Source organism: Tauraco erythrolophus, chromosome Z (assembly GCF_009769465.1).
Source record: "Tauraco erythrolophus isolate bTauEry1 chromosome Z, bTauEry1.pri, whole genome shotgun sequence".
In the NCBI taxonomy this organism is placed as follows: Eukaryota; Metazoa; Chordata; class Aves; order Musophagiformes; family Musophagidae; genus Tauraco; species Tauraco erythrolophus.
In genome coordinates, this window is record NC_141496.1 from 634286 (window position 1) to 778464 (window position 144179).

The window sequence follows — 144179 nt, forward strand, 5'->3', positions numbered from 1 at the left end:
ATAAATGCCATTCGGCGTCACCCTCGCGTTATCCCGGCCCTCCGGGAGCGGGGAGGCAGCTCCATCCCACCTCTCTCCCTGCCGAGACGAGCGGAATTTCGTTTCTGGAAGCAATTTAATGGTTTGCTGATAATTTTGATTGGTTTCGTGTCCGGTGAGCTTTTCATCTCCGCTCTGACCCGATTCATCCTCTACAACAACCGTGCCATTAAAGGGTGCTGTTCCGGTGCCGGTGCACGGGCAAGAGGCTCCCACCGGGAGATCTCCGACCCCTCCAGCCTCTCGGGCTCACCATCCCGTTCCTGCCTGACTTCCAGGTTTCTCCACCTCTTGCATGACCCATGATGCCAACCTTATCCATACTGGGGTCCTACACGACAACCCAGCTGCACGGATCAGCGTTTTCCAGAAAACCAACAATTTGCTGAAGCGGCTCCTCCCGGCCCTGTTTTTTCGGCCGGGCCGTCCGCGCTCGTAAAAAACCATCACCAGGTTGGAAAAAGCAGCTCAGCATCAGGGAATAGACGCCTGTTTCGGGTCAGATAGTTATTTACTGAAGTAATTAACTCCCCCTCCTTCTTCAGCTACTCCACTCCTTTGTACATCGGTCTCCAATTTCCAAAAATCAATTAAAATCTGAACGTAACAACCAACAATGATCTTCCCGGAGATGTCACTCAGCCTTCGGTTTAAAACCCAAATCAACATTCGAAGAGCTGTGCTGCTGCAGCAGAAAGTTTCACCTTTTAATTTTTCATACAGGATTAATTTTTAATTTTCAGACATCAGAGGGAGAGGGAAGTTCCCCAGGAGCCCTCCTGTTCAAAGAGCACTCCAGGCAACTCTTGCCATCAAGTGTCAATTTATCACCCTGAAGGCTCCCATGCAGATTTTCACCCGTATTTTTTGATCAGACAAAATTCTTCTCGCCGGTAAAGTTTTGGTGTTTGCTAAAAGCCGAGCTCAGCCCCGATGGCTTCTTGGGAGAACAGCAGCAGCCCGTTGAATGCTGTCCCTGCCCGGCATCGGGCACCTGGACCTTCTGAGTTCCCTTTCATAGAACCATGGAATGGGTTGGGTTGGAAGGGACCTCAAAGCTCATCCAGTTCCAACCCCCCTGCCATGGGCAGGGACACCCTCCACTACACCAGGTTGCCCAAAGCCTCATCCAACCTGGCCTTGAACACTGCCAGGGATGGGGCAGCCACAACTTCTCTGGGCAACCTGGTCCAGTGCCTCACTCCCGTCATCATAAACTTCTTATGTCCAATCTAAACCTGCCCTCCTTCAATTTCAAACTGTTGTCCCTTGTCCTGTCACTACAGACCCTGGTAAAAAGTCTCTCCATCTTTCTTTTAAGCCTCCTTTATATATGGAAAGGCCACCAGAAGGTGGGCCATCCATTTGCACTTCTTTGCTTGCATACGACTCGTTGACGTCAAAGAGTCTTTTGGCTACAAAAATCACAACGTGAAACCAAACTGAGGCGACTCCCCAACATTTCTTGCTCTGAGCACCGGCCGTACCCCGCCGGCATCAGGAACGTCCTGAGCACTGGTGGGTTTCATGGCCACGTCCCTCTCCGTGGGATGGGAAGCCTTGCTCTCGGGACAGCAGGATCAGGCTGCTCGGATCAGGGGATCCCAAGGCGAGCCCATCCCAGAAACCTGCAGGACACCAACGGCAGAGATGCACGTTCTGGCTGCACGGCATCGCATTCTCATTCCTGCTGGGAATTCCAGCAGGCAGCAGGAGAGGTGGGACCCACCCTTCCCATGGGGCTGGAGGGAGCCAAGTGCGCGTGGCCGGATTTCCGAGTCAGCTACAAGGAATGCTGACGGTCGGCGAGACGCACGCCGCGGGCAACCTAACGCTGGGAAAAATCTCCGATCGATACGTTTGATGGAGTTTCCCCTGACCTCAGCGGTCTGCGTTTTCCAACGGCTTTGGTTCGAGGCACGACTGACGTATTTTGAGGAGGACGCCAACCGCGCACCCGCGCGCACTCGGAACGCGCCCTGGCTCCCGCCGCCGCCAGTGGCAGGAGCCACGGTGTGACAGAGCGGGGTCCTCCCTCATCTTTTGTGCCACTGAAGGCACCAAATTTGAAGCCTCTGGTTCAAAGAAGGCTTCTGAAGCCGATTTTTTTGGCTTTTTTCTCTTTCCCCCCGCCTCTAAATCTCAAGTGACCTCTCACTTCCAGTATCTTTCTCCGACTAAGGCTGATTAGCGGACGGCCAACCTCCGTTGCATCAGTTCGGGCAGAACATTGTGTGACAGTTCGTGGACCATCACACGGATGAAATTAATAATGCACAAGTCCCTCACTCCGTATCTCAACCACCTTCTCCTGCCCCGGCGCGCCTCCCCCAGCCTTAATGCATGCTCTTTCAAGCCCAGGAAGGCAGCGCCTTCCCATTTGATCTCATCTGCCCTTCCTCTTCCTCCGCTCCCCCATGCCAGGAGCCGTCCATCAGTCCATCAAGCTGTTCCCCAGCACCTTCTGGACGTCGGCACAGCCGCTCCGTCGCTAATGATGTCCCCTTTGGGTCCCAGAACATAACGCGGCCACCACGGCCCCCATCCCTCCTGCCCTCCTCACCCTTGGCCACCAGCTCCTCGCTGCTGCCATCAACACCCCGGTCAGCCCTCCAGCCACAGCGTGGGGATCGCGTCCTCCCCTGGAATCACAGAATGGTTTGGGTTGGAAGGGACCTCAAAGATCATCTAGTTCCAACCCCCCTGCCATGGGCAGGGAAATCCTCCACTACACCAGGTTGCCCAAAGCCTCATGGCCCAAAGCCTCATGGACTCAAGGCCAACCTGGCCTTGAACACCTTCTTCTTCCCCTCCTTCTCCCAAGGTCACCGTTGGGTTTTACGCGACGCTTTCATGACTCGGATCAGAACTAAAGGAACCCAGCGCCGCGTCCCGATCGTACGCGCTACTCCGCGTTGCGTTCACCACGCAACATCAGCCTTGATGTGGTTGCACACCTCGTGGTCAAAGGGGCGCTTTTGGGACGGACAATCCCAGCCGGCGCGGCGTGAAGCCCGGGAGGGTGACCTTGGCCATCACCCAGATCACAGCTGGGAAGGGGTCGGTGCCACGACCGCAGCGCCAGGCTGGGGATCGCCCCCCCACTCACTCCCTTCGCCCCGCGCGACGCACCAAAGGCGGAGACAGCAGGAATGCCAGCGGCACGGCGGGAACGCGGGCACCGCCGTGGCTCGGCCAGACCCAACTCACCCAGCAGGCGCTCGGTGCCGGGGAAACCGCGGTCGAGGAGCGGAAAGGCCGTTTTGTGCCGTACCTGAGCACGATATTCAATTATCCAAAAAGTGATGCTGCATAAATGACAAAAATATTGATCTTTTTGCATCAAAAGGCAAGCACGCCAAATCAAAGCCAATTAACGTCCCGGAACGCAGACATCCGGCAGGAAACAGGCACATCCTTTTCCCGGTAAATCGCTTAAGGTATAATCTGGGCTTTACTATATTTTCATTTCTGTTAGAGGAGGAGATGGCAGCTCTGCACAAATCAAACCCTACTTTGTGAAGTGAACGGCGAAAACCGGCGCGTCTCATTTCTGGAATTCTCCTGGCTTTTCCGGCTTTTTCGACGCTCCCTCCAAACCACGGCGCAAAACCACCTTGAGGTGTCAAGCTTTAAAAATGAGTCTTCTTTTCCCTTTCTCTCGTGCAGCTCGGATCATCTTGGCCTTGTCAAAACCCATTCTCTAGTTAGAGCTTGGAAATATTTCCCTCCTGGCTCCCGAGTATTGATTTTTTCCGAGGCTCAGCTCTGCCTGGCAACCGCGGAGGGGAGAGGTGAGGGTTGGCCCGGCGCTGGCCGTGCCTCCGGCACCGCGGTGCCCTGCCCGCCCCGCCACCGCCGTGCTCCGAACCCATCCGCGTGCCCCGAAAACGGTGGATTCACACGATTCCTTCATGGATTTTTTGCTCTGATGAGGTCACGCCTGACCTGGCGCTGGAGATTTAGATTGGATAGAAGGAAGAAATTTTTCACTCAGAGGGTGGTGAGGCACTGGCACAGTTTGCCCTGAGAAGTTGTGGCTGCCCCATCCCTGGAAGTGTTCAAGGCCAGGTTGGATGGGGCTTTGGGCAACCTGGTGTAGTGGAGGGTGTCCCTGCCCATGGCAGGGGGGTTGGAACTGGATGGTCTTTGAGGTCCCTTTCAACCCAACCCAACCCAACCCATTCCATGATTCTCAATTTTAGATGGTGAAAAAGCTTCGGATTACCGGCCCGCAAATCATCACCAGGGACTGACTTACGCACCGCCTGGCCAACGCCGCAACACCGACGCTCTCCGATACGACTTGGTTTTATTCCACACCGGGAAGTTTAACCCCTACAGCGGACGGGGAGGGGCTCATCCGGGTGCGGGAGAGGCAGACGCTCGGCCCGTTCACCGCCCACGGTGACTTCAACCACCACAGGTGTCCCCTCGTGTCACCTTGGCCTTGGGAACTGCCGCCGAAGCCGCACACGTGTCTACATGGACGAAGAGAAGTCCAGACCCAGCACCGACCCACCAAGGAAGCACCACCACTCCTGGAACAGCGGGGGACAAGGCTCACGGGGTACCTTGGCGCTCTCCTCGTAAGTCTCCGCTTCTCACTCTACGCATGAAAAGGCTGTTAGCTCTCTTTTTTTTTTATTTATTATTATTTTTCATCTCCAAGGTTACATATATCTCTGTATAAACACAATGTACATGCAACGTTGCATCGGTTCACTTAGAAAAGACCCTGACACTCTACGACAAAGTTCTCCACTACACACCACATTCCCGCCAGAAAAAAGATCCAACTTCACGGCAGTTTGCGTTCAACATTCCTAATGGGCTGAATTTCTTGCTTTTTCATTTTTATTTTTTTTTTTTAATTAAACAGCAAACAGATATGTAGCTTCTGGACTGTAAATCACACTTTCAGGTACAGTGTACTACACAGACCACCTAAAAAAAAAAAAAAAATCAATGCTTTTTATATTTAGAAGCCATTTTTAATATTCATTTATTCCTTTTTGGGGCAGGGAAGATTCTCCAAGTACCATTTTTACTTTATTCTGTCAAGACAGACTTCTTACTTCCGTGAGCTTTTCAGACCAGAACGGCAAAGAAAAAGCTATACAAACATATACATCAATATGTTTAAATAAAATAGTATTTGATAGACTTTTTTTTTGTTTTTTTCTTTACTGTGAGCATAAACCAGCATACTTTCACGCTATTAAATATTTCACAAAATTAGATATGTAAGAAGAGGGAAACACAGTCACAGCTGATGTTGCACGGGAATATTCCTACCGAAGAAAATGTTGCAATACAGCCATTCAAGTACATCCTACATCCTTCTCATCGTTTTTCCTGCCAAAATTGCTCCTCACCGATGCCGTTTTGTGCCATGTCCTTCCCCTCCGGTCCCTCGGCTGTGACACGGGTGGCACGGCGGGGACACACGGACTCACCGCCCTGCGCGTCCCGGCACAAATGGGAGCAGCTTTTGGAAGAAAAAACCTTTGTCTTTTTTTTTTTTTTTTTTTTTAAATAAATACCTGCATTGGTAGCAAAAACCACCTTTATATATAAATACTCCTTTTTTCAAGTTTGCTATTCCATCTTCAAGAGGTTTGTCTTTTTTTTTTTTCCTTATTTACATGCGGACTGACTTACTTCCAGACTACAGCGAACGGTGACCGGGCACAGCAGCACTCCCAATTCTCCTGAAAACTCAAGACTTTATACAAGGAAACATCCCCTTTGGATGAGAACACGGGCTGGTTGCCCCCCGAAACTCAATCCCTCCCGCGGCAACGAGCCCCTCGTTAGGAGCTCCGAGAGGCACCACCCGCCGTCATTCAGTGGTCAACCAGGAGAAAGTCCATGTAAACACGAGCATTTTGGTAAAACACTGAGATTCTGCTGGAGTCTCCAAAAGAAAAAGGTGTTTAATGCAGGCTGCTGCGTGGACTCGACATCCAGCGAGGAAGGGGCCGGGGGGGGACATCGCTGCCGCCGCGGATGCGGCCGAGGAGCGCCGTCACGGTGTCGCCCATCGCCTGCGTCCGCCGCGCCGCGCCAGGAGCACGTTCGCCAGCGCTGTCGCCTTCCCGCTGCGAGGAAAAATGGACCAGTGTCAGCGTGGCCGCCCCGCAACGCCGGGCAGGAGCCCACCAGCTGTCTGCTGGCACCAGGATCCCGCGTGAGGAGCACAGGGACACAGAGGGGGAGAGTTTTTCCGGCGCGGGGGATTTACCCTAGACCATGAAGCGATGCTCCTTGCCGTCGTGGGCCATGAGGATGACGTTGCGGTTGGAGGTCCAGATGAGCCGTGCCAGCTTGAGGGCGTTGTGGGAGCCCGGCGAGGCCGGCTGGACGGGGGGCACCTGGTAGGTTTTGATGCAGCGGAGCTGGGGCGCGGAGTTCAGCATGCCGATGCTCCCCAGGAGAGAGGTGTTCATCTGCAGAGACACCCACGGGTGACCCACCACCACTCACACACCTCCTCCCAGACTCAACATCCCCGTGACCCCCAGGACCACCGCTGCCTCAAATCAGGCTGAATTAAAATTTTGTTAAGAGTTGGGTACTACTAGATTTGGGTGGGTTTACTGGGAGGGCAGCCGAGCGTTGGGGCGGTGCGCGGGGTGGTCTGGATGGTGGTTAACGACCATGATGTGCAACTGGGCACAGTGGGAGACCTGATGAACTCACCTTACGGCGCTCCTTGGGGACAACTTCGAAAGGCATGCTAAGCATAGGCATACATGTTCAGAATTCAAGGAAAAACGTGAAATATTCCTAAGATTATATTTATACTCGGGTATTATTTGCCAAAAATCAGAAGAATGCTAGAGCTGAAGACGGGCAGAACAAAGAGCAGCCGTCAGGACAGGTACGAACAGAAAAAAGGCAAGAGCCTTTTTTTATTGTCCAGTAGATCAAGAGGCCGTTTAGAAGAGATCTGTTGAGTTATGGGCTCTGGAAAGCAGGACAATTAGTGCTGCTGCACCTTGTCCAGCTCCGTGCTTTTCAACACGAGATCCTCCGATCCGACGCGCCGAGCTACGCAAAACCCTACGCTCTCCCAACGCAACCCCGGGGCTTCCAGCCCTGAGCCGTGCCCCACGGAACCTTGGCAAATCCTGGGATGTTTAAGGCACGTTATTGCTGCTGCCACGTCCTGAATTCTGATCAGGACAAAGTCCAAGCCATTCCTTTTTCCTGGCTCTTCTCGGCAGCGGAGCGGTGTCAGAGGGTGTAAATCACGGCATCTCGAGCAGGGAGCATGCGAGCGCCGCTGACATTTTCACAATTTAAATCATCTTGAGTAATAACCCTTTTAAGATGACTAATGTTACTGATTTTCCTGCATTAATAATAGTGCCAAATAGACCAGAGAAGGGAAAAAAAAAAATCACTAGTGCACGAGGTCACATCTCAAAACTAAACGTGGAGCTCTGTTTAACTCTTTATGCAAAAGCCACTCGAACGGGGACATCCGTACACCTGGAGGAGCGTGGCACATCTTTTTTTTTTTTTTTTCCCTGCCAATTCTAAAAGATCCGGGCTGATTGCTTTCCAGATTTTTCCCTCAGCGCTTAAATTGAACCAACATAACTGATGGATGAAGATTCTTGCTGTTCTTATTTACTGTTTCAGAAAGCACGCTATCTAGCGATGGATAATAATTTAGAGATTTTTTTTGTAGCACCTGTAGAACTCCTGAGTGACACAGAAAACTGGGGAAGCGTGTTTGAGAGTGTAACTGGTACTTATGGGTACACCGAGTTCTCTTTTCCAGCCTGATTACTGTAAAACTTCCCAATTTTGATGGCACACACAGCTTGAGCAGATCGGTTGCTTCCAACTAAGAAATTTTTAAGTCTAAAGCCATTTGAAGGAAGAAAAAGATTAATAAACCTCTGGACACTGCACAGAACGGGTGGTCCCTTCCTCAGTTTCTCCTGATTTCAGATCCTCTTGATTGTTTCTCAGCTTGACGATGCTCAGAGCACGTCGTCACGAGCTCGCTGCCGACGCGCGGCGCAGACAGACGGACCGTCACGCAGCCTCACCTGCCAGAAGGAGAGGTGGCTGTCGGAATTGGAGTACGTGGCGAGGTACCGGCCGTCGGGGGCGAAAGCCACCGCAGTGATGGGTCCTTTGTGGCCATGGATAGTCTGGTGAGAAGGGGAGAGAAGGGGAACGCGGAGATTCGTTACCCGGCACCGCAGCGATGCTCAACAGGCTTCTGAGCAATGCATGAGAGTGCATGAACTTCTAGAAACTTTTTTTTGGAAGGTTGAGGGAGATGGTTACAGGCAGCAAAAATTAAAATACTACGTGGAAATGCCTCTTCATCCTCACCCGTGTTTTGAGTTATTCTGGGCACCCGAAGGAACAGCACGAAACGTAACTCAGCACAGAGAACACCCTTTCCTCCGGGCACTTAAAGGTCTCTGGACAACCCAAAACTTCTCTGAAAGGGTTGTCAGCCACTGGATAGGCTGCCCAGGAAGGTGGTTGAGTCCCCATCATAGAATGGTTAGGGTTGGAAGGGACCTTAAAGATCATCTAGTTCCATCCCTGAATGTGTTTAAGAAAAGGGTGGATGAACTACTTAGGGATATGGTTTAATGGGGATTAGGGATGGTTGGACTCGATGATCTCTGAGGTCTTTTCCAACCTAGAAATCTATGAATCCATGAAATCTATGAAAACACAAAAGCACCGAAACATCTTATCGGGTGGGATTTAAGCACAGGCTGCTCAGTATTAAATACCACGACGATTTTTTGTAAGTGTTCTAACAGCTGCTTAGCCAATAAAACGGAATTAAATCATCATACGAACACATTCCCTGCCAAATCCGTACGGAGAAACGACAACGAGGAGACCACGAACTCCAGTCCAACGGCGCAGGAACGTAAATGATGTTTTTGTAAAAGCCCCCCCAGGAGGGATGGACTACTGCCATAACAAACATAATTAAAAGGTCAAACCTTATCTTGCAGATAAAGCACAAAGGATTTTTTTTTTCAGAAATAACGCAGCAACTGGGAAGGTGTCTAATATTTTCTCAGATTTGAGCTTGACCTATTATTTGAAACACCCATTTCTCCTTTTCCCATCAAAAAAATGTTCCAAGGGCGAGTAACGCACTCCCAGCTCCGGATGATGCTTGTCCTTCAGCTGACACGCCACGCTCCCAGCTGTGCTCCCAGTACAGCTGCTGGTTACACCATCCGACACCACAAACACGGGTGTCAGAAACCCCACGGAAAATTACTCGCTTGTTCCGCAGCCAGAGTCCCCGTTGAGTTTTTACTCACTCCTTACCTGAGGTCACTGTTTCACAACTGCAGAACACGCCGGTGCTCGACACACGACTGAGACCCGTCGGTCTCGTGTCCTCTAACGCTCTGGAGATCTTAAACTGGGCAAACCCAGGGAGCTCACCTGCTCTCACATCCCATCCATCACGGAAACGGGAGCGTTGAGTGCAGGGCCAACCCATAAAGGGTTAAAAAGCCAGAGGCTGTATTTAAATTCAAGATGACCCACGTGGATTTCTTTTTGAAAAGACCATTTTCTACCGGATTAGGATAAGGAAAACGTGGCCAAAGCATTCCTTTGAAAACGCACTGGGACACTGGAAGACGAAGACCTGCTCAGAACGGTACACCGCGTCGAAAGTTCACCGTGGATATGAAGAATCCATTAATATATTTGTTTATCTTGGTGAGTGAATGCCAGCAGAACCCCAAACCCATCTCTGGAATGTCATCACTGCAGCTCGGGATGAAAGTTGGAAAGGGAAATTAATTAGAGGATCCGCTCTTTAGCCCCATCAAACTCTTTAGCACTTAACGAGCAAGTAATACTTGTCAATAAAATATGTTTTGGTCGTACAAAAGGTAGAAAATCAATAGTACTAGCACACTTGTTGCTCTTTTTACTCCTGAAAATGTGTTCCAATAAGTACAATCCTGAAGGGAATTAATCTGCTTTGTTATTTAAAGGAAGTGCTGCTCTAATTGATGCTAATCCTTTCAAGCCAAGATTTATTTCCCGAGCACTTTGCAACGCTCACCCTGCCTTTCCCAGGCCGACCAGTAAGCGGGACGAACCCCAGTTACCGCTGCTCGTTGGGAACACTCTGCTTGCACCCACACGCTGGGTGCTGGGACCCCCCGGCTGGCGCCGTTCCGCTGTGGTGCCCGACGCCGCGTTGATGGATCGCAGCACTAATGCCTCAACGGAGAGCAACGCTCCGGCTTTGGGATCGCTCTGAAGTTACTACCTGTAGTTTTTCCCCCTTGGAAGTGGTTATAGTGGCACACAATGAAAAATATGCAAAAACCTGGGTGATATTTTGACCTTTGAAGGTCCCTTCCAGCCCTAACCATTCTATAATTCTATGATTCTATGATTCTATGATATTGGTTTGGAAAGAGTCTGAATTCCGAGCGGCGGAGCCGGTGGGACAAAGTGCAGCTGTTGGCAGCCCAAGCAATTGGTTTTTAATGGGAGGATGCTCCTGGGAGACTATTTGACTTCTGCACCTGCCACCGGCGCCGTGCTGTAACGCATGATATACTGAGGCTATGACAACCTCATTCCAAGTCCAATATTTGGTAAACTCCACGCTGAGCTGCAATATCGCGGTGACGGCGACGGAAAAATTCAACACTGTATCAGTGGTTAATTAAAAAAAAAAAAAATCAAACACCGCAGCAATTTGATTTTCATAAATACGCCGCGATGCGTAAATCGATACAGTAACTTATGTACTCCCATCGAGACATACCAATGTTGTCCCACCTTTCTTCTTAGATATTGATATCCTCCATCTCGACGACTGCTGTGATGGCAAAGAGGAGCCGCCGCAGCGCCCGCTCTCACCTTGCCCACGCGGGGATGAACGGCACCTTTGCCAACCTGCCACGTGCTATGCCCAGCACCCGTTGGTCTTTTTCCTTCTGAGATGGTGCATCTTATTTTGTTGGCAGCAGCGCTCCTTCCTGGGCTCCTGCGCATCCGGCTGCTTTCACTCCCTGGATCTTCACATCACACTTCTGTTTTCCACGTGACAAATTTCTCTTTCTGGGATCCAAAGATGGATGGATGGATGGATCCATGATGGATCCACTATGGATCCACGATGGATCCACATTCTCCAGGAGATGACCGGGGTGGCCGAACCGCAGCACGCACGGAAACCAGCTTGGAGCAAGCCCAAGGGGCCAGGACTTGAACACGGTGGAACCCACCTACTCACCTGCCCCCCAACACAAAGGGGATTTTTGTAACTTTTCACTAGCTTTTAATTCTGATTTTAGAGAAATACGATGGATTCTGAATGATGTGAAACTTAAAAGTCTTGAATAATGTAAAGTATACTAATTTTTTTGTTTAAAAAAGAAGGAAACAGCCACCTTCTTAAAAAAGTAACTTCTTAAAACAGAAGTTCTCACCAGCTGAACCAGTAAAGGAAACCCTTTCCGTCAAGACGTGCGCTTTTGGGTTTTAGGAAAACAAAGTTGGCCAAAATGGAACGGCTTTGCCTGAAAAGCTATCTAAAATATGATCTCATTTCTCATATCAAATGTAAATTCTTCCAAGACAGCCCTTCAGATGGTTTTATGAACACTTTTAAAAGATAAATCCCTACTTTCCAAGCAGTTTAGTGGAAATATCTAAAATACCATTAACTTCAAACAGTTTCGGCATCTTTAATAATTTAATTTCTATGTTAGTTCCAGGAATACTAACAATTGCAGTAAAAATTTCAAGACTGGACTGAGAAAAAGAGCATTATTTGCATCTTTAAATGAATTTCCTTCTTGTTCTTCAAGCGCCTTCTCAATAATATCAAGATAAAGTGTACGTCTCACATTTATTAACTTGATAAAATATATAGAATCATAGAATGGTTAGGGTTGGAAGGGACCTCAAAGATCAACTAGTAGTGATGATCTTAACTAATTAATGATCTTAATATCACTTAATTGTTAATCTGACATTAATACCTCGCATTGGCCATACAGCTCCCCAGTATCCGACGTGCCACACGTGATCCAAGAGGAGCGGGAAGTGCCCGTGACCGGCAGCGGGCAGAAATACATTTATCACCCGCGTGGCAGGTGGCTGCCACTCAACATGGGCCTCATTTTTTGGGAAGTTCTCCCCGCTGCGAGTCCCTCGTTACAAATTTGTTTTTCCTTCCTGGGCAAATGACAACCAGAAAATGAGGCAGCTTCGCTCCCAACTGGTGAGGTACTGGCACAGGTTGCCCAGAGAAGCTGTGGCTGCCCCATCCCTGGCAGTGTTCAAGGCCAGGTTGGATGAGGCTTTGGGCAACCTGGTGTAGTGGAGGGTGTCCCTGCCCATGGCAGGGGGGTTGGAACTGGATGGTCTTTGAGGTCCCTTCCAACCCAACCCATTCTATGATTCTATGAACTTCATCCAGAAAAAAATGAGATGACAGCTGCAGCCACCTGAGTGTTCTGGGATGGTTTGGAACCATCTCCAGCTCCGTGCCACAGCACCACTGGCTTGATCCTCCCCAAAAACCCATCGCTGTAAGAAAAGGGGGTGCTTGGAGCTGCAGAACATCAGCCCAGCCTGCCCTCAAACCCCCCGTGGCCACGAATTTTTTTTTCCTCTGGGAAACTAATGCCACTGTACCTTAGTTATTATAGGATGGATTGGGTTGGAAGAGACCTTAAAGATCATCTAGTTCCAACGCCCCCGCCTGTAATGTAACCTTAGAATACCTGCAGGAATACAATTTGGTATTGATATTCAAATTTTTATCTCCTTGACAATTACCACTTTAGAAGAGGTTTCGACAGCTCACAGGTTAAGCTTTCTGCTTTAACTTCCAGCAAAATAATTTAAAATACGAATTCTGAGTATAATTAGGATATTCTTACCAATGAAAACAGAAGAAGAAGGTGCTTAATGTTTTTTTCCAGTTTTTTAAATAGTACTTTGTGAGATATAAAATAATGAATTATTATTCATTAATAATAGAATGAGTGCCAGAGAGCACTTGGAAGGGAGAAGAGACACTGAACACTCTCCAAAAAATCCCCACACGGACTCGGATTCACCATTAGACTTCATCTAACCTATTATCAAAATAGAAATCAAACCCTTCACGGGAACAGCTGCAGAAATCATAGAATCATGGAATGGTTAGGGCTGGAAGGGACCTTCCAAGGTCATCTAGTCCAACCCCCCTGCAAGGAACAGAGATATCTCCAACTAGATCAGGTTGCTCAGGGCCTCGTCCAACCTGGCCTTGAACGTCTCCAGGGATGGAGCATCTACCACCTCTCTGGGCAACCTGTTCTAAAGGGTCCCCTCAACCACCCAGTATGGCTCAGAGCACCAAGAGTTAAACTGGTTTTAAAATCTGCTTTTCACCTGCTTATCTATTCTGGCTCCTATTTGATAGTTGATAATGGGAGCATGTAGTGGTTGGAACATGAAGAATTTCCCATCTCCGAAACGCCCCCGGTGACGAGCCAGACGTGGGCCACGTTTGCTCCTCTCCTACTCAAGCAGCCGCCACGCGACCTACAACCAGGCACAACGTTCCCAGGAGTTTCCCACTCCTTCCTTCCAGCCAAAGTGTGTTTTGCCAAGGTCCCCTCTGGCTAAAACTCCTTCTAAGCTGTGTCGGTACCGAGGACACCGTGAGGGCTATGGGATTTTTGGCACAGCGAGCAGCGCTCGTCCTCAAACAGTTCCGTCAAGACGCAGCTCTTCCCTTTCAACTCCAGCTTTCCTCCGCCGAGTTTTAAAGGAAACCAGTTAGGACAATGTCACAGTCGTGTCTGGAGCACTAGAGCATTTTTAACCTTTGACTTCAGAACCTTCAATGCACTCACAAAACACACAAATCCATAATTCCCCAGCGACCCGAGACTTTCAAGAAAAGCATCGAGCAACTCCAACGGAGTAGGAAAAGCTAACGAGCCCGGCGCTTCCCACCAGGACGGCAGGCTTTGGGGACTTCGTTATCCTTCTGGAAGTGCCTTCTGCCCTGTGGACTCTGGCAAAGCAGCTCTGCTGTCGTTTTTGGAGCTGGCCTTCCGATTCTCACCGCTCCTCGCTCGGATTTTCTCATCGGCACCGTCTGGATTTCCAGATCTTGAGCAGTTCCGAGCTCAGAACCGTGGTTTTCCCTAACGGAGAAAAATGCCTTTGGGAAGGTCATGGCTAGATTGGAGAAATAGGTCAGTTCAAACGAAATAAATGTGTTGGCAACAGGATTTGGAAGAGTTTTGTACATCTACGGAGAGGGTGTCGTGCTTAAAGATGTGCTTGGTGGCCACGGGCAACCCCAAAAGGGATTTTGGGAATCCCAAAGGGAACCCAGATCCGACCGTCACCGTTTAAGGCACGTCAGTGCTCTGCTTATACTTGAATACAAATTAAATGTGATTTTGCAAGTCATGGATTTGGAGTTAATATTAGGCTTGAATTTAGTTTTTAAAAGGTATTTGCATCCAGTCTTGTCCCAGCTTTTCCTTAAAGGAAATTTATTCTCTCCTTAACAAAAATGGCATTTCTGAGAAATTATTTCCCACGAAAGTTATAAGAATGATGTATAAATAAATATCCTTATTCCCCTTCCCAGCTGGATGCTTCCCTGGCCAGCTCCAGCAAACTGCTTTAGCGGTGCCTGAAGGAAAAAAGCTTTTTATAGAGTGGAAAAAGAAGAGCCAGGCCACTTTTTTGTGGAGGAAATAGTGTCTGAATAGGGAATCACAGCTAAATTAGGTATAATTTTCGATACACGAAACTTCATTTTCTTTACAGAGCTCAGGAGAAGATCCGTGTATCTGCTTTTGTGTCACTGCTCCCAGGGATGCTGCCAACTGGGTGCTGCAAGAAATCTGTCACTCAGCAGGGGCTTGGGGCCTCCCAGGCTGCTCCCTCACTTTAAGATCTTTTTCCAGTCTATTTGACTTTTGTGTACTGGATTGTACCACTTCAAAAAGAAAAAAAAAACCCTTAGTGGAATGGATTATGCTGGCGGCTGAGACGTAAGAGTTAAGTAGAAGTAGAAAGCTCTAGCTGAATTTTTTTTTTTTTTTTTAAATTTAATTTTTACTAGTTTTGATTATTCAAAGAGCAGTCTTGATTTCTGCGCTCGGACTCGCGGTCCTCACACGGCATCTGCCCTGCCTTCCTACTTCCAAGAAGATGCTCCCATGTCTGCAAATGTGGTGGAACACAAGGGCAGAACAGACAAACTCCTTTAAATCAGTCTCTGAATCAACTAGAAAAGAAGTACAGAAAGAGAAAAAAACCCCAAAACTGTCTTTTAGCAAGTGTTGCTCCACCCCTGGAAGTGTTCCAGGCCAGTTTGGATGAGGCTTTGAGCAACCTGGTGTAGTGGAGGGTGTCCCTGCCCATGGCAGGGGGGTTGGAACTGGATGGTCCTTGAGGTCCCTTTCCAACCCAACCCATTCCATGATTCTATGATCACTTTCTGCCTTAGATAAGAATAAAAAATTTGCAAAGGCATCTAGGTCCTGCCACAAAACAACGCTCTGCACAGCGCAACCCCTGCTGAAGCTCCCACGTGAACTCCACAGTGGGCCAAACAAAGCACCCCTGACCAAACACAGTCGATTCTCACCAGATTTTAAAACCATCTTTTGGTCCCTCATCTCCGCACCCTCCGCCGGCCGCTCTCCCCACGGACAGCCGTGCCACGGTAAGGGAATGCTTCAGAGGAAAACATCTAAAGAACGAGATACTACTCAGCTACACGGACCATCTGTTTTCACGACCAGCCACTTACGTGTCCAGTACTACAGGTGTACAAGAGGTTTACACCAAGCACGGCTCACTCCAGTATCGCCTACAAGTATCTCTACGAGATGCAATTCTCAAACTGATTGATGAAAACCAAGATTTAATCAAGGAAAAAAAGACTATTTTAAGGTCTTCTTGACTATCCCACGTGTTTTTTTCTGCACACACTTCACCAAATCATTCTTTACTCGCAGGAACACGGACCCGACCACAAGTCCCAGCTGGCGTCCAGCCCCTGGGAACCCCTCGGAGAACACGTAACCGTATCGGTAAAGACAATGACTTTGGCTTCAGAAGGTTTCTCTTTCCAGGAGATGGAAGTTTTTGTAAATCACACATCAAAAGATACAGCCACATATACAACCCTATATCACCTATAGCTCAACGCTGGTGGAGCGTTTCTGCATTCGAAGGAATTCTTCTGAATTCTTCATTTCCATCAATTCTTCCATCAATTCTTCTTTCTGAATTCAGAGGAATTGGGGGGTTGGAACTAGATGATCTTTGAGGTCCCTTCCAACCCAAACCATTCTATGATTCTATGAATTCTCCGTCCTTCCAAGACTGGAGCCACCAGCCAAGAGGAACACAAGGACAGGCACCAAAATACCCAGGCTGAAGTCAACAGCCAAAAATCCCCTAAAAATGAGAACAGTACCGGAGGAACGTTGATATTTTCCCCTAAAATTCACGGACATGTTCAGTTTGAGCCCTCTCTGGGAAGAAGAGAAGATGCATGTTCTGCAGGAGGCTCCGTCTCCTACGCTGGGAAGGGGCCCAGAAGATGTACCAGCAGCAGGTGGCTTTGCTCCTCAAGCTTTAACTGATGCCTTTCAATTAGTGACTCTGTAAGGGCCAGTCTCTCGTTCTATACCCAAACACTTAACGTTTCTAGAGGAAAAGAAAAACTATCATATAGCTCATATGTACGGAAAACTGGGGGATTTTGGAGCGGACTCTGTTACCCAGTGAGAATTTACTGACATAACTTTCAACAGAGATAATCCCAGCGTCCCATCTGGGCTCCACGGAGAGTCCATGAGAGCCAGAGATCCTGGGAAGCCCCTGCACAACGAGGAAAAGCCCCCAAAGAACGAAGGTAGGTGAGTTAATGCTTGTGGATTATCAGGATTATAACGAATGAATAATGACATGAAATCTGGTTTGGCTCTAAAATAGTGCTGGAGACCCTGATGAGCAAAATATTCCTAAGTAGCTTTCAGATAGTAATATTTTCCCCTCATTCCAAAGTCCATAACAATTATGTATCCTAAAATCTAGTTACCAAAAATATCTCTCTACAGTCTGGTACCACCGATTCAGAGGTCAATTTGAAAAAAAAAATAAATCATAGAATCATAGAATGGTTAGGGCTGGAAGGGACCTTCAAAGGTCATCTAGTCCAACCCCCCTGCAAGGAACAGGGATATCTCCAACTAGATCAGGTTGCTCAGGGCCTCGTCCAACCTGGCCTTGAACGTCTCCAGGGATGGAGCATCCACCACCTCTCTGGGCAACCTGTTCCAGTGTTCTACAACTCTCATGGTAAAAAATTTTTTCCTAATATCCAATCTGAATCTACCTCCCTCCATTTTAAAACCATTACCCCTTGTCCTATCACAACTGGCCCTCCTGAATAGCCTCTCCCCATCTTTCCTGTAGGCCCCCTTGAGGTACTGGAAGACCGCTATAAGGTCACCCCGGAGCCTCCTCTTCTCCAGGCTGAACAGCCCCAACTCTTTCAGCCTGTCCTCATAGGAAAGGTGCTCCAGCCCTCTTATCATCTTCGTGGCCTTCCTCTGGACCCTCTCCAGCTGGTCCATGTCCTTCTTGTGTTGGGGGCTCCAGAACTGGACGCAGTACTCCAGGTAAGGAGCAGTACTAATCTTTTTCTGTATCAACACGCCTCTAAAGAAAGGAATTTCAATTGCATGTTGATGATAATTCACAGGCTTATGCAAAATACAATTTCTTTTGAACGTAACATGGACCTTTAATTCGAGGTTACCAAGGTTGTAAGAGGACTACGAGAACCTTCATCGACTCAAAACGCACGTGTCATGGATGGGACACCACAGGCACCCATGGTGTCCCACGTTCAGGAGCGACGACGTTTTCCCTTGACAACCATCAACTTCAAGAAGCGTTTTGCCCAATTCAAGTGCCACGTATAAATATTAAAAAAAAAAAAAATATAAATTTTAGGATGCCAGCTCACCTGAAACGTGTAGCAAGGACACGCCAGGCAGAAGAAACAAGATCTCCAGGGTGTCCCAGCAGAAGCACGCTGCTGTGTTTTGTAAACAAAGGCCCCATTTGCAGATGGAGCAGCCACGGATCTGCTGCTCTCCCAACTGTTTTCCAATTCACTGCGAAACATCAATTATCTTTATCAAATAACAGTATCTCATCTCAGTCCATTATCAAGATGGAGCCTTATTTTCGCCGGACTGCAGCCCTATCTGTATATCAAGGCCGGCCGCAGTGCCAGAGTGAGTGAAAGGCTGTGAAATAATCAATAATCATCATCAAATTGTGGTCGACAGGTTGTGAGGATGGAAGTTTTTGATGAAACCTCAACCTTTTTTTTTTTTTTTTTTTTTCTGTGCAGCTGATAAAGCTTAACCTTTGCAATACCTGAGAACTCCACGTACGCTTAAAAGCTTCCCCCTGGAATCGCCCCGTTGATGCCATCAAACAGCCCTCTGGTTCCGAGCGAGTCATGGACACAGAACCACTGCACATCTGGTCCAGGGATTTTTATACACCTCTCTCCACTGGCTTCCAAGAAGGGAGAACCACGCTCAGTCCAAAAGCTGTACCAGCGAAAGGTCAGCCCAAAAAGGACATCGTGTGCGTAACAGCCAACAGGATCGAGAAAAAAAATCACCAGCACGTATTTGTCTATTTAAATGTAGGCAGCTTTCTGTTATCCAAGAAGAAAAGCAGGATAAGATCACACAGATACAGGGAAAATGCCCAGAGAAGTTGTGGCTGCCCCATCCCTGGAAGTGTTCAAGGCCAGGTTGGATGAGGCTTTGGGCACCCTGGTGTAGTGGAGGGTGTCCCTGCCCATGGCAGGGGGGTTGGAACTAGATGATCTTTGAGGTCCCTTCCAACCCAACCCATTCCATGACTTTATGATTCCGCCATACATTTCCCATGCAGCCATCCAGCAGTCTCTCTAGAAACAGGAATTTGAGGAAGTTTGTCAAAAGTCACATGAACAAGCAGAATGTACGTTTCTCATTTTCTGGGCTGGAACGGTGTTTAGGTACAGCATCGAAACAGAAACTCCACCAGACACACCACACGTAAGCACGATGTTACTGCTGTGTTTCTATTCACTACCTTGAAAAGACGCACCACCAACCCAACCCAACCCAACCCAACCCAACCCAACCCAACCCCACCACCTTCTTCAGCACTCAAGACAACTGTGGAAATTCACTGCTGCTAAGCAAGTAACACAAAAACGGCCTGGCGTTTGGATCACCCAGCTGGAAAGCCTTCCTAAAACTTCATAAAAATCCAAAACTGAAAGAGGGGACGTTTTGATTAGAAGAAGGAAGAACTTCTTCACCCTGAGGGTGGTGAAGCACTGGACCAGGTTGCCCAGAGAAGCTGTGGCTGCCCCATCCCTGGAAGTGTTCAAGGCCAGGTTGGATGAAGCTTTGAGCAACCTGATCTAGGGGAAAACCAGAACTGCCATGCAAGATTAAAGACTTATTTATACCACTACAAGATATTTTCAGAACGTGACTTAACACTGCTGAATTTTCTCTTCAGACAAAAGAATAAATTGTAACAGAATCATTTGCTTTTCCAGTAAGAAGTGCACTGATAACCGTCGTCAAACGCAGAAGCTTTGAGCGAAGCAGCCAAAGAGCTCATGGCTCGTTAACATGGACTCACCAAAGGTTAGAAAAGCGAGGGTGTCCCAGGGGAAGGAAGAGAGCTCATGGTATTAGTTACACTGAAGTTGCTCCCCCTCTACTCTGCCCTCGTGAGACCTCACTTGGAGTATTGAATCCAGTTCTGGAGTCCCCAACATAAGAAGGACATGGACCAGTTGGAGAGGGTCCAGAGGAGGGCCACGAAGATGATAAGAGGGCTGGAGCACCTTTCCTATGAGGACAGGCTGAAAGAGTTGGGGCTGTTCAGCCTGGAGAAGAGGAGGCTCCGGGGTGACCTTATAGCGGTCTTCCAATACCTCAAGGGGGCCTACAGGAAAGATGGGGAGAGGCTGTTCAGGAGGGCCAGTTGTGATAGGACAAGGGGTAATGGTTTTAAAATGGAGGGAGGTAGATTCAGGTTGGATATTAGGAAAAAAATTTTTACCATGAGAGTTGTAGAACACTGGAACAGGTTGCCCAGAGAGGTGGTGGATGCTCCATCCCTGGAGACGTTCAAGGCCAGGTTGGACGAGGCCCTGAGCAACCTGATCTAGTTGGAGATATCCCTGTTCCTTGCAGGGGGGTTGGACTAGATGACCTTTGAAGGTCCCTTCCAGCCCTAACCATTCTATGATTCTATGCACCTTAAAGAGCAAAAGAAGAAGACCTGAAGACTTAAAAGCTCAGCTACCTGATGCAACCCCCTCCCCAAGAAGGTATGTTGGCTGTTAGATGGATTATATATCGGTTAATCCATGTGGTTTGGAATGCAGAAAAACTGCTGAGCTGGTGCTTTTCTCCTGGGGTCCCAAAAGGGCCTGTCCTAACCTAAAAGCCATGGAAAAGCTGCTGCTGGAGCTCAAGGAGAACACCAAGAGGGTTTGGGGTTGGGCAGGAAAAACCCAAAAAGCACAATCCTGGAGAGCATCCAGCGTCCCTCCCGCTCAGGGAGCCTCATCTCTGGCTTATCAAGTACGTCGGTAGGACTTTGACCACGTCTAGAGCACTCAGAAAATAAATTCACAATTTCTTATGCAAATTAACAGTGAAATCTAACAGGACCTACTGCTAAAGCAGTCAAATTAGGAACAAAATACAGCTTTAAGAATGAAAACAACAAAATTCATTAACTACTCAAACAAATTATGACCATTCTGGCAGATTTTCCACTACTGGAAAATGGAAGATGGAGATGAGACGATCGTCTGAGGACACACCTTGCCCAGTGATGCTGGACTGAAATCTTCCTACAGAGCCTTCACCTCCTGCTGTCTGCCTCAGCATACTGGGATTTTGAAGGATTTAAAAATATTCCCATCACAAAGCCACTACTTGTCCAGCACCAGAAAACGCTAAACAGATTCAACAGAAAAAATTGTATGAAAACACGCCAAAGTTTAGCCAGTGTTTTAAATAATTCTAATTCAGGCTTCAGAACTGAGTTCTTAGAGGTTTTTTTTTCTTCCCTTGAAACCCTCAGGAATTCTTTTGATTCCCCAAATGTTTCAAAAGCTGGTAGAACCTCACCCCACCTCTCCCTGCCATTCCCAGGAACAAAGCCCGACGGAGCGAGCCCCGCTTCCCACCCCATCGGGGTACCACGACCCCCCAAACCCAGTTCTCCCATCCAACCACCCGCTCTCCAGAACGGCAGCTCCACGGTTGGATCGGTGGCTTCTGGAGCCACGGGGCACTGAGCTGGCACGTTTTATTACGAGCGTCATGGAGACGGCGTGAAAAATCCAGAGCCGCGGGCGGCGAGCGGCGATGGGTCAATACTGCTCAGCGAGACGTTGTGTAGATAATCAAGGACGAGGCTCTGGGTTCTCTCCACGCTGCAAACAGCTGAAGGGAAAATCAATACCACCATGGGATGGGCACTGCCCGCTGCCACGGCAGGAGAGCGCCCGGAAAAGCGAACCCGGTCCAGCTCCGCTCGCGGCCGACGCTGGGTGCTGGGAATAACAAGTAGCACTTGGAAAAAATGGAATAAATAATTGATGAGAAAAGAGAAAAAGAGAAAGAACCTGATCTCTAGGTTAAATCATGGTAAAAATAAGGTAAAAAAAAAAGAGATATGTATGTGGAATTATGATGTAACGCAAAAGGGCTGCGATTTTCATTCGGATTTAACGTTTTTAAAAATAAACTGAAATAAGATATTGGCTTAAAAGGAAGACTAAATGGAGAACAGTTGAAAAATTGTCAATATTATGATCAAGAAACTATCTTTGAAAAAAATCAGGAAGAACTCCCACGTTAATAGGCACATCTGGACAACAGCATGATGCAAAGCGAAAGCAAAATACCGAAACGCAGATAACTCGGGCTTTGAGGCAACGTTTTACCAGCAGTATTAATAATTGACACCTTGTTAAATAAGTGATGCTAATATTGTAAATTTTACAGGGAAAAACCTATTGTATATATAGAGAAATGTTGATTTATCATTTGTGAAAAAAGGTGGTCCTTGACATCCATCATTCTGTTACTCAGTAGATATAATTTCTCAAGTTATTATGTAAAACCACCTTTCTTGAAACCAAAAAAGAAAAGCAAACCCACCTTTCTTGAAAGCAAAAAAATAAAAATGTGCTGGAAGGAAAAGAAAGCAGCCATACAAAATGTTTTTGTTTTCTATCACTCCAGTTCAAGTGCATCCCATTTTTCTCTGAGCAGCTCATCAAACTCCTGTCCTTAGCACCCTATTTCACCCGTAGCGTAAAAATAAAATTCCGAGCGCGTGTTTAGCCCAGGAATTCGCTCTGCTGCTGCTAATTACTACAAAATTCTGCACAAACTGTGTCAAAACTGCAACACAATTTCAGCAACACAAAACCCCACGCTGCTCAGATCTCGCTGCATTTCAAAGGGATTTTTTTTTTTTAGCCTGGCTGCCAGACGCTAAAAAAAATGAAAAAAAATCAACGTATTGAGCCTTATTTTCAGCACCGTAACGACGTTCGAGTGCAGGGTGGGAAATGACCAGATTCTATTTTCATGAATTATTCAATGCAAACATCCCAAAATCAAACGCAACCGCAAACAAAGAAATCTCTTCCTTTTATGAGGATTTCTGCTGGCACCTCCAGTGCGACGTTGGCACACCGGAGCAGCACCCCATCAGTGCCCATGATGCCCCGATACCCATCTGCTTTGTGTTGTCCCCCCCACCCAGCAGCACCCATGGAGCTCAGGGTGGTGAGGCACTGGACCAGGTTGCCCAGAGATGTTGTGGCTGCCCCATCCCTGGCAGCGTTCAATGCCAGGTTGGATGGGGCTTTGGGCAACCTGGTGTAGTGGAGGGTGTCCCTGCCCATGGCAGGGGGGATGGAACTGGATGGTCTTTGAGCAATTCCAAACCATTCCACGATTCTATGCTTGATTTAAACACAGCAAAGAAATGAAAATATTTTGTTAAAACATTTAGGAAGGTTTTAACTTTTGTAAAAAAAAGTAAATGGCAAAGGTGTGCTTTTTTCCAATTTCAGAACTTTTTCCTTCTACACAATCCTGAAGTTGCTTTGCATCCTGAAATCTGCAACGGGGAGAAATAACTTAAAAGATCCGATTTGGAACAGGAAACTTGCATCCAATAGATGGCGTTGCCCCCTAATAATCATATATCTGGCACTCACCAAATTTTTCTCTTATGAAGAATAAGAAAATCTGCAAAGGACTGCAAAATCCCCAAAGTCCCTTCAGTCATCCCCATCTCTGCTTTCCATGGTCTATGTGGAAGCTTGTGGAGAAAGCAAGTGCTGTGAATATTCACTAACTCATCAAATTAACGGAGCAAACCATTCAAACAAGTTACTGGGAGGAATCAGGAGCCAGTTCCAGCAGCCCAAGGGAACGATCGCCAGCTGCCGGGGAGGAGAGCACGCTTTGCAGCAGAGGCTGGCACAGGGTGGCTGTGCACCATCCCCTTCAAAGAGCTGCTGCAGAACCCGCTTGAAAAGAATGAAGAAAAAGGTAAAAAAGAGAAAAATAGGATGTTTTGGCATGCCTGCCAAACCCTACGGCTGATCAAGGCAGAGGAGTGATTTTGATGGAAGGTGCAGCCCCAGACACATGTGCCACCGTGAGCACGCTCTGCTCTCCTGCCCACCAGCACCTCTGGGCTTCTGCGGAGCTGCTGGGCACCACCATGGGTTACCACGTGCCAGAAATGCCCCTCTGCCCGCCTCGGAGCCAGCTCGGCAGCTGAAGGATGGATTAAACGAAGTGGGAAGCGCAGCGATGGTGGCACTGGTCAAACGTCACCGCTAAGCGCGGCGACGGGGTTTGTCACCACCCTCCTCACCTCTCCCTCTCCAACAACATTGGGAATTCACTATCAGTTGGACATGCCAAGACATCCTCCTACAAGAAGGATGGGGAGAGGCTGTTCAGGAGGGCCTGTTGTGATAGGACAAGGGGTAATGGTTTTAAAATAGAGGGAGGTAGATTCAGGTTGGATATTAGGAAAAAATTTTTTACCATGAGAGTTGTAGAACACTGGAACAGGTTGCCCAGAGAGGTGGTGGATGCTCCATCCCTGGAGATGTTCAAGGCCAGGTTGGACGAGGCCCTGAGCAACCTGATCTAGTTGGAGATATCCCTGTTCCTTGCAGGGGGGGGTTGGACTAGATGACCTTTGAAGGTCCCTTCCAGCCCTAACCATTCTATGATTCTATGACTTTAATTGGAGATGCCAAGACTTCCCAGGCTCCTCCAGCCTGGGGCCAGCGTCTCCGAACGTTCAGCTGCTTCACCACGCCGAATCGGTGGGGGAAAAGCGGTGCCACGCGGCATGGGCATCTCGCACAGGGCATCCAGGGAAGGCATTTGGAACGAGGGATGAGGCACCACGGGTCATCTCGGACCGCAGGACGGCAGGGATGCTCCCTGACATCGGATACAGCAATATACAGCAGTTCTTGAGGACCCACTTTATAGGTGAATTAATAAATCATGATCCAAATGACTTCAGCGAAAACAACAAGCTGCCTGCATTATCTAGCTATTTATAAACCAAATCTGGCCATCTTCGCTTCCACAGGACAGCTGCCTAAACAAAAAAAAAATCCCGGAATGTACAGTGCTGTCAGCTAGCAGCTTTGGAAAAGGAAGAGCAGAATTTCAGAAGACGACGAGCCACCACGAATACCTAAGCAGGTGGTTCTGCCAGCAAAGCACTGAGTGACACTGCAGATCCAGCAGGAAAAAAAATCTGTATAATGCACATTTTGTAAGGACTAAAGAGAACTGCTTTCAGAAACAACAAAAAAGTTCCATTTACACATGGAAAAAAAAGAATAAGGCAGATTTAGAATGCAAATATTTCATCCAAGCTTTGTGTAAGACTATCGAGACGCAACGAGAAATAATAGCTGGTCACGTAGCGCGAGGAGTAACAAAGAACGTGACCAAGGAATTTTTCTGAAAATATAAGGCAAATACTTTGTCATTCCAACTTTTTTGACCCCAAGCACTCATTTCAACGTTATCCTTAAGCACATCCTCTTCTAGAAAATATGCATCTTATTTACCACCAGAGAAGCACAAATACCCCAAACATAAGCATCGTGGCATTGCGTAGAGACGAGTTTTAGGGAAAAAACAAAAAACCCTCCGTGGATTTTCTCTGTGACTTCTATAGTAGATAGATAGCAGATAGTAGATACATCTAAACCCAAATTTTTAACGACCAGGTTTTTCATTTATTTCAGAGCAGGGCTACCACCTAACTCGAGGCTTTCGTTAGTAACCCATCTGTGGCACCCATACTCCCGAGTCCTTCATCAAACTATTGATCTCCTCCGCGTTATCCGTAACGTTCCAGCAGCTCGGCACGTCAACCGATGCCGAGCTCGCCGCTCTTTCCTTTCAATAACTCCCCCACTTTTACAGGGAGGAAGTCCCAGGGATTTATTTACCTGGCATTTCCCAGTCCGGATGTCGTAGAGGGCCACCGAACCATGGCGAGCTCCCACTGCTATTCGGTGACTCCGCTCGTAATAGCTGACCATGTAGAACCTGAATTGAACAAGAACAAGGAACAAGTGAGATCTGACCTGCCTGCACGACGTGAAAATTCATTTGCAATGCTGCCAGGTGATTAAAATAAGTGCTAGAGCAGAGGTTTGATGTAAAGATCCATCAGCTGCCAGTTCCCATACTGGGAGTTGGGCAAACGAAGCCAACTGCTGTTTGACACGGCACCGCGGAACCCGCTCGGATTTAGAATCATAGAATGGTTAGGGCTGGAAGGGACCTTCAAAGGTCATCTAGTCCAACCCCCCTGCAAGGAACAGGGATATCTCCAACTAGATCAGGTTGCTCAGGGCCTCGTCCAACCTGGCCTTGAACGTCTCCAGGGACGGAGCATCCACCACCTCTCTGGGCAACTCTCTCAGCCTGTCTCCAGAGCAGAGGTGCTCTAGCCCTTGGATCATCTTCACAGCCTTCTCTGGACCCACTCTAACAGCTCCATGTCCTTTATTTCTTTATTTTTATTACACGTTGTTGAACACTTGCGTTGGGTTTGGGAATAATCTACCCCAAAATCACCACGTGCCATCAGCTTGTTTGTGGTGGAACAGCGCAATAACGCTGGATGTCAAATGGTTCAATGAGACCATCTGAACACCCTGACTGATTTCAAAGCACTTGGCCTCAAAAATCAAATGAGAAAAAATGAGTGAGAGCACAGAAAAAAAATAAATTGTTGTTTGGTATTGGGGGGGGGGATATGAAATCGTATCAAACACACTAATTACGTCGCTCATTATGCAGCACACATCCTTCAAATTCAGGCATCAATTTAGAAGTCAAACCATCACAAAACTCCAGGAATTTCTACACCCTGAAACACAAGAGCATCAAAATCCTTATTTCCAATTCAAATCTTTGGGAACACCACCGTGCCTTTCGTCTAAAAGGGAGAGCGGATCCGTGCAAACTGCCGACCGCGTTTCCAATCCCATTTTCATTTGATGGTTAGATTTTACCAGAACAATGTCTGCTCGAGATTTCCAGAATCAGTCTCTAAAAATATGTTGCTGGCCATATTTCTGGCTTCAAACAACAAATCTTACACTGATCTATCTCCTTGTTCTTCAGGATTCCCACAGTGCCATAGCAACTGCTCTCACACAGGTGTGAGACGCTTGTTTCTGCGGCGCAGGATGGCAGGCAGGAAGAAAACCAGCAGGAAACATGGTGTTACAGGAAAAAAAGGGAAAAAAAAAAAAACCCAAAAGAAAGCAAATTGCTTGTTGGGCAGGAGAAAGGGCACGACTGAGCAGCTCGGATGCGCTGCTGCACCCCTGTCCATCCATCCCCCAGGACGGCTGCTGTGCCCACCATGCCCCCGACTTGCCGCTTTCAGTTTCGCTCTCGGACTCCCAAGGTACCCTCTGTGAAATACTTTCCCTTTCCCTTCCATACTTTCCCTTTCCCTTCCATACTTTCCCTTTCCCTTCCCAGTCCATGACCCCACGCCAGCCCCCGGCCCCTTCTGCCGGCAGGGGGTCCCCCACGCAGGAGCGGGTGCTTGTCCCCGCGGGGTGGGCACGGGGAGGTCCCTCCCCGGCGCTGCCCCCGGCCGTGCCGTGTCCCCAGCACCCACGCCGGGTGCCTGCGCCCAGCCCACCCACTGCGTGGTGCAGAGGTGCTGCGGCAGAGGGGCGCAGGTGACTTCAAGTAGGACCAATGGGAAGGTGCTGGTTGGGAAAGACCTGAGAGCTCTGCTGGCAACTCCCATCAAGAGGGCACGACAGAGGCAAAACCTACTTGGGCTACAACAACAGGGGCTCCTCTGCTCTCCTGAGACCCCACTGTGCAGTACTCTGTCCAGCTCAGGGGTCTCCAACAGAAGAAGGAGATGGAGCTGTTGGAGTGGGTCCAGAGGAGGCCATGAAGATGATCCGAGGGCTGGAGCACCTCTGCTATGGAGACAGGCTGAGAGAGTTGGGACTGTTGAGCCTGGAGAAGAGAAGGCTCCAGGGAGACCTTCCAGCAGCCTTCCAGTACCTAAAGGGGCTACAAGAAAGCTGGAGAGGGGCTTTGGACAAGAGTGTGTAGTGACAGGACATGGAGCAATGGCTTTAATCTGAAAGAGGGGAGATTTTGGCTAGATATTAGGAAGAACTTCTTCCCTCTGAGGGTGGTGAGGCACTGGACCAGGTTGCCCAGAGAAGTTGTGGCTGCCCCATACCTGGAAGTGTTCAAGGCCAGGTTGGATGGGGCTTTGAGCAACCTGGTGTAGTGGAGGGTGTCCCTGCCCATGGCAGGGGGGTTGGAACTGGATGGTCTTGAAGGTCCTTTCCAACCCAACCCATTCTATGATTCTATGATTTCCTTATCTAACTCTTACTCCACCCGGCATGGCCAACCAACATCACAAAGGCCTTCACGAAAGCCTTCCAAGCCATCAGATGTCCTGTCTCATACTCCACGTGCTGTGGCCTTCCCCAAAGCGTACAAGCAGGACGACAGGGAGCTTTTCAACACTCCCTCTTCTTGAGACAGGAAATATTTCCAAGCCACACACCATCTCTGTTACTTTTTTGGCAGCCACCATCTGCCTCATCAATCTGCTTTTCCTATTCCTTTGGCCAGTGGCAGACACATAACATTATTATTATTTCCTATTTATTTAAGAAATCATACTTTCTCCCCTATTATTAAGACAATAAAAAGGAATGCTTAGAAAAAGGCTGGTTTATACAACCACCAAACTCAGGATTTATAAATAAACTCACAAAACCCCACGTGCTGCTTGATCATTACGAGTAAAATGGACTAGAACAGAAAATTTCTCTAGAAAATGGTTTATATCCCCATTAATTCTATGACATCACCACAGGAGCACAAGTCCACTTGTCTCCTCCAACAGATTGAGAAGAGAATATCACAAAATTATTCGACGCAAGCAAACAGCATTTCTCTCCTTACTGCATTTAAACGCCCATTTCGACAAGAGCGCTGAGTCAGGATTTTTCTCGGAAAAGAAGAATCCATCAGACTCCATCACAACAGAGGGTTTGTGGGGAAAAAAACTCCAAGGAAACAGATGGTTTTGAGTTTAATTCCCTCAAAAAACCTGACTCATTTTTGCAATTCCAGCTGCTGCATCCCTATCCCCAGCCCTGGGTGCTGCCCCATCCCTATCCCCAGCCCTGGGTGCTGCCCCATCACTGCTCTGCCGAGAAACTCCCGTCGCCCAACAGATCCCTTCTTCCAGCTTTTGGAATGTTAAATATTCATGAAAAAGGATTTGTTGATTAACATCATGGCAGCATTAAATTTTAATTTCAAACTTCAATAGCCAGAGGGGCCCTGCATTATAATTTTGATATTTCTTCAGTCCTATTTCACATTTTATTCTCGTCTTTTCCTCCTCCAGAATGAAGCTCCAAGCTCCCTTGAGCATCACTGCAACAGCACCTCAGCTCATTGATTCCTCCAATTACAGACTCCCAAATCCCACAAATAGTCATTTTGTCGTATGACCTCACTTTGTCCAACCCTTAAAATTCTCAGTTTTCCTTCTGGCCTAGTGAAGAGCCAGATAAAACTCATCGTACTTCGACACTTCTTTTATTCCGAAAAGAAACCGGTTTGCGTAGAGCGTGCCAGAAAGGCAGCACGATCCCCTGGGAAGAAGACCACTCATGGGAAAACCCAACTGGCACCAGAATGGGATGCTCTAGGATCATAGAATCATAGAATCACAGAATGGTTTGGGTTGGAAGGGACCTCCAAGATCATCTAGTTCCAACCCCCCTGCCATGGGCAGGGAAATCAGGATAGGATATCCAAAAACATCCACGGCGACGGATCGACCTCACCGCCACCCATCGGCATCGAGTCACGCACGCAGCCATCACCGGCACGACTGCTACGTTTGTACGACGGTTAAAAAAAAAACCCCACTGTGGGATTAAAGGAATTAACGACGGGATGACGTCGATGGGATGCTTCCAACTTGGGATGGCGCCAGAGGCTCAACCCATTTGCTAAAATCCGATGAGAATTTCCATCGGGCTGAACGATCGCACCGCTGGGGTGCTGTATCATTTTTATAATGGCTATAACTACGGAGAATAGGAAATATTACTAGTAATTTAACAAAATTGTAAGATAACTATAAAAATCCAACAGGAATAGGGAGATTTTCCCACTAATTCCCACTTGGCCTTGCAGTTATATTTTCAAGTAAGCCTTTTAAAATATCAGGAAGAAGGAAGATTACCTCTATCAGTATCCTACCTGTCAACAGGATAATTGTTCTTTTCTTGAAACGATTCGGGATTTTAATAGCTTATTAAATTAAGACGTAACGGTCGACAGATGATTATTATAATTTATTGGTTGTACCAGTTCAATACCATAACTGGGCTATTTAGCAGCGTCTAAAGATCCCGTAAATGTTCCCATTTTATAAATCACGTTTTACTATTTGAAAGTACCATTTGAAGTAGAACTGGCTCAAGACAAAGACGACTGATGATGCTGAATTCCCAACGAAGCTCGGCAGGAGCCAGAACCTCAACTCCCACTCATGCCTTTCGGCAAGTCAACGGCAGCACAAGATGGCCACCGCGCTCCCCCTTCCCAGGGATTCTGTGCCAATTCCTACTTGTTATTTTACCCAGCTGCCTGTCACCACAGGTGGAGAGGGACTTTTGACACGGGCGTGTAGTGACAGGACACGGGGCAATGGCTTTAAACTGAAAGAGGGGAGATGTCAACGAGATCCAAGGAAGAAATTCTTCCCTCTGAGGGTGGTGAGGCACTGGACCAGGTTGCCCAGAGAAGCTGTGGCTGCCCCATCCCTGGAGGTGTTCCAGGCCAGGCTGGATGAGGCTTTGGGCAAGCTGGTGTAGTGGAGGGTGTCCCTGCCCATGGCAGGGGGGTTGGAACTGGATGATCTTTAAGGTCCCTTCCAACCCAACCCATTCTATGATTCTATCTCTGTCAGATGTTGCAGAGAACTCAAAGCCTACCAAGGCTTACGGGTGATCTAGAACACTCTTCACATTTGCTGTTTCAAGGGGCAAGCATCACGTAAAAGGTTGTTTCACTCTTAAGAAAGAAATATATCCTGTTGGTGACCCTACGATTTTCTTCACAGTATTTTTAGAGGAAGAGCTCACCTGCAGATGGCTGGAAAGCATTCCTGAAGGCCCTTTTTCTTAACTAAAGATCCTTCCAGGCAATACATGATGATGTCCATAACCTTGGAAACAAAAGTTAAAAGCATTTGACATATGGTATTTTATGTTTCATAATAAAAATTCCGACAGGCTAAAAAATAGAGAATTTCTGTGCCTGGCTGCATCTTTGATATCTAACTTGAAAATACAATTGGCGGAGCAGCCTTACCTCCACCAGCAGGTCCACGACGTCGGTGGGCATCTTCTCAATGAGGATCTCGATGACCCTCAGGATCTCTCCTTTGGCCCGAGCGAGCGTGGTGGTGTGGATGTTCTGCTGAGACTGCGTGTTGGCTGCCAGGGCGGTGTGCCGGTGCACCTACCGAAGAGCAGGGTGACACGTGGGGACTTGGACTCTCTAAACATTCTCCAGCTGTGCTTGCAGCTGGACGCACGTGCTACGTTAAGAAAGCCTGTGCTGTGCAGAATGCTTGGCTTTACTTGCAGACCCAGGGATTCTTCCTCCCTCCCTCGTTACTCATCATCAGTAGAGCCACTAATAGTTATCCCTGATGGAGTGTTTAAATAAAGTCTTGGAATAACTCTTAATCTCATGAAACTACAAGTCAAGATGGCTCGATCACATAATTTCCACATACTTCTACACCTTTAAGTGTGAAGTGGCTGTTTCATACCAGGTTTTTTTTTTGGCTGCCCCCCTCACCTCCTTGGCGATGGTGGTGATGAAGGCGGGCGGTCGCGCCGTGGCGATGAGGGAGAGCGCGTGGCGCGCCGAGCGGGCCGAGTCGGCGGCCGGGCTCAGGGGCAGCCCCATTGTGATGCTAAACAGGCAGCAGACAAAAGAGGGGAGAAAGAAAAGGAGCATTAGAAATATAGAGTGAAAAAGATTAGAAACAGCTTATAACAGTCAGTTCAAGGTCAACGGGAGCACTCCGACAGTTCCAAGATAATGGACTCCCAACAATGAGCGGTGATTAGGAGTCAGGGTGTTCTATCATCAAATACAAAATCGAATAATTAACCATGAAGATTGAAAACAGTATGTGCATCTGTCCAAAGTGTTAAAAAGACCTTGTTAACAAATTATCTGTACGTGTTGGATACGTACCGCCCGACGGAGGACGAGGCAGACGCAGAACGTCTCCCCAGGCGTTTACAGTTCATCCTTTTCCAGCACTTTAAACATAAGCTGGAAAAAACACCCTCTTTGGAGTAATTCTCCTTCCTTCAGCTAAGTGCTGGTTAGAGGAGAGCAAAGCAAGAAGCTTCCTGAAGAACTAAACCCACCAAATCTCTTCAGCTTGATGTTCTTTCCTGCACGACTCAGTTGCAGCGGCACGACGAGATGACAGCCAGTCCCTCACCCAACGCTTCCTAATGACCGAAATTATTCAAAAGCTCTTTAGAATTTCCAACACTCAGGTTTTAAGTGCAATTCTTTGAATAACACTAAGGGATTAACTGCCACCTAAATTTTCCATACACAAGGCTTTTATTTGCTGTGACAAGAGAAATGCAAGAAACAATAAGATGGTGAGTACCCCATAACTACATTAAGAAAAAAAAAAAAAATAAATCTGGTGTTTGGTAATTGACAGCATATGTGCCTGACAAAGACAACGCAGAAGCTAATTTTTGTCTGAAAGCTTCCTTTCTGAAAGTCATCCCGGTTTAACTATCACTGCTGGAGCAGAGCCCAGTTTCGTTACGCTGGTTGTACGTTACCCAGTAACCCTACGAGTCCCTCCCACGCTCCCACCCATCCATGGGCTGCCCAAGGTGCTCCCAGTCCATGGGCCCAGAGCGCGAGGACCTCTCCGGGCCAACAACTGGGTGCCTTTAGGAAATCATTTAACGCGTAAAGCTCCGTCTGGTCCGTGTCTGAACACAAGAGCACAGAACCCAGCAGAACCCAGCTCGGGCAACGAGGGTTATAGAATCATAGAATGGTTTGGGTTGGAAGGGACCTCCAAGATCATCTAGTTCCAACCCCCCTGCCATGGGCAGGGACACCCTCCACTACACCAGGTTGCCCAAAGCCTCATCCAACCTGGCCTGGAACACCTCCAGGGATGGAGCAGCCACAACTCCTCTGGGCAAAGTTGGGTACTGGATTAATGAGCAGCGTCGTGGCGCGGCAGCGTTCCAGCCCTGCCACCAAGCAGGAGCCCTAGAAGGCTTTTTCCCTTTTTAAAGAAACACAAGACAAACCAAAAGAAAGATCATTCCTTTTGCTCGTTCCTGGTATCAGTCCACCCTTCCAGTACGCTGCAATTCCTCACGGATTTTGCTAAGCCATGAAAAATTACGTTAAGAGAACGCACCGAAACCTCTCCTGAGCTACCCTTTCTCTTTGCTGGTTGACTTAGAGATTAAGTAACAAAAAAGATATTAACCTGTAAACTTCATGGCACTGAAGGACACGTTTCCCCGGGATGTGCCAAGGGGCCATCCCGTTGTTCTGCCAAACACCTTCCACCTCCTCCGGCTGCAGATGCTCTGAGCTCAGAAGGAGGGGAAAAAAGGGCAGATGGGCATATCCCACCTTATTTAACAGAAACCCCGACATCAGCACACCTCAAAACCACTCTTGTTGACACAGGCAGCCTTGACGTGACGGCGGAACCAATGGGAGGAACCAAATCTCCGCCACGGCACAACGCCAGAATGTATGGTGCTCCTCTTGGAATCATAGAATGGTTAGGGCTGGAAGGGACCTTCAAAGGTCATCTAGTCCAACCCCCCTGCAAGGAACAGGGATATCTCCAACTAGATCAGGTTGCTCAGGGCCTCGTCCAACCTGGCCTTGAACGTCTCCAGGGATGGAGCATCCACCACCTCTCTGGGGAATATGTTCCAGTGTTCTACAACTCTCAACTCTTCCTCCTCCTCAGCCTCCACAGCCCACTGCCCTTTGCCTGATACCGCTGCAGCTCACCTGGGCTGAGCTCCAGCCTCCTGCCATCAAAGGTCGAAAACCTGGACTGGCACGGACACAAATCCCTGCTATTTCCAGGTTTACATCATTTCTGCGGCGGCAGCGTGCGGTAACTTGCTGTGTCACCTTTAGGACCAAGTACCCAGCTCACATTTCTCCTTTAAACCCCTCCATTTCAGCAAATGTTCAGGTTAGATTCTAAAAAATGTTCCACCTACTTGAAAATTTAGGATGTCCCTACATACCCTACGGCTCCACGGATAGAATCTGTAGGAATATGGAAGTAGAGCAAAGTTTTCCACCAAGCACAATCAAAAATAAAGAGTAGCCTGATTATTTTAGAACACACATACATATAGAAACATACGGATCGATTCGGAAGCAATTTGCTAATTTTGGTATATTATATCCTAATCCATATCCAACTGCAGTTTGTAATTCAAAGAGCGGAGACAACGGACAGCAACGATCCCTATCCAAGAAATCAAAGCCTAATAAATGCCAGAAAAACACTCTTAATCCTCACGACTGAGCAGCTCCATTCGGCATGGCAGGCTAGCAGAGCATCATCTTGGGGGACCAGGATGAACTGGGAACGTGGAAGAGTCTATAAACCCCAGAATTTTGGCTAACAACTCAGACACTTCTTTAATTCCGAAGGGAAAAAAAGAAATTTTTCCCCTGCTATTTTTTGCGGTCAATAAACGCGAAGCGATTTTTATTTTTTTTATATTTTTTTGGGAAAAAAAGCAGAAGCTTGACATAAAAGCTCTTTCATAAAACGTTGCTAACATCAGGGAGAGCAGGCCAGCAGCTGGGCACTGTTATTGTGTCCACGGTAAATCAGGCACAAAAAAGGGGGGAGCTCAGCGGGGCGGCGGGAGGGTAAGATGCCACTTAACCCCCCGCGCCCGCCGCTGCTCCGTCTCTTTCCATCTCCAGCGCTCCGCGGTCGGCACCGTATCCGTCACGAGCGTAACGGGCCGTTTTCAATCTAAATCTTGTTACGGATTAATAAGCAAACACTTTTCTCGCTTATTATGCAATTTATCACGACGAAAATTGCACCGGGCTCCTCGAGGCTCCACGCTGATCCATTCATTTATTCCAGGCTCTGCGGATAGAGAGCCAGACTCATCTTGCTGACAGCTCAGGATGAATGGTTTTTCCGAAGAGCGCTGCTCGCTCCGCTTCTGGAAGTCTCCGTTTACGCACAACGGGGTTTGGGAGGTTCTTTTGGGAAGGTAAAACCTTCTGGTTGTTTTTGGCCCGCTACGAGAAATAACCGAATCATAGAATCATAGAATGGTTAGGGCTGGAAGGGACCTTCAAAGGTCATCTAGTCCAACCCCCCTGCAAGGAACAGGGATATCTCCAACTAGATCAGGTTGCTCAGGGCCTCGTCCAACCTGGCCTTGAACGTCTCCAGGGATGGAGCATCCACCACCTCTCTGGGCAACCTGTTCCAGTGTTCTACAACTCTCATGGTAAAAAATTTTTTCCTAATATCCAACCTGAATCTACCTCCCTCTATTTTAAAACCATTACCCCTTGTCCTATCACAACAGGCCCTCCTGAACAGCCTCTCCCCATCTTTCCTGTAGGCCCCCTTAAGGTTCTGGAAGACCACTATAAGGTCACCCCGGAGCCTCCTCTTCTCCAGGCTGAACAGCCCCAACTCTTTCAGCCTGTCCTCATAGGAAAGGTGCTCCAGCCCTCTTACCATCTTCGTGGCCCTCCTCTGGACCCTCTCCAACTGGTCCATGTCCAGTCCATGTCCAATCGCAGACGAATAACAACGTTCCTCCAGCTGCTACGTATTTCTCCACTCACCCTCCCTCCCAGCAATCCTTCATCCCTTAAATCTCGAGGAAATCCAAATTTTTATATAGAATGGGTAATATCTGCCCCAGTATAACGTCAAAGAAAGTCAGAAACCTTCACACCTCCCCCAGAGGGACGACAAAACGGCATTAAGGTCAGCTCCCTTTGGCATGAGGGGTTTAAAATGTGTGTGTGTTCATAAATCAACGCTCATAAATAACGTTTATAAACCCAAATTCATGCATAATAGAGCAGTTTTCTGCACGGTAAGATCTGAAACTGAGTTCTAAGGTTAAATGCTACGAGTGTGTCAAAGTGCTCACGGTGTCGTTACTGCTACCAGCAACGGAAATTCCGGATTAAAATAAAAAATATTCAAGTAACTCAAAAATATAAATAAACACTTAACAATAATGGTTATAATGATGATATTTCATAAAGATTTCAGTCGTAATCATAAAGGATCTTCTACAGTTTCACATGTTGCAACAGAAAAAAACGAAAAATTTTAGAATAAAATGGAATACCCGCTGAAAATCCAACCTCCGCATTTCACAATAATTCAGGCAGTAAAATTAATACCTGAATGATCAATTACGATGACCTCGGCAATTTCAGACACTGGATTTTCACTTTTTTTATTATTATTTTTTGCAAAGAAAGCGGCACTGACCAGTCAGCCTTTAGGCAAGAAATTGTTTCCCCATTAACGAACGGTTTATCGATACGGAACGGTTTCCAAATTAACACTTAAGGAACACCACTAATTAAAATCTTAGGGACAAAGCACTCCAGAAATGAAAAATTAAGGATGAAATATGTTAAAAGAACCCAGGGAATACTCACGCAGTCCAAGCGTTTAAGAACATAAACTTGCTTAACAGCAAGAACGTGCTGAGGTTTTATGAGAAGAAAGATCAAGGACTTGTACGTTTTCCGCGATGAAAATTAATATTAAATTTAAGTATTTTTTGGAACAGTCGTTTTCCAAGTGGATGGCTGAAATTTATCACATTTGGGCCTCAGATCATAAAAATCCGTGGATACTCAACAAAAACGCTACTCACATCCCGCAAAGTTGCGCGCGTTAAAGAAATCCCAAACGCTGATATTCAAGAATCCCGTTATTTTGACACAAAATGCAATCCAAAAAGGTTAAGCCACTATCACACGAGTCATCTTAATGACTTCACTTACCTGTTTAGCCACAATTATGTGACTTAATCATAATTATTTGATGGCGTGATGGATAGCTCATGGCACTATTGGGTGTAACTTGCGTACGTACCGGAGTATCCGCAACTAGAGGTTGCACGTTCGTAGTAATTTTTAAGAAACGGAACAAACACGCACATTTGTTCCATGCACACACACACACAAAAAACCCTGAGTAGATCATTTTTCCTGTGTACTTTATGTCAAAGTGTCAGACTTCCTTATGAAATTTGCCCACCCCAACCCCAATTACAAATCCGTAATTGAAAGAAGATTTTATTTCCAAGAGGTTAGAACGGAGGTACAAGACAGCACACCGTATAAATCTTGATTTAGGACACTTTAATAAGTTGTTCTCTGACCCTAGAGACAGGCTGTGGTCTATTGAGTTTATGATTTCTGAGCAATCTTTAAATCTACAAATTACCTCGATGCTATTCATAGCGATGCTGTTGATAAACCAACCGCCGTTTCCAAAACGTACTTTCCAAAACAATTCACATCCTACCGGGACGGCTTGTAAAACCAGGGGGAAAATAATCCCCATATTCAGACACGCCAGTGGAAAATACCTTCTGAAAATACTATTTTTACAGTTCAGAAAGGCTAAAAAACCATTATGTTAAAGACAGACAGATGTGTTTTAGATATAAAAAATTATTTGGATTAGATCTAAGGAAGAAATTTTTTACATTGAGGGTGGTGAGGCACTGGACCAGGTTGCCCGGAGAAGCTGTGGCTGCCCCATCCCTGGAAGTGTTCAAGGCCAGGTTGCATGAGGCTTTGGGCAACCTGGTGTAGTGGAGGGTGTCCCTGCCCATGGCAGGGGGGTTGGAACTAGATGATCTTTGAGGTCCCTTCCAACCCAACCCATTCTGCGATTCCATGACTCTATGGTTCAAATGCAAAACTTGAAGCAAGGAGCTATTCCTTGTCCCACCTTCTTGTCAAGAACCAACTACTGCAACACCCAGATCCACAGGTCAGAAACGATACGAAGGGTTGGGAAGCCAATAAATGAGACACCTACTTCGCAAGCTGCTTCTCCGCGTCAGCGCAAAGCTCCAGGAGGCCCATCAGCACGGCGGAGACGTCCATGTAGGGCTCCCAGACGGTGAAGCCGCGGCCGATGAGGTCGATGGCGGTTCTGCGGATGGTGCTGTGCGCGGGTAGCTTGGGGCTGGGCGGCTGCAGCAGCAGGAACGTCAGCGCCTTGCCTGCCGGAGAGAACGGGATCATCAGGAGAGAGCTACAGGAGTGGGTTTGCCTGGGTGTTTCCAAACACGTCGTATGGAAACCAGTTCCTGAGTCACCATTAAGGCTTTATCTCACCAAGAAGCGCAGAAGCTCACAACTGCAGGGTCTTCCCAAAGTCAGGGAGAAAGGAAAAGCCGTGGTTCTGTGGCCAGACTCTGCCTACGACAATTTTAAAGCATCCTCAACGGCAACGACGGCGGCTCATTACCACGACGCATCAGTCTACGCTTTCATGAGAGTGGTAGAACACTGGAACAGGTTGCCCAGAGAGGTGGTGGATGCTCCATCCCTGGAGACGTTGAAGGCCAGGTTGGATGAGGCCCTGAGCAACCTGATCTAGTTGGAGATATCCCTGTTCCTTGCAGGGGGGTTGGACTAGATGACCTTTGAAGGTCCCTTCCAGCCCTAACCATTCTATGATTCTATGATTCTATATCATTTTGAAAGGATGGCCAAGAAAAACGAGCTTAAAAGATTAAACTTGGGAAAACATCAGCTAAAAGAAGTCATGGTGAGATTACACATTTTTTAACCTGTATCCTGGCAAAAAGAAGTGACCCAAGTCAGCAAAAACCTCCACCAAAACAACTGTCTGTTTCCAAACGTGCCGGTTTGGGGGGATGATCTTTGAGGTCTCTTCCAACCGAAACCATTCTGTGATTTTATGATTTCGGCGCTCAGGTTTTGGGGCAGGGCTCTGGCAGTGTTGTGGTTCCCTTCGAGCCGTGCTGTTTTCTAGGAAATCCACGTTAAATCCTTCCATGTGTGTAAATAAAAAACCTGAAAGTTTCTCCTTAAAGTGCGTAGCAGGCGATGAAGCTCCAATTTGCACGAATTTTAGGTCTCAACTCTAAGAACCTTAGTAAGAAGTGTGACTACTCAAACATCGCTACGATGAAATACGCCCACCTTTTATAGAACCATAGAATGGTTAGGGTTGGAAGGGACCTCAAAGATCATCTAGATCTTTTTCCTAAGAATCCTCCTCGCCCTGCTCCTGCTGACACCCACCTTGCGTAAATCGAGCTAAGGCAAAAGATGAACTAACCAAAAGTCATTCTGCTGCCCGTTTCTCAGCCTGGACATCTTTGTTTAAGCTTGGACTTGGCTTAAATGAACGAATTAATATTGACAAAAACATCAACTAAGCTAATGAGTTGTTAGTTAAGGCAATAAACATGTCACATTAGAGTCAGCGCAGTAAAGAGGTAATTAGCCCCGGAAAAGCTCTGCGGATTTGGGCTGCGGAGATCCTCTGCTCCTAACCCTTGAGTCCATTACGCGGAGCAGGACCAGTAACGCGCGTCCTCGGGATCCGCACCCTGCCTGGAGCTGATTCAGCATCTTGTAGTGACCCTACGCGCTCGTGCTCCCAGCAAACGGGCAAGAGAACATCGATTCAGAGGTTATTTCAGCAGGATTTTGGGCCAAGGTGGAGATGCGATGGAAAAGATCCCACCAAAGCAGAACGTGGCTCGTGCCCGCGCGCTCCTGCGGCGCTTGGAGGATCCAAATTACTGCGAGCAAGGGAGCTGTCTTTCCTGCTGGAAATCCAACTAACATCATATCCTTTAAATAAAGCAAAAAAAAATAAATCCACTCTATTGGAGACAAAGTTTTGATGATTTACACGGACCTTCTGTTAGGAAAAGCCATTAAGAAACAAATGCTCTCGGAAACTATTTCTAGATATCATGGAATCATGGAATGGGTTGGGTTGGAAGGGACCTCAAAGACCATCTAGTTCCAACCCCCCTGCCATGGGCAGGGACACCCTCCACTACACCAGGTTGCCCAAAGCCTCATTCAGCCTGGCCTTGAACACTTCCAGGGATGGGGCAGCCACAGCTTCTTCTGGGCAACCTGCTCCAGTGCCTCAGCACCCTCAGAGGGAAGAATTTCTTCCTTAGATCCCATCGAAATCTCCCCTCTTCCAGTTGAAAGCCATCACCCCGTGTCCTATCACCATATACCCCTGTAAAAAGTCCCTCTTCACATCCTCATGGGAAACCCCCCCCAGCAACAGCACCGACACCCCCCCAAAAAGCCACATCCAGCTTTGCCACGTCTTCCTTGAACGCTAAAACCAAGAGTTGAGTCTTTGATCCTTTTGTCGTTATTTTTTAACGAAAATGTGACGTGACCACTAAAGCCGATCCGGTATTTTCGACGCGTGCAGCCCCTCGGATTCCTGCAGCCCCCTCGGATTCCTCCGGCGTCTTTCCCTGCTGAATCTCAGGAGCTTTAACCACATTACATCAGTCAGCACCGTTAGCCCTGGTTTGCCAACAGATTGAAAAAAATTAAATAATTTGCTCGGGAAAAATCAATAGCACAGGGATGAACGAGACGCTGGATAACTCGGATTCCCCTTTCTCCTAATTCGCCACGAGATCAAGTTCCAACTCAATAAAAATGATGGACTCCACGAATATGATTTAACTTACATTGCACCTTTTTTCTGGTTTTATGTTAAAAAAAAAAGAGTGAAGAACCATAGCTCGAATTTTTTTCAGTCTGTCCTCTTGCCCCATGCCTATGGGCATTGTTTTTTTTTTTTTTCCATAAGAAATTAAAGCAAATTGTGACTCTTTCTGGATGATTTTGTTCCCAATTTGACATATACCTGTGTGAAATGCCCACAGCAAGACCGAAGTATAAAAATCTGGATAGCTGCCTTCAAAATCTATATCCCTTAATCCCCTCCTACCTTCTAGCGCAGCGAATTTTTATTATGTATCTTCTCTCATTTTTCAGACAGGTATAAAACCAGAGGTTATTTTTAGGTCTAAGTTAAAAATTCACTAACCATATGATGTGAAGAATTTTTTCTAAAGATGTAACAACGAAAAGATTTTTTTTTTTCCCCCAATCACACTCAACGTCAAATTTCCTAATTTGTACAGAATTCCTTTTCGGCATTTTTTGAGGCCTTTTCTATAATTCCATTGAACTTAACGCTAGGAGAGACTTTTGCTGATGACCTCTTCCAAGTCATTGAAGCACCATTCTTGCCTGCAACTTCCCTGGGTCATTCCAGGGTTGATGTAGATAAAGAATTTTGTGTTTCTTTGCAAAACCAGTCTTGCAAGAAACGCAGTAGTTATTGCATAGAGTAACAAATATTCCAAAACACAATCGGGAATTCAATTGGAGTCGAGGAGAACCGCAAAGAGGGTGGCAAAAAAAAAAAAAAATCCTTGATTATTGATTGATTATTGATGACAGGCGAGGCAGGAGGGTTTTCCAGGGTCGCTGCCTACCTGCCGGCGGCCGAGAACAATAGGAGGTTGGCTGTGCAGGAGATCAATAGCCCCCACCCACAAAACAATTCCTGCTCCGGCTCCGGCTTCGGCTTCGCTCTTCCAAGGGCTGAGGGCCAGCCCCTTCCATCAGAAATACTCAAGGAGTAATACAAGTTGGAAAATATCTAGGGCAAGGTGGTCGCTGCGTCTTTGGTCGGTATTTTTAATGCCAGGAGTGGTAAATTCCCAGCTTTTTGATTAAACAGCATATTTTGCTTTTGACACGAAGCGAACGGAGAGCAAAGAATATTCTGAAGTGTGAATATTCAGAGGGAATATTCAGACAAACCTCAGGGTTTTTCAAAATTCTCTAAGATTTTGCATGAGTCATTAGAAAGGGAGGCAAAGGAGAAAAAAGATGTCTATAATAGCTGGTTTCCCAGTCCTTCAGCCTAACTCTGGCCCAGTTAAACCAACCTAACAATGCCATTTTTCTTCTTCTCCAAAGCTGCAGTGGGGGAATCTTTTCTTGTGAAAACAAGATCAATTCTGTTCCAAGACAGTAAATGAGTTTCAGATCAGACTTGGTTCAATTTACGGAGAGAACTCAACTAGGCTGGCTTAAATGCATTCTTCCTCTAACTATGAAATTATATTACAGTGCTATAGAAAGAGTAAAATATCATTATTTTAATCCAAAAATCTGTTTATAATCTATCAGGAAGGAGAAAGCCAATATGACTCGGGTCATAACGGTGCATTAAACTTTGTGTTTTCATTCCTGTTAATTGCATAATTCCGTTAACCCGCGCTATTTATTTTGATCTAAATTATATAATGTTTTCTAAATAAAGCTATTTCCATAAAAATGATGATGGTTTCATAGGAAGTAGCTGGTTTTTCCATCACAGTGCTGACCAAATTATACGCTGACCTTCGAAGTTTGCTCCTGTTACACAGAATTGTGACGGATTTTCTTAAGCAGTTTGGACAACTCGGGACCTCCGTTAACAGTGGAAGATGCGCAACATCAACGAAGACGCAACAGCTCGTAGGAGTTGGGGATCACAACCTTCTCCACAGCACCGGTGTCTGATACATAAACATATCCATACCAACAACGACGTGTATTCTATTCTCAACTACTGCAAAGCCATGTGAGCAACACGTGACAGCCCAGCTAGTCCAAGTTGCCCCTTTCTCCCCAGGCTTTGTCACCCAACGGTGCCCGTCTCCTCGATTTCGGCAGCACACCTACAGTTGGGTCTACGTTGCAGCTGATGCCATGGTCATTAAGCTCTTTATTGGGCAACCCACTAACTGATTCAACCAGACTGATCTTTGGAGAAGGTAAAACCCGAGGGACGGGCAATGGGTTATGTTTTTCTGTACCTGAGAAGTTTTGAAGATGAAATCAAAGCTCTCCAAAGGCCAAGACGTAGGGTGAAAAGGGCTCCTTTTCTTTTTAGCTATCTTCACGCGTTCTGATTTACAACCCGGTCAAGCCATAGCTGGAAACAGAGACGCTGGCAATGACATCTCTTATGCTGAACTGGTAGCTACAGCCACAGAACCACAGCCACAAAACCAGCAATTCGTTTTCCAACACGTAGATCTCCGAATCAGCCCACTACGGCGTCAGCCCAGGGCTGGTGCCGATGGATCGCGTCCCTGGCAGCAGCTAGCTGTGTTAGATAGTTTGAAATTGTACTCCTAGACAACATGCCATCATCTTTCTGCTGGGGGGGGGACACAAGGACTAGCTGAAGGACTGACTGAAGGAGCTGAGCCTCTTCTCCCTGGAGAAGAGAAGGCTCAGGGGGACGTCATCACAGCGTTCCAGTTCTTAAAGGATGGCTACAAAGGGGACAGAGGCTGTCTCTTCACAAGGAGCCACATGGAGAAGGGGCAACAGGTAGACGTTGTACCGTGAGAGGTTTCATACTGACATAAGAAAGAGGTTTTTTTACAATGAGAACAAACCTTCATTGCAACAACCTCCCCAGGGACATGGCGGAGTCCCCATCACTGGAGGTTTTCAAGATGCAGTTATACAGGGTGCTAGATAGTCTCAGGTAGGGTCCCCTTCCCACAAAAGGCTGGTCAGATGATCTTTCAAGGTCCCTTCTAACCTGGGCTGTTCTGTGATTCCATAATTTTTACTTCTGCTCTCCATAGCAATATATTCCAACCAGCTGTGGCCCATCCCCTCAGAGATGATTGCCAACATGATACTTAAGTCATCCATGTTTGAGTTCATTATGAGCTCCTATGCTATGACATTTCAGAAAGATGAATGCAAAAAAAAAAAAAAAAAAAAATTAAAAAAATTCAAAGTTAACAAGGGATGGAAAAGAGCACATATATGATGAAAAGATGGAAAACAACATTGATACGGTGTAAGTAAAATAAAATGCTTCAAAATTTACGGTCACGCATACGCACTCACACACACATGAAGATAAGACGTTTCTTATCCCATCTTCTTCCCAACGAAGAAGTCCCAGCAAAGACTATTAATTTAAAAAAAAAAAAGGTCAAGAGAAACTCCAAAACAGTTAAGAGAAAGTTAAGACCATCCAGTTCCAACCCCCCTGCCATGGGCAGGGACACCCTCCACTACACCAGGTTGCCCAAAGCCTCATCCAACCTGGCCTTGAACACTTCCAGGGATGGGGCAGCCACAATTTCTCCGCTCCCTACACCTGTCCGACCCCCTCTTTTCACAAGATCTGTTGAAAACTAAACTCTCCAATTTTGCTGGCATCAGCAGTGTTTTCAAAGGGTACCAGGGGATGTGGCACGTTCGGACCAGCAGCAAAATCACAAACGTTTTGTTTTCTTAGGAAATGACTGATGTGTGGATGTCCTGGGATACTCTTCGTCGTACCAAATATCTGAGTCATCCTCACGTACGTCTACGAGAAAAACTTCTGTCCCTTAGTTTTAGTTCATTGAGACACAACCCGTCACGATAGCCGGGATGTTAAATATGCAAACCCGAAATATCTGATTAAAAAAGATAGCATTCAAATCACTTGCCTCCTATAGGATTTGGGGAAAAAAGTGGATTTAATTTTTAATTTTAACAGAGAGCTAATGGATCAGAAGACATCACAAGAGATTTCAAGGCAGTCGACGGCGCGAACGTTGCCGTGTTCACCGCGAGTCTCCAGTTGATCCCTTGTTAAATCCCATTTTCGGATGAAATCCATTTGGGATGCGATACAAAAATCCGTACGGCTGGAAACGCCGACTTAACGAAACATATGAAATCCCTGACTTCACCCCTGGAGTAATCTGGTGCTTAATTCTGTTCCAACGTGTGTGTAAAAACAGATTGTGAAGCCACGGCGCGTCTCGGAAGGTAAACTTCCTCTCCAAGGCACGCCAACACAACTCCAGTAGCAATGGGAATACTGGGAAGTTCAATACATTGCTCAGAAAAGGCGCTCGCAGGCTGCGGCGACGAGACTTTTCGAAGATCCTACTGATGGGTGAAGCCTGAATACAAGCAGTAAATAACACAAAAAAGCAAAAATCCAAAATTGAGGAAAACACCAACGGGCAATAGCTCCTCCACGGTCCCGTACGGATCGAGACGCGCAAAACCAGTATAAACAACTCAACGCCGTGCCGGCGCGTCGCGTGTGACGCCGATGAGTTCAAGGGCAAAACGCTCGTCGTTAATAACCGTATCGATGGCAGATGCTTTGAAAAATATCCTGCATTAAGAGCAGGATCAAGTGTTTTCATATTCAGGACAGGCCAGTCCCTCGGATTTATCAGCCCATTAACTTTATAAACACGGAATTAGCCGCGCTTCCAGCGTGACGCGGCGCAATCGGTAAGGAGAAATTCTTTGGGTGGCACCGGATAATTAAATCTCTCGTGAACTATTGTAAGGTCAGCAGAGATTAATGCAGGATGGCGGGCAAGGTCACCACGTGGATTTCTGGAGAATTCCACCCTCTCAAATAGGCACAGTCACAATTATTATTTTCTGGAATACGGTCAATGACCACGTGCATAATTTACGCAGCAAAACCTCTGCATCCTTTAACTGAAGTCATTCATGTTGATAACTTATTTTGATTTGAATTTGATTTTGAATTTTGATTTTGAATTTTGATTTTTTGATTTTGAATTTTGTTTTTTAGATTTTGAAATTTGATAACTGATTTTGAAATACCGTGGCTTTAGGCTCCGTGCCATTTGTCCCATTACTCTGGATAACTCAGCACACGGTTTCAACATACGATAACGAAATCTGACGTCTCCTCATCGGCAGTGTATCCGAGGTTATCATCAAGAGGAGCTCAAAGCTGGAGGTTGGAACTCTGCTCAGCCTGATACAAACAAAAATAACATGCAAATAGATAAACACACCGGAGGAAAGAACTCGTGAGGACCCAAGACGGGTCCAAGCGTCTCAGCCACATGTCTGACAACGCGACACCATCACCCACGGGCTCCATCACCTCTGTATGAACCGTGAGGATCATAGAATCATAGAATGGTTAGGGCTGGAAGGCACCTTCAAAGGTCATCTAGTCCAACCCCCTGCAAGGAACAGGGATATCTCCAACTAGATCAGGTTGCTCAGGGCCTCATCCAGCCTGGCCTTGAACGTCTCCAGGGATGGAGCATCCACCACCTCTCTGGGCAACCTGTTCCAGTGTTCTTCAACTCTCATGGTAAAAAATTTTTTCCTAATATCCAACCTGAATCTACCTCCCTCTATTTTAAAACCATTACCCCTTGTCCTATCACAACTGGCCCTCCTGAACAGCCTCTCCCCATCTTTCTTGTAGGCCCCCTTGAGGTACTGGAAGACCGCTATAAGGTCACCCTGGAGCCTCCTCTGATGACAAAACCACGGCACTGTTGATGGAAATGATCTGACCTCTTTTCCACGGAAGATTAGACAACGTTATGCTCGACAGCCCTTTGGAAGCGAAGCATAAACGAAACCAGTGTTGCCTCTGGAGCCTGCCACTGGCAGACTGGAGAAGGTGAAGCCAACCTCGGCACCACCACCAGCTTCCAAACAATGTAGAGAGCTCTCTGCACTGCTTAGTGTCCAATAAAGATGTCAGCATCCTCATGTTTTATGACATGTCTAAAAGACAAACAAAGCTTATTTTGACTCTGTGCCCAAATATCAGCCTGGACAGCCAAGAAGTCTGACTCAGCCTTGCACTAAAACAGAAAAACAGGGAAGAACCTGTTTTGTCCAACTTCAGATCCCTTATGCTGGCTCATCCAGAGACATGGCAAAGTCTTCTCCATCCTTTCATTTCCTGATATCATTTGAAGAAACAAACGACTTAGAAACTTAAACTGGGCGATAACGCAGACCACATGAGAAAACAAAGACCCCAGTTACAAAAACCCAGTTAAAAAACTAGTGCAGGAGGAGAAAGCCACCGCTGTGGAATTACTTGATAGCTGAGCAGATGGGGGGGTGTTTTTTCAAGCAATCCAGCAATGAGTCTGTAGCACTTCAGAGAGACCATACAGAGATGGCAAAGGGGACTTTTGCCAAACTCCAAGTAAAACCCAAATTCCAGCCTGCTCAGGAAGTTGGCCAAAAGGATTGTAGGAACTCAGGGCACTGCAGTTGCGTTTGCTCCTAATAGATTTTCTAATATTAATACCGACTAGTCAATGTGTAGATATGGAACCACCTGCAATTTTACATCAGACATTGTGCACTTCCCCCTGCCCTCATCCCTCCTCATCGTCACCGATGCTTTTTCCACAGCCTACTGATCCACATCCCCAAACGGAGGCGCGTGAAGTCGGAAAACTTGCCGGTGCTCAGTCACAGGGGCAACGACTCCACCAAGAGCAAGACCTACCAAGTGCTGAAAATGAAGATTAGTCAACGGACGAGGCAGGGCTAGCGCTGACGGTCTCTTCCCTCTCTCTCTACTAACCCACGGAATGTTTTTGGGATTAAAAAAAAAAAAAAAAGAATGACAGAAATGCAGTCCTCAACACAAGAGTTTTGGAGGCGAATAAAGGATGCCAGGATCTCAGCAGAAGAGCCAGGAAGCACCACGCTGGTTCTCCCCCATGGTCAGTGCCTCCCTCCCCGTGGCATCGCTGCAAACCCCGCGCCCGGTTGCCAGCTCCACCGCTCCGTTCCGCTCGCTCCGTCAGCGCCGATCTCTCGGCAGCCTCTTGCTGCGGTGTTGCTTATTGTACGCTCCAAATTTCTCAGCTATTTTTGCCAGTGAAAGGATATTTGAAATGAACTGGTTTGTACTGGACCCTTCCCTCCCCATTCCCTCTGCCCCCGGCACCAGAGCAAGGGATAACGGCACTCCGGATACTCACACGTATGCCTCGCCAAGGAATAATTTGATCCACCACTAGTCAAACCAAATCCCTCGGGAATTTGACTGGAACTCCGTGGTCGAGTGAGGAGTTTTGGAGGTTCGATTTCCGCTCCGAATTCGGCCCCGATCACGCCCAGCAGGACGATGGCCGTGGCTTGTTTCCGTCGCTCTTCGTAGGACGTGGAGATTTTTTTCATTTGTGGGAGACCAGACAGACAACCTGCAATGAAAAGTAGAAAAACGTGAGGAAAATCAAAAGCAAGGTTGTTCTCTAACACTTCAAACATTGTATTTCCCAGAAAAAATAAAAAGAGGTTCCTGTTTAACTGAAATCACATCTTCAGGAGTGCGAATTGCCTGTATCAGGGTTTTGGGTTGGTGGAGATGATTCCACTTGACTTCTCTCAACCTACAACGCACAAAAAAAGTTGAAATATCACCTATTGCAACGTCTGGCATCAAGGACATCCAGGACCCACCCTTCAAAAACTGTCAAGACCTCACGGGGCAAAAAGAGCCACCAGAAAACTGCCTAATTTCATAATTTCATAATTTCACCCGTTCAGCTGATAAAAGATCCGTGGAATTCTGTGCTTGTTGAGTTTTTGTGAAAGCTGATTTTTGGTTTGCTTCTTGTTAATTTTAAATTTGTGTAACAAGTTGTACATTTGTTTTTTTTTTTAAAAAAAGCAGATGGATTTTTAGGATAACTTACATAAAAGCATCTCTTGTGTTTCAGGATCCATCGCCACGTTCAGATTCTTCCTAAATTTCAACCTAACAGTGTATGTCATTAAACCAAACTTAGTGCTTTTGCAAACCAAACCGTTACACACGGTATTTTAACAAACATCCTTAAAAACACTGACAAAATCTCTCTGTATTATGGATTTTAATTAAAACTGAAATTTATGTCATCGGCTTAACACAGCCCAGGGATTCTGCTTTTCACTGAGCAGATGAAGTGTTTTTTTTTGTTTTTTTTTTTTCTTTTTCGTAAAGAAAAAAAAATTTTAGAAGAAACCCACTGGAATGAAAAATTCATTTGTTGTGACAAGTAGGGTTCACTTTTCACGGCGCAGTCGGAAACGCCCCACCACGTAATTTCACAAAACCAAGGAAGCCTTAATGCTTAACGGCGGAGTGCCGCAAGAAACCCTTGCCCAGAAGTTGGGTGGCACCACCTGGCACTGAGGGAGACTTATGGGGCTCTTGGGTTGACGAAGGGTGAATTAACGAGTCTCTCTGCTAATGACATTCACGTGGCTCCATAGAATCATAGAATGGTTAGGGCTGGAAGGGACCTTCAAAGGTCATCTAGTCCAACCCCCCTGCAAGGAACAGGATATCTCCAACTAGATCAGGTTGCTCAGGGCCTCGTCCAACCTGGCCTTGAACGTCTCCAGGGATGGAGCATCCACCACCTCTCTGGGCAACCTGTTCCAGTGTTCTACAACTCTCATGGTAAAAAATTTTTTCCTAATATCCAATCTGAATCTACCTCCCTCTATTTTAAAACCATTACCCCTTGAACGGAATGGTGCCTACAGGGAACGGAATGGTGCCTACAGGGAACGGAATGGTGCCTACAGGGAAGCTAACTGGGTTTAGGACCTGTGGTAGAAGACTGTCCTCGTCCCGGCGGCCACGCTGGGCGCCGTGCCAGCCAAAAGGGAGAGAAGCACAAGAGAAAGCTGAACAATGGTAGGGGAGACAAAAAAAAAAAAAAAAAAAAGAAGAAAGCAAAAAAAAAAATCAATAGCAACTGCCATCGGAGGAAGAAGGATGAAAACGGGCTGTACCAGACAAGCAAAAAAAATGAAACAGTTGTAATTGTTCCGCAATCGCTCGTCCCCCTCCTGCCATCTGCGGGCACCGCTTTGCCGTTAACGTTGGCGTAGGGTCTCCTGGCCCGTTATACCCAGCCCCGCCGGAGGGCACCGCCGGCGGATGACTGATGGCAGCTCCCTCCCCGCTTCCCCGCGAGCCCAGGTGCTCGGCCGGCGCCCGGCGTGACATCTCGGATCAAGATGAATTGGCACCAACTCCCGCCCCGAGATTGTTTTATACCGTTTCATTTAGTTTCTCCCCCTGCTTGGATGAGCACAGCTCTGCTTATGGATTTCCAGTCTAATGCTTTGCAGCAGGCGCGGGCGACGCGGGCGACGGAGCAGATGCCGGAGCCGGAGCCGGCGGGATGCTGATCAATAGGCGAAGGCGTTGACCCGGCCGTGCCGCCTGCGCCCGCCCCGGTGCCCGGCCAGGAAGAAAGGAAGAGTGAACACATGTGCGTGCTTCCAGTAGGAAATTAAACGGCGGGGGCACGCGGTGCCGCGCTCTGCCCCCCCGCCCGCCTTTCATTTGATTACAGCAATATGAGCTTAACCCTTCGTTAGATCCCGAAGGAAGGGATTTCGGAGCATCCCGCGAACGCCGGCTCGACAGAACCATCACCTTGCCACTTAAACCAGCAGATACCATCATCCCCATGAGCTCCATCACCCACCGGACGGAGCCAAGCGCTGTCCTTGCCCAGCGCGCGATGGGCCAGTTTGGCTGCAATGAATACTGGATCCAGTGGGAAAACTCCCGGGTGCGGAGTGGCGCGGACTCGCGGCGGAGCTAATTCCTCCCGCTGACCCCGCGCCTCAGCGCCCAGATGTCGAGGAGATAACTCTTTGTTACCCAAACAATCAATTCCAACCAGAAGAGGGTGGGAAATCTTCTCCGAGCGTTTCATCAGCAGCAATCTGGTGGAGGAGAGTCTTTCTCTACAGAAAGATTTTCATTTTCTACCTCAAAAAAAAAAACCCCAAACCTAAGAAACTAAAAAAAAAAAAAACCAAACCACCACACCAAACCAAAAACCAACCTCAAACGACAAAAATCTCAGAATGGTTTGGGTTGGAAGGGACCTTCAAGATCATCTAGTTCCAAATCTCAACTCTTCCCCCAGCAACATCCTTCCTGCAAATCCTCTTGATGAGAGGGGAAAAAAAAAAACCAAACAAACCACATTTTCAATATTTTTTGCCTTTTTTTTCATAATTACTAGAGGAAACACACAATTAATTGCAATGATTTTCTACAAATAAGCTGACAGCCATTTGGGAGATTTTCAAAATGAAATAATGCCTATCCAAAGAGTCCTTTCTACAGTTTCATTTGTCTGACGAAAATTTGGTATTTCTCACCGCGACGTGCCTCCCTTTAATCATGCTAAGGGGTGACACAGAGATCCATTTTCTTGACAGGACGGTTGATCACCCTATCACAGGCAGAAAATTAATAACCCCAAAGAGCTCTGGGTGGAAAACAGAAGCTGCACCGGTGAAAGGACAAAAAAAAAAAATATTCCACGTTTTCGCTGGAAAAATAACACACTTCCACGTCCACGCGCCGCCGGAGAAACCCATCGCGTCCACCCGGTTGGGTTTTCTTGCGACAAATTGGCTTTGCGCAGTTCTTGGCTAAAATTAATTTTCTCCTAGCTTACAATAAAAGGATTAAAAGACAAATTAAGTTCTCCAGCTTTAACTGGCAGAGGAATCAATGGATGGGAATTAAGGCTGAAGGTGGTTTTTAGGAGAGATGGACTGCTACCAGATACTTTCTGTCTCCTCTTAGGTGCATCCTGAGGGTACTCCCGTGCTGGATTAGGCAGGAAAGCCTCGCAGAAGCAGGTGCTGGACCCACTTACTATCAACCGGAGCGTCCGAACGCGTGTCACCACCATGGTGGTTCATGGTGTGGTGAACACCACCATGGTGGTTCATGGCGTGGTGAACACCACCATGGTGGTTCGTGGCGTGGTGAACACCACCATGGTGGTTCGTGGCGTGGTGAACACCACCATGGTGGTCGTGGCGTGGTGAACACCACCATGGTGGTTTCGTGGCGTGGTGAACACCACCACCACGACACAACCATGGGGCTGCAATCACGTCCAGTGATTTAAATGCAAAGGTAACTGTCAAGATTCAGTCACGTTTAACGTGCATGAAGTTCTTTGAAGGGAAAAAAAAAAAAATCTAGGAAAGGTGTTGCAGGAGCCCCGTTTCCATGGCCAAACGCTCCGACAGCAACGAAAGAATCTCCATCCCAGCTCCAACACAGGTGGACAATACCAGGCACACCATGGCACGAGGGTCTGCTGGCTGTTGGCAGCACCAAGTCCATTAAAATAGAGGATATTTTGAAATTATATATTTCCCTGCAGTTCTTTTGTCAAATTTTCTGTTTATTTAGGAAGGGGAGGTTTGTGACCGGGCAGGTTGGGATAAGGATTTCTGTTCTTCCTCCACCTTCCTCTCTTTCAGGCCTGAAAAATCAAATTCAGAAAGGGCTCACGGTCCTTCCAGCAGATGCCAGGGAGGAAGTGAACACCCCAAAACGTGGCAGAGACAGAACTTATGGGCAACAACCCCTGAACCATTCACATTCCAAACTGTAATCGTTTCTCTGTGCTATATGGGATATTATAAAAGTGCACCCAAGAGCTACGAGGGGGAAACACAATTTTGGGCTCATTCATCTGGGCTGTCAATAATTTAAAACGTTTTCTTCATGTCAATTGTACTATTTTCTTGCAGCAAATAAATCTACAGGATGCTCTGCTTGTGACCTGGAGAGGAAAGAGCAAAAAGCTTTAAGAAAACCCTATTTTGCCTTATCTTTACTTTTAATTGTCCAGGATTCTTAAACCAAAGTCATGCCACGGGTTTGACGATATTTCTAGTTTTTAAGATTATATCCAGAAGAATTATTGTCATTTCAGCACCTCCTGAAAGCTTACAAAGCCAGCGAGCTCACGATAAATCACAACTGAAAAATCTTCTCAAGAAATAACAATTCTTGAAGAAATTCAATGAAGAAAGCAACCAGGAGGAAAACGCAGAAAGACAGGCAACGATCCGGCGTATCTAACCTTACAAAAAACTGTGGGTACTCGTTACTAACCTCACATTATTAAAAGTATTTTGATTGCTTGAAAGTGCAGCCATTCCTAGATCCCGAGCTCCCTCCACTGGCACAGCAGAGAAGGATCCTCCAGGAGCCCAGCGCGGAAAAAGGAGAGGGGGTGAGGGATGCTCTGGAACAGGTTGCCCAGAGAGGTGGTGGATGCTCCATCCCTGGAGACGTTCAAGGCCAGGTTGGACGGGCCCTGAGCAACCTGATCTAGTTGGAGATATCCCTGTTCCTTGCAGGGGGGTTGGACTAGATGACCTTTGGAGGTCCCTTCCAGCCCTAACCATTCTATGATTCTATGCTCTGGGGGGGACAGGCAGCAGCCCCTGGGTGATGCTCAGAGAACTCTGACCCATCTCACCTCATCCAGCTCCTTACAAAAAAAGAGCCTTTTATTTAAAAAAAAAAATAATCAAATCTTAAATTACTCATGCAGTCTCTTCTCGTCTCAACGGTTTTGGCTTAGTTTGGAACAACCACCTTGGTTTTTTAAGTTACATTTTTCTTAAATATTATTTGTTCCTACTATCAGAGTGTAAATGCAATACAGGGGAGAAAATTTGGACCAAAAGAAGGAAAAATAAAGCTGTGGCTAAGGTTACCTTTTCTTTGACTCCTTCCTGCACTGCTCAGCCTCTACTCAGGAGCTGAAGTTCCTGCCTGGATCTTGGGAAATTGGGGAACGTCTCCTGGCAGCCAGTAAATTTTCACACGTGTTCCTGATTTCCTCAGTCCCTGGATGCACTCGGAACGCTTGTGCTAAAGATGATGCTAAAGACCACGGAAAAAGCCTCTTCTGCTAAAATAATATCTAAAGAAAAAATTGGGAAAGGCCATGGAGCCGGGGTGAGATGCGTCACCAGGTGCTGCCAAGTTGAAGGTATTTGTATCAAGATTGAAGCTTTTTATTAGTCCTAGAAGTATCTGAGGTGAGAACTACGAAGGGTTAAAACCAAACCACACTGCAGCATGATCCATATAGGGTTGAAAAAAAAAAAAACCAACCACTGTTCCAATCAAATTTACTCAAAAAAAGAAGTACAGGCATTTTAGTGTCACAACAATTAGTCATTTTCCATTAAATCTCCTGCCGTGTTTTGTAAAGATATCTGCCTAAAAAATAGCAGAGAAGGAGCCACATAAGAAAAAACCAATACATTTTACAAAATTTTCCTGTATTCTCTCTGATAAGGTATAAATATTTTTTGATTTACATGTTTTGATAGTGAAAGGAGGGCTTGATAACACACTTGAAAAGAAATTTAGGTAAGGATGAGCAAAAGAATGCTCTGGAATCATTTATTAGGCAAGTAGAGAATATTATTTTCGAAAAGACCGTTGGGGCCACCAAAAGATTTATAAAAATTGCTAAAAAAAATAAGTTTATCTTGTGAAATCTTTCATTTCAGACCCTTTCTCAAACCAAAGGGTCTTGACCCACGTGCGAGCCCCCGTAGCTCATCCATACGGTGCCCCACGAAACACGCTCTACCGCCAAATTCCAACTTGTTAACGAACCCCGGTAGTTTCCAGGATAACGAACCTGCCAGCCTCCGGCCAAAGCATCCCACCAGGAGCTGCTGGCAGCCTTAAGGGTTAAGATGCCCACTTGCTTCTGCATAGGTGGTGCTATTTTTAAGCCACCGGTGTTTTAAATCCAGCCCGCCGCGATCCATATGGCACTGCTGCGCTCAAGGTGAGACCAAATAAACCTGTCGGAAGCTCGGAGAAATCGGCTTTTGCGGCACGCGCCGAGCGCTAAGTGCCTCTCAGACCAGAGATGTGCCATTAAAATCCCATCAGCCATCATCCCTTCTTCCTACAAAGAACTCGTTGGGTGCCCGCTTGGCATCGGTAGGGCCCCCCGCGCTCATCGGTGCTCTGGGATGGACACGTCGCTCTTGGCCAACGCGCTGCCAAGCCTGTTGCATCCACTGAGCACGTCCTAACGTTCTACAAATGAAGTTTAAGTTACTTGACTTCCTCTTGCACCAAACCAACAGCCAAACGTGGAGTACGGCGCCTACAAAGAACTCGTTGGGTGCCCGCTTGGCATCGGTAGGGCCCCCCGCGCTCATCGGTGCTCTGGGATGGACATGTCGCTCTTGGCCAACGCGCTGCCAAGCCTGGTTGCATCCATGAGCATGTCCTAAATGTTCTACAAACGAGAGTTTAAGTTACTTGACTTCCTCTTGCACCAAAACAACAGCCAAACGGGGAGTACGGCGCCTACAAGAACCGTTGGGTGCCCGCTTGGCATCGGTTTAGGGCCCCCCGCGCTCATCGGTGCTCTGGGATGGACACGTCGCTCTTGGCCAACGCGCTGCCAAGCCTGTTGCATCCACTGAGCACGTCCTAAACGTTCTACAAATGAAAGTTTAAGTTACTTGACTTCCTCTTGCACCAAACCAACAGCCAAACGTGGAGTACGGCGCCTACAAAGAACTCGTTGGGTGCCCGCTTGGCATCGGTAGGGCCCCCCGTGCTCATCGGTGCTCCGGGATGGACATGCCACTCTTGGCCAACGCGCTGCCAAGCCTGTTGCATCCACTGAGCACGTCCTAAACATTTTACAAAGGAGGGTTTTAAGTTACTTGACTTCCTCTTGCACCAAACCAACAGCCAAACGTGGAGTACGGCGCTCTTTGCGTCTACTTTGGGTTTGCCAAACCCGCTCCGTACACGGAAAAGCTGAGGAGCACTGCCTTCATCCCAGGCTGCTTCAGGCCTTCAGGTGAAAGCTAGTGACGGTGACGTGTATTAATTACTTTCAGGCAATTAAAGATTTTAATCTGGCCTCACTGCAACTTTTTTTGTAGTAGACTGATGGGAGGGCCAATTAGTGCTTTGTAACGAGCCAACTGATTTCACCTACGTACCTGCCTGTGACATGCTAATAAACCTCCAAAAAACATTTAATAATCTCTTTACTTCAGGTATTCAGTAACAATAAATTTCATTTTTGGAATACACCAGCATAGAGGTTGACCTGTTTTCTCTTAGCAATAAACCTCCCTTTTTTCACCAACGCTTTGCGAACCCGGCGCTGAAAACATCTGCTCGCTTCCGAAAAGCGAGCGAACAAATGGGTTCTCCTCTTCAGAGGAGCAAAAAAAAAAAAAAACCAAAACATTTTCACCAGCAAGCTCCACTAAGCAATCATCACCTTCAACTAATTTACTCCTGTTGGAAGCTGGACAGTCCAAAGTATTTCATAACTTGAGGATTCATTTTACCAGGGTGACGTTTGGTTGGGTCATCCCCCATCCGAAACGACGCACGGAGACTCTGAGCATTTAAATAACTCCTTAAATCAGACACAATTTGTAATTCCACTGGGAAAGCCAAATATTACAGGATAGTGAAAGATCATGTTATTAACACTCACACTAGAAAAAATTAATTTGCACATAACTAAAGGCAGATAAATGTAAATATATTTTTTTTTTACTAGCTGTTATAAGTGACAATTCCAGAAATTTTACTCTTTGAGTTTCCGCTCTCCCTAGACATAGGTAAGCCTACGCACCCCACAATAAAGCAGTTTTTTCTACGTGGAAATATTCAGGAAAAAGCACAACCAAGAGGATTTAGGCTGAGATGAGGATTTTTTTTTTTCCCCAATTTAACCCACAAACGCAGGTGCAGGGAGGTGCTGTCAGCCCTGTTCCACGCGCCGGCTATGTCCTGTTGCCACGTTATAGCTACACGTGCACGGTTCACTCTAGGGATGGAAAAGAATTCCAGTAATCTGGGAAAACCACCATTTTACTATTTATTTGTTGCTCATTTAGCAACACAGAGAGCCTTTAGACCAGTGGTCTTGAATAGCCATCAACATTTTATTCAACCTACAGCAGCCTTGACCTTTCAGCGGGATCGTTTTTAACGCAACGGTGAGACCCACAAGACTTAAAAATCTCCATTTCTGATTCCCCATCACCTACCACAGCCAGCAAACTGGAAAAACCAGTATCCCTTTGGATAGGCAGCAGTGAGGAGGGAGGAAGCCCCAACGTGGTGCCGGAACCGCAGACGCCCAACGCCCCTCCGCCGCGGTGCCCCCATGGAGTGGGTCCCACCTTGTCGAAGGGTGATGCCACGGGGTGGCACGGGCAGGGAGGGACGCGGCGCTGCCCTCCAGGGCTCCGGCGCTGAATGTAGCCCACACTCTGTTTGGCTTTCAGTCAATTAAGCTTTAAGCTGTCAGCAAACAAGACTTGGAAGCGAATTTGGAATCCCCACAAATCAAGTGAAGGTTGTGAAAGGGCACGCTCCCACGGCGGCACGAAAAAAGGCAGTTTAATTGCCTCGGAATAGCTCTTTTACGCTGCAATGGCCTATTGAATCTTAGAGCATCTATTTGTTTATCACAGACTGGTAAAAGGATGAAAGGTGTGAACTTCAAGCATCACCTCTCTTGCTGAAGTAGGCAAAATTCAAGTTTTTTTGGCATATAAAAAGTACTACTGAAATGATAACCTTTTAACGTTTTTTTTTTTTTAACTTTTAATTTTATTGGTTTTTTAACTTTTAATTTTATTTTTTTTTTTAACTTTTGATTTTATTCTTGAACAGTTACAGCTGTCCAAACTACAGCTGAATGTGAAAACGAACAATTTCCAACACAATAAGGTATTGCTGTGTTGTGGTTTTTTTTTTTTGTTTGTTTGTTTTTAAATTTCCATCAGATTTTTAATATACTATTAAAGTAACTGATGTTTTGAACCCACTAGCTTAAAAACCTGACTATCCAGAAGATACAGAAAAACGACATCAGACAGCACCAAGACGAACGGGTCTTCAGAACTTCGACGTTTTCATCAAGCTGCCTAGAAAAACCACACCACAAACTAAGGACACAATTTCTCTTTTTGCAACTAACTACAAGAAATGTTTTCAAACACGACTAGTCCAGCCAGCTGCAATTCTTCACTTGTTCAAACGATGCAAGGTCCTGACTAGGTATCCTCCTTCCCTTCCAATCCCACTCATGGAGCAAGGACAGCCTGGGGGAATTCCCATCACCTGTTTTAGGTACCTGAAGGACAACCCAGGATCTGAATTGCCTGAGTTACTGGAAGGAGGTAGGGAAGGAATTCAGAAACCCAAAGGCAGAAGCCTGAAGGTACAGAATTGGTACCTGCTGTTTATTGTTCAAATGTCAGCCTGGTTCCTCATCCCAGCTTTTGGTTTTCATCCTGAAGGAAGATTCATGATCTGAAATCGTGATAACAGCTCCCTTAACGTTGACCTCAGTCAAAACCCTCCATGTTTTATGTTCCTCCTATCATCAAGACGTGCAAAACTGGAACGAACAAGTGTGGTTTGCATGGAAAACCAGAAGAATTACGTGTAGCTAAAAAACACCTTCGAAAAAAACTGAGAAAGGTCCGTCAACAATGAAAAAAGTAACCAAAACTAAACATGTGCAAAATTTACTCTTCCAACCCTGGAAGAGGCCACGTGTAAGGCAATGATGTGGTTATGACTACGTCTCTTGTTTCACATCTCGTTGACAATTTCTGCTCAGCAGGTTATCGTGCTACTGGGTGCCCACAGCTAGTTCTGGGATTTCAACACCGAGAAATATTTGCTGAAGTCCAACATAATCTGACTTAGTGCTTAGACAACACCTGATATTCTGAGAAGGAAAATAGGTGAGAAGAAGTGATAAGGCATCAAGTCACAAGAGCAGTCCATGGAGCAAACGTGTTTTAAAGTGATGAAGAGGGGACCTCAGAAAGCATCACCCCCAGAAATGCAGCCTGCCCATCGTCAGCGCTACAGAAAGCGTTCCGACGACACCAGGGGCTTTGCACCCAGGGGTGAGGAGAGCACTGGATCCATGGAGACCTTCTCTCTTCCTTCACGAATCAAAGCAGAGCCTAAGGCACCAGCACGAGATGTTCTGTACCCACACAAGTCAACTCTGCCCATGTTTGGTTCTTTTAAGAAGCTATCCGTAATTATAAATTAAATTTTAGTTTTAAACCTCACTTAACATAGAATCATAGACTGGTTTGGGTTGGAAGGGATCTCAAAGCTCACCTAGTTCCAACCCCCCCTGCCATGGGCAGGGACACCCTCCACTACACCAGGTTGCCCAAAGCCTCAGCCAACCTGGCCTTGAAACATCTATGTAATTTAAAAAAAAAAATCATAAATGGTGGCCAGTGATCTCAAACTACAGATGTCCAGTCAACTTCAACCAAAAAACCTTCCCAAATTTCCAAAGTTGCTTGCAAGACTAAAGGTCCCCGCTTTTCCCAAGTTAATATGATTTTTCAGAGCGACTGCGGCACAAAGGGAGGACCGTGCAGCGCTGGAAGAAGGACATCTGCCACCAAACCACCAACAAAAGAATTTCAGACACGAGTCCCCAGCTGGATCTTCACCAAGTACTGATGTATAAAGCACACGCTGATGCCAACTTCCCACTTCCACACGCAAAATAAGAGGTGGAAGGACTGTCCTACTCAAGACATTCTGCAAACTTTAGTATGAAGCTGTATATCATCAAAAAAGTAGAGAGAGCATCTTTTAAAATTTGCTCCTGTCATACAAGTTGTGGCCTCCAAATGAGTACGACACCTCAGAAGGTGAGATGGTCCCTGGGATGGCACCTTCCAGCCGAGCAGCCGCTGAACACGGGCAGCCAGCACGTGTGTCCAGGCGTCCAAGATTTTCCTTTTTGCAGCTTTGTGGCTCAGAAGTTGAAAAAAAAAAACGAAGGAAAAACTGATGGTGCTTCCCACAAAGACATTTCATGATGCTGCAATCCGAATTAGTGCCCCAAACCTACCCATATTGCCAATTTTGAACTTCTTCCTTGCTAGCTTTTTCAGCCAAGGCACTTTTAATTTTAATTTTTTTTTTTTTGAAATCTAGATTTCAATTTTAGAAGTGCCAGTGATTTCTAAACCGATACAATCGTGATAACCACCCACGAGCTGGCAGCCCGTTGGTACCCAGCTCCGGGGCAGCCCTTGCCCAGCTCCTCCGCAGCCACCGGGCCGGGCTGGGCACGGACCCTGGCACCGCTGCCATGCTAATAACTCTGTTAATTGGAAACCACCCCGCCAGCCCCCCAGACAAACCAGTTCTCCTGAAGGAGCACTGCCCTAACGAATCCGTGCAGCCCTCTCCCGACGCCGGCGCGCGCCGTTCGGACAGATGTCGAGCCCGGAGCTCTGAATGGTGTTTACTGGGCGACATCTGCCCGTATCTTTTCAAATTTGTGCAGCTTTGTTGAAGAACCCCAGTGTTTTTCCATGAATTACGTTCTCTTAAAAAAAAAAGAACAGAATTTAAGCCATAATTTCGTGTTTCCTTGTAGACAGCTAATTACAAACTGTAGGAACCCAGATTCTCAGTTAACTTGGTACACAATTACCTACTGGGCACGTTTCTCAAGGTGCTTCAAAATTCCTATTAGCACAGACAAAAATCCCACTAAAAATGAACTCTGACATGTCAAATAACCTCCAGTTATGAATTCACATTCCAATTTTCCTTGTAACAGAAAAGCCCAAGTGTCAGAGACGAGTCTCTGTGTATTTTCTTAATTAGCATCTGAAAGGGATGAAGTTTGAAGATCATAAAAAAAACCTCACTTTTCTGGTGTTTTACACAATAGTCAGTGCATGATATGGTAGGTGGTTTTCCAATGAGTGATTAAATACAAATTAAAAGCTTCTTTGATCTCTCTACGGTGGGCTTGGGAGACACAAAAACGTACGTGACGGGGTTTACGGAAGGTGCCCAGGTTCAGTCTAACCTACTTCAAAGAAACCCAGCAGGAACTTTGTCCAGAGACTGACTCTTCTGGCCCCCTCATTGTGCTGAACAGTGGGTCACTGGTGTGTTTGCTGGGGATGGCAGATGGTTTCATTTGTTGTGGACCACCACTCCACCCCAAATTTTCAGCGGAAGCCTGGCCGGTAACGGGAGGGATGCAACGGGCAACGGCACCTGTCGCTCCTGCTTCAAAGTCCAGCTCCAGCAGTACAGAAGAGAAGGAGGAGAAAGCACCAAAGTAGTCCAGAAGCCCAATATATTATTAAAAATTAACAAAAATTAAGAAAAAAAAACATAGTATATGACGTCTGCACCGGAGAGCGGCGACGGGGCGGTACGATACAGGATGAACCACAAGAAACACAATCCCTGCCCTTCCACTGCTGAATCTTTGAGCACTGATTAAAGGGCTATTTTTAATTTTGGAATATGGGTTAATTTAGCAATATTTCTCACTTCTAACTTTGCCAGTCAAAGGATAGTTGTTGTTTAAAAATACTTCTCATTATGCACAAAAATAGATTTGTGACTATAGACAGAAGAGATTGAAAAGATGAAACGTCGACGTTGAAGCTTTAATTTAAAAGATTAAAAGTTGACGACCGTTTATCAGCAGCATTCCTAGGTTTTGTTTTCCATGGAAACCCTTGTAAGTGCACCACTGGAACTCTCTGGGATCAGAACCAACAGGGTCTGTACAACGCACGAGCCAGACGTCCGAGTCCGACGCTCCTTTTGGCTACAGGGCTACGCAAAGAGTAGTTCTACACCACCTTGTACTGCTTGACCCTGCCAGAAGAGATTTCCAAACAGATCCTTCTCCTTCTTTGGAGAAGGCATCACCAGGGGACCAGGAGAAGGCTGACCATTAGTCCTTCCCTTTCTGTGCACTAACCCGTCACGGCAGCACGCAGGAGGAGATGGACTGGACCCACCAGTAACCCTTATCTCTGCAGCTAAAGCAGTCCACCTCCCTTATCTCCCAGCTTTTTGGAATGACAGACCCTTGGGAATAAATTGCATTCCGATTCAATTCCCCTCTACCCTGATGCAGCAATTGGCAGTGCTGTATCACAGCGTTTCCTAAAATGATAAACCTTTCTGTTGGCTCAAGTAGAATCGAAAGAAAGTTGTATCTGGTACTGGAAATAAAACGTAGATGCTAGCTTGGATCCTAAAATTACACTAAAAATACAAAGAGATTACAAATCACAAACCTAAAATTATTTTTTTTTTTTTTTCCGAAAAAAAACCAATTTACCATCATGATAAATAGCAAAAGGTTGACCACTGAAGCCAGTAGATTTTATGCCCAACTAGGAAAAAACACTGTTGTCCATATGTGAATTATTTAAGCAAAAACATTTTAGTTATAAATAGCAATAAATCCTACTGCTACTACACCTTAATATTTTTTAAGATAAGGTTAAGTTTAAATTGCCTCAAAACTTTTTTTTTTTTGGTATTCTACCAACACAAAACTAACTGTGTTCCGTTGTAGACTGAAATTTTGCCTTTAATCAGGATACTTTTTTTCAAGCTCAACTGTTTTTAATAACAGAATCACTTTCTCTGTAAATAAAATACTACCAGACCTCAGCAACATAGTGGCCAGCTTTCTGAAAAGCTCAAAACTCAGTCTAGCAAAAAAAAAAATCACACGAAATTTGGAACTTACTCCAGTAAATCAGCCCATCTTCAATCTCTTGCCCGTGAAAAGCACGCAGGACATGGAAAAGGCAGAAAGCTGGTCCCAGATATAACACAGGCTTGTTTACAACATTGCTATGCTCAAAACTTCCCAGAAAAAGAACCAAAAGGTTCCTACCAGATGTGGAGCCAAGGAGATGGTGTATGTTCCAGAAGGAAACACTGATCTGATGTATAACCTGGGGAAATCTGCGTTCAGGATACGCCAAGCCCACTCATTAATTTATTTTTTATTTTCTTCCTATTCATTGCTGCTTCTTGACAAGTCCTGCATCGTCCCCTACCTGCTAAAGACATTCCCAGCATCCTACCTCCCTCTTGGCTATTTCCAGTCAGCCTCTTACTCCCAACCTGTGTTAATTCTCCCTGCTCCACCACCCTGTCTCAGGCACCTTCAACCAGAGACTGACCCAAACCGAGATCCGTCACACTGATCATCTCCAGGTCAGCAGAAATAACTAGTTTTCTTCCAGACTTCCACAAAAATCTATATAAAGCTCCATCAAAAAAAAAAAAAAAAGACAGCTTTCACGCTGTATAATCAGCAGTGTGATGCTAAAATACACAGTGTAGTCATTCACATTCCAAGGATATTGATATTGAGCATCTATTTTCCTGATAAAATGAATAAATAAGCATGAAAAAGAATCAGAAGATAACTGCTTATAACTAGATGCCTATTTTTGTATGGTCTGCCACTTCAGAATAGGGTAAGCACCCTTACATCAGGTCTTTCATCAAGGTAAATAATTTCAGGGATAACTCTAAAGGATCATATAAAGCCCTTATTCTTCAAGAATTACAAGGTAAATATGTGGGTTGCAGGCAGAGCTAAGAGCTCAAAACACAACTATTACCATAGATAACGATTCAGAAGTGACACCGTAATATCACAGCAGTTACAGTTAAGCAGGTATTTAGTTTTTGTCTACAACTCTTCTACTTTTGAGTAATTCCATTTCTACCAGCACACACTTCTTCACAGGCAGCCTTAGTATTTCATTTACTCATGGAAAATATGCTATTTGGCAGAAAGTGTTCCATCTCCTCTGCACAGTACCTCGTCTGTCTAAAAATAACACATTTATTATATGTTCACGCTCACCTGCTGCGATGTCATCGTCAACCAGATCATGCTCCTCTTCCTGAACTTTTGCTTCTGTTCCCAAGGAATCTGGGCTTGCACTGCCAGCCTGAATGGCTTCCGTGGTTACTCCAGCTGAAAGAAACAACCAAACACCCGCAGAAGTCAGTGATGTTGGTAGACAGCATCTTCACATCAGGAGAAAAAAAAAAAAAAAGTCATTATCTTTTGATATTCTGAACTATGCAATGCAACGAAACATAAAAAGAGCAACTATTTCCTGGTTTCCCTTCATTATGCAGACTTTTCACAAATCTGTCTGTTAAAAATCTTTTCCCCACTGTAAATCTTTCTCTTGTATTTTCTTTTTTTCCCTCCATCTTCTATATCCCTGTTCCTTGCAGGGAGTTGGACTAGATGACCTTTGAAGGTCCCTTCCAGCCCTAACCATCCTATGATTCTATGATTCTAGCATCAATATCAGATACACATATTACACACTAACAACTTATTTAGCCATGAAATACGGCGTTCAGCAAGTTCTGCAAGAGTCCTCTGACATCTCCTTCCAATACTTCATCTCTCACCAAAAAAAGTGCAGTTTTTCCCATCAGAGTAGTTTTGACCTTCAGAGTATATTAATTCAGCAGACTTATTCCAAGTCATTTGGGTTAGGATGCATCTGCTGGTTGCTATTAGAAGCTACGTAACGAACATCAAGCTGTACCACGTAGCACCGCATGATTCAAGTTATAATTCACCACATTATACTCAGCCCAGTTAAAAATCTTTAATTACTCCATAATTAATATGTCTCCATATAATCATAGAATGGTTAGGGCTGGAAGGGACCTTCAAAGGTCATCTAGCCCAACCCCCCTGCAAGGAACAGGGATATCTCCAACTAGATCAGGTTGCTCAGGGCCTCGTCCAACCTGGCCTTGAACGTCTCCAGGGATGGAGCATCCACCACCTCTCCGGGCAACCTGTTCCAGTGTTTCTACAACTCTCATGGTAAAAAATTTTTTCCTAATATCCAACCTGAATCTACCTCCCTCTATTTTAAAACCATTACCCCTTGTCCTATCACAACTGGCCCTCCTGAACAGCCTCTCCCCATCTTTCCTGTAGGCAATCATCAACAGTTGCCCTAGCAGCTACTCCTGAGAGTAAAGGGCAACTACAGCTATGTTCTACCAACTGAGCATACCTGACCTCAGAAGATCAATTCAAAAATACACCCTAACACCCCAAAATGGCACAGATATCTATCAATATGAATCGAGGCTCTTCGACACGTGTACACAACATACTTTCACTTGTTATTCCCTGCTGGCTGCGCATCTAACCGTGCAACAACATCCCTGCAATAAGGCAAACGCTGCATGGCTACAGGCTGTAATTAACAACAGCTTAGTCTTACCAACAATTCCCAACATCACTCTAAAGCACTGCCTTCCATGTAATTTATGCATTCAATTTAGATTTAATAAGATTATTACACATCACTCAAAAATCAATTGGTGTTTACTAGAGATCTTTCTCGGAATAGAAACTACGTTCCTCGGTGAAAAAAGAATCTCATTTTAAGAAAGATGAACACCTAAGACTTAAAAGGAAATGTTCTCATTCAGGAAAATTCAAATTTTTCCTATTTTTTTTATGTAAGGCAGATGGGTTTGGGCATTATTCTATAAAAGCAAGTTTCTAGATGGATAACTGGATGGAGTATCTCATGATGCTGACAGACCTTCCAAGAACATACTCTTAGAGTCTCTACAACCTCTGCTTAATAACAACAGATAACCAAAAATAGGTATTTGGGAGAAAAATACAACAGATTAAATAGTGATCTGTAGCCATTTAATTTATTTGGAGGATATTCTTCATCTGGTATCTCCTTGCAGCACTTGATAACCAATGGTTCCCTTTCCAACAATTTCTACAACCTAATGACACGTTCTTTGAAAAGGAACGTTCGGTGTCACACCACCAGCACCTTGGAATTTTATCAGCCCTTTTCCTAGCAGGTTTCCTCCCTGGAGACCCCAAACTACAGCCTCACCCCTCAGCAGCAAGGACAGCCTTTGCAAGAGACAATCCCAACGGCATGTAGTGAAGAATTTGATTTACCTAATCAACATTAGCCACCTGAAGTGATTTCATGATCGTGAAATGACTTGGAAAACGTCAAGAAACTCTTCTATATAACCCTAGATTTCTTTCCCCCCTAGAATTTCCCTTGGATTGTAGTATTGTTCATAATTTTTGTGTACAAAATGCCTTTTTTTCCCCTTTTATCTAGCAACCAAGGTACTCTCAGGTTTGACACAGCATTACTTACGTGATATAACGCTGTCGATGTACTGCGGTAAGTACGGAGCCCACGCGTCAATGGTCTCCTTCCGACCTGCCTGCTCGATTCTTCTCAGTTCTGCCAGCAACAGGGCCTGGGCAGCTTCTCTCACCTGTAAAACCAACAGGAACGTCACACCAACTCCTATATCAAATATTCATCAGAATGCTTTTGGTACAGTTTAGCAAGAAGAAAAGAAAAAACTTCTACAGGAAACGAAACGAAGCTTTCAGAAGACCTTCATTTCCAAAGTTGGAAAGTTTTTAATCCAATACTTTTAAACCAAAACTTCATGAAAGTTTTTAATCCAATAATTTCTTTTAAAAAATATGTACACCATCCAGAAGGTAAAAAAAAAAAACAGATATATTCAGACATGATTGCTTCTTCAACATTTTAACAGGTTAACTGGAAAATGAACTCACTGAATCTGATGTAAAAACTGCAGGAACTTGTGTCAGAAGAGAATTACATTTTTTTTTTTTTCCAAATTAAGGGAAAATGTGATCAGTAAAAGACAACATAACCCCCCAAAAACCTGGCTACTCAAAAAATCACCTCCAAGCACCGATCCTGCCACCGGCGAGCCAGCATCTCCAGAAGAGGAGGTCGGAATTTATCCAGCCCCAAGAGGTCCGGGAGCATCACGCAGTGCATAGCAGCCAGCTGGCTCCACCCTGCTCAAACACAGCACAACAGGAAGATGAGCACAATAAACCCTGCAAAAATTGGAAATTCAAACTGCTGGCAAGGAAATTTACACTGGTGACTGGTGTGGGTCTTTGGGAGAAGGTGGGAGAAAGAGGGAGAGGGGCAAGCAAATCAAAATAGAATCGATTTTGCAGCAGAACGACAGAATTGGATCTCTGTCTCGGGTAGGAACGAGCTCTTCCAGGCAGCAGTCATGCCTTGGGAACTCCCTGGCCACATCTTTGCAACACATGCAAGGGTTGAAGGAGGCAGCAGCAGAAGATTGCCTCAAATCAGACCTGATTAAAGACAAACATCCCTCTTCCTCTCCAGCTCCTCCCAGGAAGACTCCAGTATCCAGTGGCATGCTTGGATTTACACTTGCAGCCTTCAGAATAGACTCAACGTACATACTCAATGCAAAAAAAGGCTTTAAAATATTATGGCTTTTTTTTTTTCTCCCCCCAAAATCATAAGCCGTGGTTCTCAGTTCAAAATTCAGATGCCCCTTAACATAACTTATCAGATTTCATGTCCTACATGCAAGGGGGATATAATTCCATCACAGAAAACGTCTGAATTTCCACTACAAAGATGACATCACGTTTTCTGTCCCCTTTTAAAAGGTATCTAAGCACGTACAAGCACGTGTTTGTCCGTTATCCTTATCTTTCCACCTAAATCTTACTCCAGCATGCTTACTCAGGTGTGTCCCTACTACAAGCCTGCAATACCGTGTAGTTAAAAACCAGTAAAGATAAGCGTATCGAGCTCAAACAACCCAGCTTGTAAAAATGCTTGTAAAGAACTCTACTAAAAGAATTCTTTTACTGGTGTGCTCTACACTTGAGAAACTGGAAAAATACTTAGGTGAGCATGGCTAGATATATTTTTAAATTGACAGCAATCCTGAGCCCAAAAAATCTAAATGTTTTGAACTAATAAAGCTCTTCACGGTGCTACAAAAAAAAGAAATCGTTATGTCAGTTTTCCTTCAAGAAAAATGGATTAAGAAGAGGGATTTCTAATTTTAGAGAGCACTGTTTCTACTAGTTGAGATGCACGAAAGCAGGAATTTATAGCTTAGTAAAAAGGGCATAAAAATTCGGATTTAAAGCAACTTGCTGACAGGGATACAAGGGATTTTTGTTTGGGTTTTGTGCCATCTTTTTGGCAGAAAAATATTCTTCATTGAGTGAATAAATAGGTATTAGAAAAAAAAAAAATAAAAATCCCCAGCACAAACCCCAAGTGGTTTAAACAAACACTAAGTTTTCATAAGCACCAAAAAAAAAAATAATTTGGTAGAGTAGTTGAGAATTTACAGCCCAGTCACACCAGCTGGATCTGCTCACCCCTACCAGTATTAATGGCAAATAACATACAAAACCCCCTCTTCCTTGCAAAGAAAAATTCCTCCCAAATTAAAATCATGTCATAACAATGATAAGGGACTTTAGTAGAAAATAAAAAATAGAAAAGTGAGGAAAGAATACCTTCATTGACTAAGAAACAGGTATGTAAAGTAGGAGCAGTGTCAGAGCCAGAGTGCCCAGCTTCAGTGCTAGAAGAAACAGCAGGAGCAACTTGCAGAGGAAAGAAGAAGAAATAAAGAGAAAAAAAAAAAAAATAAAAATAAGGAAAGTGAGGATAGCAGCTTCTGAAAAACAGATTAGTATCACTGAAGGATGACAAAACGAAACCGGAGGAAACTGTGATAACATTAAACTTAAAAAAAAATAAATATTTTTGGTTTTACAAGTGCAATGCCAGTGAGGGGAAGACATGCAGCTGCGGAGAAACACGGATACACTAAGAGAAATTTGCATTTTTGGAGGAGACCAGAGGACCTGTAAAGAAAGCAGTTACAAACGTGCCTTTGGGGAGCTAGGGCTAGGAATGTCCCAAACGGGACTTTTGCTGCTTCTTTCCTACATCTAGATACATTTGGAAGTCGTGCTGCTCCTTAAAAACTCCAGAAATAAGCCCTTTTAAACCTGGGCTGCCCCAGCTGCCACTCGAAACTGGCACAGGACGTGTTACTGGTGGTCAGTTTTATTCCAGGTTCATTTGCAAGGTGTCCCCATCCGAAGAACCTCAACCCCACCGCAAAGAAAGGACCGAAGCTGAAGCAGGAGCATAGGGTGAGCACCTGTAGGAGAGCACTGCTCAAGCACGTTACTCCAAGGAGCATCTGTCATGTTTATTTTGTAAACTGCATCATTTTTTGGTCCAAGTGTAATTTAAAAAGCAGTTCAAACCATCAGACTCCCACTGACGCTTCGTTGACTCCACGGATCTCCAGGAAAAGACGCGCAGACCTTATGGCCCACGCGGGCCACAACCCGAGGTCGAGGTGGAGGTTTAGGGGGTCACTATGTGACACTTCCTTCCTATAGAGAAATCACCATATGTCCATGCACCAGCATCTCCAAATTAATCCCCCTCTTTATTCCGTTGGCGGAACAACAATGGGTTGAAGCTCCCGACCCGATTAGCGGTGTCTTCCGAATGGGCCGTTTGCTTTTCACGCAGTGAACTTCTTTTGTCACTTTTGTGGGACAGCTGCAGCAAACCCACTTCTTCCATACTTTCCAGGCAGTTGGCACGTGTACAGTGACAGGACAACTGGCATAAATCACTCCGTGACACGAGATGCAGCTAAAAAGCTATTTATTTAACGAAAAAGGTTGTTTGTAAAAAAAAAAAACAAACAGAACCACCCCGCACTGAAACTAAAATCTTACTGTGAAGGTTCTTTTTTTGCCTCGTTTTGTTGTAGTTGCTCGCTCCATTCCAACATCAGTGACCACAACGACCACTAACAGAAGGAGCTGGGCCAGTAGCTGAGTAGCACGGAGCTGTGGTCGTCTCAGGACGAATTGATGGAGCTCAAGCACGTCATAAAATTCATTAATTGTATCTCTAATTAAGAGTAAGAGCACCAGAAATCTTTGAGTACCAAGACACTGCAAGAAGTGCACCACGGGGTGTAAAGGTAAGACCCTGAGGAAACTTCTCACCTAAGAGGACCAGTCAAACCAACCCATCTGCTCCCAGCAGCATGCAAGACATGCCACCAGACAGGGCAAAAGACCTCAATTTTAGGAACAGGAGTGGTTTTTCTGTATTTTTGACCGCACACAGAATTTAATTTTTAGCAATTGTTACTCGTGAAGTAAGTAACTTCCACCAGAAGTATGTCTATCACCAAAATTGGCAAAGCTATTTAAAAGAAAAATGACATAGCTGCCAACTGGGAAAGAAAAAAAAAAACACATCAGAACTATATCTTTTAAAAAAAAAAACCAGACACAGACCCTCTCTGTGACAACTGGTTTTTTCTCGCACTGAATTTGCTGTATAAACACCACCTCTGAGAAACCCTGACCTTTCCAATAATCATCTTCCAAAGAGGAAAATTAAACACCTGTAAAAAATACAAACCAAAAAACCAGAACAAGCCCCACACGTTGAGACAAGAGCCTTGATTTATTTTTTTTTTTTTTGATTTCTGCTTGTTGTTGTTGACTGCTACTTCTCTAGTTATGCAGCACCCTTCAGCACGAAAAAAAGCTTGACATGTACCACTCCTGAAACTGATTTTCCTTTTCCAACCAAAGATCACAGGGAATTAATATTTATATTTAGGAGAAGGATAAATAAATGTTGCTGATGGGCAAGTTTCCTCCTCTGATATAAACATCTCCTTTTTTTTTTTTGTGAGTAAAGGAAATCACACGGTTGATGTGCAAGTTCCTTGTTGTGTTTATAAGCTCTCCACCACGAGGAGTTACACAGTTTAAAGATTAAATTCAAAGATGCACAGATGTCTTTAAGGTACCATCTTCCAAGCTCCTACATTGCAGTAAACACCACAGTGGTATTTCTATTTTGCAAAATGCAATCGTTTTACAAATGGCAAGTTCCTCTGTATTCATACAGGTTGAAAAACCAGAGTATTAATAATTAAAAGAGAATTGCAAATTTCAAAGGAAATGTCAATAAGTCCTGAAGGGTATTTGGCATTAAAAGGAGCAGCTCATTGCTCCATCAAACAGCAGCTCAACTTCAGGGAGTGAGTAGGAAGGTGCTCCCTCCTCCTCCTCCTCCTCCTTCTCCTCCTCCTCCTCCTTCTCCTCCTCCTCCTTCTCCTCCTCCTCCTTCTCCTCCTCCTCCTTCTCCTCCTCCTCCTTCTCCTCCTCCTCCTTCTCCTCCTCCTCCCTCTCCCCAGTCCCAGCAGGACAGTTGCCTTATGACAGTATCAACATCTTACATTAATTCTTAAAAAGGTCTTAGTCATTAAAATTTTTATCTAGAATATTACACGACTTTCTCCTCCCACGTGGAAGCTAGCAACGCTTCCATCACCTGCTAGTAAGGTGGGAACTTCAAGAGCTGCAATGCCATCCCAAACTGGTGCGAAGCAAGTGATGTTTACCTTGCTTAATTTGTCCTTGGGCTGCAGGACTTGCCACAGGAGGGGGTGCCTTCACCTTGGACATCTCAGGAGTGCCTGGCCTAGGTGGCCTAAACACAAAACAGACATGAAGAGGGAGATGGAGGACAGGGGAGGAGAGAAGAAAAGAAAAAAAAAAAAAAGAAATAAAAAGAGAGATATTATTTGCTAAAGATAGGTTTTTTTTGTTCTGTTGTTTCATCACTATCTCATTTACAATTTATTTTTTGGTAATAAAAGGTTCCTTCTGTATGTTCTGATTTATTTAAAATTTGACCCACTCGTCACAAAAACTCTTTAAAAACAATAAGCACTAAAAAGGAGGACAAAACCAGACCTACCAGTGTGTACATTGACACAACTCCATGCTCTACAAACATTCTAAGTTACGTAACTCCATTCAAAGCAGTTATCCTGGCATCCAAAAATTCCTCTATTTGAGAAGAAATACACTCAGCTCCACCTCGGTCCTAAGGGTTTCCATAGGTGTTTAACACAAAGCCCCCAACAAAATGAAACAAAATAAACCAGAGAGGACTCCGAAAGAAACTTATCATGACTTCCAGTGAATTTTTGCCGTACCTGGTGGGACCTTTCTTCATGTGGTCTCCGATAAAGGTGGCGTTGGTCATACTCATGAGCGTGTTGGCCAACGAGATGACGGAGAGGAGATGCTGGGTGGTGACGGCGCGCGACACCCCGTACGTCCCCTTTCCCAGTCCTTCTGTAACAGACATTTTCCTCCCTAACTCCACACCATCACGGGACGCTTTGCCGACGGGCTGGTTGTAACCGGGGAGCATCAGGGACATGTGGCCTCCTCTAGACAGGAGGCCGAAGGACACCGAGCAGTGGGGCTTAAGCATCCCAAGGCGATCGAGGCAAAGCTTATCTAGAACAGAATTCAGACCCCAGGCATGAAGACAGGACATAAAAAGCTTTGCTGTATCCATGGTTAGATTATATTCTAATAAAGTTAACGGTTTAGATTTGCTAGAGCGATATTCCGGGTCACCGTCTTCTCTCCTCTGTCGTACCGCTTCTTCATCCTCATCTTCATCATCAAGAAGATGCTCTTTTATATTCTCTTTGATCGTTTCCTTGACCTGCTGGAAGAGGACTGCTGCTCGTTTACCAGTCAAGAAGGAACCTCCTTTGTCGGAGCCGCCGGAGGCTTTCTGTAAATTTTCGGGAGAAATGAGGGCAGTGTTGGGTCTGGAGGCCTCTTCCGTCAGGAGCTGGATAATCAGGGCTTCCACGTCAAAGAAGAGCACGTGGATATCTGGATCTGTTAAGTTGGTCTTTATAGCTTGAACCATCAGGGAGTTATGGGAATATTTAGGTAAATTCCCCTAAAACAAACAAAAAAAACCCCACAAACAGATTGAAATTTTGAAGGATTGCGAGAACTTGATTCTCTCCATAACCAACACAAAATTATGCTCAAGTGGTTTCCTCAACCAAGTGAAAAAGAGAATCTTTGAACAGAAAACTTGATTCTTTCCTCAAATTAAAATTCATTTCACTTATGTCATGAAGTTAAGGCACTACCAGAAGGCAAATTCACATTTTCACAGGGATTTGGACAAAAAAAAGAAAAAAATCAAACATCCTCCTGGCTCCCTGTTCCTACATTTCTTGGAGGAGCTGCAGGGCAGGGCAGACAAACAGCCAGGGCCTACAGAGCAAAAAGCCAAATTCTGCTCCTTCTCCCGTGGTCAACTCCAAGAAGGAATTAAGTAGGCTTATGAAATAAATCTGCCATGAGAAGCAAATAATGGATAATTGAAACCAGAACAGAAGTAATTAAATGCCGATAAATATTAGCAGCAAATTGCGTTCGACAACACGCTCGTTTATTCACATACTCCTTATTTCTTTTCAAATTCTAGTTATTTTCTCCAAATTTAATGTAGGTAACTTCTTACGAAATGGTCTCTGCTAAGGGTCAAAATTAAATTCAAAGCACCAATCAACCCAAAATATTTCAGTTATTAATCACCATTAAGCTCCGGTATAAAACGCATCTTGCTGTGCTATGTATCACGCCTTTTTAGGTAGCAAATCTTCATTTTTTAGGTAGCAAATCTCCACTTTTTAGGTAGCAAATCTCCACTTTTTAGGTAGCAATACCTTCACTAGACGTGAGGAACCTGCACACAAAGCCCAGCCATTTGCACAGCACGGACAAGCGCAACACCCGTACGGAACGTCCGTGACTGGTCGTACTGGATGGGGCAGGAACAGCAGCGCACGAGTCTGAGCACACGTGTATTTGTAGAAACACCATGATGATGTTCTAAGGAATGCTTTGGACAAGTGGCATTTCTTTTCCAAACAGAAGATCCAAGACAAGGTGGCAAAAGAAAGAAAAGAAAGGAGAAAAGCCACGGCAGCGGGGCGCTGGGAGCAGAGCTCTGCTGCTCTCTGCTGCTCGCAGCCCAGACTACCAGCACCTCGTGAGCTGGTTTTACAAAAAAGACAACAAAAGTGAGAAGAAGAGGTTGTTTATTTGGTTTGGACTCAAGGGACATTTTTGAATGGCATTGGCAGACTCAACAAATGAATAGCTGTCTGCTCTGACCGATCTATTAGGAAAAAAGTCGTGATGAACGGTAGAGTACTGGAGCCACCAGTAAGAGCAGATGTGGGCAGGACATGGAATGACTAAGCAGCCACCAGAGCAAGCTGCTCAGGGCAGCAACTGCAAGGACGTTTTTCCCAGTTCCTTCGAGATAAGGATTAGTAGAAGGAAGTGAAAAATTAACAGAAAGATAAAAATTTAAAAGCCAGGGGTCATATTCTGTGAGTGACAAAGTTCATAAAAACCTCCCAAGGTGAGGACTTCACTTGAACAGGACATTCCAAACTAACTCTCGTGCTCTTCTAGCCTCCATACTGAAGTTCCCTAAATTTTTTTACACTGTACTAACTTTCCTATTCCTTACCTAACTTGAAATCCAAGTTATTTCCTATTGTGAGATACCAATTCAGAAAAAAAAGCTCACTACTAGTCGTTAAAAAAGCAACTTCCTCACACCTCAAAATATTTAAGGTACTCGTAGCTTGCTCATTAACAACCAGGATGGAGAAAAATCATCCTCTGACTCCAGGGACTCAGGTACAGGCTCACCACCCAGCTATTGCTCTAATATTTCAACAACTCTTCTTGTTCTGACATTATCTGCTTGCCAGAGCTCTTAGTAGGAGCATTTACTCATCGCTCAGATTGGTAAGTAACCTCTTGTACTCAGCAGCATCCATGGAAATGGGAAAGTTTTGTGTCTAAATAAACACATGTAGGACATGGAGCTGCTGGAGCAGGTTCAGAGGAGGCCACGAAGATGACCAGAGGGCTGGAGCACCTCTGCTATGAAGACAGGCTGAGAGAGTTGGGGCTGTTCAGCCTGGAGAAGAGAAGGCTCCCGGGAGACCTTCCAGTACCTAAAGGGGGCCTACTGGAAAGCTGGAGAGGGACATTTTACAAGGATGTGTAGTGATAAGACAAGGGACAATGGATTTAAACTGAAAGAGGGGAGATTTAGATTAGATCTAAGGAAGAAATTTTTCCCTCAGAGGGTGGTGAGGCACTGGAACAGGTTGCCCAGAGAAGCTGTGGCTGCCCCATCCCTGGAGGTGTTCAAGGCCAGGTTGGATGGGGCTTTGGGCAACCTGGTGTAGTGGAGGGTGTCCCTGCCCATGGCAGGGGGGTTGGAACTGGATGATCTTTGAGGTCCCTTCCAACCCAACCCGTTCTGTGATTCTATAACACCAACTGCATTGGAAACTGCACAACGCCGCTGAAGAAGGCTGATTGTTTAAGGAAAGGGAACTCCTAGGACTGACCCAAGACCAGGTAACGCTACTTCAGGTCTTTCCCTTAAAATTTCAGGGCGCTTTGGATCACAACCTTTCCATCACAAGCATGAAGACTTCCCGTATTTTATCCAATTATTTATAGAATCACAGAATGGGTTGGGTTGGAAGGGACCTCAAAGACCATCTGGTTCCAACCCCCCTGCCATGGACATAAATGCTTCAGGTGCAGCATCACAACCAGACCAAGTGAGGCACAACTTGCCTTGTCGGAGGCTTCGGAGGCAAGCAGGTTGGTGGCCAGAGTCTGCAACTTCTGGTGTGCCACGTTCTTCAGAGCAGCCAGGCTGCGCCGGGTCATGGCCTGCTTCAGGTTGACGGCGGGATGGCTCAGCGCGTCCACGGCCGCCGGCACCGCCTCGTCGCAGGCGCTCAGGATCTCCACGGCCGTGATGCCCATCACGCACCGGTCCAGCGCACCTGCACGTGTTTTGGAAGGCAGGAGTTGAAGGAGAAACGACTCGGAGTGGCCAAAATATCCCAAGGCCGACGACTCGTGTCGTACATCGTACGACGCATCGCATCCCGCGGCGTGAAAAGATTTTACGCCGCGGGATGCGATGGGTAAAACTTTCCGTTGTGTTAACTGCTGGTTTTAGAACCAGTATTCCTAAGGAGATGGGATTTTTCCTACATTTCCATGAAGCTGAAGTGTGGAAGAAAAACCACATTAACAGAAATCAAGGAAAATTTAAAAAACTCACAACGCGATCCCGTACTGAGCAGAGTGCGATGACTGCAGTTGCTCAGCCTTTAGCAGAAGGCTGTTTCCAACCACCTTGATTTCTCTCTCTCACCCAACTACTTGTGTGGGTTAAAATTTGCCATGATGGATCTCAGGTTCCTCTTTGCTTCCTAGAGCTTTGGTAAGAACCAATTCTCATCTAGTTTTCACAATGAGCTGAAAATAATACCCAGGAATTATTGCAGGTTTGTGGGGTTTTTTTTTCCTTAAGCGTGCTAAGGAGTTAAAAAGGTAATTACACACTGGGTATATTTTGGTGTATTTTCCCCTCACTTTCTCCCTTTCAAAATATCACAAGATTTTCTGTAACAAAGCTGCTTTTCTTTGATGCCTTGTTACCCATTCTGCTAAGGCTCGGGTTTAGTTTCTTCTAAAAAACCCAAGCAACAAAACAAACAATACAGAAAAACAAGACCAACACTTTTTTTTCACTCTGCAGAGAAGAAAACTACTGTAGATTCAAGGTGCTGCACTTCTACACCAAGCTGTCACGAAAACTGCTGAGGAACCACAGTCACCAATAGGTGACTACCTACCTAACTGGTAGGTAACTGTCCTACCAAACCGGTAAGACACTAAGTGCCAACACTTTAACTGGTCTTGCTACAGTTAACTAGGAAAATGTTTGAGGAGATGCTAGTCACAGCAAGCTGCACTTCTCCAAACCTAAATGAGTTGTTTCAAATACTAAAATATGGATTTAACAAAAGTTCACACCATCTACAAATTTGAGGAATACGTGGAGTGCTAAATTTCCAAATATAAACGCGCAAAAAAATTTAGACTCTTCTCTCAGATGCAACTTACAGACAACTATAATATATATATATTTTTTTTTTAAATTGTTTAATCAACATCTTTGAACTTAGCCTTACCAGTATCCATTTGCCAGACGTACACAGAGCCATCTGAACATCCTACCACCAGGTAGTCATCAGAAGGTCTCCATTTTATCACTTGAATAGGGAAAAGGTGACGGGATGCCAGCATGATGCATTTTTTCTCCCGCAGGCTCAGAAGACCTACGGAGTGATCACTGGCAACAGAGCAAACACAGTGCTGGACTCTTGCCTGATAAAAGGAGGAAAAATAAAAAAAGAAGAAGAAAAAAAAAAAAAGAAAATCAATCTTGTAGAACACTGGAACAGGTTGCCCAGAGAGGTGGTGGATGCTCCATCCCTGGAGACGTTCAAGGCCAGGTTGGACGAGGCCCTGAGCAACCTGATCTAGTTGGAGATATCCCTGTTCCTTGCAGGGGGGTTGGACTAGATGACCTTTGAAGGTCCCTTCCAGCCCTGACCATTCTATGATTCTATGATCTTAATCATAATGCAGAGAGTTTGCATTTAATAATCTCTTCTTCACTGGCCCAAGCATGGCAATCAAAAATAACCAAAAACCAGGCAGGGAAGTTCATGGCTAAACTCACTGAGGTCACTAGAAACAGTATTTTGCTTCCAGAAATTCTCCTGAATCCAACCTCTTGCACACCACAAAGAGCAAACAGGCATTAGAGCCTGTTTTGTTGAGCAAAAAAAAAAGGAGAAACCGCAGTTTTCAAGTAAATCAATGCCATTTAGTTAATTAAATTCTACTTATTCAACCACGTTGAAAAAGACAAAATTGCCTTTAAAACCTATGGGCTAAGTGGTGGGGAATGCTTGCCTCTCCCATTGTGTTGTGGAAATCCTCTCCCACTGCTAACGTTGTACATCAGAAAACATCAAGCATTTCCTGGGGTTTAATATCCAGTTTTTCCACTACCTTGAATCCTTTCTGTAGCTAAAGCATGATGTGACCAAACCCAAGATTAACAGCACAATTAAGCTCTTAAAAAGTTCCTGCAGGGGTTAAACACTGGGTCAGTGCTAAATCTGCAGTATTTCATGTTACATTCACACTCCCAGCAAGGATTGGAGGACCTGGACCATTCATGGAAAGTGTGAGACAGGTTATCAGACAGATTATATAAACTTACACTACAGTTTTCTGGTGGAACTAGAAGCTGTGTAATTTCTCCACCATGTACACAGAAGATATGTTTCATCTCTCCAGAAAAGATATCCCATATGATGACTGAGAAATCCACGCCACCTGAGATCAAATACCTTTGATCATAACGAGAAGAAACCTGATGAGGATACAGTAAACACGTAATTTTGTTTCGATGGCCTCGGAGAGTCCGGTGAGGTGGCCAGCCTGAGAAATTGGGTAGGGAGTGAAAGGGGGAAAAGAAAAGGGAAAGGAAAAAAAAAGGATAGAGAAAAGAAAATTAACTCAATAGAACAGTAAACAATCCAAAAGACTATTCTTGATTCAAAAAGAAAAAAACAAAACCAGACATACTACAATTTGTGACGTAAGTTCTTACAGAATTAGCCTGGTGTTTTTTAAAATATTCATAATATTTTTCTACTGGACATGGACTGAATGATTCCTTTTGTCTTGTTGTATAACCTTAAAGTAATTCAGCTGTCTTAAAAACAGCCATCTCCTTGCCCAAAAAATATTCCCAGGGAAAAAAAAAGTGTGAAAAGGCCAAAGATGTGAAAAAAACACCCAATTCCCTTTCTCATCAAACATTAATTCATCCAAGATTATGACCAAAAGGACCAGTACCAGGAAAATTGCACAATCTTACTCTGCACTAGCCACAACACTGGCATGCAAGCCAGTTACGCATTTGATGCTTCTGGAATTGACATTAAATTTAAATTCACGAAAGGAAAATCATTTTTGTGAGCGCAGAGCAAGAACGGTGAGTCTTCTGTTCAGTGAGATCAAACACATGAGTTAAAAAGTTGGAATGAGAATGATTTAATTATTGCAAAAGATGCTTAGAAAAACTAAGAACTACCAAAAACCACCAACATCTATTTGTGGAATAATATATCAACTTCGAGGCAATCCAACCCCATTATTGTGAAAAAAAAATCATTTTTGTATAAAGTTCTATAAAGGAAACAGTACAACCAGCAGCCTTGTATATAACTGAAGCTCATATGTACATTGGAGAGGGACTTTTTACAAGGGCATGTAGTGATGGGACAAGGGGCAATGGATTTAAATTGGAAGAGGGGAGATTTAGATTGGACATAAGGAAGAAATTTTCCACTCTGAGGGTGGTGAGGCACTGGCACAGGTTGCCCAGAGAAGCTGTGGCTGCCCCATCCCTGGCAGTGTTCCAGGCCAGGCTGGATGAGGCTTTGGGCAACCTGGTGTAGTGGAGGGTGTCCCTGCCCATGGCAGGGGGGTTGGAACTGGATGAGCTTTGAGGTCCCTTCCAACCCAAACCATTCTATGATTCCATGATCATTGAGGTCCCTACCAACCCAAACCATTCCATGATTCCATGATCATTGAGGTCCCTTCCAACCCAAACCATTCCATGATTCTATGTGTTATTTTCCCACAAAGATCTTCACAGACCCGCCAATAGCTCAGCTGAACGCAGCACCCAGAAAAGTTTGGAAGAGACAGGAGATGTCCCCTGCCACATGTTGGCTGCTGCATCTCAAAAATCCAATATTCCAGGCTTTCCAGTGCAGGGACCCCCACCCAAACTGATGCAAGCATCAGAATTGCTAAGAAAACAGTGACATGATTTCTACTTGGAAAACCCCTTAACGCTGACTTTGCGAAATTACTTCTTGCCGCAGCGTACCTCGTGTCGGGCGCACCCAGTAATCCCAGTGTGCTTTCCAAAAAGTTTACTGGCCTACCTCTCCTAAGCATGTGCTCTCCCTGCAGCAGCTGAACGATGGCAGTCTGCGTCGCCGGCACGATGACGATGCTGCCGTCTTCGCGGCCGCACACCAGGCGCCCGTGCGCCGGGATGTACACGCTGGCCGTAACTCTCAGCGGTTCGTTGAGGTTTGGTATCAAGCTTAGTTGGTCTATAATCCCAGCAGGGCGAGGAGTAAGTTTATCAAAAGCTTCCTGGAGGGATATTGAAGTTGTTGTTTGCAGGCCTGTTGAAAAAGAAACAAAAAAAAAAAAAAAAAAAGAGGAAGGGGTGAAGTGGGAGGAGGATTTATTTTTAAATAAAAAAAAAGAAAGAATGGAAATCAGGAAAGGTTTTCTAAGATCTCAAAGCTTAAACACACCACGTTTGGTCAAAGTCAAAGTTAGATTCTGGAGATTAATTTACTGACTAGGTGAGTGAAGCTACAACACGTGGAAACAATACAAGGTCTTCCCAAGCTAAATGGTTCTGTATGTAAGAACTGGAAGACGATATGATTTACGAGGCTGTTCAGGAGGGCCTGTTGTGATAGGACAAGGGGTAATGGTTTTAAAATAGAGGGAGGTAGATTCAGATTGGATATTAGGAAAAAATTTTTTACCATGAGAGTTGTAGAACACTGGAACAGGTTGCCCAGAGAGGTGGTGGATGCTCCATCCCTGGAGACGTTCAAGGCCAGGTTGGACGAGGCCCTGAGCAACCTGATCTAGTTGGAGATATCCCTGTTCCTTGCAGGGGGGTTGGACTAGATGACCTTTGAAGGTCCCTTCCAGCCCTAACCATTCTATGATTCTATGATTAAGCTACAAAAGGAAGTTCAACAGGCAGACAGCAGTGACCATAGCTAGTATTTGGGGAAAAAAAACCAGTTAAAACTTCATCCCTGGAAAATATTCAGAGTAAATGAAGATTTTGATCACACATGAAAAAAATCAAGTTATTATAACTCTTAGAAGAAGCAAACAAGTGAAAAAAAAAAACCAAACAAACCACCTTCCAGGATTTGTAAGAAAAGCAGCAGTGCCTTATCCAGCAACAAAACACAGAATAAAAAAATAGAGATGCTCATTAAAAGCCTTGGCAACGAGACTGTTAATTAGGTATACCTTTTGCACTATCTTGTTGTTCAAGAGTATCAGGCACACTCCAAATACACAGTCTCCCTGAAGAGTCTCCTTGGATTAACAGTTTATAGGAAAACTCCCTATGTCCATAAAAGAATCGGGTAACTGGAGGACATATTAGTAGCTGTTAAAAAAATAAACAACTTCAGAACACATGCAAAGCATGTACTAACCTCAGAATTTACTTTCCCCACATAATCCACCGGACCTTTTAAAAGAACAAAAATTAGCTACTTTGTGCTTTATCTTTCTTATAGGAGGAAGAATAAATACAGCAATACCAATCAGAAGAAGCTGGTTAGTTACAAAACAAATCACAGGTTTAGAGAGAAGGAAAAAAAAATTTAACATATATTTGGTTTTGTTCCAAATACCTCCATATTTAGAATATTTTATACATGCATGCATGTTTATATTCTAAAATTGTTAACGTTCTAACTGCAATGGTGAGCTGAAGACACACTACTCAGGAAAGAACAACATAAAGAATAAAATCACCAAATATATAAATGTTTCAGTGTCCAAATTTGGCAAGAGATTAAATAGTTAAGACTAAAAAAAGCATTCCTACAAAAGTTGTGGAATAGTAGCATTATAAATCAGTTACTTACACCTAGTGGTACAGGTGTGAGTACTAATCTGAGACTGCTGTATGATATATGTAAGTTTATGGCAGACACATAAAATATAAAAACGAAGCGTAGCTCAGAGAACTCTGGCCTACAAAAGCAGATTTTCTTTATTTTTCAAGGATTTAAGCTTTCAAATTCCAAGCTGTGATTCTAAAAGCTCTGGCTCAGTCATTGCCTAATCATCACGAGCATCACAACAAGTCTCCAGGCATTGAAGAATGATAAACTGTTAGTAGACAGGAACTCAATACTCACTTGACCTCATCTCTGCATTTATTTGAAAAGCAACAAGAATCAAACCAAACCAAAAGCAGGGATATTGCATCTGTTATCCTCCTAGATGCCTGCTTTCTCTAGGAAAAGCAGGAATCCTGAAGGTCTACGTCGAAAGAGAGGAACTGGCCATGATGTATGCATGTTTCAACTCTCTAAAAGAGAAATGCTCTCCTTAAAAGAAATCCCAAAGAAATATATTTTACCTGTTTATCTGCTCTGTCCAACACACTGTACAATAAAGGTGGAATTAAATTTTCTACTGCTTTCCCCACATCTCTGCGGAACGAATCACTGGCTGGTAGGCAGCTGAGGATAAGAACAAAGAGGAAGGAATAAAATCTTCAAAAATATTTACGTGAGAATATTCAAGAATCTCCGAGATAAAACTGTATCTCTATCCAGAACAAGGAGATGTTTGCACGTCATGAAGGTGGCAGAAGAAAACCAGAGAAGTTTCCATTTTACTTTTGTCATTCTACATTTATTTAACCTCTTTGATACCTAATTTTAAATTCATTTTATATTTTCACACTGACTTGCCCAAACTCAGCTGTCTGTGCCTTCCCTTAGTGGGCTGAAAGAGTTCCCTGTTACAAAAATACAACCAACATTTACATTCTACTCCATACAGAAAAACCTTATTTCTCCCTTATTTGGACCTGGTTAATGCAATATTGAAATGATATTTAATTTCAGCAAAACACAACTCTTCCCATGGCACAGCTCCATTAGGAAGTGAAAAAGAGACAGTTGAGGCAAAACAATTTACTTGTAAATTGTTGAGGCAATACAATTTACTGAGCACTGCTCCAACATGACACGTTTAGGAGACAAACACTCTAAAATGTGCTCATGGAATACCAGTTTCTGCAACATCCATGTGATTTGGTAACAAAATCAAAGCCAAAGCTACTCAATATTCAAACTTACTCATGATTTTATCTCAAGCACTAAAGAAACAGGGTATTTCCTTGCTGACTTACCTGGCTGGTAATTTATATATGAAACTTTGCCCAGCTTCGGTCCATACAACCACTTTATCAGCTGACACAAAGTTGCCACCAGTCCAGGTCTGATCGTTTTCACTGGGGACTGAACATAAGAGGGAATAATCTCCAGCATCAAAAACCTGAAAAGAAACAGGAAAAAGTCAGCCATTAACCAATTGCAGATCAAAATGCCCAGGCAGCAGTTAAGCTCAGTTTCAATACAGATGCATTAAAAGGACTTGGAGCATCTTGATCTAAATGCCTTACTGGGAATTTTTAATTAAATCAAGTTTTACAGTGAAAAGCAGGCAGGTGTTTTCCAGCCAGCCTTACCCTCCAGTATTTGGAACACACCACCAGTAACGACCGCTGGGTAAACGCGCAGAAAGAAACGCTTTGACAGTTCTGACAGTAAATAGGTTTGGACTCCTCTTCAAATACTGGCGTTGTATCCTAAAAAAAAAAAAACAAACCCAAACAAACAAACCCAACATTGGATTAACTGTGTTTTATTTAAAATCATAAATCTGAAATTAAATAGAGCCATACTAACTTCTGCAATAACGTCACCTTTAAAAAAAAAACCAACATTTCTTGGTGGTTTTAACTTTCCTCAGGTCACAAGCTTCTCGATGCTTCAGCAAATTTTAACTGAAATGAACTCTTTATGTTTTATTTTTCTACTCCTGTGAGCGTATCATATGTTGAACACCAACTTTCCTGGGAGATATATAGTCATAGAATCATAGAATCAATAGTCAGCTCTGCAGACTGTCCCAAGAGCATGCACAAGAGCAGAACTAAAAAAAGTGATGGTTGAGAAATTGGCTTGAAGAGTCAAAAAAAAAAAAAAAAAAAAAGACCAACTGGAGGTTATCCCTTTTATTTAGCATATGGACACAGCTGCGACCAGGGGTGAACTGCTGAACACACGAGCCCGTTGCCCTCCTCGTGTTGACCAGCATGACCATGTCTTGATGTTTTCAGCTGTGGCCTGACCCTTGGCCAGAGGTTAAGATTCAGTCCTGCTGACCACGTTCTTCTGAGATTCAATCCAGCTCTATCAAACATCAAGGATCTTAACCACTTGGCCAAACACCCTCCGCTGAGCCCGAGCCCATCACATGGGTGCTGTACCTTCGTTAATCTGGGCCCACCTCCAAGCCAAACTCTTCTGGTTGTACTGAGAGAGGTCCCTGCTAACCTGTCCAGATGCAGAGCACACACAAACTGGTTCCCAAGCTAACCCACGCTGTACACCTGCCCGTTCACTCCCACTTGGGATACCTTGAAGGAAGAAGGCACAGCCACACCACTCATCATCTGGAGAGTTTGGCTCACTGTCACAAAAACCTGGCTGAAACAACAGAAGGCTGCAGATGTCCTGCTGTGGGTATTCACGGGGGGCTTACAGAAAGTCCTGTCTGCAAAGCCACTCTATCCCAGTTCACCCTAAAAACCCACCTTGTCGGCACAGGGCAGAGAAAACCAGGATAGTCAGGCAGATAGAAGGCAGAATTGGGGACTGAGATATCCTAGATCACAAGTCCTTACTCTGCTACAGAGTACTCCTCTGCAGCAAGACAGTATTTTCCTGAAATACTATTCCTTCATCTTCAAAACGGGGAGCAAGCACCCTGTCCTACAGAGGAACCAGTTAAGTGCCCAGATGGTGACAGCAACCAGTGCCTGGAACAGAGCTTCACAGGCAACAACGAAACACAGAACCACATGCAGATGGAAATTAGATGACAAGAAAATACCCAGCTGATTTTTTTTTTTTTTTTTTTCCTTGCTCAAATTGAACTTAGGGACATGACAACAGGGACTACAGCATTTCCTAAGACACCAGATGGCCAATTTCTAAAGAAAAACCAAACACTTGCAGAAGTTCTTAGTCTATTATTCCTCAGAAGAAGATCTGCAAGAGCATGTGGTATCTTCTTTTGTCACTTAAGTCTAACAAATTCCCCAGCTGGGGAGATTAGTGGTGCCTATTTAGTACCACCACTGCCAAAGAACCACCTTGCACCCAGACAGCCAGCGGAGACTAAGCAGATTCAGCCCACGGTTCCTTCAAGGTTCCCCACATCCCAAACGGACCAGACTGTGAGAAGCTCTGGTTTAGTTGTGTCCTTGTGTTTCTGACTTTTGTAACAGCCACTACTGCTCACAGCTGCCTTTTGTAAGTGTTAAATGTGATGTTAGCTACAACATCACTAGCTGCATGACGAGGGTTTCCAGAAAACCCTTTGAGAGCAAACATATTACCAGCAAATTTGAAACTACGAAACCAAAAAAAAAAAAAATCATGAATACCACCTGTGTCCCTTGATGGGGTCAAAAGCAAGGCATCCATCACAGTGGTCTTCCAAGCTAATGCAAACTGTGTTGCTGTTGCATTATAAGTTATTTTGGAAATAAACAAGTTCATTAAAAAGAAATAGCTTATTCATAGATTAAAGATATTTGTCCAGATTTGCGAAACTTTTTTAGTTTAGCAAACTAAATATAATAGTTTAGCAAACAAAATAAAAATAACTTGCAAAATTATCTTTTGCAAGAGGTTTCTGTGAACAGTTAATTTGCCAGAGGTCTATGAGAGGTGGAGCAAATCTCCTCTAAGGAGTTTATTCACGAGCTGGAAGGCAGGAACTGCCGAGTAACAGAGTTGTAGATAATCCCTAATAATGAATATTCATTCCTAAAAACTGTAGTCTCTGCTCAGCAAGCTCTCCAGGCATCTCCACATCCCACTTCTTATCCTTCTCCAAGAAAATGCTACATTTAATACTAGATAAAATTTAATATTAAATTTAATAATAGCAGTAACGTAGTATAATATAATAAAACTGTAATAAAAATTAAGTACAGATATCTGCGTTAAGGCCAGGTTATGTTTTATTATGGTGGTGGCATTATGGAAGTGACTTTATCACAATACTTCAATTTTTTTAAGATTAAGTTCTCCGACTGCATTTCTTATGCTCTTAAAGATGGAATGGAATGGAATGGAATGGAATGGAATGGAATGGAATGGAATGGAATGGAATGGAATGGAATGGAATGGACCTCAAAGACCATCTAGTTCCAACCCCCCTGCCATGAGGGGGCTGGAATTGGAAAAGAAAAATATTTGTATATGAACAAGAATATTTAACACAAATCATTATATAGTACAAATAATATATAAAAAAAAAAGATTTGTAGAAATTGAAGATCATCCTACTCTTGATTTTGAAATAAGTTCTCGGAGTCAAACATGAGAAATCCTTCTCACATTAGGAGTTCTGTTGGTAACTTGAAGAAGCAGTAAAGCAAAAGCAAGGAAGTTTTTTCACAAATGGCAAAGAGGAAAAAAACACAGAATTATTAGGAAGCTGGAAGAACAGGAAACAGCATTAACAGGAGTTCTCCCTCCATCACAACAGGAAATATCATCAATTCAGAAGCCTGTGCTTACCTGCAACCGACTGACTTCAGAGGTTATTATCCATACTTTGAGGATGCCAGTCACCGAAACCGCCACCACAGTGTCCTCTGGGGAAAAACAAACAGCAGGCTGCTAAGTACAAGGTCACCTTCATTTTGGTGCACACTTGTGCACATCCAAGTACCAAAACCCATCGAGAGGACCTTGACATCGAAGTTTATCAAACCATTCCTGACGTGTTTGCTTCGGAATCAAACGTTTCTTTGCAAAGTGGTGTTCCAGCCCATCACAGATTCCATGGTTTTGTGTTTACAGCCTCATCCCCATCTCTCCCTAATTAATCCTAGGGCTCAAATTAAATAGGGGGAATGGAAGTCATAGCTGTTTCTAGCATCGCAATCAGGCGGCGTGGGTTGTCCCACCACTCTCCCCAAAGGCACGGGGGGTTACTGTCTCCAGAGGAGATTTCTTGCTTATGCCTGGAGTCCAGTGGGAAGCAAACTCCAGCTGTACAGCTGCCCCAGCACCTCTTGGCTGTGGGTTCCCAAAGGGCATCTCTGCACAATTACTCCATTAGAGTCATCACCTTCACAAAAGGTGAAGACTCTCTTGCCCAGAGAGGTGGTGGATGCTCCATCCCTGAAGATGTTCAAGGCCAGGTTGGACGAGGCCCTGAGCAACCTGATCTAGTTGGAGATATCCCTGTTCCTTGCAGGGGGGTTGGACTAGATGACCTTTGAAGGTCCCTTCCAGCCCTAACCATTCTATGATTCTAAAACCAAACCTATCAAGTGTCAGCCAAACTTTCCAGATGTTCCTGTTTCTGCCTGACCAGCCTGGTGCAAGATGGAAATCCAAGGGGTAACATCTGGATTACAACATAATTATTAAATGCTTTTATTCAAAAGAAAAAAGAAAAAAGAAAAAGCCTCTTGTTCAGGGACTAGAAACAACGACGTACGCTTTGCTTGTGGGACAGGTTAGCACTTGCTGGGTGTTGCCCAAGACCACAAGAAGTAAAATTCTAGTTCTTGAAAAAGTTGAAAATAGTGTTTCTCTAACAGGCAGGCAAAATAAAATAAAATAATAAAATAAAATAAAATAATAAAAGCACTAAAAATAATTACCTTGTGTTCTATCGGATCGAATGATAGTCATGGAGCTGATCCAGTCAGGAGATATCTTTGATAATAAAGAATAAAGAACTTCAAGGCTGGTAGCATCCACAACAAGAATTTCTGGATAATGTCCATGGCATAAGAGTCTCCCTTCACGCTGTGTCCCAACTGTAAACTGATAGAACTAAATGGATAGTCACAAAAACACAGAAGTTACCTTCCAGGTGAGACATTGATGACTTCATTTTTAATCAAAACCATAATTTCCTAAGTGTATTCTCATGCTGGTATGTTCAAAAATCACTACTCTGCATGGATGAGGAGAGCTTTTTACAGAGGCTCCTTTTCTCCTGTTACCTTCCCATGGCAATCCTTGCCCTGGACACCCACCTCCTGCTGTGACAGCAGCCTCCCTCAGCCTTCCCCCTTCCCCTGGCAGTACTCCTCCAAAAAATGTTCTCCTTTTCCTCCTTTCTTTCCAGCCTCTCTCATTAATTCTGACACATTTCTTTCAAACGCTGAAGCACAGCACATATTTCCAGCTCTGGGGTGTTTGATGATAGAGCATAAACCATTTATGAGATACTTCAGTAAGAGTATAATGTCATGATTAAAGTTAAAAAGAAATAAACCAGCCTTTTTTCATAACTCATCTATAGTTATCCATGCCTGCAATATAGAACAGGACCTCTGGAACTTGCACAAAGTACTAACCTGTATGCCAGTGTGTGTACAGGCCAGTTTGGTAAATTCTATGCATCTTCCATCGTTCACATCCCACAGACACATCTCCCTAAAATATAAAAGGCAGGTTAAAACTACGTGGAAAATATTTCAGTCTTCCAAGGTTTAAAAATCACTTACGCTGGGAGAAGCTTAACCATTTGAACCATTTGTTAGTGATTATCTGAACTGTATTTGGACACAGGAAACTCAAAATCAACTTGAATTTCCAGTCCTTCTATCTGAACCTACACAACCTCTTCCTCCCTACAAAGATAAGGGGAAACTCTCCAGGCCATGAATCCCAAAATCACACCACACTCAGAACCTACAATGGAGAAATTCCATCACCTGGAATATCCATATTATATCCCTATCCATATCTACTTAGGTGAAGTAAAAAATATCGTGTGTGTAAACCACCTGATCTCTCCTCTACTCTCAATTTCCATTATTTAACAGATGTGCAAATTAATAAATCCTCAGGAAACTCACCCGCTTTCCGATGCGCTCACTATATACTGCTTTTCACTGGAAGCAGAGGCCTTGGATAAACAAGTAATTGAGGCTGTGTGACCAAACAACAGAGCTCGGGGATTAATCTAGAATCAGGGAAATAAAATGTGAAGTAAAAATACCACAGGCACGTATCCATATTCCCAATTTCCATTTTATGCATTATATAAATACATATGTGTTAATACATATGTGTTAATACATCCACACACATTTAATTAGCACAGCAGCAGATACATCATCTTGAAAGAGTTTGCACAGAATGCTGCAACAGCACGTGGAAAAAAAAAGGGTTTTACCTAAAAAATGCATTTTGCATCGATAATTTTAAATCATAGGCAGAATCCGGCTCAATTTGACTGAAAAAGTTGTGTTCTACTGCAAAAATAGTTCTCCCCATTCCCCTGCAATCAAGTATAGTTCACAACCTGTATCTTCATAAATAAGATTAATTATATATGTACATATATTTATTATATATATATTTTTATATATATAAAGCCCATGCACAGATTAAAGATTAAAAAAAGAAAACTGCCCTTCAGTTGTCCTTTCTAGAAAGGATTAGTCGCTTTCTCCCATTCTTGCTTTTTAAATATACCAGACACAAACATAATTTATGGGGTTAACCTGCACACTTTGAGGTTTTTAGGTATTCAGGATAAACTTTTCCTGAAGCATGCTGCTTTTTTGGGGCTAGAAAGGATTATTTTGCTACTCCATTCCAGGACACTCACACATTTCAACTCTAGGGCAGCCACTGCCATAAAACAATTGATCATCAACCTTTATCTCTGCTGCTAGCTTTCTTCTCTTCCAGTTTGCATGGAAAAAAACCAGTTAAATAAAGTAATAACCTCAAAAAGTTTTCTAAGTACAGCCCTCTGATCACTGGAATGTGTTTTCACAACACAGCATTAAGCAGCTAACCTTGAAAGCAACCACCAGTTTAGAGCAGCTCCAGAAAAGAGGAAGGAATGACTTAAAAAAAAAAAAAGAAATGGAGTAATGGTTTTAAAATAGAGGGAGGTTCAGATTGGATAATAGGAAAAAATTTTTTACCATGAGAGTTGTAGAACGCTGGAACAGGTTGCCCAGAGAGGTGGTGGATGCTCCATCCCTGGAGACGTTCAAGGCCAGGTTGGACGAGGCCCTGAGCAACCTGATCTAGTTGGAGATATCCCTGTTCCTTGCAGGGGGGTTGGACTAGATGACCTTTGAAGGTCCCTTCCAGCCCTGACCATTCTATGATTCTATGATAAATTACTGCAGAAGCAGCAACAAAGTTCAAGAGCAAAAATGTCTCTTTCTGATCCAAAATATTCCCCGTGGGAAGCGCGTGGTGTCAATCCTGAGAGGGTGGGAGCTAGGACAAGGGAGATCCTGGAGCATCGAAGAATAAAATCACGCTGGTGACACCACCACGCACTTGAAAGGCAAAGAAATTAAGATTAGACAGACTTTTAGCCTTACCTCGAAATCCAGAGAGAGGTCCCAGAGACAAATCTGCCCGTCGTGGCAGCCGGTGACGATGATGGAGGCATCATCCAGGAGCAGCAGGGTGGACACGCAGTGCGTGGGTGCCCGGCGGCCCCACAGCACGATGGGCAGCACCAGGCTGTTCCCCGCCATCCCGCCGTCACGCCTGCCCAGTGAAGAAGATAAGAACCATTACATCCCAGCAGGCACGTCGTTCCCGTCCTTAGCACGCTCTTATCCTCACGAAACCTGGAAAAATCAGGCCCAAGTGACTTCATCCATGTTTTAAACCCAAGAAATGTAGTCGCTATCCATGGCATTCTTCCAATAAAACACAATCACCTCGCATTTTCACACAAGGATTAAAGAAATGCAACAATATTTAGTCAAAAACAGGCTCTGGAGCTACAGACAACGACACACTCGAAAAAAATCCTGTTCTGTTGGAATAGTAGCACGTTGACATGGAATTTTCAAATTTATAATTTATGTTGGAGTATCTAGTATCCACGTTCCGTGAAATTCGAGGTGGAAAACCCTTCCAAGGTTAACGCCGTTCCTTAATTCGCACTCCAACGGTTCCACCACCTCACGCACGCGGCTAAAGATGCTAATCAATCAAATGAAAGCTAATTAAAGATAGAAACAGCCTCGTTAAGAGACACATGACACCGCAGGATCCACGGGGCCACCTTCCATCCCAGAAAGGCTGTGGTTTTATTTATTGGGCACGAAAGCTGACGGTGCGATGCGATCCAGTGGCCTTGATGCTGATGATTTTGTGACAACGGACCCCCCTTCTCCCCGTCCCAGTCCCCACCAGGCCCCGTGTCCGGCCCCACTCAAACAGAAGACTTTTGAGGAACTCCAGTAGCACGAGATGTGCTTATTTAATACCTGAAGGCCATTTTGATCACCACAATTTACCATGCAGGCCAGGTTGGATGAGGCTTTGGGCAACCTGGTGGAGTGGAGGGTGTCCCTGCCCATGGCAGGGGGGTTGGAACTGGATGAGCTTTGAGGTCCCTTCCAACCCAAACCATTCCATGATTCTATCTATGATTCTGGCCGCTGCCCAACAAGAAATAGATGGGCATCTGCATGCCAACAGGTAATACATTCAAATATATTGACACAAACAACACGGAGATACTCTCATCTGTCACAAAGCCAACATTTTCTTAGCGACTGGGAAACGGAGAACAACAACGGTGTTTGAATCGTAACTTCGGAGAGAAAGAAAACATCACAGACACTCAAGTTGTAGCAATAAAAAACAGTTTGGAGGGTTAGCACAGGATTAGAACACCAAAACAAGCTCATGTTTTTGTTAGCAACAGCCCGAGCTTGCCAACCCCTTCAGTGTTTTTATAACATACCATCCTTGAATGCGAGGAAGGAAGGATTCACCGAAGAAATATTTTTTTTTAAATGTGTATTTTCCTGTCTTTCTATAGATACAAACATATTCTTCTAGCTTGAACAACCCAGCAACGTTTGCATTTTTTCAGAGACATGTCAATCTGGTTTAGAGCGCTTCAGAAGAGGGGAAAAAAATTCTGAATTATGACAGAGGGAAAAAAGAAAGGTCATCCTGAATGTAAGGAAGGCTCACTACAACTCCACTTCTCCACTGTGATCACCTCTTTCTGCATCAAAAATACCTCCTATTCCAAAATGTTGGGTTTTACTATACCGCACGGAATCCAACATCAATCAACCTCATCTCTAGAAAAATAGAAAGTTTATGAACTTGGACAAGTGCTGCCTACACCCCTCGTGCAACCCACCTCTGCAGCCAGAGAAATCAAACGTGATAACGTGCATGGAAAAATGGGGGAAGGGAAGAAAGCAAGAGTATTGGAGTATTGCGTCCAGTTCTGGAGTCCCCAACATAAGAAGGACATGGACCAGTTGGAGAGGGTCCAGAGGAGGGCCACGAAGATGGTAAGAGGGCTGGAGCACCTTCCCTATGAGGACAGGCTGAAAGAGTTGGGGCTGTTCAGCCTGGAGAAGAGGAGGCTCCGGGGTGATCTTATAGCGGTCTTCCAGTACCTCAAGGGGGCCTACAAGAAAGATGGGGAGAGGCTGTTCAGGAGGGCCAGTTGTGATAGGACAAGGGGTAATGGTTTTAAAATAGAGGGAGGTAGATTCAGGTTGGATATTAGGAAAAAATTTTTTACCATGAGAGTTGTAGAACACTGGAACAGGTTGCCCAGAGAGGTGGTGGATGCTCCATCCCTGGAGACGTTCAAGGCCAGGTTGGACGAGGCCCTGAGCAACCTGATCTAGTTGGAGATATCCCTGTTCCTTGCAGAGGGGTTGGACTAGATGACCTTTGAAGGTCCCTTCCAGCCCTAACCATTCTATGATTCTATGATTCTATGAAGAGCAGAATAATGAATAGCTAAGCGTTACAAATGGTAAAACAGCTTACGGGGCCAGCTGGACCTTCAAACTTCAGAAAAGTGAGGGATGCATTATGGTTTTTCACCAAATCCATCTCCAAACCGGTGGTATCACCCACTACGAAGCGTCGTTTTGCGCCGACTCACTTCTGGCATCCCACTGGACTATCTTTATGAAGAACTATTTATTTGACGAGCTATTATTTAATGAGCAAACATAAACAGAGACCAACAATCAAGCATCTACTCTCCTGCAACATTCTGCAAGCTCCACTGCAACTAGGAGTTGTAAAACACGCCTGTAAACGTAGTGTTAATTGTTATGCAATGCCAGATCAATTGTTCTGTCTGGATGATCGTAATACAGAACCACGAAATAATTAAATAAATCTAAAGAACATAGTGACTGTACTAAAGAGCCACGATGCTAAAAATGCTTGATTTACAGTGAAATAATCACGAAAATATAGTGGCAAACAGAAATAAAGCGTCCAGATGCAACACACAAAAAAAAAAAAGCAATCAAACAACAGCAAAATCACCGAAACCAAACAAAAAACCTCATTTAACTCTTTTACCACCCAATTTTTGCAATGAAATAACACAGGATAGATTGGGAAAAGGAGGGAGAGATGGAAATTTCTTTGCTTTATATATATTTAAGCCCTCCAGTACCTTCACAAAGCGTTCTTCCCTTGCTACCTACAACAAGCTCCCTTCAGCAGCTCCACCACGGGGGACTAGAAATGCAAAACTGCCCAAATTAATTCTGAAGATGCAGAAGACACACTGCTTTAGCAGTGATCTCAAAAGTACCTGTTTGAGCAAACTTCCCCCAAGGTTTTTTTTTTTTTAATTATGGTAAGTGATATTTGATCATCGGTGTAATCCACAAACTCTATTTGAATGGTCAATAAAGCAGCCCGTCAAGAATTCCAGAGCTGAAAAATTCTAGGAGGAAAAATGCTGGTAAACAACATCAAAAAAAAAAAAAAATCTCTTTTCATTCCTTTCATTTCCTCTTGCTCACAGGTCAGGGACCAAGCCACGGTATTTACGTGTCGCCTGATCGTTTCGGCGACGCAAACGGCCGCGATTTTGAATAAATATAGAAACTCCTCCACCAGGGCCCAAAATTGTTCCTGGAAATTTTGCAGTTGGTTTAATGCTCTTCCAAACACTTTCAAAATCGACAGCACTATAAAGATATACTCAAACTGAATTTTCCAAAAGAATGCCAAGTATATTACAACACAGAAAGGACCAGCACATACAAATAATCAAATATATTTTATATTTCCACGCAGAAAAACGTGAGAGAAAGCACTGAAAACATTAGCAGCCAAATTCGAAAGGCTTACAGATATTCACATTTCAAAACTTTTATCCAAGAGAAAGAGAATTCTTAGAATATTTCCTATCAACCGCTGGGGGAGAGAGAGCAAAAAGAAAAAACTACCTTTTTCCTTCTAGTTTTTTATTATGGTACCGCAACGCCTTCATCCAAAACTTCATTTTCAGAAAGTACCACAAGCTCATTTGACCAGCTGAAGAATTCAGACTACAAAGAACAACCCTCCTCTCTCACTGGCGAGCACCAAACACATCCTCTGCAAAAAATAATCTCTTATTGCCTGTAAACAATCGATAATTTTTTTTTTTTTTTTTACATCAATGATGACAAATTACGGTAGCAAATAAACACTGGACCATTGACAAAGAGTCCAAAAGCATGCAGTGAATCATCACAAAGGAAATGCCACGTTTTGGTTAGTTAGACCTCTCCAAAATCAGCTATTTTTGCAGAAAAGGGAACTGGAAAATGAGGATGTCAAACTGAGTGGAGTTCTTGTTCTGATTAGTACCCTTGTCTTCACTAGGGCTGTTAAGTTTTTCTCCTATCACTTCCACAAGTGCCAGAATCCCAGTTTCCTTCCTGAAAAATCCTTTTTTTTTTTGCCAAAAAAAGGTAAAAATAGCACTGAGGACCTCAGCCTTTTTCATGCTTTTGTTACTAGGTCCACTATATCGTCAAAATATAAACCAGTAAGAGTTCTAGACACATAATCTCAGTTATGTTCTTTGTATTTAAAGAGAGAGGGATTCTTTAGATTAGCAGGTGATCCAAAAAAAAATTAAAAATAATATGCTAATGTGGTAGAATAGTCAAATGACTTTCAACTTCATTACTTAAGGGTGGTGTTTAGATAAACGTCATCATCTGGGATAAATTCCTACTTGAGTAAAGCTATTAAAACTGATTTCTTAAGTATTAAATACTGAACCAAAAAGTCACATAAATGTCTTTATCAAGCCATAGTCCTCTAAGCACTTTCAGGACTAGGAAGCTATGGCAAACTATTCCCAGATAACTTATGGAACCAAATTCCAATCAGCAATTTCAAATGCAAGTCTGAAGATGAAAAAATGGAAATTTTTCTTGATGGGAAAAAAAAAAAAAAAAAAAGGAAAAATGGAATTTTTTTGATGGAAAGCCTCAAAACCACCTTAAACTCTCCAAGCCTCAAGTTATCCATCCGTACCAAGGACTTTTACAGCCAGGAAAACCACTCCAACAAAATTAAAGGTAGGAAGCCCAGCAGCTAAGTGAGAGTGACTTTTTCCCTCTGCATTGCCCTGGGACAAGAAAACCAGTTTCCTTTCGTGCTTGTCACTAGCAAGTAGATATAATCTTCTAACTGGTAGTACTTCCATGCCCTGTGTGCAGGGAAAGGGAAACCGTGGCCAGTACAGCATCTGATGATACAGGGTGGGGAGGCACTGGACCAGGTTGCCCAGAGAAGCTGGGACTGCCCCATCCCTGGCAGTGTTCAAGGCCAGGTTGGATGAGGCTTTGGGCAACCTGGTGTAGTGGAGGGTGTCCCTGCCCATGGCAGGGGGGTTGGAACTGGATGGTCTTGGAGGTCCCTTCCAACCCAACCCATTCTATGATGCGTACGTAGACTTCCTCGCCCTCAAATATCTTGGTGGGTAGATATAAAAGGTTTAAGCAGCAGCAAGGGTAACGATGTTGCAGACTGCACAAGCAGAAAACAAAGCTCAAGGGAAAGAAGACTGGAATGGTCTCCAGTGAGATAACCAGAACCAGTTAACATTGTCCTTCAGCACCACTAAACACACTGCCCAACTCATCTGATCTGCTGGTGACTTCCACCGCACAGACGAGGCAGACAGAAGCACACCAGTTCCCCACCCTCTCACAGCCCTTAGCCCCACCAGTTTAAAACTTTAACGCACCAGTAACACTGCTGGGACTGCAAAACCAGGAGAGCAACTCCAGTTCTCTCCCCAAAAAGAAACCTGGCTTAGGTTTAGCCTACGTGCACCAACACCAAGCAACCATCGTGGCGCTCATCCGCCACGAGTGACCCCACTGGAATTCAGGGACCCGGGTGCTTTCGGAAGCACCGGGCACCAAAGGGGGCTGTTCCAGTCCGGAGCAAACGACGGGGTATTTCCCAAACGGAGACAGAATCAGCTGTTCATGAAGATCCACGGAATACTTTGGCACTTTCACGTCCCGTTACGGCACCACGGTGTGACGCTGCCCAGGCTGAGCTCAGCGAGCTCCGTGCTGCGCTCGAGCCCGTTTCCTGGGGGAGATGGATCCAGGGATGCCAGGCGCACGGGAAGGGCACAGGGAGAAAGGAACCCCTCTTTTGGGAAAGAAGCAAAACAATAAGTAAATCATAGAATCACAGAATGGTTTGGGTTGGAAGGGACATCCAAGATCATCTAGTTCCAACCCCCCAAAATTACTTTTTCCATTTAATACTGAAAAAGGATTAATGAAGCAGGGCAAAGAAAATGAAGTATTTTACCCAGAGCTGCAGAAATCTTTCACTATCAAAACACACATATTTAGACAATCACACCTGTCTTTAAACAGATGGTGAATAAATGAATAATTCCATTATTAAATACAAATGGTCGGTAAAGTTTGCTGCGTCAATTAAATTCTAGTTGTTTCTGAACATCTGTCCGAAATTTTCAGAGTCTTTTGGAATTAGTTCTCAATCATTATGAAGGGATCAAATGCAAAATATTTTTGCTTTCTTAAGTTATTGTTAATCTAACAAAATGATTGTGAGATTGTTGATTGTCAGCCCTGTGAGCCTGACCATTCCATAGGTTTTCAGTCCACTTATCCAGACCCTTATGTCATCAGCTTGTCTGTAGGGATCTTACAGACGATTAATTTTTAAATTAAAAAAATAATCCATGATTTTATTTTTTTTTTTAGCTAAAAGAAATTTTGGACCATACCTGCAGGATAAAAAAAATCCTATAAAACCGTCTATCAGGTCAGGTCTCACAACACTATGCTAAAATCTGCTTTTAAAAAGCCCTACTCATCCCAGCAGACCTGGAGGGGAGAGCTATCCCACTCTTTTGAACTGGGTCAAAACTGTGAGGCCACCCTGAAGTCTGGGAGAAGGTGATTTCAATCCAGGCAGTACCGATTAACAAACCAGACCACCATTCTCGTTATGCTGATCGAGGATTAAGGGATTAAGGGCACCTGGCTTTCTTTTATGCACTTGGCTGATTCAAAATTCACCATCTCAAGGTGTCTTTGCTTGTTCCCTAAATCTGGAGCTCCTCCATAACATGGTGCAGCCAGTACCTCTATGTTCCCCACGCTGATTTATCTGTAACAGCTATCTCCACGCTGCAGTGCTACATCACCTAACATACGATAGGACGATCAGCCCAGTGATAGGACACGGGGCAACGGCTTTAAACTGGAAGAGGAGAGATTTAGATTGGATATAAGAAAGAAATTTTTCACTCTGAGGGTGGTGAGGCACTGGAACAGGTTGCCCAGAGAAGCTGCAGCTGCCCCATCCCTGGAAGTGTTCCAGGCCAGGTTGGATGAGGCTTTGGGCAACCAGGTGTAGTGGAGGGTGTCCCTGCCCATGGCAGGGGGGTTGGAACTGGGTGGTCTTTGAGGTCCCTTCCAACCCAAACCATTCTGTGATACCTGTATTTGAAGCACTCTGAGATGACAGTCATCACCGGGCTCTGTGTCTTGAACTGGCCATGACGTACTACGCCCATCGAAATAAAAAGATCGCGTTGCTGGCAAACCTTCCCAACACGCTCCAGATGGAAAATAAACTCAACAAGCACAAAGTTGCTTTCCAAAACAGAAACTGGAAAGCAACCAGTTAAGAGACAAGCTCTTCCTTAAGCTTTAGGTGGCAATAACTACAGTGAAAATCCAATAAAAAAGTTATTGCTTGCCCCAGCTGATGACAAAAGTCTGATATAAAAATATTTAACAATATGAAGGTAAGATTGGCTATCCCCCCAAAAAAAACACTACTCCCTGGATACGCAGAAGGTTATAAACCAAGAAAGACGAGGGAATACCAGTTGGGCACTCCAAATCCTTCCTTTTATTTCATGGATACCTTTGAAAGCCATTTGCAGGTTTTTCCGGCGCTCCGTTTGACGACACATTAAATCCGCAGCTATTTTTTCCTGGGTAAAACTGCCACGATGACACGAAGGACAGTTATCCAAGGCAGTCGCAAAAGGAAATTCCACATCGTACCTCCAGTTTCCAGGAACATCACGACTCACCCAGAAAAAGGAACCGGCTCAGCGAGGCCGCAACGCCCACAAAAATCCGGCGTGAGGAGGAGGAATTCGGGTTCCTCCGAAGGATTATTTAGTCCTTCCTTGGAAAACCTGCCGTTAGCACAGCGGGAGCGCTCCATCCCGTTAACAACCGCTCCGTTTTACCGACTGCCGCGGCGTTACACCCGCGGGGCGCCCCGGTGCCCGGCGCCGCCCGAGCCTCCTGCCGCAGGGGACCGGGCCGGGGCCGCGGAGCGGGGGCTCCCGGCGCTCCTCCCCGCGGCACGGCTGACCCCCCCCCCCCGCTTTCCCCCGTTCCTCCCGGCCAGCGCACGCCAGGCCGGGCCCCGCGGCGAGGCCCGGCTGACACCGCGCCGCCGCCTCGGCGGAGGGACACCGGGAGCCCGCCGCCACCTGCTGCCGCCCCCCCGCTGCCCCCCGCCGCCGCGGGACGGTGCACCTCTAGCCCGAAGGCTGCCGGCAGCCGCCGGGCGCTCACCTGGCCCCGCGGGGCGGTGGGGAGGCTCCCCCGGCGCCGCGCCGCGCCGCCGCCGCGCTCCCGGTGCGGCGAGCAGCTGACTCGGCCGGCTGCCGCCACGCCACTGTCGCAAAGCCCCCGGCCGCCGTGACTGACGGCAGCCAGGGTCGCCATGGAAACCGAGCGCCCCGCCGCGGCGACGGCGGCGGCACCGGGAGCGCGGGCGGGCGGATCCCGGCGGGATTTCCGGCATCGTGGAAAGCCGGGTGGGTTCGAGGATGAGGAGTGCTGTTCTCCGACACCTGCTGGAGGCGAAATTTGTGCAAAAACGGGCGTGTGAAGTGCGGTGATGACGCATAAAGTTGGGGAGTGACGTTGCAAAAGCGGGCCGAGAAAGTTCTGGCTTTAGTTTCTGTTTTTCCTGCGTTTATCCTGGAATGTGGGTAATAAAACCATTTCACTGACCCCTCTTTCTTTTTGTTTTTGTTCCCCTTACTGCTTCTGCGCATTTCTGACTCCCGATTTTTTCAGTTCACACTTTAGTAAAAAACCCCCCAGTATCAGGAAACTGGAAAAAAACCTAATTTCTGCATGACCAAGAGAAGTCTCATTCCCATCATGTCACCAAAAAAAAAAAAAGTGACAAAACTAGGACCATTTTTAAGCTGGCACACGTTGAGGGAATTCCCACCCTCCACATTTTCCGACTTTTCGGTGGAGTAAAGTCGAGGTCTCGGCGATTCCAGCCTCCAGGAGCTGGATTTGTTCTCGGAGCCTCGTCGCTGGAGCACGCCAAGGTGTGAGGTTAGTGAGGTTATTTATTTTTTTAGCTCCAAAGCAACATTTATACTGTCAGCTTTTTGTACGTGGGAATAACTGGGTTTAGTTACACACAGGTCACAAATAATTTGGTTTAGTTACACACAAATCACAAATAATTGGGTTTAATTACATCACAAAGATGCTGATGCCAACACCAGTTCAGGGCTGGTTTCCTTTTTCCCCTCTCAGCTTGTTAACACACATGGACACATCACAGCTGTTTAGGACAGAAAGGGAAAATGTTTTTCTGCAGTTGAAACTGGGAGGGAATGTTTTCTTTTGTCCAGAGTAATTAGTGAAATTTGTTGCCAATTTGCCTTACTGTATGTTGGCACGTAACACGGTACCTACATGGGGACTTGGTACTGGAGACATTCCATGCCACCAGTTCCCTAAAACAAAGCAACTCCCAGTTTTTATTGCTGTTGAATTAGCAAGCAATTTCAGTTCAAGCAGAATATGAAGTATGGATAAACATTGTTACTACATTGCTACATTTTTGGTGATCAAAAACCACCCTGGAACCTTTTAGAACAGCTAGCTTAGTTATGGAAAGCATTAAGTTCTCCAAACCCAAGTTTTTTTTTACTTTACATTGTTACTTTAAACATTAATTACACTGTTTTATCTGTGTTACCAACATACACATTAACAAAAAGGCTCGGGGGGGGACACCTTATTTCCTGAAGGGTAACTTCTTTACCTTGCGGGTGGTCAAAAACTAGGAGAGGTTTCCCAGAGAGGTCTCCATCCTGGGAGATGCTCAGGACCCCCTGGGCACACCTGTAGCTGCCAGGGCACACCTGCAGGCACCTGGGCACACCTGCAGCCTCCCAGTTTCAGCAGTCCCTCAGCTCTATGTTGCTATAGCACGGAACACACTTTGGTGAGCTTCAAATGCAGCAGACGCACATGAGGAAGCTGGAATGGGGCATTTTGGCAGCCAACTGAGTTTCTTTACCGATTTTGTACATCTGGTACCAGCAGTCGACAAGGCCGCTTCAGCAGCGGTCAGATCCTCAAAGATCACAGAGCAACAGCAAGGCCTACTTCCTTCTATTTCAACGCTTGTTAACAGAAGATTTACAAAGTAAAACACGACTTAACTTTAATTCCTAAGTTTCTAGAACCAGTTCTGGCCAACGCATTAGCACGGGACCTGGAGCAGGAAGGCCGAATCAGGAAGGCTGTGTGCAGGCTCTGTTCTCAAGGAAAGCAGAGCATCCAGAAGGACAGAGCCCCGCCAGACTCAACAGCTGCTCCCTATCTCTGCGTTCCGCCCTTGTCCCGCTAGCAGAGCCCGCGGCGCTGCCACAACCACCCTCTTCTTCCTCAGGCGCCGCCCGCCCTGCCCGCCCGCGGCCAAAATGGCGCGCCTCCCTCCCACAACCCCCCGCGCTGCCCTTAACTAAAATGGCCGGCGGCGGCTTCTCCCTCGCTCCCTTCACTGCCCTCCCTCAAAATGGCGGCCAGCTCTCGCGAGAAGCTGCCACGGCGGCGGGCGCGCATGCGCGCTGCGCCGAGCGGTGCATGCCGGGCGCTCCCGCCCCGCCGTTCCCGCCGTGACGCTGCAGATAACGAGGCCGCTCCCGCCGCCCCTCAGCGCGGCCTCCCGCCGAGGATGGTGGGCGTGAAGGTGATCGCCAACGATACCGAGTTCCAGCCTGAGCTCAGCGCTGCCGGTTCCCGCCTGGCTGTGGTGAAGTTCACCATGCGGGGGTGAGTGAGGGGCCTCCCGGTTCCTGTCACGGCGGGCAGGGGTGGTGGTGGGGGAGCGTCCCGGGGCGGCGGTCGCCGCCCCGGGACGCTTCCCCCCGCCACTCCTGCCCCTAGGCCCTCTGAGGCGGCCTCGTCCCTCCCTTTTGTGTCTTTAGCTAGCAGGATTTTGCCTTGTGGTGAAAGATGCTGGAGCTGAACGCGTTAGGTGGAAAAAAATGGAGTTAGCATTAATTAATAGCATTAATTAATAGGTGAAGCTAATCCTGTGGCATTGAAACTGTCTGAGGAAGCCAGAGTTAGCCCTTCGTGGTGTGTTTCTAAATGTCGTTCTTAATTGTGTCACCAGGATTGCTCGCCGTCTGCCAGCCAGGTAGGAGGGTTGTTTTTACGTGTCAGAACGTGAATGTGCTCATGGTTTGGGGCTAATCTGCCTTTTTTTTGTCAAAAAAAAAAGATTGAGCTTAATGTGTTTTATTTTCACAGATGTGGCCCTTGTTTGAGGATAGCCCCAGCTTTCAATGCTCTGAGCAACAAATACCCCCAGGCGACTTTTTTGGAAGTAGACGTGCATCAATGCCAGGTTGGTATTAAAAAACATATTTTCAGTTGTAAGAGAAAGAGCAGATAATGTAGTGAGTGGGAAACTGGGAGAAAAACTGTTCAGGCAGTATACTAAGAGTAGTATCCTGTGGCTGTTCATGCATTTGGTGAATCACAAATAGCTGTGTTGTGAAATTCTCCAAAATTAGGATATAGAATCACAGAGTGGTTGGGTTGGAAGGGACCTCCAAGACCATCCAGTTCCAACCCTCCTGCCATGGGCAGGGACACCCTCCACTACACCAGGTTGCCCAAAGCCTCATCCAACGTGGCCTTGAACACTTCCAGGGATGGGGCATCCACAGCTTCTCTGGGCAACCTGTGCCAGTGCCTCACCACCCTCTGAGTTAAAAATTTCTTCCTTATATTCAATCTAAATCTGCTGTGAACATAGAACACTTATTTCTAAAAGTATTCTTGCAGTTGTGATATCCTTCATTTTGCAGACAGTTGAACAGTTCCTGCTGCTTGTGCCATTTAGATAACACCATGAAACATGGAAGATGGCACCAGTATGAATAAAAAAGATTAAGTCTTTCCAAAGAAATATTGGCATAATTCTCGAGCAAAACCATAAATGCAATAAACAGATACGATTAGTGGGACTAGATTCCTCTCGAGTACTACTCGACTGTTTTGAACAGCCAACAATGTTGCAGCTGAGCTATTGATTGACTTAAGGGTCGTTAACGAAAATGAACAATGAAATGTTGAAAGGAAGTGTCTGGAATGACTACAAGTTGTAACGGAGAGAGATGAATGGAAAAGTGGTAACAGTGTTTGCAAATGACACTAAATTATGGGAAGATTGGGAAAAACTGCTGTGGGTGCATAACAGTGTGAATATAGGTAGAAATCAAATTGAATTCACCACCTACAGCAGCAGGCAGCAATTCCTGAGCGTGCATGAGTGTGGCTTGGGAGGGGGAAGGAACGCAGGTGTGAAGAAAGCTTGTGAAATAAAAGTGTTAAATTAAGCTGTCCTCCACTTTTGAGAGCAAGTGAGTAAAAGGATTTTTATGGTGCATCAACAAATCTCCTGACAATGTGAAGTCCGTTCAAAGAGTGCCCAAATCTATAAAGGTTTAGGAGGGCCTGAAAAATTGAAATGAATTTAAAATTGTTGCTTGTTTATAAAGTAACAAATGTTGTTTGTAAGGTTTGAGGTGGTGTGGCTTGATTAGTGCTTGTGTTCTTATCTCGATGGAGAAGGCTGATGTTTCTGATATTGGTGATGCTCTGTTAGGTAACACTTTGTAACTGATTTATGCATTCTAGGGAACAGCTGCTACCAATAATATATCAGCAACACCAACCTTTCTCTTTTTCCGGAACAAAGTGCGGATCGACCAATATCAGGGAGCAGATGCTGTAGGTTTGGAAGAAAAAATTAAACAGCACCTGGAGAACGATCCTGGAAACAGCGAAGATACAGATATCCCAAAAGGATATGTATGCACCTCTTAAGTTTTATTTTTTTGCATAACTTGCTGATGAGATATTCCCAAATCCTGTAGACTAAGGAAATAACTTGTAACCTTTTAGTGGTTTGTAGAAAAGAAAAAAAAATTCTCTATGTATGTTCTCAGACGGAATAATTTTTAAACCTTGCATCAACATCTCTCATGACTAAAACTTGAGTTTTAAACTTTTTCAAAGAATTTAAAAAATTGATCTTATTTTTAAGATTTTTTTTTTATCATTGCATGATTTGCCTGTGTCTTCTAGTTAAATAAAAACTCTGTAGGGATGCTTGAATTTTTGGCCAGAACTTCAATAAGGAAGCAACCACCTTAAAAACATGGGTGCTCTCAGAACATTATTTTTATGTTGTTAAATACCAAATGAGGTTTTTTTGGGAGGCTGGATGTTTTAAGTTCATAGCCAGCCATATCCAATGAGGCAAACATAAGCAGGGTGCAAATCCAGCTGAATTTTTCTTGTTTAATTAAACTTCAGGGGTGCAGGTCGCTTGGATTCTTGGTAGACCCCAGCACACATTGCACTCTTGATTTATAATCATGGTGAAATCCTCTGTGGAACTGTGGGGCAAGGGGTAGTCTTCTAGTTTTTTCTGCAATATATAGTATATTTTTGGGGAGGCCCATTCCTGTTTGTCTTTTCTTTCCTGTTAAGTCCGTCGTAGCTCCAATCTAACGTCAGTTTGTCTGCGTCGTGGTGTGACTTATGATGCTGTAGCCTTGTTTACCAAAAATGTATCTGAAATTTCTCCCTGTGCCCAAGTTCTTGTTTTCAGAACACCAAGCACGTGTTCCAGGGGTGTGGGATTTGAACAGGAGGGGGAAAATTTTCAGTTCTGGAGGACACACCTGAGTACTGTAGCGTTGGGAGTTTTTGCTCGTGATGCCTCTTGATACAAACCCCTGAGGTTTTCTGCGTGCTGGGTTATTTTAACCTGTTGGGTGAAGAATTTCACTCATTCCAATGCTTACTAATCCCAGATTGTGCACTCAGCGATGCTCTTGCTTTCGCTTTCAGATGGATTTAATGCCATTTATCAACAAAGCCGGCTGTGAATGTCTGAATGAGAGTGATGAGCACGGGTTTGATAACTGTTTACGTAAAGACTCTACCTACTTGGAGTCGGACTGTGACGAGCAGGTACAGTAGATATTTTTAAGTGAGATATTTTCAATGATGGTGTCGTTTCCAGCTTTCCCAGCTGAAACCAGGACAGATGGTTTGGTCTGCAAGCGTTTTTTAAGTCTGCTTTGTGTCGTTATGGTAGTGTAAGAAAGAGTGGGAGATGGTAGTAGAATGTAAGTAAAATTGGTATACAAGGGTCGTAGTAGCATTTCCAGTCTCACATCCCTTTATGTATGGAAAAAACTCCAAGTGGAGTAGCATTTGCTGAATATTTTCAAGTGGCAGACTAGTGCACGCGTAGAATATTGCGAAGGTAACTACTTAATTTTATTTCACAGACTTGGTTCTGGTTAATTATTGTGCTATGTTTGTTTCTGAGAATGAAGAAAAGAGTTTTTAAGAGTAACTTTATTTTTTTTTTTTCCACAGCTGCTTATTACCGTAGCGTTTAGTCAGCCTGTCAAGCTTTATTCTATGAAACTTCAGGGGCCAGATAATGGTGAGTGAAGTTTCTCTTTAATCATATCTTTGAAACCAAAGCCTTGCTCATGTTTAGCTGAATTTTCTAAAAATGATGCTGTTGTTCCTGGAACCTTCTACCTTCTGAGAATCCCACAGGAGCTTCGGTAAGCTTATTGTAAATGAATTACGTAACAAATGATCTCACTCCTTTTTCACTGACCTTGTGTAGGGGTGTTTGGTGTGTCACAAATACAAATATTTACTACAGTTTGATACAAACTTAGGTTTAACTCAAGAATTAATGTGAAAGCTGCTGAAAGTCATAGCTTAGCTTTTAGGGTGACTCAGTTTACCTTATCAAATGACATAAAGTGTTCAGGTGTTCTGTGATACAGCAAAACTAAATTTTTAGACTTTTTGTTGGATTTTTTTCCTGTAGAATTCTCTGGGACACGTAGGCAAGTAATTTGACTTTGGATGTCCTTCAGTATCCAGGGTGGTGGTGTAGGGCTGGCAGGTAGAACTACAGAAGCTCATGCTTTATCTAGAGACTGTGATAAGTGAGGGCTTCTCAAGCAGCATTTTGAAAATATATTTCAACAAAGAAATACCTCTCCTGTATTTTTAACACAGGGCAAGGTCCAAAGTACATCAAAATCTTTATCAACCTTCCTCGATCTATGGATTTTGAGGAAGCGGAAAGAAGTGAACCAACTCAAGCCCTGGAGCTGACACCAGATGATATTAAAGAAGATGGCATTGTCCAGCTTCGCTACGTAAAATTTCAGAACGTTAACAGTGTGACTGTAAGTAAAGTTTCTGTTCTGAAGTCTGTGCAGGCCGGAAACTTCATGGGCTTTTAAAGCTGTGCACGTTTGTGGATTTCATTGCAAATCGCAGAAGGGTTTGGGTTGGAAGGGACCTCAAAGACCATCCAGTTCCAACCCCCCTGCTGTGGGCAGGGACACCCTCCACTATACCAGGTTGCCCAAAGCCTCATCCAGCCTGGCCTTGAACACTTCCAGGGATGGGGCAGCCCCAGCTTCTCTGGGCAACCTGTTCCAGTGCCTCACCACCCTCTGAGTGGAAAATTTATTTCTTAGATCCAATCTAAATCTCCCCTCTTTCACGCTACGAGTATTTCAGGCAGTGAAGGTGAGACAAGGCCATGTTCTTCTGACCTGGTGCGAGACGTGAGGTTGGCTTTCACCTCTTGATGAGCTAGTGTGCTGTTTAACATAACTTGCCTTCTTACTGACTGACCTTCTTGGAAGGCATCTTGTTCCTTTGAAGCTTTGAGGAGACAAGGAATCCAGTTTCTCAGTAATCTGATGGCAGAAATGACAGATTTCCCCGACTATCCAGTGAAACACTTGCCATGTCTTTAACCTCCATCCCTGGGAGGGTTTTTAAATGCGGTAAAGAAAGTACTTTCGTCTTTTAATGAGCTCTCTAATTCTCTGGCTGTCAGAGTCTTTCCACAGATTTCAGGTAGGATTTTTGACTCTTGAGTGCAGGTGTGGTTTCTTCTCAGTTTTAAAACCTGGATTCTAGTGCAATATGTGTGATGACAGCATTGATGCTGGAATCATCATCTGTCTCCTGCAGTGTTGCGTTGAACTATTTTTTTCCAGTACGACCCCGGAATTCCCTTCTATGGAAATGCTTTTCACGGCTTGAATTTTGCATTTGGAAAGACATGGCCTTACAGTTGGTTAGAGGCTTTTATAACTGGAAAAAGTGTTAATTTGGTTAGTTCAATAACCTTGGGCACCCAACTTTTGTGTGATAATTCAGTTTACCTTAGCTCTTGTTTGTTTTTTTTCTTTAGTTGTTTGTCCAATCCAATCATGGTGATGAAGAGACAACAAGAATTACGTACTTCACGTTTATTGGAACTCCAGTCCAAGCAACAAATATGAATGACTTCAAGCGAGTGAGTCCTTTCTTAAAAGCACTTTGGAATGTTTTAAACCTACTCAGAAATGGGTTGATGGAGCAAATACACTTGGTTGTTACTGCAATTCCACAACTTGAGATAGTTTTGGCATCCAGAAGAAAACGTGTAGCTTTATCTTGCACATCTTTGGTCTTGCTGACAAATTTTTGGTTGTCAACTTTGTAAAAATAACTGATAAGGATGTATATATGAAAACTTCAGGGACTCTCAAGTTAGGTACACTACAATGTTGGTTTGATAACTGTGAGATTTGTGTCTGGATTTTGAAACTTGCTTTCTAAGGGTGTTCTGGAAGTAGAGAAGCAATGGCATGTACAAATTAAACAGGCTCCTCGTGATTGATTTGACTTCTACTTGGAAGGATTTTATTCACTGAGCAGCATTCAGGAAAGTATTTGGTCACAAGGTGTCTGGTACTAAACACATCTGCTTTTTAAAAGGAAATGAAGCAAACAATTTGTTGCAGTATAACTTTAGACACACTAGTGCTGAACAGCAAGGCACTCTCAATTCTTGATTTATTTTTTTTGGGAGGGAATGTGAAATGGGTTTGAAAGGATTGCGACTTCAAAGCCACCTAATGACTTTTTCAAAACGTAACAAGTCTTTTTAAAATAAACTGCTTTCAAACTTAGTAGCCTTTGTAAAAGGGCAAATATTGTTGTAACACCTGCCTGCAAACTACTGCGTAGGTGACCAGTAACACTGAAAGCATTACAGAATTTATTACACAAATAACCTGTAACTTCAGAAGGTTAAAACCACTCACACCAGCATGTCACATACTGTTTAACTCCATCTTAACTTCTACATGTGAAACTCAATATCTCTGCAGGTAATAATTGAGTTAATAAATAGAGTTTAACAGGTTTTGCTGCTTTTTAATGAAACTTGAAGTCATTGAAAAAGTTGTTCTAATGTACTAAAATTAACTGGATGTCAATTTTAGACCTTCCTAGTGTAGCACTTCCAATTATCCCCAAACTCAAAATAGGTTAATTGATTTACAATCTGCTTGCTTTTTTTTTTTGTATGGCTCTTTTGTCAGTACCTATTGAGGCATCTCCTGCAATGAGTTGTGCAATTACTATTTTAACACCGTTAATCTGCATTTCTGGTGGTGTTGGGAGGGAAACGTGACTCTGACTTGGTACTTGATCTGTCTCACTTTCAATTCTCCGTAAACTCTGTAAGTTGGTTTCGCTTTCAAAAGTACCGAAAGTTTGTTTTGGACAAGTGCTCTTTTTAAAACTGACCTTCTGATTGTTAAAGGAGTGATTTATTTTTTAAAAATTGGTAATCCTGGTTGAGATGCGCTTGGTAAAGCGATTCAGTTTGGGTTTTTTAGAATGTTGCATGGGTTTGAGACTAGTTGTTGAGCCTCCACAACATGTTTCCTACAGTTTTTAAGTTGCACGGACAAAATGTCAGTTTGGACACAGTACTGAAGTGCTGCCTTAGCCTGAAACTGCTGTAAAAACCTGAGCTCCAGTCAGTGTGTGTGTGGGGAGTGGATTTTGTTTTTTTTTTTTTAATTCACACATAGCCTCACACAACCCTCTAAAGGCATTAAAAATAGGGTGGATCTGCAGGCACCTCAGCCCTCCACTGCATTTCCAGGGGATTTACGGATACCTCGCGGTTCTGGATGCAGTACGGATGCTTGGAAGCTGCTGTATGGCCTGGTAAACACCACACCAGTTACCAGTTTGGTTTCCTTCAAGTTGGCAGTCGTGGCACCATCAAGGAGTGTGCCTTTGTGTCTTGTGGCATCCATTTAGATGGAAGGAGGGAGAGTTTGAAATGGGAGAGGGTGCAAACCTACACCACTAGGTGTGCAGCAAACAGTGGCACGGTGTTAGCGCGGTGCTGCTGACCTCAGGGTGCTGAGGAGCTGGTCAGAATGGCCCAAAATAGAGGAGCAGGTGTTTCTGGGTCATGGAGTGGCTAATCCAGTCTCAATTCAGGTTGACACTCTGTTGACACTGTGTAATATTCCTACTTTGCTTCCTGAACATGTAAAAATTAAAATATTTCATCGTGACAAATGGGATGGTGGAGTCTGGCAGAGCTGCAGTGCTCTTAGGAATTTCAACTTCTGTTTCCTCTCTTCCAGTGATCCTGTCAGCTCTGAAACCTTAATATTGCGTTGGGCATGAATTATATTTAGGTTTGTAGATTAACTGGGAAACCTTGTTTTCCTTTAGTTGAAAAAGGTGCTTTCAAACTCGTTTCGATACGCTGTGTGTATCCTGCTCCTTGCACAACTTGATTTTTGCCTTCTGGGGAGGAGGGAAGTCTTCAGAGGGACGGTAAAGGTGACCAGAGATGTTTCTTGGCCACACAAGGTCCTACTGAAGGTATAACTGATCGTGCAAGTGACTGTAGTAGACTTCATTTGAGATTTTTCCTGTGCACAGAGGCATTTCTTAGTTGGACGACTTTGGGCAGACAGCTAAAAATGTAAAGGTGCAGGTTCTGTGGGATTTTTACCATCAACTGGTAGCTTAGTTGAGGTGGGTTCCAGTGAGTCTTGTCAGGGACTTGGATTTTGATGTCCATCAAAGGGTTTTGATGTCCAGTATAGTTCGTTTTTGTTAATACCAGAAGTGAACCATCCTGCTGCTCAGGTTTGAGCTTGAGGCATGGGATTTTTCCCGTCCCCTCTTGAATGAAGGCTTGCTTTCTGCTCAGAACTGCTTATTTGCTGCTTTTTTTTTTTCTTGTAATGTTTTGTTTGTTTTTCAGCTTAACTTGCCATTTCTAAAGAACTAAAAGGCAGAAGAAATTAAAAAGCAATAATAAGATTGAAATGGTCTTGCACTACTCCCTTCCTTGCTCCCTCTGCTCACCTGGCATCTCTTTCACCCTTTCCACAATCTCAGCACTGACACAAGAGCCGCCTTCTTTTTTTGGGGTTGGACTAGATGACCTTTGAAGGTCCCTTCCAGCCCTAACCATTCTATGAGGTTTCTCCATCCTATGGAGAAGAGGAGGCTCCGGGGTGACCTTATAGCGGTCTTCCAGTACCTCAAGGGGGCCTACAAGAAAGATGGAGGGAGGCTGTTCAGGAGGGCCTGTTGTGATAGGACAAGGGGTAATGGTTTTAAAATAGAGGGAGGTAGATTCAGGTTGGATATTAGGAAAAAATTTTTTACCATGAGAGTTGTAGAACACTGGAACAGGTTGCTCAGAGAGGTGGTGGATGCTCCATCCCTGGAGATGTTCCAGGCCAGGTTGGACGAGGCCCTGAGCAACCTGATCTAGTTGGAGATGGCCCTGTTCCTTGCAGGGGGGTTGGACTAGATGACCTTTGAAGGTCCCTTCCAGCCCTAACCATTCTATGATTCTCTGCAACTTCTACTGTCAGGAAGAGCCTTCTCTACCTTCTGACTCATCAGCTCTTCTTTCACTTCCACTCCCTGCTCCAAATCTTACCTTAAACCCTCTTCTTTACCTTCCAGCCTTCCCCGTTTCCATCCCACTGTTACCCTGAACTTGACATTCTAAAGGCATACCATACCATGCTTTCAAGAATTATTTTTGTGACTGATTTTTCAGCCCATATTGAGTCTCGTAAAGCTGTTTGAGATGCAGCTCGTGAAATGCTCCTCTAAGACCCAACTTTTTTTGATATCTTGGTGTCCTTCTTTGTCGTGACCCTTCACTAAGTAGAAGGCAAGCCAGAATGGGCTGCAAGGTACTACTCTTTACTGTCCCTCTGGTGGCACTGGCTCAGGGAAGACCCAGTGAGGAGATGGTGAGTGTTGGTCCATGTGTGGCCTGATGAGGGTTCTCCAACACCAACAAAACCAAAAAAGCCGCTACCTTGGGATGCACTAGATGGCGTTTTTTTTCTGTAAAAGGAAGGAAAACGGAGCTACTTGTGAGAAGAAGAATGCCAATTGTTTGGTTGAAGTTTAACTAGCCTGTTTGCTTTTGGGAAGGTGGGGTGGGATGGTCAGAAGATGGGGGTTCGTTGGCCTGTGGTGACAAAACAGCCGTATCGGTGTGATTGATTTCCACAGATAATTCCCATGGGCCAGTTGTCGCTTTCTGCCTCCGACTGGTATAGCAAGAGTTTTCATTGATGTTCCACACTTGCTAACATCTAATTTTTAATCTTTTAATTGTGGTTTTTCTTTTTTTTTTTTTAATTTTGCTTAATCTGTGTGTGAACACAGTTTGGTGCTTTGGAAACACGTAAAGAATAAATACTGCTTCTTGACAAGTTTAACTATATATATTTTTTTTAACTTGATTAATTGGATCTTAATGCAAGTGATTGGGCTTCTGATTTTTTTCCTTTTTTTCCCCTCATGTTGTCAGATTGGAATTTTCCTGACTTTAAGCATTAGGTTGAATTTGCAGCTTGGTAAACGCTCCTGGTCAAGGGTTCCTTGGAGGTGAAAATGGTCTTTAAAAGCACTTTTCACCAGTAGATCTCAGTTCCTTTGTGACAGTGATAACTTGGCTCACCGAAACCAGCTGGAGAGTCAAACTTCAGGAGGGAAGATTTTTCCCAAATGAAAAAAGAGGAAGAATCAGAACGAATAAATCGGGAATTGGTGCCTTGTGCACGGTCCCTCCTGCAGTTTGAAGTCTTATACTCGGAGACTGACTTTCTGTTTATTTGGGTTTGGCTGATAAATGGATTTTTTTTTTTCAAGGATCTGCTAGAATTCTGTCCAAATGTTTTCAGAAAGTGACTAAAATGGCCTCGTCTTCTGCTCTGATGCTTTTGTGCTCGGTTACCTTGACGGAGGGGACTGGATACTCTTTGGCAACGAGCTCCTCTCCCTCCAAACCAGTCCGTAGGGTGCTGGAGTGGTGCTTGCTGGTGGCTGGCGCATCGACTCGCCAGAGTCTGCTGCCAGCGGGGATCTTTTCAGGAAAGGGAAGCACTAAGCTGACTCCGATTCCAAGTGGAGTTTGCAGAGTTGGAGATTGGAAGGAGACTTGGTAAGGAACAATGTTTTAACGAGGAATAACTGCTAATGAGGTGACTTCCAGATTTCTTTATAGGTTTGAACTGCATTTGGAGGTAAACGTGATGCCAAGGGAAAGGAACAGATTTATTTCTACGAGCACCCAGTGGGTCTCTTCCCACTGTAATATTTTATGTAGCGTGTTCAGGTTGAACACTTGGTATATAACATAGATTTTTCAGCGTGATTTTTAAACAGAACAGACATATTTGGTCTGTTCTGTTGCAGTTCCTGTCTTCTAATTCTTCCCAAAATAAGACTGCATTAGTACTAAAGACAAAGTTTCTCGTGGGCCTTGCATCCCTCTCAACCTTTCAGAGGGAATCACAGCTTCTGCAGGTGCTACCCTAACGCATGCTTAAATGCATTGAGCTGCAAACGCAGTTGCACTTGTTTGAGACTGACTTGAAAAAGGATGTTTGCGGGTTAAACGTTGTTTCTGTGGTGTTTTTTTTTTTCTCTTATCAGGTAGTTGGCAAAAAAGGAGAGAGCCACTAGGACGCAGAAGACACTGGAAGGCCTTATTGCAATCAAAGAGATCTTCACTTTTATCTCCAACTCCTGGATAATTGCTTGACCATAACCAGAGACTGTCAATCTGTTCCATTTAATGCCATTACCAATAAATCCTTGCTTTTATGGAGACAGAGTTCCCTTAGCGTGTTTCTCTTGTAATCCTCCTACGTGTATTTGTAAATAAAACTCAGTACTTTTGCCAAGTGGAATTTTGTTAGTCTGGTGACTGTGGCTCTTCCCTCTGTTCCGGTCAAACTTCAAAACTCGACTGGCTTATCTTTAGGAACAGGAGACGTGACGGAGCGTGCGTTCCTTCGGAGAGTTGAAAATGTCAAACAGAAGTAAAACGCAGAATGGCCTTCAGAGGCTGGCTGAAAACAAAATCCCAGCTGCTTTGTCCTGAGACGGAGGGAACTTGGGATCGTTGTTCCTACAAAAAAAAAAATACAGGTGCTTCTCAGATAGTAGCAACTTCCCTTCTTTTGGAAATTCCCATTTCCTTCAAAAAGCCCACGAGGAGGAAACATGTTTGAAGTTACCGTTCCATGACCTTGTGGATTTGTCCCAAACAGCGTGCTAAGGATTCTGGAGTCTTTTGAAAGTGTTTTGTGTTTTTAATATTATTAAATATTATTTAATATTATTAGAAAACACTGCCCTGGTTTCCAGGCTCCAGTGAGCGGTGCGGTTGTGGCAATTCAGAGGTTTGTGTGCCCCACCTGAGCGTAAATTCTGTGTTTTTTTTTATTGGGGGTTTTTCCTCTCTCTGCATCGTGATAAGGAAATGTTTTAATGCAAATACTAATTTTACATCTTAATTGGCATTCCTATACTACTTTGGTAAATTTTCTTGGAAGTGTGCCCTGAGTCATTTTAATAAATCAGGCATTGATCAGCACCATATACTTCTAATACTGTATAAAGTCCCAGTAAAACTTGCTAAGTGTTTTAATTGGCATAATTAATTTCTTTGTAAAGTGAAATTTGTTACATTTCTAATTACCATAAATCCCACTAAGGCTTAAATCCTGTCCTAATTGGCATTCCTTCCTTGAACACAGTAGGGTGGTTCTCTTCTGGCTTGGCAGATTTGTGTGTTAATACCAAGTAGGAGCTTTCTGTTAGCGTAGATATTTTCTCTAAACAGAAAATTGGGGATTGACTAGAAAAATTCTTTCCAAGAGGCATTTTTTTCCCCCTCCAGTATATCACTGGGTATATACTGGTATTCCAGGATACTCTTTGATGGCATGTGATGATGAGTTGGTTTCTTTCCTACTTTGCCTCGGGGCGTAAGGCACGTAATGCACTGTATATAGAATATAAATCATTTTTAAACATGATGGAGGGTGATATGGCTAACTTTATAATTTTGTACACTAATTACCTTTTTGGGTTATTGTTGAAGTGCCTCATCTGAAGTATCACTTCCCTCGTAATATTTATACCGGAGAGATTTGCCAACCTGGTGATGCTCCTCTTTGTGAAAAATCAGTCAAATGAAAATTGTTTATGAGATTTCTGTGATTTCCTTGCGTGCATCATCCCTACCTTCCGTAACGATGCTGTGTGCATGGACCTAAATAAATGTTTAGAGGTGACTGGCACACGTTTTGATGGAAAAATGGGGCGGAGTTACGCACAAGGAGCTGAAAATCACAAACTGGAGCTGTGATGTGATGCTGTTGGGGGTTTTAAGTGGCGTTACTCTTACGGGATGTTCCTGTGTGACTGCGTGGCCTGGGCAGTTTGAGGTTCGTTCTTACTGGGAAGAGTCCCACTGACCAGTCAAGCTATTCCATGACTTTCTGGTTCCCTTTTAGGGCTCCCGTTATGCCGTGTGTGTTCAAGTAACGCAGAGGTGGTGACAACTGAAGATTGTGGCTAGTCCAAGCTGTGGCTACCGTTCACTGTTGTCAGGTTAAGTCAGTTCCCTGCTTGCTTTGCTGCTTTTAACATATTCTAATGTTTCTGATGGGTTTTTTTGGGACAGGAGGGTGAAATAAGCTGTTGTGTTGCTCGGAAATCGCAGTTGATCTGTTGGACATCCAGTGGGTTGCTGGAAATCCTTGGACACCCATGTGTTTTATAGTAGATGTCCCAGTTCAGCTGGTAGCTTCAAGAATGGTTTTGCCTGGAACCTTCTCTCGCTTCCTTCAGGGTTGGGAAGCTGGTCATGAGGTTTGCTCAGTGTCTTTAAATGTCAAAAGACTTTCGTTGGGGGGTTCTCCAGGACTGAGCGTGTTGGCCAGAGTATGGGGTTAGGGACTGGATAACGGAATTAATCCGCAGTGCGAGGCCTTAATTGGAGTATCGCCATCTAAAATGTTCCTGCGTGGAAAGGAAAGACTTTTCTGAAAAGCCTGAGAAAGGAGACTTGAACTGGTAGCAGATATGGCACACTGGGAGCCTTTGATGTAGGTTTGTCTCCTCTTCATCTTTTATTTCCCTTGGCTGTTGAGATTAATAAGTGTGTGTATTACCAGGGAGCTGCGGGACTTGATCTCAAGTCTGCTGGAGAGAGCAAGTACAGCACTGGGGAAGCTGTTTATTTTCATGTTTATAGTCCTCAATGTTTTTATTTCTGATAAGGATTTGAGGTATCAGAAGACTAACCTCTAAATATCATTTGGCTTCTAAATTAATGGAGAAAGCAGAAGAATTAATAATGCTTAGAAGCTAAAGCCTGAAAAAAGCGCTCGTGGTCAAGGAGGTGCGTCTTTAATCTGCCAGATTCCTTCAAAACACCATTTCCTACTGCCGTCATCTTCTCAGCTGAAGATGCTCGTAGCCTTTTGTAGGCAAGAGGAGACTTGTGTGACACATCCTCTTCCAATGTGCTGAGGAGGAAACCAAGAGCATGGTCAGAGGTGATAAAGAAGCAGAAACGTGCAGCCTCTTCCCCTTCGGTTGGCTTGGCAGTGCTGGGAGCGGTGAAACGGCTCAGTGGTGGAACTGGTAGGTGAAGAACCTGTGGCACTTGTGTATGAATGTCTTACACAGGCTTAGTGTTGGGGAACAGGAATTTTTATCAGTGAATTGAATTCCTAGCCTAGTTTGGCATGAACTCGGGTGTGTTCTGTGCCTCTTATTCACTTCTAGGTTTCTGAAAGGTTTGACTTTCTGGTACCAAATTTATCTTTTCCTGTGGCTGAAACTTGGAAGGGTCTTTCCTACTTGGGTATTTCCTACTAGAGCGTCTTCCTTCATGCCATGCACTCCTGCATGCGCTGAAAAGCAAGCGACTTGTTCTAGGTGTAATTCTCAAACCAAGTATTTCTTTTAAAATTCAGGAGGATGTTCTTCTGCGTGATGCCAGCACGTCACAACGGTGCTTCAGAACATACAAGTATGTGTAATTTCTGTTTTCCTGTATTTTTCTTTGCCAAATTTCTTTTTAACCCTGGAGCCATTAATGACAGAATGGTTGGCTGGATGTTCAATCTCCCATAAAGTCCCCTTGAGGAATTGCACGAGGTGAATATGTTGAGTGATGGAACAAGGTTCCTTCTTCAGCAGTGGACAGGAGAAAAGGTTTATGTTGTCTAAAGAACACTGGATGCGCTCCCCTGCTCTTCCTCACTGCCACCTTCAAGGCTCAGCATGCTTTGCACCCGAAATAAAATAAAATATGCAAGGTTTTCATTAAAAAAACCCACCAAAACGCATGGATAGACCATGCCTGGAGAAAGGTGGATCAAAGCTGGCCGTCTGAAGAAGCATTTTGCCGCGATGGTCTGATACTGAGCGGTCCGGGTCATTCTGTGCTTGACCTTTGGGTACTTGTGCTGCTTTCGGTTGGCTGGATGGTGTCACCAGGGTGAGCTCGGGAGGTGGGCACCACCAGTTGGAGCACGGCACGGTGCCCGTCTCCCAGCCCTGGCTCTGGGCAGCTTCCTGCCAACATGTGCGGGAGGCAGCGAGTCCGTTCCGACTATTTCAGGACTATTTTTTAGAAGTACTTAACGTGTTTTCCTGCTGTCAGAATGCCAGTTTTTGTCAGCAAGCTGGGCAGGGGAGAAGAAACCAATACCTACGTTACCTTTCTGAGTCAACCTTGCTAAAAAAAATGTGTGTGTAAATTAATTTGCGTGATAAAGTCTTATTTTTTTTGTAGAGCTGCGTTGACCGTGTTAACTGCACTCCTGCCTCTTGGTTATCTCTTGATAATCTTCAAACTTCTGTTGTTTCTGTTTTGTTTTGGGTTTTTTTTTGCATCAGGACTGATGTCAAAGCAACTCCGACTTCGTTGGGATGAACTTCCAGGGATGGAAGTTCCAGGCCAGGTTGGATGAGGCTTTGGGCAACCTGGTGTAGTGGAGGGTGTCCCCACCCATGGCAGGGGGTTCGGAACTGGATGGTCTTGGAGGTCCCTTCCATCCCACAGGCTCTGGGTGCCCGTGCCAGCCCCAGCCCGGGCAGCGGTACCGCAACGCGCCCAGCAGGTGGCGCTGCCGGCCCGGCGGAGCGGGCACCGGTGCCGGTGGGAACGGGATCGGGATCGGGAACGGGAGCAGGAGCTTCCCCGCCCTGCCGAGGGGCTCGGACCGCCGTAGCTATGGACAACTTGGGGAATGGGAGGTTTCTGGTCGGTTTTGTTCCAAACGGACAAGAACTCGGCAGTTGTGGAAGTGGGTGCGTGCAGGGCGGGCGTTTTGCTCGGCAGGGGTGTCAGGTTTGGTTTGTTATTATGATTTTTTTAATTAGGGTTTGGATTGGTTGGAAGAGACTTCAAGGATCATCCAGTTCCAACCCCTCTGCCATGGGCAGGGACACCCTCCGCTACACCAGGTTGCCCAAAGCCTCATCCAACCTGGCCTTGAACACTGCCAGGGATGGGGCAGCCACAGCTTCTCTGGGCAACCTGGTCCAGTGTCTCACCACCCTCAGAGGGAAGAATTTCTTCCTTAGATCCCATCTAAATCTCCCCTCTTTCAGTTTAAAGCCATCACCCCGTGTCCTATCACTACACACCCTTGTCCAAAGCCCCTCTCCAGCTTTCCTGTAGCCCCTTTAGGTGCTGGAAGGTCTCTCCAGAACCTTCTCTTCTCCAGGCTGAACAGTCCCAACTCTCTCAGCCTGTCTCCATAGCAGAGGTGCTCCAGCCCTCTCATCATCTTCATACCCTCCTCTGGACCGGCTCCAAAAGCTCTGTGTCCTCCTCCTGTTGGGGGCTGCGGAGCTGGATGCAGTACTGCAGGGGGGGTCATGTTGAAGTGTTGGAGTTGGGTGGGAAAGAGTAACTGATGGAGGTGGATAAAGACCTGTTACCTGGTGATGGAGAAGCTTGGAGTGTGTTCTGCTCTGTTCTTCAAGGGCTGCTGGGCAGAGGGAGGGTCTGAGGACTTGCTAAGCTTGCAGCAACCCTTGATATTTGATACTATAAAGCAGTAGATGAGAAGGGAAAAGCAAATCTACATAGATTAAAAATTAATTTAGGGTGAAATCTGGAAGAACCTGTCTGTCCGCAGATGAATAACTTCAAAGGGAATTTTAACCAGCAACCCCCTCTCTGGCAGAGGAAGTGGGGGGAAACCCCAGAGCTATTACCTCTTTGTTTCCAGGTACAAATACTTTTGGTTTTGAGGCAGAAGCTAAAAATGTTCCAACTGGAGAAGGACAATTGCAGTAGCTGTGAGATGGGTGGTACCCGAGGACAACGCGTGACTCGACTGGCTCCGCAGGAAACTTCTGTTTGCAGATATAATTTAAAAAAAAAACTTCGTGTGAGTTACGGTAAGCAGTAGTAAGTACTTTATGCAAGCTGATAAAATAAAATAATAATAAAAAAAATTCAGAATACCCCAAATTAACACTCGGTTCTTGGATTGAAAAACACGTACCGTGTGTCAGGGAGGGGTCGGGCCAAGTCAGGCGGTCACTCCGCGTCCTGCTAGGCTTGTGCATAAATCATGTTCGTGGTGCAAGGGTGTAGGTGATTAAATTCAATTAATTATGCTGCCTTCAGATATAGAATCTGAATCTTGCATGCTCTGCAAGTGTGCAATTTGCTGTACAATTTGCCTCTCGCGTCGAGTTTTGCGCTAGTTTGTTGTTTCCTTTTCCCAGTAACTCCAGTGGCTGGATGTGAACACTTCAAAAAAAAAAAAAAAAAAGTGGAAAAGAAAAAAAAGCTCCAGACCCATCCCATACATTGGAAATATTAATCTTGTATTCTTAGGCTGGAATCTGAAATTGGTGGTTTGCCAAAATGATTCTTCCCCTGATAAAACGTATTCCATCTTTTGCCATTTGTTTTCAGAGCGCTGCGGAACGCGAAGGGCAGGAGAAAAATAACCTGAATTCAGCAGCAGAAGGGTTTGGCCGTATTTAATTTACTAGAAACCTGAGTTTTAATTGAATGGAAGCTATCAGAATTAATCCTTCCTTTTTTGTCCACTTTTTACAGCTTAAGAAATTTGTCCCAACGTTTAGCCGGAGCCTCCTGCCACGTGTTTGCCCTCTGCTCGAACGGGAACGCAGCTGGAAGTCGGGAGCCGTCGCTGCCGTTACCCATCAGGTACACCTCTTCCCAGTGCCAACGGGCTTATTTAATAATTGATGATTGCTTAATTAATGATTAACTTCAGAGCGGCGTTTGCGATGGGTGTGAGCCCCGTGGGCGCGAGCGCTGCGCGTGTGTTTACGCGAAGGCGAGCGTGCACGCCGCTAGCTCCGTGAAAATTCCCCCTCCATCAAGAAATTACGCTGGTTTATGGATAAATTTGTAAAACTGGGGCTAGACAATACACCATAATAGAGGATGCACGTTACAGGAGTTGGAAAATGTCGAACGTGGTCCTACACTGGATGCTAATGGTGCCGAGGAATCTGCAGCTGTCTGTGTTGGATGTGAGCAGAGCCAGTCCTCGGAGAGTGGGAAATGGCAGGAACTGCCTCTAACTATTGTAATCGACGAGATTATCCCATTAATCACGTTTGTCTCTGGGAGTACCTTAGTTCTAACTCCAAGTCTTGGTTTTCCCTTGGTGTGTCACATGCAAAAAAGCCTCTAATTGAAAACAAGGCAGAGAAGAAATGAAAATCCCCGTGAGCGTGGGCCGGGCTCCGGCCGCTGACGGGAGCGGAACGAGTGGCACACGCAGCCGCCGAGCCCGTGGCACCGCTGGCATCCTTCCACCCCTGTAAAACGTCAGTTTTGAGCAAAACATCGGTTGGTTTGAGTGTGCCTGGTGTTCGCGGTGTACAGGAGGAGCTGACGCTGCTGTTCCGACAGCAAAAGGACCCGGTTTAGGAGTGGGAACAGTGGGAGAGGCAGGTAAATCCATGGAAGTCCTCAAAACTATGGCATCATGAGAGCCAGAGTTGCCATCCGTGAGCGAGCGCTGAACAGCCCTCGCTCTGACTGTAGCGTTTCCGTTTGGCCGTACTGTAGCAGCTACGTTTTGGTGAGGCACTGGAACAGGTTTCCCAGCCAACTTGTGGCTGCCCCATCCCTGGAAGTGTTCAAGGCCAGGTTGGATGAGGCTTTGGGCAACTGGTGTAGTGGCATGCTCCTCCTGGAAGCTCCGTAGGCTCCGTGGCAGCGGGAGCGCTCCGACGGAACTTGCCCCGTGCCTCGGTACCGATGACGGGGTGGAGAACGTCTCCCTGGGTTCCCAGCAACGTCTGCCCAGCTCCAGTGCTGGACACTGGTGTGTCCGAGGCTGTTGCAGGGATGCTGCTGGGGCTGGTGGTGTAACTGGATCGGAGAAGGGAAAGTTGTTCCTTGTCTTGGCCAAGGAGGAAAACTCTCTGTTGCAGTATTGCCGCTCCCAGCATTCAAAAATGGAGTTGGAGGTACTCCCTAGAAAGGAATGGGTTGATAAATCGTAGAACCATGGAATGATTTGGGTTGGAAGGGACCTCCAAGACCATCCAGTTCCAACCCCCCTGCCATGGGCAGGGACACCCTCCACTACACCAGGTTGCCCAAAGCCTCATCCAACCCAGCCTTGAATAATATAAATAAATAAAAATATAATAATATAAACCCAGCCTTAAGTAATAGGGAACATTTAAACCCCAAGTATTCTGTTTCATTAGAAAATTCATAAATGTCCCAAAAACTGACGATTAATTCCGTAAGCTGCAGCTTTCCCTCCTCCCTGTTCCCCACGAGCTCTCTGCATCCTCCACCCACCCCACCGGGTAGTGCGTGCTGCCCGTGCGGTTTTGTTACGGGGTTCCTCTCCCCTGCAGCTCCTCTCGTGCCCCAGTTAGCAGAAGAAAAGCAAACTTGCCTTCCCATCAGTCCCAGAGCTGGCAGATACGGCGTCGGTCCTTCGTGCAGCCTCTTCTCCTGTGAAACGATCTGCTGCTTTGGACATCCAGCCCTTGCCAGATCCCGTCCCGGCGGCTCGCTGCAGCACACTCTTCCTGCATCCAGCCCATCCCAGTGACCTGTTGGGCCATCTCTGACCTGGATTCCAAAGAAAAATGTGGACTGGGGAAGTTACCTGTGTGACGTCATCGGCATGTTCTTAGCCAAAAAACCCCCAAACTCCACAAATCCTTCTCTCTACTGTCACTTTCCATTCCGAAGCCCAAGTTCTTCTAGCCTAGGTCAGCTTGCCTTTCCTCAAAATTAACAAAATTAGGTGTTCAAGGCCAGGTTGCTTTGAGCAACCTGGTGTAGTGGAGGGTGTCCCTGCCCATGGCAGGGGGGTTGGAACTAGATGATCTTTGAGGTCCCTTCCAACCCAACCCATTCTATGAAAATGGAAATTAACTTGGTACGTAGGCGTGATTTGCGAAGAGCACAGCGCTGACCCAACAGATAAACCACGATGTTTATTGACCAAAGCTTCTGTGTGCAGAGAGTTCTGCTGAAACGATGACCCCGCAGCTGTTGGGGACCATGCAAGGATGTTTAGGGGTGAGGTCAGGACCTCAGATCCCAGCCAGGAGCTGGAGCAAGAGCTGGCAGCGATCGTGGTGCAGCCTCAATAATACGTTCACGTAGGTGTGAAAGTCACATGTGTGGTTTAATATTTTGAAATTATAAATAAACCCAAGTGTATTTAGTAGGGAACACGAGTTGATAATTGTTATCAGACACTGATAATCGCAGTTAAGCGTGATTTTTGGACAGGGCTGCACCAGTTCCAAGTTCTGCCTGAGCAAGAAGTCCGCTTCATCTTGAAATTCGGGATGCGATACACCGAACGGGCAGGAAAATACACGAGTTTTGGAACTGAGCAGTATCCTGTTGGGTCTGTCAGGGGTGCAAATTTGAGTGTGGATGAAGTGATCCTGGTACCTCGTGTGTTTTCTTCTTCAGAACAAAGTGTCCAGCTGGAAAGCTTTCAGCGACTCCGGAGGGGACCTTGGCCATCACACCTTCAGTGCCAAACGTGTGGAACGTGGAGCCCTTTCTGGGTGTAGGTACGTCTGCGGAACGCGGTTAAGGCCATCGTGTGTCTTTTATCTTGGCGTGTGAAGGTGTCTTTTCTTGCTTTTCACTCTTTCTTCGAAGTTTTCTCCATCCTTGGTTCTGGAAGTGTTATGTGAAAATGGTGGTGAAGAGGTGCTGTGGGGCGTAACGTGATACGGGATCAATTTTGCATTCTTGGTAGAAATCCTGGTTTTGTCTCTTGCTCAAGGCTCTCCGTTTCCCCGTGGACCTAATGGGAAGTGCTTACTGTGGCTGCTCTGCAGCCCGTCCTGGTCTGAGTCCCGGGGTTTCGCTGCATTTAAACACCTCCTTGCTCAGAAGGATCTGGTGGGATCCAAAAAGCAGGACCACAAAAGAGGCCTGGTCACCTCTGTGGTACAGTTACAATACCTGCTCTGCCTCCCTTGTGCTTGCTGGTCAACTGAGGTCTGGTGGGTTTGATGTTTAGGTAGAAGGACCCGCTGGAGTTCATCCCGTAGAGCTGCTGGGGTTGGTAGATGTGGAAGGAATGTGGCCAATACCTGGATCATCTCTTTGTTTCTTGACAGTCCAGCCCAACCTGCAGAGTAGATTGCCTGCAGCAGCCAGGTTTTGGCAGCAGGAGTGTGGATTCCCTCAGCAGAGGAGAGAGTCATGGTCTTGGCTTGCTCTGCTAAGTGTTACCATATTTCTTCCAACTTCCATTTCCTCTGGGCTGAGTTTCAGCTCAGCTTTCTTCCTCCAGATGCTCTTATCTCACAGACATCTCCTTCCTTGTGATGAGGCTCGTTGAACCAGCTGAGAAGACGGTGTGTATTCAAACACCCATGTCAACTTGGTGGCATTGGAGATTTAGTCCCAGATCTTGAGAAGGAGGAGGAGCAGGGGATGGCAGTGCTTCACACGTCCCTGGACAGTAAAAATCACCTTCTGTTCCCTGCAGTCTGTCAAAGGGAAGTGAGCTGAAAGTGTGTCTTCTGTGGGAATCGGGAACATGCACGGTGCTGAAAAGCCCAGGTCAGGTCACGTTTCGCTCCAGGAGCTGCCTGTCCTCAACTGTGAATCGCTCGCAGGATTCAGCAAAGGATCCTTCACCCTTCGGTGTGAGCAGCATGGCGTGCAACCTGGAGCGCGCTAACACGTAGGGAGAACGCCGTAAAACATTAGTGCCAAGCCCTGGGCTTTGGGTGGCCTGGTTGGGTGCTCAGTTCAGCTCCAGAAGATGCTGAAATACCCAGGTAACGTGAGTTTCCCGAGTACCCGGTCAGAAGCCCTGGGCTTTGGGTGGCCTGGTTGGGTGGCAAACCATCAGTTCAGCTCCAGAAGATGCTGAAATACCCACGTAACGTGAGTTTCCTGGGTACCTGGTCAGAAGCCTTGGACTTTGGGTGGCCTGGTTGGGTGGCAAACCATCAGTTCAGCTCCAAAAGATGCTGGAATACCCACGTAACGTGAGTTTCTCGGGTACCTGGTCAGAAGCCCTGGACTTTGGGTGGTCTGGTTGGGTGGCAAACCATCAGTTCAGCTCCAGAAGATGCTGAAATACCCACGTAACTTGAGTTTCCCGAATACCTGGTCAGAAGGGCAGCTTTGGGCTCCCTCCCTGTGGTCCCCCCTAAATCCAAGCTATTCCCTGGCTTCCAAACGCTCGACAACGTAGTCAAAACAGTGAAGAGCTCCAACGGGTTCACGGCGTTGGTCATGCAAACGGCTAATGTTTGCTCTTCTGGCCGTTGATTTCATAAAATTAATCTGACACATCTTGAGGGGAATTAGCGCGTGCAGATGCTGTCGTTTATCACAATTATTTTAAAAGCCCTAATCGAGCACTTCATCGGGTTCTTCACATCCACTTGCGTGTCAAGCGCTGCAGGAGAGTGTCTTTGCCCGCGGAAACGCGGCATCCCTTCCCTGTCAAGACGATGTCGGAGTTACCTGGCTTGTCTCTTCTCCTCCCAGTATAGCAAGAGGTTTCAGACCAGTTCTGTCTGCAGGTACAAGCCATGAATTTCCTTAAAACTTGGACAGGGAGCACGTTCCTGGTCCCACCAGAGTTTTCTAGGTTCCAGTAATGCTGTTAGCCCAGATTAGGGCAAAAGCTGCACGAATTTCCTACGAATCAACAAACCAAAGGGAAAAAAAGTTGAAAACTCTCAAAACGTTCCTCTATGAACCCTGTAGTGCTTAATTTGAATTTTGACTTTTAGGGGGGAAAAAAAAATTAAGTTTATGAATAAATACATCCTAAAAAGCTGCTGGTTTGAAAAAGCTGAAAGCATCAGTTTTCCCTGAAAAAAAAAAAATACGGAGAGGAGACTGCTTCTATTTTGTGAATGTTTCATTTAAATGAATAAGCTTTTAACAGTAGTTTTCATCTTTTTTTTTTGTTTTTTTTTTTTTTTGGCAAGAGGGCTGATGCCGGAACAGCCGTGGGGAACTGGATTTCGTGACAGTTTGCTGATGACATCCAGTGTTGAGGCACTGGGCCAGGTTGCCCAGAGAAGTTGTAGGTGCCCCGTCCCTGGAAGTGTTCAAGGCCAGGTTGGATGAGACTTTGGGCAACCTGGTGTAGTGGAGGGTGTCCCTGCCCATGGCAGGGGGGTTGGAACTGGCTGATCTTTGAGGTCCCTTCCAACCCAACCCATTCCATGATTTCAGATGTCACCCTTTGGATATTCAATCAGCACTTCTAATACGATGCATAAACAAGAAATTATCATGTGATGTAATTTAATATCATTCTGCTTCCAGTACAGGAGGCAGAGAGGGGGGAAAAAACAAAACAGCTATTTTGGGAAATTCAATAAAAGAGCTCGATTTTTCCCAAGGCACAAAGCACCTGAGAGATCCCAGTGACTCCTCGTGTTAGCAGAGGTTTTCCTCTAGATAAGGACCTCATGGTAATGAGCAGTGAGGCTGAATGGTTAAAACAATTATCCCCAAGAAATTCCCAGAGCTTTTTCCAACAAGTCAGCGCAGTTAAAGCTGACAGAAAAGAAATCATTCGAACAGTTTTTCCCTGGAAAACCTACTTTTGATGAAACTGAAACGGTTTACGGCAACGCCGCGCTTCTCATAAAATTTTCAGTGGAAGAATTTTGAAAGGATTCACAAACGCGGTGGAAAATTACCTTTCCCAATTGATTTTCAGATGGCATTTCCTACTGTCTAAAATAACAAATAACGGTCAAAATGCTTCATTTCCATAAGGTCACGTTGATATTTTCAAACTGAAATATTTGGGAGTTTCCATGGCATGGATGCTTTTAGTCTTTAGATTTTCCTGATGCAATAAAAAGCCAGATTTTGTCGTAGAGGAATTCCTCTAAAGGCAAAAAAAGTCACTTTTCTGGCTGCACTTTATTCTGATGGTGTCTTGTTGCCTGTCCTTCATCCCCACGTTGCAGAGCTTGATGCTCTGAAGGCAGGGGCGAGGTGGGCTCCCGTTCCGTCGTTACGGATCCCGCTCGGCAAGCGCTCTTGGGAAAAACCAGTTTCGGTGACGCTGCGCTTCTCGGTGCTCATACTGGATTACTGGTTTTGTGTCCCTCTTGGTCTGGCTAAAGTGTAGAAGCAACAGCCCCAAAATGGAACCCAACGGCGTGCTTCCAAGCCGCGTCGTTGCGGAACGAGGTGCTAACGTTCCTCAAAAACGCAGGCTTTCGCCCAAACGCCATGCTTTGTGGGAGTAATTAATTTGTATTTAATTATTATCGGACTTGTGAAGAAATGTTCTGAAGAAGTCGTATCTTCAGCACAAGTCTTTCAACTTTTGGCTTGAAGATAAATTTCTTATTTACACTCACAGCGTTTTATTTGTTGTATGATGACACCAACAGGAGACTCCTCAGCAGAAGTCACTCCTTACAATCTTTGCCTTTAAGGCTATCTCATAATTATGCATTTAACTAATCAGCACTCCAGAACTTCCAGATGCAACAGATACAGGGTTTGTGAATTATTTCCCTATATACATCTTAATTTTCTAGCAGCAGCTGTAATTTATGGGATTCCACGTGGAATAGCAGGGCTGATGATGAGCAAATGTGGTTTTAAAGTTGCACCGACACAAATGATGGAAAATGGTGAAAGGGATGGAAGCAGATGACTCTTGAGTTGAGTTCTGTTGAGTCAGAGCTCCCTCCTCTTGTCCATAAATGCTCCCAAATCCCAGGTCAGCAAAGCGGAGCTCCGGAGTTGGTCTAACCTCTGTAGTAGGTGATGTAGTAGTACTTGACGTAGGTGAGGTGGGACTCATCTGTGGTGAACAGGCACAGGGCTGGTGGTCCGTACCGCGGTGGGATGATCCATGTGTGATCGAGCCTGTGTTCCTTGGAAGAGTGGCTGGTTTTGGCAATGACGTTCCTGAAAGAGCAGAGGGCACCTTGTTTTTAATTTTTGTCGGCGGTTGCACTGGGTTTGGCTGGGATAGAGTTAGTTTTCTTCCTAGTAGCTGGCATGGTGCTGTGTTTTGGGTTAGTGACCTGGGACACGGTGTGGAGACAAGGAAAGAAAGGAGAGAAAAGCTCTTGGTGGTGTGTTCACAGCTGGTGTAAAGCCAGGGGAGATGCCTGGCTCCGTGCTGGGCTGTGCCCTTGGCACAGCCAAGTGCTCAGCCCTAGGACCTCCCCCCCGAGCCGTGCTCACCGTACGAACGCTGATTTTACAGCATGGAAGGCTGAGAAGATGAATTTCCAGGATCTCTTCTATCTTCAGTGAATATTAGCCACAGAGTTTGTTGATGCTCATAAAAATAATATTGTTGTGTCTACTAAAAAGCACGTAAATGCTTGAGTTGTGTTCAGCTCTGGGGCCCCCAACACAAGAAGGACATGGAGCTGCTGGAGCGGGTCCAGAGGAGGCCATGAAGACGATCCAAGGGCTGGAGCACCTCTGCTATGGAGACAGGCTGAGAGAGTTGGGGCTGTTCAGCCTGGAGAAGAGAAGGCTCCAGGGAGAACTTCCAGCAGGGACACCTTCCACTACACCAGGTTGCTCAAAGCCTTATCCGACCTGGCCTTGAACGCTTCCAGGGATGGGACATCCACAACTTCTCTAGGCAACCTGTTCCAGTGAATAGTTTGCTCACTGTTCCAGCGAGCAAATGGTCAGAGTTCAGAGTCGCGCTTGGTCTACGTTAAGGCTCCCGTCATACCAAGTTCTGACCCATATTGCAAATTAGGAAGATTTTCGTTTTCTTCAATGTTTGGCTGCTGGAGAAGTTCAGGTTGGAGTGAGCAGGAGTCGTGTTGGTTTCACTCCAGGAGAGCAGTCATGTGTAACTAATACTGTCTTATTAGCACAGGGGGAAATTTTCAACTTTCAGCATCTTGACAAAAAAAAACAGACGATGAAAAGTGCTCGGTGACTTTTTCGAACCTTCGTAACGTGTATTTTACTCACCAAGACCACTGCCTCTCCGTGCCGCGCTCTCAGCCAGTGAAACACAGACTCTAAGTACACCATTTGCTGGGAAAATGCCTTTTTTCCCTCAAGTGAACTTTCAGGGAAATATGAATTTATTGATTCTCTTGTTTTCAATCGTTTGCTCTTTCATTTTTCATGGCTTAGATCTTAAGGCTGAAGCCCTGCGTGGTGATGGGATGATCATCTGAACATCGATCAGATCACCAAAACGTAGCCGGGCCTCGTGTCCTGCAAAAAGTGAGGTTTAAACAGCCAAAGGCACGCAGGACCAACCCAACCGTGTGACTGGGTGTCCAACCTGGCTCTCCTCCCTGGCCCACCTTGCACGCTGGGCTCGTGTTTCTTATGAGCAGAAGATGTTACAATCATGACTCTTATTGTACTGCTCCACTTCTAGGGAGCAGGTGGAAACAATTCTTGGTTAGATTCAGTCTTTGCACCATCAAGAAACGACACGGGTTGTGTTCTGTCCTTGTGAAACTGTGAGTAAAGCAACTAGAGAAGGAACCAGAAGAAGCTTTTTACAACTGCTTGCAAGAGGAGGAGACAATGTAGCAGGAGAACAGCGTAGTTCATGGTGTGACTCTAGCTAGTGCCTCATGCTGAACTACCTTCTCCACAATTTGTAGCCTAAAATAACGAGCGATTGCTTGGGAATACACATCCCTTGAAAGCTCCCGGGGCAGGTTGGGCACGTATTTCCGTGGTGAGTTGTACCTTACATCACCCTGGTTCTTGCCAGGCAGCGTTAAGGAGCTGTTGACCTGTCTGATGCTCTTCAGGAAGGGCTTGAGAATGTGAATGGGATGATGCTCCATGGCCACCTGACCCTACCTTGAATGGGACAATGCTCTGTGTCATAGAATCATAGAATGGTTAGGGTTGGAAAGGACCTCAAAGATCATCTAGTTCCAACTCCCCTGCCATGGGCAGGGAAATCCTCCACTACAGCAGGTTGCCCAAAGCCTCATCCAACCTGTCCACTTGACCCTACCTTGAATGGGATGATGCTCCGTGTCCATCTGACCCTACCTTGAATGGGACGATGCTCCATGTCCACTTGACCCTACCTTGAATGGGATGATGCTCCGTGTCCATCTGACCCTACCTTGAATGGGATGATGCTCCGTGTCCATCTGACCCTACCTTGAATGGGATGATGCTCCGTGTCCATCTGACCCTACCTTGGGACAGCTGCTACCATGTGTCTCCAGCCACAGCCTAAAGGATGGAGAGGAGAAAATGAACATTGGGATTGCGTTGAGAGGTACTGCCCGTACCAGGAGAGGTGCGGAGGGATGGATGAAGGATGGGTGTGGACATGGCATGGGACAGCATTTGTCCTGGCAAAAGCCACAACCCCAGCAGAAGGATGGCTTCACTGAGCAGCTGCAGTGCCCGTGCTGCGCCGCGCTGGGACCGTGGTCGTGGCACTTTTGAACCCGGCGCCGTTTCAGCATCCAACGCTTCATCCATGTTTTTTTAAGAGGGAATTATTCCTTTTCAAGTTCATCTTTCTGCGCGTTATGCGCACGCGTACGTGTTTTGGATCGGCTGTACGCGCTGCACACAGATACGCAGGTTGCTTAAAAAATTTATTTGCTTGGAGAATTTCGTATTTTTTTTTTTTTCCCTATGACAAGTCCTCCTGGCTCTGGTTTTCAGTGGTGGAAAAAGCCAACTCTAGCCCTGGAGAGCTGCAAGAGTGAGATGTTTCTGGTGTTACAGCGGAAGGGGAAGAAATCGAGATGGCGTTTTAACGCATCATTCCTGGAAAACAAGCTTGATGTTTTACGTAAGAATTGCATAATTGCTTTCTACTTCTGCACAGGATTAATTGTTTTGCATCTTGTAATACCAGGAGTTTTTAATAGCCATCGTGAAGGCTCCGTTTGATGTTGGGCAGCGTCCTGGCAGCCTGGCACGCAGCACGAGCTGTAACAATGGCACCGGCTCCCTTTCCTTCAACACCATCTTACCAAGAAAACATGAAAATCTGGCCCAAGTCAGCAGTTTCCTCCTGTATATGTAGACATTGCCCAGAGAATTTGTGGCTGCCCCATCCCTGGAGGTGTTGAAGGCCAGGTTGGATGAGGCTTTGGGCAACCTGGTGTAGTGAAGGGTGTTCCTGCCCATGGCAGGGGGGTTGGAACTGGATGATCTTGGAGGTCCCTCCCAACCCAACCCATTCCATGATATATGCCCCGTGTGCGGAGGCTGCTGGCCGGCCAGGGTGAGCTGTCACACCCCGGTGGGAGGTCATGACATCATCCTGGGTGGCTGGGTGCCCTGGGGTGCCCCTGGCCCCCGTTGTGAGCAGAGAGAAGATGCATTTACCTCCGAGACATGAGAAACGTGCGTTGTCCGGAGACAGACTGATGGAGGTGGGTGACCCACGAGCCCGGTCGCTGGGTCTCCTTAGGATTTGGTGTGTTGGTTTGGCTTTAGCTCTCTCTTTCCAGTGGTTTTGACTTGGATTTTTTTTTTTTTTTCCCCCTAAAAGTAATTCCTAGAAATCGTCGGCGGTTTTTAATAATTATTTTTTATTAACAAGCAAGGATAGCGCTCTGAATAACGACGTAACACAAAAGAAACAAAGTTTGAGGCAGGAATATCTGTTTATCGCCGTTTTAATGTCGAGGGAAAAAGGGAGGAAAAACGTCGATGGCATTTTTGTGAAATTCTACCCGTTTATGACCGTGTGAAATGAAAGCTTTTATACACTTATAAAGAAGCTCCAAAGGGAACAAAGATGTTGTTCCTGCTGAAGTCTGCTTAAAGCAAATAACAAATCCGATTGCGCGGCTCGATATTTCATCTAAACCAATATGCTCTACCCTTTTAATTTTCCTGTGCTAAATGGGTTTTTTCGTAGGAATTCATGGTGCGTTGTTTTTCCGACTCCAACCGAATTAGGACTATAGAGATATAAATGAGATCCATTACATTTATTATACATAATCTGGGTAAATATGAACTAATTCATCAACCATACCTCGGCTTTCATAGAATCATAGAATGGTTAGGGCTGGAAGGGACCTTCAAAGGTCATCTAGTCCAACCCCCCTGCAAGGAACAGGGATATCTCCAACTAGATCAGGTTGCTCAGGGCCTCGTCTAACCTGGCCCTGAACGTCTCCAGGGATGGAGCATCCACCACCTCTCTCTCTCTCTTTCATATGAATTGTCTTTGTGGCATTTTTGCTTTTCTAGAAAGTCTTACAGTTGGAGGGTTGTTTGACTGTATTTGGAACTGTCGCAGCGTTCGTTCGGTTGCGTTCCTACCTAAGAATTAATATCACTTTTTGATGAGAAGTACCAAAAGCAGAGAGAAAAGAGGCATGGTGAGGTTTAATTTGAAGGAGTTTGAAATTTTATTTTAGGTAGCTGGATGCTGTTGGCTGCCAGACCAGAATCCTGCTTTCCTCAACCACCGAGACCCTGATGCGTTCAGCCCACTGGCATCCCCGGGCATTCCCAGTCTGCAGACCCGCGGGGACCACTGAGCCTGGGGCAGGACGTGCCGCCGTGGCCGTGGCATGGGAACAGGCACATGGAGACTGGCGCTCGCTCGGGATCACCGCTGCTTTGCCGTCGCTGGAGTTCAAAAGGTAGAAGGTGGCAAAAGGCAAGGAAAATGGAAAAATCTTTGTGGGAGGCCAGGTTGGATGGGGCTTTGAGCAACCTGGTGTAGTGGAGGGTGTCCCTGCCCATGGCAGGGGGGTTGGAACTGGATGGTCTTGGAGGTCCCTTCCAACCCAACCCATTCTATGGGGGGAGCACAGCCGTGGCAGTGCCCTTGGGTGCCAGGTATTAGGAAAAACCAATTTGCCAAGTGCTTGGTGGAGCAGGAGCCATCTTGGGGTGCCTCCCTGCTTCAAAGGGGAGCAGTGACGGGGTGCAGGAGCTCGTGGGGGGCTCTCGGGTGTGGACCCCCACTCCCCTGCCTGGCCGCGGCACGGGGGCAGCGGGGTGTGACGGCATGTCATGGGCCAGCTGCCCAAACGGGCCGGGGGGCCGGGCGCCGGGCTGTCAACTCCATCACCAGGAAATTGGTCTTTTGGTGTAATTTTTTTCTCCAGTAATTAGTCTCTCTGTGATTTTTTTAGACTTCGTGTCATGTTGCGACTGCAACATGTTCGACAGCATACCTGCCGGGGGAAAGATCTTCTGCGGTGGGGATAGAAATACCATTTTTCATGGAAGACATCAGGAAAATTGGATGTGAAACTTCGGCACAGCTGGGGGCACGATGCCTTTCAATGACAGGGAGGATTCTACCTCAGCCCGACGGCGTTATCCTGCGTTTTCCTCGGCTTTAACGCCCGGTCCCGGGTGCAAACGGGATAGCTACAGGTGGGAGATGTTTCACTGGATACACCACCTGTAGCTGGACCAGGCACAGGGGGGAAAAAGGGACCGCTGAAAAGCAGAGGCAGCAAAGTGCTGCCCAAACAAAAGCCTTGCTTCCTTAAAGGATAAAATCCACGTTTAGGGATGGGAATGGCTTAATTGACTTCTGTGCAAAAAATTACAATTAATTCAATTGAAGCTTGAGTATTGTGTTGAGTCTTATATATTGGAAGTGAAGTCAGTAAATATATTTATTTTTTTTTTAATAGTGAGCCAACTTCATCAGAAGATGGTCATGGAGCAGGGTGCTCCAGCGGCTGCCGGGAAGGGATTCATAGATTTCTAGGTTGGAAAAGACCTTAGAGATCATCGATGGAGCAGGGGATGGAATAGGGTCTGGAATGGAATCAGGGATGGAGCAGAGCCCACCGGAGCCGCTGCCGGATGGGCTCAGCGAGGGAAGAAGGCTGGGGGCAGACCACACTCTTCGCACCAAGGAGCGGTCACTGGCTCTGGAGAAGACATCTGAGCAGGGACCACTGCTGGATCCGCTCCGGGGGACTTCGGCTGGGAGAGCCGCGCAGGGAGGCTGCGGCGGGCGGTGGCCAGGTGGGTCCGGAGCCCCTTCCCCGGGCTGCCCATGGCACGACTGGAAATCAGCTCGGAGCGCCGCATCCATCACGCCCAAATTGTTCAGCAAGCTCCAGGCCAGCGTGAGCAGCGAGCAGCATCTGTTCCTCCCCGCCGGAGCCGCGGTGATGGACTGCCAAGGACAGAGCTCCCTCCCAACTTCTCGCTGTCTGGAAGCCAAGGTGAGACCGAGTCGGGGTGGAAAAACGGCCGCGGTGCCCGCAGCTGGCAGGGCTGCCCGCCTTGGGAGGGAGCGGGGCGGTGGGCACGGACCCTGCTTCGCCCCGAGGAGAGGAGTCAGGGCTCGGTGCAACACCCCCCGAAATTTGTCAGGTCTCTCCTGCCTGGTTTGGCAGGGATGGGTGAAGGGCAGGGTTTTGGCAGGCACGATGCCAGATTTAAGTGGGGAAAAACACACTTTGCCACCCGAAGCCATGCAGGTTACAGGACACATCCACATCCTCCCCCCGCCAAACCATGACACCGGCATACGGGCAGACTCATCCCCAGCACAGGCAGTGCCTCAGTTTACCACAGAGGGATGCGTGACCCCACCACGGGCACTTGCTGGGGTCTGGGGCATCCCGCTCGTGCCCTCGCCCCTCCAGCCACCCTCTCCCACAGCCGGCTGGGAGCTCGGAGGGGGCTGGTGCCCCCGCTGCGGGAAATGCCAGCCTGCCCGCGCTCCCCATCGCTAAGCAACGGCGGGCGAAATATATCCCGATTTCTGCTGCTCCCATTTGGCACCTCCCACCATGTTCTTTCATGTGCAGTCGCACGGCGGAGCGGGTAAAAAAGCCCGTTTTCTATCTTTGGGTGCCAGTGCACATTGTAACCATCGTCGGGAGGACGGGCAAATCCGTTGGCAAAGAGGGAATGACTGACATTAGGACCCTGGAGCGAGTGCCTGTACCGAGACGCTGCTGTTCTGCTCAGGGCTGTGTACTGCCAAGCAAAGTCCAAAAAGTTAATTTTTTTTTTTTTTTTTTTTTTTTTGCTTTCCTTTCCCCCATCAGAACTTCAAGCTGATCAAAGAAACAAACACTTTTAATGAAACATATGCAAGATACTTAGAAGGAGAAGATTCACAATGCATCTGCTGCGGGACCAGAAGGCTTATCAAAAGTGTGAAGTAGGAGGAGAAAAATTACTGGTGTACGATGCCAGGGAAGATTACAGAAATATTAAGCAGAAGGAATGTAAACACGTGGAGCTGGTGAGAGCTGGCGCGCGGCTCGCCGCGCACAAAGAGCCGCCGTGCCGTGTCACTCCGAGGGTGCTCTTGCCGGCGCGTGCCAGGGATGGGTACAGGCTCTGGGTGGCCAAGGCACCCAAGGAACGAACCTGGGCACCCACGCACCCACCCCTGGCTCCCTCCCAGGAGCCCCTCTCTCCCGCTGTCTGGCTCCAACTGGGTGCCGAAACGTCGGCGGAGAGCTCGCCACGCTTCGACCGTCCTTCGAGCCGAGGAACGTCGCAACGGCAGTTGCGTTGCGTTTGCCTTACGGACCAAAAACTTCAACGTAATCTCGGTTTTCTTGATTTCTTCTTTTATCAAAAACATAAATACTGTGACAAATTAATTTCTGGTGATAACATAGCAGGGTTATTATCAGCGAGAATATCACGTAATTATTTTTTTTTCCGCGTTCAGGAGCGTGCAGCCATGTGGCTGGATGTATTTCAGCCACCGGCCAAACTCCGCTCTCCCTTAACCCTCGCAACAGCGGTGAATTCGGCGAGGCGGCGCGGTGCGAGCTGGCAGCAGGAGCTGGAGCTCTTCTTTCTTGTGAAATGAAGATTTTTTTCCTTTCCAAAGCTGCCTTCCCGTCCCCCCCGTGCGCCGACTGCTGTTCCTGCCGTGCGGCGCAGTTTCGCTTCTCCCCGCGCAGCGCCGGCGGTCGGGTGCAACGGGCTTTCTCCACCGGTAAGGTGCCACCACCAGCTCTGCCGCAGGGTGGAATTGGGGTGTCCCAGGAGCCCCAGGCCACTGTCCCACACAGCTGTCCTGTCTCTTTTCCTAACACCCACTCTGGAAAACGCCTGGTTTTCCCTCTGCCTTGGGAAGCTGATTCTCCAGTTTCCCTGTCGGCATCGCTCCGCAGGCAGGTGGGGGTGAGCCAAGGGGCCGCGGCAGGTCCCGGCTGCCAGGTCGGCTTTGCCCGAGGTTACCAGCCACAGCAGACCCACTGGCATATGCCAAGTGGCCGAGAGGCAGCTTTGATGTATGCTCCTGACCTTTCCCATCGCTCTGCCGAGCTCTGCAGCTGCGGGGTTGCACTCACCCAAGAGGGATGAGTGCCCTCGCTCTGCTCCGTTTGGGAGATGAAGCCTCCGTCTCCCCGACCGGAGAAGGAAAGGAAAAAGCAGGAGGCTCTGAAACACGTGGCACTGCGGGCAGCACAGCCGTTACCTCCTTCCCAAACTTCTGCCAGATGCTCCCTGGCCTTTTGTGGACACGGCTGCCGAATAGAAATAGAAATTAGGATAGAATAGGGTAATTTCAGCTAGAAGGGACCTACAATGATCATCTAGTCCAGCTGCCTCTGACCACTCCAGGGCTGTCCAAACGTTAAAGTGTGTTGTTAAGGGCATCATCCAAATGCCTCTTTCTTTTTTTTCAGGGCACTGACAGGCTTGGGTCATCACCACCTCTCCAGGAAGCCCATTCCAGGGTTTGGCCACCCTCTTGGTAAAGAAACGCTTCCTACGGTCAAGTCTGGAAGGTTCAAGTTTTCAAAGAACTGCTGTCCATGGACCACCAGCACTCCCAGGAGCAGAAGCTGGGCACCCGTTGGGAACTGAATGTGACTATGTGGCCACCATCCCGCAGGGCTGGGCTAGTGAAGACCCCGGTCCCATTGCTGTAGAGGGGCTGCCAGGGCGGTGCGACCGCTAAGGCAACTGGGCATCACGCCCCGTGTGACCACGAGTATCTCGCAGGAGGGCTTTCCTGGTATTTCCAAGCGACAATTCTGGCTTTGCAACATGGATCTGAAGAAGTTCTTCCAAACTCTGCGTTCAGGTAAAGAATTCAGATAAGAATTCAGTGTCTGCTTTGGAAAAGCTCAAGTGTTTCTTATAAACCTGCTGTTCGGTGGGGTTTATAGAATCATGGAATGGTTTGGGTTGGAAGGGACCTCCAAGATCATCCAGTTCCAACATGAGGGACACCCTCCACTACACCAGGTTGCTCAAAGCCTCGTGTAAAGGCTGAGGAATTACGCGCCGCTCGGCGCGGTGCTGCCTGGTGGAGAAGGAGCCCCGGCAAAGTCAGATTTCTCCACGGTTTTCAAGGCTCCTAAAAACGAGCTGGAAACGAAAATAAATGCAGGCATGCAACTAAAATTCTATCCAAAACACCCGTGCTCAAGTGAGGGATTTTTTTCTACCACTGTTTTTTTTAAAAAAAAAAGCATCTTGGCAAGCCTTTCCTCAGATTTATTGTAGCTAAACGCAAACAAACGGCAACTCTGATAAGCGTAGTAGCATATTCATTAACAGTTCTGGCTACAGCTTTTGAAGATAAGGTAAGGGAAAAGTTCTTTAATTTTACTTGGGGAAAAAGTATAGCATCACCATGAAAAGGATTTTAATCTCAAATAGCAAGGAGTATAAATGTATATAAAGCCTCGCTAGCGCGGGCATCGCCTTTTCCGCTCCTCCTGGCGAGGGCTGAGCCGCAGCCCTGCGGAGCGGGCGCTGCGTGGCACAGCTCTCCTGCTCTGCTGGATGTTGTGATGGTCACCGGGCTTCGTCCTGGGGTAAGGTCAAATCAGAAAAATCGTATCCTCAGCCTTAACCTGTTCCGTTGGCACGCGCTGGGTGGTTTTGTTTTCGTGGCGAAAAGTTTGCCGTCAGAAATGAAATTGAAAAATTCATCGGCTCGAAAAAAGCTGGTCGCTCGCTCGTTTCTCAGCAGGGCCTCTGACACCGGCGATCTCCGCTACTCAAATGGTCCAGCAGCCCTGTGGAAAAACCCCATGGACAGGGAACCCCTTCTCTGGGATCGCCCCAAGGTGGCAGCAGGCGACGGAGGTGCCGGTGCCAACCAAGTGCAGGTACGTGAACGGGCACGGAGGGAGATGCTGCAACTTTTGGTAAAGCTGGTGTGCGTACTCCGGAATTACAGAGGCTTTGGGCAACCTGGTGTAGTGGAGGGTGTCCCTGCCCATGGCACAAGGGTTGGAACTAGATGATCTTTGAGGTCCCTTCCAACCCAACCCATTCCATGATTCTCTAATAATGGGAAAAATACGTTTGCGACGGTATAAATGAGGCTTGTTGGAAAGCGAGTGGAAAAGATGGGGCTGATTGGAGACATTTCCCAGATTCCTTTAATATTCCTCGTGCGTCGTTTCCAAGGAGTCTTTGCACCTTTGCGGAAAACTTCGCCGCGCACCTGCGTGTCGCGACGGTTGCTGCGGGCCTGGATCGCGCGGCGCCTTCCCCGAGCCGTTGATAATCGTGTCGGGTTACTCCGGAGAAGCCGATGTTTTTTTTTGTGCAAAATAGTGGCAGGTGATGAGTATTCCCATCTCAGCAGATTTCTAATGCCGACTCGTACGGAGAAATATTACACATTAGCCTCCTTTAGAGGAAGCTCGTTAAAATAGGAGCGGTTGCACTCCCACTGCTGTAGGAAGATGTTGCGGTTTTTCAAATTTAATTCCTAAACCAATTAGTTTTCCGGGCTCCAAATGCCTTTCTCTTAGACACCACGTGTTATCGAGGTGGGGTTGTCATTTCTTTCATGGGAATCATTATCCGAGCTGAAACGCTTGGTCTGGTGAGTCCAGTTGGTTTCCGTTGCGTAAAGTAAAACCAGTAGCCGTTGTTTCACCTGCTTCAGCATCCGGAGGGTTCCCAGTCTTGGATTTATTGGGATCTCCGGGCAGTGGAACACCTGGGCAGAAGGAATCCTACCCATTGGCTTTCATTTTGAGCGACTATCATACAAAAAAAGATGGAATATGGTATCCAGGCTGCCTTTTCCCACCGCCCCGAATATCCCTGCCTCGTTGGGAGACCTTGCGTGGGTCCAGAAACGGGCACAGCATCGCTTTCCCTGGGCAGGGATGCCCGTGCAGCAGCGATGAGAAGAAGACCGCAAGGATCCAACTGGTAGTAACATCTCATCCCGGAGAAGGACACGCGTGTGGGTGAATAACACGTTTTTACTGTACGTTTCAACCCTTTCTTCAAAGGATTGAGCTGGCCTAAAATCCCGTGCCTTTTTAGACGGATGCGTCGCGAGAAGCTGGAGACGTTCCGAAGACGTGCACGAGGAATCTGTTAAATGACATTTGTGTTAAATTCACTTGGGTGGTCCACGCGTTATCGAACATCTAAAGGAGCGGAGAAAACGGACGGCTTCAGAAATGTATTAGCACGTCTGGCAGAGCGGTGACCTGTTTGGTGGATGTCAGCGTGTTTTTCTTCTGGAGGACCCATCCCTTTTCCTAGGAAAACTCTCCAGCCTCCCTGAAACATCTCGATGGGTGGTTCTGGGTGTTTTGCAACACGTGTTGGGTGACGGCTGCTCTCTGCGGTGGTTACCGGAGGTCGTGACTAAGAGCCATCAAAGACGGAGAACACCAGCGCCGTCTTTGGGAAAGAACAATGGAAAATTCCCTTCATTTCTACAGCAAAACAGAGCTATTGCCACATGACTGCTCATTAGCAGTAAACAATAATTCTCTTTGTATTTGTCCACGTTTAGTGCAGCTTTAGAAAAAGTCAGTGCCCGATAGACTAAATCATTGAAATGAAGACAATGAGCCAAATTTAGCGTTCGTTTACTGCCCTCGGGAGAGATGGCCAGAATGTCATTAATAAAGTAAACAGCAGTAGGTGGCTTACGAGTAAAAAAACATTAATTCCTGAAAGCAGGACACACATGGCAACATGTACGTTGGCCAATAGTTTAAAAATAATTACGTCTGAGTCGTTTATACAAACGTGGCTGGGTTTTGTTTTCGGCGGAACTGATCGGATCTGTCTGGAAAACCAATCTCAATTCTGGTTTCTATCTGATCTAATGGTTCCCTGACCTATATCTACTGCTTCCAGTGTGCACGGATGGAGGTGCCGTAGGTCACCGGAGGGATGCCCGGGGTGCCCGTACCCACCCTGGGCATGCCCCGGCTTTGGGACTCGGTTGCTTCCCGAGGCTTCGGCACGTGGCCGGGTTGGGTCATGGCCAGCTACTCTGCAGTGGAGGAACGCGTTCCTATCGTAACAGAGTGGTTATAATACACGTGATTTTGTTCAAGCTGATGATCAACCATAGTCCTGCATTTCGAACAAGCCCAAGCATTGAAGAACTCTTGCAGAAGATCTGAGCCACAGGGCCGTGCTTGCTGTGGCGAGTATATCCCGGATGAGTACGTGCCATACCTGGTACATCCTTATTTCAAAGAGCCACCAACTTAATTTCTGTGGTTCGTATGCTCCGAAACCGTGTTAATGATGCTAGGAATGATCCAAAGGCTACACCCTCACCAGCTGAGGACTTCAGTTCAACAGCAAGACAAAGCCAGCCCAATGCATGCATCCAGACGGCTCAGGAAGCCCTTCCCGGGTGCCAGGGCACGTCGCTGGCGGTGCGGGAGAGATGGCACTTCGCTGCGTGTTCACGGATGGTCTCTTGGGACACGTTCCGTACGTAGTCATGGAATAACCTCCCCATGCCTTTGGTAGCGCTGTATGTGATGGTCTGACCGCTGGACTCAGCCCTTAATGACAGAGAGGATCCCCCAGTGCTCCCAGAAGCCACAGCAGGAGTGTTTCCAGTGGTGCCGTCGGTCCTTCCCGCAGCTCGAGGGAACGGCGGCTCCTCATCCAGTTGGCTTTCACAAAAGTCATTCTAACTGTTCGCTGAAGTGAATGATACGAGGTGTAATAAGCTCGGAAACGAAGAGTAAATAAAATATATGTAATTAAAGTACTGTAATATGATGGTAAAGAGCTTATTGGTTCTGGTAATTAAATGGGCTACATGGGAAAAACGGTGGTGGCAACTTAACTGTCCTCAGCGGCCACTGAGTAGGAGAGTTCTGGAGTAAGCCAGGAGGAGAGATACCCATTTCCATTACTATCTGTTGTATTTATTTATTTATCCCAAATACCCAGCAAACTCACGCGGCGCGGTAGTTTGCAATCACTGGGACTCGTTGGGCGTAAGGCTTTACGTCTTCTTTCGGGCCATCTGAAAGAAGAAGCCAAACCGGGTATGACGGCGAGTTCCACGCGCCGAGTTAGGGAAGTCATTTTTCATTTCAGGAGAAGTCCTCTCCAATAATGGAAACGCTGAAGGGTTATGACAATAATAAATGAGTTGGCAGTGCGATTTATAGAAGAAATTAATGGACTTTCTTATGGAGAACTGTTTAATTCCGTGTAAATCTTGCACTTACCGGACAAGCTCTGACTCCCGAGCGTCTCTGCCGAAAGCCTGCGGAACCGGGAGCTCGTGTGGTTCATTTCTTGTTGTCCAAACAGCTGTTGGTGATTGTCCTCCCTGCAGGTATCTGTTTGGGGATTAGTAATGCTTCGCGTGCTCGTACATCACAAGAAGTGGATGTGTAATTACATTAAACATGCTTCATCTCCTTGGACTCACTTATCCCGAATCGCTGATATTGGCTCAACTCAATGAGTTTTCTTCCTCGACTGTTTTATTTTTTTAGCTCAACGTCCTGTTTGCAGATAAGAAGGACATGGAGCTGTTGGAGTGGGTGCAGAGGAGGCCACAAAGATGATCCGAAGGCTGGAGCACCTCTGCTATGAAGCCAGACTGAGAGAGTTGGGGTTGGTCAGCCTGGAGAAGAGAAGGCTCCAGGGAGACCTTCCAGCACCTTCCAGTACCTACAGGGGCTACAAGAAAGCTGGAGAGGGGCTTTGGACAAGGGTGAGTAGTGACAGGACATGGAGCAATGGCTTTAAACTGAAAGAGGGGAGATTTCGATGAGATCTAAGGAAGAACTTCTTGACTCTGAGGGTGGTGAGGCACTGGCACAGGTTGCCCCTCGAGAAGCTGTGGCTGCCCCATCCCTGGCAGTGATCAAGGCCAGGTTGGATGAGGCTTTGAGCAACCTGGTGTAGTGGAGGGTGTCCCTGCCCATGGCAGGGGGGTTGGAACTGGCTGATCTTTGAGGTCCCTTCCAACCCAACCCATTCCGTGATTCTATAGTGTCTGCACAGCTACGTCACTCATCAAATGCACTTTCTTACTCAAACTTCCCAGGAATGTCAGGTTAAAACCAAACTAGAATCTGAACCTTAAAACCTCCCAGGAAAGCCCAGTAAAGGCTGGGCACCCTCCCAGCCAGATGGCAGAAGTATTTTTCCAGACTACCCCGGTTTCTTACAGAGTATCTGCTGAACACGCACATCTGCAGCGCTCCGGTTAGGGAAACACGAGTCGCACTTAGATGCCCGATGCATTTTTCATTTTCCTTGGGGGTCTAATCAGAAAAATCTACGATGGAAATAGATGAAGACGACAGACACTCCAGTCTTTATTGCAGGAAAAAAAAAAAAAAAAGCCAGAAAATAAAAAATTAAAAGGGAAAGACGACAGGCATGAAAACTTTAAATGAGAACCTCATGCCCCTGGAGTGATTCACATCTCGGCGTGTTTTGGTCCCCCTGTAGCTGCGCGGCAAAATCCATAAAGATTTAGTGTATTCCCAAACCCGACCCCCCTCCGCGCTCATCTCTCACGGCTGAGTCTCCTCGATTAAATCGTGTTGATTTTAGTTTATCTCAGTCCTAGGAAACCACAGATTTGCCTACATCAGAGTCCTAACGAAATAAAAAAAATAAAAGTTCCAAGCTTGGGAAGTTGCTCCAAGACTATCTCAACTTTTTCCTGGGGAAGATGCTGGATCCCAAATGCTGGAATGGTTCCTGGGTGATGTGCACGGAGAGCGTCGTGCTTTGTGGCCGGGACCGCGCCGTGGCCGCTCGGTCCTGGGCTGGGGAAGCCCCAACAGCTCTGCATTCCCCGGATTTTCTTTTTCCAGCAGCACTTTTCCTGGCCCCCTGCCCCTCGTGAAAGCCCCAGGCGCCATCCCGCTGGGAAATGAGCTCCTTAGGGAGCACGAGACCCAAAAGCATTTCCCGTGTTTCTCCTGCACCGTGGGGCTGCTCTTGCCTCCGGCCCGGGGAATCAGCTTCCTGCGGGATCCCCCACGTCCTGAGCTCCCTCCCTGCGGCAGCGGTTCAGGAAAACCAGTTTTCTCATGCTGGGGGGGGATGAATTCCTATCGCATGTGCTGTAGGCAGGAGCGAGGAGCTGGCGGCGGTGATTTCCTCCGGAGGGTCAGCACCGGCAGCTCCGCGTGTTCCTCCCAGCTCGCACCCCCAAGAGCTTCCAGCACCTCCTGAAGCAAACCCTGGTAGATGCTGCACGCTTTTTCACCGAGCCTTTCCCAGCAGGAAAGGTCCCGGCTGTCCCCCCCACCCCGGCTTGGCAGCGGGATCATAGAATCATAGAATGGTTAGGGCTGGAAGGGACCTTCAAAGGTCATCTAGTCCAACCCCCCTGCAAGGAACAGGGATATCTCCAACTAGATCAGGTTGCTCAGGGCCTCGTCCAACCTGGCCTTGAATGTCTCCAGGGATGGAGCATCCACCACCTCTCTGGGCAACCTGTTCCAGTGTTCTACAACTCTCACGGTAAAAAATTTTTTCCTAATATCTAATCTGAATCTACCTCCCTCTATTTTAAAACCATTACCCCTTGTCCTGTCACAACAGGCCCTCCTGAACAGCCTCTCCCCATCTTTCTTGTAGGCCCCCTTGAGGTACTGGAAGACCGCTATAAGGTCACCCCGGAGCCTCCTCTTCTCCCGGCTGAACAGCCCCAACTCTTTCAGCCTGTCCTCATAGGAAAGGTGCTCCAGCCCTCTTATCATCTTCGTGGCCCTCCTCTGGACCCTCTCCAACTGGTCCATGTCCTTCTTATGTTGGGGGCTCCAGAACTGGATGCAGTACTCCAGGTGAGGTCTCACGAGGGCAGAGTAGAGGGATGGAGCCGTGGAGCCCAACTAACGTGGCTTAAGAGACCTCCCCTTTGGTGGGAGATTAGGATATGGTTCTCCTCCAAATCCACACCAGGAGCAGCGAACTTCTTTAAATCCCCTTCAGGGTCTTGTTATCCTTTTTTTCCGAGACTCATCCCGTTGAACGTGAAGCCTCTCCAGACGTTTCCCAAGGTGGAGGTTAACCACCCATGGACCCGCTGCCGACACCGCGGCTGAATCCACCTGCTGGGCAGCACCCACGGCACGGGGGCTCCGGTGGGTGCTGCGGGAAGGCGACCACCATCCATGGGCTGGAGATCCACAGCAGATTTCGGTGTCGTCTACGTGGAGACCGAATCTGAATTTAGGGAAAAGTGCTCATTATTGCTGCGTGGGTTTTATTAATGAATATTTTATTGGGAATATTCCTTGTTTCCTGAGTCCAGAAGTTGTCCCAGATAAGTTGACCCTGGCTTGTGGCTGGGTTACGTGGACAACTGGCAGACCTCTTCGTGACTCCACATCTGCTTTGAGGGAAACTCTTGGAGGCCATACTCCACTCTTTATGGTCCGGATTCCTGGGGTGGGCTGGAGTATTTTGGAGCAGTTGGCAAACGTCGGGACACTTTAGCCATTAGTTCCCAGTTTCAGAAAATGCTGAAATTCAGCGCACAGGAACTCACCTCGTTTCTTTTTTGAGCTCAAGCTGGAAAGAAATTGCAAATTTGTAACTTTTTCTCCTGTAGCCTTTGAACCAAGATCCCATCCTGGAGCTCGGAGAGAAGGAGAAGTTCTATCACGTCGCTGGGCAGCACCTGCAGCCTGGGATACACCTTCTCACCTTCATCTTAGTAATTTTTCCAGTGATCTCACACTTCCTATGGATAACGGACAAGGTAGGCAGTTAATTCCTTTTTCTTTCTTTTTTTTTTTTCTCCTTTTTTTTTTTTTTTGGGTGGAAGAGACCCACTTCCATGTAGTTGCATTTAAAGAATCCCAGAATCCGTCCCTTCCATCCTCCTGCAAAGCCGCGGAGCGTTTCAAAAACGGCTGGGAATATTGTGATTCCTACCTCTCTTCCATTGATCTCCAGTTCTCCCATTATCCAAGGAAAAATACCAGTAAAACAGAGAACTCGCTGTGCCACAGACAATCTTCAAACGGGTGGCTTGGCGAGCGAGAGGAGGAAATGAAGCACTTGAAATCTCTCCTCAGATGCTCTGAAAATTATTTCAGCTGCTAAAAATGCTAAACAAATTTTTATTTCAAAGGAGACGTTCCAAAAATCTTCCCCTTTGATAATTGCCTTTTTTTTTTTTGCCTTTTTTTTTTTTTTTTTTTTTTTAAGCCATCTGTCATCTCTTCCATCCCAGTCTCAGCGGGTCGATGCTCCCCTCCCCAAGCGCCCGGGCAGGGAAGGGGTGCCCCCCCCCCTCCCCAGGTAAGTTTAAATCTTATGATTTTAAACTTTTTTTTTTGCAACAATTTTTATTATTTATCACAAATCATCTTGGTTTAGCTTCAAACCCCGTCCCCCAACACTTAACCCTTTCAAGGCTCCATCCCTGACACTATTTTCACATAGCGGTGATGTCAATCGAAAGGTTGGGCTGCTTTTTTTTTTTTTTTTGTGCTGCTTCTTTCTTTTCTTGGAAGTTCCTTTAGTCACAAAACAGCTAAAAATAGAACCAGTCTGCCCAGCTGGTTTGGCAAAGGCAGAACTGGCTGCCTTCTGCGTTTCCTTCTCCTTCCCTGTGCCTGCTGAAGGCCACCGGCACCCCCTCCCCATGCCCTCCCCACGCACCCTCCGTGTCGCCCCAAATTGATCACAATGGGGTGAAGGTTTTTCACCCAGGACCTTGCAGGTCCCCAACAAGGAGGAGAAGGTTTTGGATTTGCAAAACGCTTTCAATTGGGTGATGCTGTTGGAAAAAATCTTCAAATATCACTCAAAAATACCAACGCTTGTGCTCCTCACCGACAGGTTGGTGGCCCATTCTGGTGTTTGTGATGTTTGGTGAACATCTTGAAGTGCTCATGTCATGACTGAGGTCAAGTTCAAAACGATTTGAGGGAGGGGGAAGATGATGTCAGTTCTGAAGTCGTGTGGAGTTCTGGGGTTGTCATCTGTGCGCTGAGAGCTGAGTCCTTCAGGGCTGGGAGGTGGCCCGGGGGCTGCAGAAGGTGTCTTTGCCAACGGTGGGATGTTTATGCGTTGCTTTCCCTCTGTCTGAGCCATGGCAATGAGCTGTACCTGCATTGCACCAGCCATCCTGGGACGCCTGGTCAACCTCTCCTTGAGGGATGGGGACACTTGGGATGGCCCTAACAGCTGCCAGGCCTGCCCATGGCAGGATGATGGCAGTGCTGGCTGATGTTCTCATGGATGTGCTCGCTAAGGGTTTTATGAAGAGTGCTTGATCCTGGTGGGGGGCACTGAACTCCCTGTTTTGGGGTCCAAGGTGACCATATGCAGAGCTGTTTCGCCCAGTTTCCCTCCTGGCCTGGTTGAAGATGCCCTTGGGGTCAGGAACGTCTCCTCTCGGTCACTAATCCCTCTTGTTCCTCGAGTTCCTGGGCGTTTTGCTGGACGTGGCAAGAGCCAGGGCTGAGCTGGGCTTTATCCTTGTGCAGGGTTTAACCTCGTTAGCTGATGGCTCCCATCGACCTCGGTGCGGTACGTGGCTTTTGGGGAGCACAGCCTGGTGG

At 46.0% G+C, this 144179-nt stretch overlaps 2 protein-coding genes across 5 annotated transcripts; one reads left to right on the forward strand and one right to left on the reverse strand.

Annotated features, from left to right (window-relative positions):
• Positions 1-6074: 6074 nt before the first annotated feature.
• Positions 6075-93433, reverse strand: WDR7 (WD repeat domain 7). The gene is made up of 28 exons (XM_086628839.1): positions 93354-93433; positions 89481-89652; positions 87987-88093; positions 87483-87561; positions 86778-86952; positions 85681-85757; positions 82551-82670; positions 82212-82357; positions 81432-81534; positions 80303-80444; positions 79174-79422; positions 77430-77650; positions 76327-76522; positions 74912-75126; positions 71413-72182; positions 70813-70901; positions 66240-66358; positions 65670-65793; positions 63347-63460; positions 47762-47983; positions 37945-38131; positions 31641-31758; positions 31146-31295; positions 30917-30999; positions 25691-25790; positions 8109-8213; positions 6287-6491; positions 6075-6143 (listed from the first exon to the last, which is right to left on the reverse strand). The coding sequence occupies exons 1-27, from the start codon at positions 93431-93433 to the stop codon at positions 6288-6290; spliced, it is 4467 nt and encodes a 1488-aa protein (XP_086484965.1). The 3' UTR covers positions 6075-6143; position 6287.
• Positions 93434-100351: 6918 nt separating this feature from the next.
• Positions 100352-111862, forward strand: TXNL1 (thioredoxin like 1). Of its 4 annotated transcripts, XM_086629364.1 has the most exons (9): positions 100489-100520; positions 100772-100890; positions 101004-101100; positions 102460-102572; positions 103620-103742; positions 104157-104226; positions 104823-104995; positions 106021-106125; positions 110820-111341. In XM_086629364.1, the coding sequence occupies exons 3-9, from the start codon at positions 101004-101006 to the stop codon at positions 110856-110858; spliced, it is 720 nt and encodes a 239-aa protein (XP_086485490.1). In that variant the 5' UTR covers positions 100489-100520; positions 100772-100890; the 3' UTR covers positions 110859-111341. The 4 variants fall into 4 exon arrangements, with proteins under 4 accessions (XP_086485489.1, XP_086485488.1, XP_086485487.1 ...); XM_086629363.1 differs by lacking the exons at positions 100772-100890; positions 110820-111341 and adding an exon at positions 111606-111862 and having other exon boundaries at positions 100352-100520; positions 102399-102572; XM_086629362.1 differs by lacking the exon at positions 100772-100890 and having other exon boundaries at positions 100352-100520; positions 102399-102572.
• Positions 111863-144179: the final 32317 nt, after the last annotated feature.

Coding starts and splice junctions, on each gene's coding strand:
- TXNL1 (XM_086629361.1), top strand. CDS start 100,423: ATGGTGGGCGTGAAGGTGATCGCCAACGATACCGAGTTCCAGCCTGAG. Junction 103,743..104,156: donor AGTCGGACTGTGACGAGCAG/GTACAGTAGATA, acceptor TTTTTTCCACAG/CTGCTTATTACCGTAGCGTT. Junction 104,996..106,020: donor AGAACGTTAACAGTGTGACT/GTAAGTAAAGTT, acceptor TTTTTTCTTTAG/TTGTTTGTCCAATCCAATCA.
- WDR7 (XM_086628839.1), bottom strand. CDS start 93,433: ATGAGCTTGTGGTACTTTCTGAAAATGAAGTTTTGGATGAAGGCGTTG. Junction 72,183..74,911: donor CCTCCGAAGCCTCCGACAAG/GCAAGTTGTGCC, acceptor TGTTTGTTTTAG/GGGAATTTACCTAAATATTC. Junction 70,902..71,412: donor ATGAAGAAAGGTCCCACCAG/GTACGGCAAAAA, acceptor TTTTGTGTTTAG/GCCACCTAGGCCAGGCACTC.